The 118,227-nt window shown below is 46.0% G+C and overlaps 5 protein-coding genes across 15 annotated transcripts; 4 read left to right on the top strand and 1 right to left on the bottom strand.

The window, feature by feature from the left end:
- Positions 1-15,629: 15,629 nt before the first annotated feature.
- On the bottom strand, positions 15,630-27,174 carry TRIM38 (tripartite motif containing 38). The gene is made up of 6 exons (XM_079146411.1): positions 25,323-27,174; positions 23,708-23,803; positions 21,244-21,474; positions 20,286-20,308; positions 20,082-20,194; positions 15,630-16,852 (listed from the first exon to the last, which is right to left on the bottom strand). The coding sequence occupies exons 1-6, from the start codon at positions 25,725-25,727 to the stop codon at positions 16,335-16,337; spliced, it is 1,386 nt and encodes a 461-aa protein (XP_079002537.1). The 5' UTR covers positions 25,728-27,174; the 3' UTR covers positions 15,630-16,334.
- A 7,872-nt stretch (positions 27,175-35,046) lies between these two features.
- On the top strand, positions 35,047-52,099 carry SLC17A2 (solute carrier family 17 member 2). Of its 7 annotated transcripts, XM_079148606.1 has the most exons (13): positions 35,047-35,205; positions 38,919-39,029; positions 40,214-40,425; positions 42,471-42,704; positions 42,789-42,876; positions 44,754-44,840; positions 46,393-46,511; positions 46,632-46,793; positions 47,259-47,391; positions 47,474-47,621; positions 48,368-48,458; positions 49,532-49,693; positions 51,787-51,926. In XM_079148606.1, the coding sequence occupies exons 2-12, from the start codon at positions 39,002-39,004 to the stop codon at positions 49,664-49,666; spliced, it is 1,437 nt and encodes a 478-aa protein (XP_079004732.1). In that variant the 5' UTR covers positions 35,047-35,205; positions 38,919-39,001; the 3' UTR covers positions 49,667-49,693; positions 51,787-51,926. The 7 variants fall into 7 exon arrangements, 6 of the variants coding, with proteins under 6 accessions (XP_079004732.1, XP_079004730.1, XP_079004731.1 ...); XR_013765308.1 differs by lacking the exon at positions 51,787-51,926 and having other exon boundaries at positions 48,368-48,559; positions 49,532-49,667; XM_079148604.1 differs by lacking the exon at positions 49,532-49,693 and having other exon boundaries at positions 48,368-48,492; positions 51,787-52,099.
- A 16,888-nt stretch (positions 52,100-68,987) lies between these two features.
- Positions 68,988-71,676, top strand: LOC306665811 (histone H2A type 1-like; the record flags this gene model as incomplete). The annotated part of the gene is made up of 2 exons (XM_079147412.1): positions 68,988-68,996; positions 71,335-71,676. 2 exons carry the CDS (start codon positions 68,988-68,990, stop codon positions 71,674-71,676), a joined length of 351 nt encoding a protein of 116 aa, XP_079003538.1.
- Positions 71,677-72,713: 1,037 nt separating this feature from the next.
- LOC306665810 (histone H2B 1.2-like) lies at positions 72,714-73,124 on the top strand (the record flags this gene model as incomplete). Its single annotated transcript, XM_079147411.1, has 1 exon — positions 72,714-73,124. One exon carries the CDS (start codon positions 72,714-72,716, stop codon positions 73,122-73,124), a length of 411 nt encoding a protein of 136 aa, XP_079003537.1.
- Positions 73,125-83,231: 10,107 nt separating this feature from the next.
- On the top strand, positions 83,232-110,629 carry SLC17A4 (solute carrier family 17 member 4). 5 transcript variants are annotated; one of them, XM_079148150.1, is made up of 13 exons: positions 83,232-83,374; positions 83,544-83,656; positions 96,028-96,151; positions 100,766-100,971; positions 101,505-101,738; positions 101,823-101,910; positions 102,346-102,432; positions 104,489-104,607; positions 104,712-104,873; positions 107,202-107,334; positions 107,416-107,563; positions 108,336-108,426; positions 109,737-110,629. In XM_079148150.1, exons 3-13 carry the CDS (start codon positions 96,061-96,063, stop codon positions 109,869-109,871), a joined length of 1,494 nt encoding a protein of 497 aa, XP_079004276.1. In that variant the 5' UTR covers positions 83,232-83,374; positions 83,544-83,656; positions 96,028-96,060; the 3' UTR covers positions 109,872-110,629. The 5 variants fall into 5 exon arrangements, with proteins under 5 accessions (XP_079004276.1, XP_079004274.1, XP_079004275.1 ...); XM_079148148.1 differs by having other exon boundaries at positions 96,025-96,151; XM_079148149.1 differs by having other exon boundaries at positions 83,294-83,446; positions 96,025-96,151.
- The last annotated feature ends 7,598 nt before the right edge of the window (positions 110,630-118,227 follow it).

The raw sequence follows: 118,227 nt of genomic DNA, 5'->3' as shown, positions 1-118,227 counted from the left end.
TTTGTAATTCATTTATAGACTTATTTTTATGTGAATAGAACACTTCTTGCTTTCTTAGGTCTCACTGCTGGAAGGGAAGAAATGTGCTGATATCTTGTATCCAGCTCTTTTACCAGTTTCCGAAATTCTACTTTTTCTCTTTACTCTTTAAAACAGAACCCCTATGAATGTCTCATAGTCAATAGCAAAATTAATTAATCTAGCCTTTTTTGTTTTCATCAGTGTCACCATGAAATTATTTCTACAATCTTTGCTACAAATCTCCAAAGTAAAGGGGAATAATAATTTTCGAAGACATTGTTTTTTAGTTCTTGGTTTTAATTTACATAGTATTAAGTGTCCTTTAATATAATATTTATTGTTAATTTCTGGCATCTGCATTATATTTGTTTTCCTTCCAGTCTTATTTTACTTAAACAAAATTGAATTATTACTAGATTTTCTTTATGCTTTGGTAGGAGTTTAATTTGTTTAGTACTTTCTTAAATATAGGCCCTCAAACTTGGTGAGGCTGAAAGTCTGAACTAGAAGAATGTGATGTTTTTTGAAGGTGGTCATCTATTAAAGAGTTAGGTGTGCACTGGTGGAGGCAGGAGAGGGCGAATCTGAACCCCTGTGGACTGTGGACTGTGGACTGTGGACTGTGCAGTCTGTGGGACTGCCAAGTGGAACAAGGGGTAATCAACTGCATCCACTGCTGCTAAAGTTTGGATGCCCAAGAATAATTTTTTTTTTTTTTTTTTTTTTTTTTTTTTTTTTTTTTTAGCAGCATGGAATCACTGGTGGCCTTGAAAAAGTTTTGGGAGGGATGGAGTTCATTTGAGTCATAAATCTGAGAGTCTGGTACATGGACAGTAGTTAAAGCCACATGATTTGGTAAGGCCTCCAAGGGGATAGCAAAAGTCCAGAAGAATTTAAAGAAAGGGGAAAGATCTGATTCCCAAAGCATTCACCTCAGAGATGCTGGGACAGACACCTGACCCTGAACATTTTTCATGAATAAATCCAAATAAATTCTATTTACATTCTATACTTATTTGAAAATAAAGGGATTGAACTCAAACATCGTTTTTCAAATGACAGATCACAGTCTGTGAGGAATGAACTAGAACAGAACATATGGAGTGTGCCACGTGGTAAAAGAAAGCGTGTCCTGTAATTTAGGTTTTCGGTGTTTATTTGTTGGGTACAGGCATGCATTTTCTGCACTTCAAAGAAGAATGCTTTTCTTGTTGGTGTGCACAGTCAAAATAATCTGAAAGATGCTCCCTCCAGGGTCTTTCCTAACTCCAAGAGTTTTAATTGATGTTCTGACCACAAGATTATCAAATCTATGTATATATAGAAGAGGAGACTAGAAATAATTTTCATTGATGGTCTCAAGGATCCTCCTGAGATGAGCAGGTGACAATGGTGACATGAATTCTATTCTCTGGTAGTTAGTTTGTTTGTCCCTGCCTGTGATGTCTTTTGAAAAGAAAAAGAAAAGTACAGGAGATATGTGATTTCCAAGACTGAAAATCAGAAGGGCCTCCTTACAGAGGTACAGAAAACAAAAAAGAGTTTTTTCTAAGTTGACAATGGTCCCACCTAAATAGGAGAGGTGGGATGGGGACATGGACAGGACAGGACTCTCTCATCTTTATCATATAGGTTTTATTGTGCCCAGTGTAGCCAAAGTACAGAAGGAATACATTTTGAGTAGGGATGAATTTCTTCTTTTCTTTACATTAAATTACTTCTCAGTTATGTGACAATGTGTACATGTAAATATAAATTAGAAAAAAGATATTGATCTGCATATAAAATCAGAGCTGGATGAAAGCAAAAGTATTAGTCACTAAGTAGCTGTCGAGCAAAATGGTGACCTAGTAACTTCCCATGATATTCCACTGTGTGTATGTTCCATGGTTTAACCAGTACACTAGGGATTTTTTAAAAAATTATTTAACAAAGATTACATAGTCATTTTCAAGTCTGTCTCAGAATATGTTCCCAAAAGTGGGACTTTTTTTTTTCTGTATCAAAGGATAGAAAGTATCATTGCAAATTGCAGTTTGAAGTAAAATAATAATGATGCAATTTAAAAAAATACTAATAGTTGAAGACAAGATATTATCAGAACTCAACTAGTGTTGACCACATCTTTAAATTTCATTTCATTTTTAAACAATATATTGTTTCAAAAATCAAAACTATATGAATAGATGTATACTGAAAAGTTCAGTTCCAGACTCCCCTCTTGTCCATACTGTCCCTTCCAGTGTTTCTTCATAGAAACAGAAACATCAGATCCCTTTTCCTCGCCAACTCTGGCAGCACAAGCAGACAGTGTGTACCATTGTTCACTGGTCAGTCTGTGCTGAAGTTGGGGACAGGGCACAGAGACCGTCTTCATTTCTTTGCATAGGTACATGATGTACATTGTGTGGGGAGTAATAGTTCTACTCCTGAATATCTGTGTATATTAGAAAGACTAGTCCTTTGTAATATGAGTTGAAAATACATTTTTGCCAGTCTTTTCACTTTGTGATAAAGTCTGTTTTGCTATCTTTTTATTTTTATGCAATTAAATCTTGAGTGGGTTAAATGCAGGTCTTTCTCACTATAAGAAACAAAAGAATTCATCCTATTTGAATATTTCAGAGTGTCTTGTTTTTATATTTAAATCTTTCATCTATTTAGAATTTATCCTGCTATTTTATAAATCCTAGCATTTTCTAAATGGCTGCCCATGTGTCTGTCTCAACACTGTTTGGAATTCCATCTTTACTCCTGATGATTAAAAATGCTGCTTCACTGTCAATTTCTGGACTTGTCTGTTGCATCCACCTTTCAGTCTATTCAAGTACCAAGGATTGCACTACTTTTATGGAGGATTGATGCCATTTATAAAGTATAGTAAAGAATGTCCACCCTTACTGGTCTTATTCCTCACTTTTAGAGATATTATAGATTCTAGCTTATCAAAGAATTGTGGGACATATGAAGCAGAGCTCACTAGGCTTTTGCTTTTGCTGGGGAAAGTTCTGTAGCGATTCTGTCCTGCTCTCCCAGCACCACCCCAGAGTACCCCCTTCAGCTTTAAAGGGCAACAACAGCTATGTGCAGATATTTCTCCTCATATCTGTGCTGATCACAGTCAATACAAGAGTAAGAAAGAAGTTGCAATGAGTTTTACTACCTAAGAATCAGTGTGTTCCCTCTGTGGACTAATTTATCACTCCCTCTTCCAAACTTTCTGGAAGGCAATGCTGCCAGAGAACTCTGAACTGTGAGGGAGGTTGGAGAGGTGTGCTCACTCAGCTGAGGGCAGGCAGCAACGGTTTGTCAACTCCACCGCCATCCCCTGCGACCTCACGAGGTCATTCCCTTATCTGCTGGCTCTTCAGAGAGGGCACAAGGCCCAGGTGTATGAGCCTAGATCCTGCCTCTGTGGAGCACAGTGGTTTTCTGGTCCATATTAAGGCTTGGGGGCATGTTGGACAACAGGGAGAAAGGGTGGCATGAGGAAGAGTATGGGGACACTGAGGGCAACTCCCAAATATCTACTGCGTTGATTGTATCCTTGGATTTATAAAAAATATATATATTATACTACATGATTCTTAAGTGTGCAGCAATTATTCTTTCAATATTGATAAATGAAGAAAAAAGTGAGCAATAGTTAGTCAACACATAAACCTACCTATAAAACAAACTGGAGTTTTAAATTTTTATTCTGGATGTTTAAAACCCTTCTCATTGGACAAAAAAAAAAAAAAAAAAATTGGCCTTAGTTGAAATCAATATTCTTTGAACTTTTTCTACAGGGAAGCATGGTTCTGTTGGTACCTGGTTTCAGGATGCAAACCTCCAGAACAGCAGGCAGCACCTCCTGTCTTAAGCCGCCCAGCTTGGGGCCGTGACAGCAGCGTTAAGAAACTAACATGGGCACAGTCCAGGAAAGTTCCAGCAGTGAACTTCCAGTTGTCCTCTCCGGGTGGGCTCGTGATAGTATCACTGTGTGGCAACACACATCGAGTACTGCCACTAGGAAGCTCCCTAAGCTTGTGTCTAGAGTTCATCTTGGAGCTTTGTGGTGACTGCTCGTATGGCTGGTGTCAGCCTGGAAATGGAGCAGATACTGGTGACCCAAAACTCCCCTTATACTGGTATTGCTATCTGGTGGCCAGAGACTCTGGGTAAACAGAGATGCTCTTCCCAGATAGGACATTGCAGGGGCCTAGGGATCACCCCCCCAGAAGCTGAGGGCAGAAGCAGCCCCTATCTGATTGAGGCGTACTTTCTGCTAAGTACCTGTGGAAGCCTCCCATCTGGCTTCACACATTTCCATCTCCTGGGATTGTTTTGTGTACAGTATGAAGCAGGGATCAAGTATCTTTGATCTTACTTTTTCTTTCATTTTTGTTTTTAAAAGAATGTACAGTTGCCCCAGCACTATTTACTTACAAAGTTCTTTCTGCATTGTTTTATGATGCAGCTTGATGATTAGGCAGCAGAGTGAGACTCCACTTGCCAGATACAAAATATAGACCCCAAAGCCACGCCCCTGATGTCCGCCTCCCCCAGCCACCCCCTCCCCTCCCTCAGTTTCCACTCAGTTAATCCCGTGTGCGATTAATTCACTGACTGGGTGAAGTAGGGGGGCACTTGGCAAATAAGACCCTTACCAGAGCATGACAAGGTTCCTCTGGAAGATGCTTGCAAGGTCTCATCAGAAAGCTGGGTCCTGCCAGGAAGCCATCTGCATATTCTGGGGTTTTCTGTGCCTGCTGTTTTTACTGACATATTATTCATTGCAGAGTCTCTTTCATGGAATAAATGCATTGGGGGATAAAGGGAACACAACTTTATTAAATGATTCATTCAGGTTCCAGACAAATGATACCTATGAGACTTGTACAAAACAAAACTCTATGGGTCTTAGGGTGAAAAACATTCTTGAGCAACCGTGTCCTGTGTCTTTTTCTTGGGAACAGTGTTTTGACTCCCTTAGGATAATTTCTATTACAGATTTTTCCCAAACATCTAAGGCAGAAATAAAAACTCCTTTAGCTCATGTCATTAGTAAACCAGTTATATCTAGTTCTGTAGAACATCAGCTGCCTCCCACAGCAGGAACTAAATAAGGATAAGCTTTTCAGATCAAAGGCAGGCCCCAGTTCCCCCAGAAAGAAAACCTATTAAAAACATACACTTTGATCTCCCCTTATCTTCCACCAGGTGACTTGATATAATACATATCTAAGAAGACACTGGCCTAAAGAACCACAAAAACCAATATCAGACTACAAAGACTGAGTATCAGCTAGTCTATAACTTAAGTGGCAGTGTCAAATATAGGTCAAGGAGAAGTTAGACTTTAAATAATATTTCCACGTCTAAGTTATGTTCTGAAGGTGTCGGGTCAAAATAAGTTCATTATAAAAATATTTGTTTAATGTTACTTAGGTTAGCAGAAATATGTTAGTTAAAAAAAGATAAGATATTACCAGATGGCGCCTGTTGGCTAAATGCCCAAATCCTTCTTCTGTTATCTATTATCTATGCCCTTGAAACTTCCTCCTTTATTCTTAGTAAGTTTGTAAAGGGTATAAAAATTGCTGGTGAATTCAATAAACGTGTCAGCAACCTAACACTGACCTGAGTCTGTGTGGTTGCTGTCCATCGCCGACGCTGCGCCGTCTAATCACTCGGGGCTTTTGTATTTCAGGCCATCAAGGACCCCTGGACTCTGCTGCTTGGGCTGGTCCCCGGCAGTGAAGACTGTCATAACCCAATCATTTGTCCTCTAAACCTTCTTGCACTGTCCCACACATGAGCTTTTGGGGGCTCCCCACATCCAAACCAAAACACTAACCAAAAGTTCCCTCAGTCTGGTTATTTATATTGCCCTAATTTGCCCATCACCAAAATGGATCAAATAAACTCATCCACATGGGGACTTAAGGATATCACGTTAAGCCTTAGCAAGCACTTTAATTTCTAGGACTGTGCTGCTTAAATAAACAAAACTGAGAAAGTCAACACCTCATGGTAAGAATCCAGGTAGTGACCTGGGGAGAGGGAATGGAGCACAGGCCCCCTGGGCACCTGGCGCACCCTTCCCGGCCTGCCCTCACCCGCTCACAGGTTCAGTCTCTGGGAAACTGACACCTCCTGTAGCCACACCCTGATCTGGGAGGGTTTCTGAGGAAGGGTGGATGCCTCCCTCTAAGAAGGAGGGAGGCAGGGGACAATTTCTAAGGGAGGGTAAGAGAGGATTAACTATGTAGAAAAACCAACAAATCTGTGCAGGGTTTGGGCACCGCCTGCCGAGACACTGCGCCCCGGCGTGATGGGCTCCCGGAGTCCAAGGCACTGGGCCAACTGCCTGCCCGAGCAGACGCAGCCCTTTTCTATTTTCTAAAAACAGGAGATGAAATTCCTGTGTGAGAGCCGCCCTCCTCGACATCAGAAAAGAAATATGCTTGTCATCAAGGACAGGAAACAGTCCGAGAATTCTGTACTAACGTCACTAAGATACTTCTCTTAGACTCCCCTTGGGTCTGGTTGCTTTTCCGCACTTTCCTGTGTTCAGCCTGGCACAGGAGCACGGGGCCTTCGCCGCTTCTCCGGTCTTCACTTCCTCATGAAGACTCCCGGGTCACAGATTTAATAAACCATCTGCTTGTGAAGGAGTTGGGGAAACGCCGCCCGAGGCGCCAGCGTGGTGTGCTGTGGCTTCAAACCCAGGGCACGTGGGGGACCGCAAACACGGGGAGGGGCTTGCAAAAGCCCCCACCCGCCTACAGACAGATGCTCCGAAAGGACTCTGGGTCATGCTGCCCTCCCCTCACCGAGCCAAGGAGAGGTGTTCATATCACAGGGAGGGCTGGAGGCCCCACCCGCCCAGAGCGCTGCCTCTGCCACCACTGCTTCTGAAGAGGGCCGGCTGCTCTCCCCCAAGTCATCTGCTCTCCCTAAGCTGCCACAGCACCCGCTTCCTCTGTGAAGAGGGCATACCAGCTCTCACTGGATCGGGGCTAGCTGCTTTTCCCACCTGCCCTTCTCCCCTGTAGGAAATTTGCGTAAATGTTCTCTAGTTAATGCTGCCAGTTTATTTCATAGGCTAGGTTTTGGAGCCCTTAGATGGTAGAGGGTCTTCCCTGCCCCCACTGTAATTTCCTCCTGTTGATCTCTTTTATGCCAAACTAATTCTCAGGGCCAAAGAATAACGTTTTGCCTCCCTACCTCAGCAGGCAAGCAAGGCTACACAGTACGTATGTGTAAAGCCTGTCATGTGTATAAGCACACACATTTACATAAAACCATCTTGGAGTATGAAACCGTCTAAAGTCCAGGTGGTTTAATATTAGAACATCAACTACCCAGGATACCAACTACGCACATTAAAAGTTAGAAATACCTGAAAGAAATCTAATGTTCATGAGACGTGAAAAGTTAAAATGAAATGAGCGAACCATTCAAGAAGATAAAAAAATTTTAAAAGATGGAAAGAAATGACAAGGAGTAATGTCAAAATTAGGGATAAAACAGACAAGAAACTGGGAGAGATTGACAAAAATGAAAATCAACTCTTTAAAAATTTGCAGGGTGACCTCTGGCAAAGACAAACAGCAGAAAGGAAGGAGAGGGGAGGAGTTTTTTTTTTTTTTTTTTTAAATGGGGCAGGGGGGGATTCCAATTCCAGTTGGCTTGCTTTTGTGTGAAGATATTTAAAATACCAAGAACCAACACATTATTAAAACCCAGACTATAACAACATCTGAAACATTAAAAGGAAAATATAGTTGATTTCAGTGGATAAAGGATATGACTTGGCTGTGTGCAGATGAGGAAACTGAAATGCTAACAGCTATTTAAAGAGATGAATGATTCATTGCACCAGAAAAAGATGGGTAAATAAAGCATCAACAAGATTGCCCTTTAACCCTGCTTAACTGACATGAACTAAAAGGGTGCATAGTGCCAGGGGTTGCCACAGAAAGGGAGGACAGAAACACCGCTCACAAAACTCTCTGGTGCTTGTAGGAGAGTGCCTGGCAGTGCCTCCTAATTGCTGGGATTTGCATCTTTCATTAGGAGGTCAAAAGTTCTAGTGGGGGAAAGAGGGACAGCCACAGAGGCGCACTCCACTCCACAGTCACTAGAACTAAGGTGAGCGAGTCACAGCAAGGAAGAGTCTTAAGAACATACCTGCCTGGACGTTAGGACAAGCTCAGGCTTAGCGTGTTCCCTTGGCCTGGTGCTCCTCCATGTTCTGATCAACACCTTTCTCTGGTTTCCTTATTCTTGGTAGAGAAGGGACTTAGTTCCATGAGACCTGGAGAACCAGTACCCATACTCCACTTCAGGCTGGAGATGCAGGCAGTCTCAGGGGCCAAGGCTGGGAGAAGCAGAGACGGGGATCAGCTGTCCCAGGATCCAGGGTACAGTCGCTGCGTGAAGGCAAATGGCATGTGGGATGGTGGCGGTAGCTGAATGCTCTGATACGGATGCCTTCTCAATGCAAGGGTCCGCTGCTGAACCTGCCGAAAGCCAGCCACCCTCTGAATCTCGGCCCCTCCTCAAATTTAGATGTAGAGATCTTAAGCAGCGAGCTTTTTAAGGTAGGTTGGGAAATTGGCCATAAATTCATCTCATTCTGTCACTTGGTGTTCCATCTATCTTGTGGAATTGCAGCTTCACCCACGTGAGGTAGCAGCTATGCATCTGTCTCAAAATCTACACTTGATAGACTAATTTAGCAAATGTGACCCAAATGGATCCCTGAGAAGAGCCTGGTATGTTGCAATTTATACTTCTCTCGCTTGTCACAACTCTGAGATGACGATGTGAATAAGGCCAAGCTCACCGAATTGGGCATGAGGGCACCCAACCAAAAGCAGTCTAATTGCAAGACATCCAGATCACCCAGCACAGTTGATTCAAAACACATGCAAAGGAGCCGCAGAGGTCAGCCTCATCAGCCCTACTGCAAGAAGCCCCAGCGGAACTGCAGAATCACATTTGATAAAGTGGTAGCAGTGTTCAGCAATCAAGCTTTGGTTTGATGTTCATTAAAATTGCATGATCAGTGAATGGCCAAGAATTAGTCTTTTGCAATAGTGACAACTGCCTATCAGAAGAAGCAATGATTGCTTGTGAAATAAAATCCCAGATGCCAACTGTTCCTTGGCCCTCCACGCCCTTTTCCCATTTTTGTATCTCTCCATTTCTAACCTGAGGAAATAAAAGTGGAATCTACCTACTAAGAAGCCCTAGGGTGATCACTACCAGATTGAAAAGCTGAATCCAAGCCTCTGACAGACTCCAGGGCAGTTTTCACCTCCAAATTGCAACGTTCTCTACTCCCATCTGCTCAGAAATGACCTTGTCATTCAGAGTTTCCACATCCTCAAAGCCCCCTGAGGGTCCTAGCTCCTAGAAGGTTGACTGGTGACAGTCAGAGCACTGGAAGCAGAAGGGAGGGTGAAGAAAGTGGGACGCGGACCAGAATAGATCCACAGTCTTTTCAATGAGTGCTCACAGTCTGTGACTCAGGAAGTTCCCTTCAAACCCACCTGAGGGAAAAGCAAGAGGCGAAGACCTGGAAACACACAAGTGTTGATGTGAGCATCGGTCATGAGCATGAGGAACGGCCCAGTGCGTGTCTGACGAGGCTGCTGCGGTGAGGTGAAACTCTTACATGGCTAGGGTCTTTTAAGAGGCGCAGGCAGCACAGACTCCCCGACTCCCAACGCCAGTTCTTGCGATCAAGTCATGAGGATTTCAGATATGTCATTCAGAGTAACATAAATTAGTTTATTGAAGGGATAGGAAAAGGGCAAGGGGACACTCTCGAGGGACAGAGTGGATCCTCTCAGAGAGGAGAGGGACAACAGCCCCTCTTGCTCCAGTTTTATTGGGCATCCCAGGGAAGTTTCCAGAGAGTCCCATCCAGATTCAACTCTTGACTTTTGACTGAGAGCAAGATGACATCAGACCTTCAAGTGCCTAATGCTGTGATAATTCTCTGTTCCCTTGGATCAGCTGAGCCATTCTAATTGGATACCTAATCATTTTTACAGACTTTATGGATAGGAGAAATTATCCCTGTCTTCAGGAATCTTTTCTGTTGAAAAGGGTCACAAAAACCTTTCCCTTCAAACTAACTTGGGTTCCTCTTATTTCCTGCCAGCATTTCCTGACAAATAGCATGTAGTTTGCTGAGGAATGAGACACATCCCATCCACTTAGGCCAGGCAGGGTTGCAGGTGAATTGCTTTTTGGCAAAGAAAGCAGGCAGGGTCAGCACAAGGGGCCCATTTTATAGTTATTCTCTTCCCTCCCCTGTCATCCTTATCTGTGTGTTCCCTAACAAAACCACGTATTAAAGGGCTTCAAAATGTGGGGAAGAGGCATGCAGAGGAAAATGCAGAATCTAAGGCATGTAGGCAGCGGGTGGTTCTTCTCAGTGCCAGGAGAGTGATTTGCTGTGCTTCACAGTATTCTACAGCAGATGTGTGCTGGTTTAATCACTAGCTGTCTGTTTCTGTATTTCTACATTGAAAGGGGACAAGACGGGAAGGTAGCAGTAAGTGAAGTCTAGGTCAGACCCAGAAGTGGGTGGAACAGATTGGGATGTGACCCCAAGATTCAGGGGTGCTGGAACAGAAAGAAAGAGACAGAAGGTGGAGGCCAGAGACGGGCGTGCTCTTGAGCTGCCTGCCACCAGGAGTACCCAGGGCAGCATCCCACGGGACTGTTTCTCTAAAGGCCAGTAAGCTGGAGCCCTTGTCCACCCAGGCCTCCTGGGAGGTTAACTGCCCCTCACTTTTTGTCTGCTCAGCTGACAATCAGCGGGAGCTCACCCAACTTCCCCAAAAGCCCTAACTGTGATGGGGCCCAGCCCCCAGTGTTTTTTCTTCTCCATTTCCTACTAACCTGCTGGCTATTTTTCATCTCAGCCTCCTACAAGCCATGGCCTCAAGCTGAGAATGGCAGCTGAGGTGCTGACCCCTGACCTGGAGCCAGGAAACTCAGTTCGGGAAACCTGAAGTGTGGCACCTCCCTGGCTAGCACAGCCTGGCTAACTCTACAGACCTGCCTGTCCTCCTGTAGTAAAAAAACAGGGCTTGTATTTTAACACAGGCTGGTTTGTTTTAAACAAATTATTTTCCAGCTCAAAACCAAAACAAAACAAAACACAATTTTTGTTGTTTTTTTGATGTTGCTTCGCAGTCAGTGTGACTCTGGATCCACATACGACGCGTCCTGACCTGGTTCTGTCTGAGGATTGGAGACCAGTGATCCCGGATGCCTCTGCTTCCCCAAAAGGATAGGAAGGCCACTGGAAGAACCTGAAGTGTGTGCAGAGCTGCCTTCCAAGCTGTGACTCTTCTGGATTCCTGTGACTCCTGCATCTAGACCTGCTTTGCTCAGGAAAGAGGTTACCTTGCTTCAGACACGATCACTGCCATCACTGTGGGCTTTCTGTGCTACAGAAAGGAGTCTAATCTCCAAGGGTGCAGTGATTGGCATTCCTTCAAAAGACATGCAGCCATGAAACCATCTGCTCCTTTTCCTTTTTCTGCCTTATTTAATAATGGAGATCTGTAACTTTTTGAATCTCACTTGTATTAGTCTGTTTAGATTTTCTTTCTTTTCCTGGGTCAATTAGATAATTTACATTTCTTTTTTAAAAGTCTTTAATGAATATTTTAAAGTATATTTGCATGTAATTCTCCAAATTAATTTCAAAATTATATCTAGTCTAAGCTTTTTTGTTTTTTTCTATATTCTCTCTCTCTCTCTCTCTCTCTCTCTCTCTCTCTCTCTCTCTCTCTCTCTCTCTCTTTTAAATCTTTATTAGAGTAGCCAGTAGTTTATCTAATTTAGTAACATTTCCCCTGAAGACTAGCAGGACTTATTTTTCTTCTAATAACTTGCCTGTACCCCAATAAGTCTCTAATTTCATCTCTGTTACATCCTTCACTTTGGTCCCAAAGGTTTATTTTATTGATTTTTTTTTTAAAGCATTGTCTTTGGTTGGATGCTAATTTTATTATCCTTCTCTCTTCTTCTGGACTCTAGTTGTTTAGGGATAGAATTCCTCCTGAGCAAAGCACTCCAGGCCTCCAGGCTTTGCCACCGCCAGGGAGCATACTTTTTATGGGCAAAGTCACACATGTCGTTACTGGAACACTGGTCCTGGGGCCTGACTTCAGGTTTCCAACAAGCCAGTTCCAGCCACTTGCCCCCAAAACCAAACAGAAGAGGTCTTGGAGGAACACAGAAGAAGACCTCTAACCTTTAAGACTTTATTGGCAAGTTAAAATGAGACCCCTCCTTTGAACCCTGTCTTGGGGCGTTGATGGGAGTTGTAAGTCTAAACAGGAAGAATCAGGGTAAGTTGAGAGGTCTACATGATCAAGCGGCCTTGGTCCAGCTGTGGTCTGGGTGATCATTGCTCAATTCAGGTTCTGCAGGTGGCTCCAGAGACACCTGATCACTTGAGGGGCACTGCACAGGATGCGGGGTGTTTATCTATCATACCTGCAATCCTGGGAGGGAGGACTTCAGTTCCCCTGGGATGACTGCTCCTGCTCTTCCTGAGGGTGCAGGGCAAGACTGAAGGAGGACCTCAAGGTGCCACTTCAGGGGTCTGAAATAGAATGCTGCAAACACTCTCTTGAAGGGATTGAGAGAGCTAGGTAAATTTAGGGTTAATAAACCTTGTATTGCCAGGTTTTAAATAAGCCCTCCTTAAATGATTAACAGAGCTAAGCAGATCACAAAGTTTAGGGTAATAACAGAGACAGATGCAGAGGGAAGGCAGAGATGCTGAGCTTTATCCTGCTTTTAGTGTCCACTGGGCACATGCAGGCTGAGAGTCAGTGATTTTAGCAAAAGCAGCTTTTCTAAGGCCCTGTTATAATGGGACACTGTAAATCAATTAAAATTCAAAAACTGCAAAATTAAAAGGACTTTATTTGGGGTTTTGTTAGCTGCTAGGCAGGCATATTTAGTTTCAAGCCCCTACACTTATGGGGTGGGGGTTGCGATCTATAAAGGACTGTTACTATGCCTTCAGCTTTCAAAGTTGGTTTTATTTGTTTGGTTTTGGCTAAGGTCTTTTGCAGACACTTGGAAGGAGCCAGTGGAAATCACCAGGTCCCTCTGACTCTTTTTTAGGTGATCTGCAATAATTTTTGCTCATTATAATGCCAGATTCTCTGTCCTGAGGCATTGGGGTCTGCCATTATTTGCTTATTTAGTTTATCATTCATTTACCATCTACTATAACAGGTAACATATGACCTTAAACTGAGCACACTCAGTAATGTGCCCCACAAGTGTGTGGTGAGCCTTTCCTGTGAGGATGTATAAGCGTCCCAATCAAAGCCCTTTGCTTTCATTGTTTGAAAAGAACACTGCTTTGAAAATTATTCCCCGTGTTGTCCTGACTTGCTGCAAGTAATGAATCTCTTTCCAGTCCTTTATCTCCCAAGTACGCTCAGTGCCTTTGCAGTTATTTAGTCTTAGAAATGAGTTGTGAGTCCAAACTGCCGTTTGGAAGACAGGTTCACAAAGCTCTGAGTCGATGTTCTGGGGCCGGCAGGAAAAGGGGCAGCTGGCATGGACCACTGAATGTTGGGAAGATGAAGAAGAGAATGGGACTGTCCGTGAACGAGAGCCCATCACCTCTGGACACGCGACATGAGCCTTTGGGCACACGAACTTGTCCTGTTGCTCTAGGTGCTTGCAGGTGAGGGGCAGAGGTGAGCAGAGCACACACCGCAGGCAGCAGCTGGAGGCCTGCAGGGCTGTGCTCCAGGAGAGCTCTGAGTGATGCTTTCTTCGTGATTCCCCTTTTATTTCCACAAAATCAAGGGGTGGAGAAGAACGCAACAATAACCAGATTGCACCTTCGCACACCCTGTACAAAGGTGGAGCTCCTCAGCTACCCCGGGGATGCCAGGGTGCCACAGCTATTGTTCAGAGGACAGATAGGCCCAGGGCTCTGTTACGGTTCAGATGCGAAGTTCCCCCAATAAGCTCATGTGTGAGACAATGAGGAATGTCCAGAGGGGAGGTGACTACATTACGAGGGTCGTACCTAATCAGTGGATTAATTCGTTTGATGGATTAATAATTTGAATGGATCGACTGAGCAGTAACTGTAGGCAGGTAGCAGGTAGGTCATGGCTGGAGGAGGTAGGTCAAGTGGGTAGGGAGCATGCCTGTGGGGTTTATATTTCCCTGGTACCTCCTCGCTCTCTGCTTCCTGGATGTCGTGTTCTGAGCTGCTTTCCTCCACTGTGTCCTTCCACCAGGATGCTCTGCCTCACCTTAGGCCGAGAGCAATGGAGTGGGCCAGTCACTGAGCGCCTGAGTTGTTCCTCTTCTAAGTTGTTATTGTTGGGTAGTTTGGTCACAAGCAACAAAAAAGTGACTAAACACAGGTTTCTTGTCTTCCTCTACCCGTCTTTGGTTTTACACTTGGGTCCCTGTAAACTAAATGTGTATGTATTTGAAATATATTCTATTCTCAGAAATTTCTACATCTTAACATTCTAGTGATTTGGGGCCTGGGCTTATGAGCAGATATATAATTTGTTCACACATTATTCTGACTCATCCTTAAAACCACGTTCTTGCTATCTCCTACCAAGAGCTGCTGACTCCAGTTACCCGTGGGATAAAGGACCTGGGGGATAAGGGTCTTTCAAAACTGCATTTGTCTCTCCTTAAGTGCCAGTTACAACTGGAGATTGAAAGACTGATTTCTGCAATGAAACTAAACTTTTGGAGTAAAAAGTCAAATCTTTTAAAAAATTATAACAGAAATAAGGAAGAGAAAAAATAAACACTCAAGTCTGTAACTTGTATAATCCAATTATGAGCAATGGAATCCCTCCAGGATTCTCATTTGGGCCTTGTGTGATTTGTTTCTCATACTTGTGCTTTGGAGTGAGTAAGCTTCATTAAAAAATAATTTTTTTTATTTGTTTCAACATTAGTTGGTGTTGACTTGAATTGTATTTAGCACAGTACTTTTTTAGTAAGATTGATGTGAAATACTAAACAGTGTGGATTTTATAGATGTCAGGTTAGATGGTCAAGGGATACTTACATTGTTAAGACATTGATCATCTTATTTTCTATTCCCCTTTACAAATCACCTTACCCAGCTTGTGGTTTTAGGACAGCCAAAGCTCATTGCTGATTAGTCCTAAGCCCTGCACTGGGTCCCCTATATGAGACTTGTTTGAATTTTGGTGAATTGGACTGACTGGTATTACACTAGTTTGGAAGGAGAGTAGCTCTGTGTCTGACATAAAGGGGGGAATGCAGACTATGATTTGAAGGGAATAAAATATGTGAGATCCTCTAAGTGGTGCTTTTTGTAACCTTTAGTGCTGAGGCATGGAGACTGCTTTTCAATATTTCACAAAGGAGTGGAATACAAGTATAAATTTTAAAGCTTTTCTCCAAATGTAATTTGTCACTGGACTCTGAAATGCCTGAAAATTATATGATGTAACTCATACAGAAATGTGGGGTTTTTTCCATAAAACTGTTTAATAAAAGAATTATACAGCAAAAAAAAAAAAGACATTAACAAGAGAAAATTTATTATAGAGAAATTTATTAACATATGCATCACACAAACACGTGGGAATACGCAAGATAAGTAATGCCAGGAAGTGGTTAGAATGTAGGCTTAGATAGCATTTTAACAAAAGAACAGTATATTTTTAGAGAGATGAAAGGCAAAGGAAAAGGACTTTGGCTTTCTAGGGTTGCAAACTGTGGGAAGGCACACATACAGTGGTGGACAAAGGTGAGTTTTACAAGGATTTTTAATAAAGTTTAATGAAGTTCCCTTTGGTATTCTCTCCATGCTGTCTCTTGTGACTAACTCCTGTCCTCCCTGGACAGGAAGGGGGACACCTTTACAAATGTGTGTCCTTCATTTAGGCAGAGTTTTTCTCAAATCTGTTTTTTCTCAATTGTCTTCAACTCAAAATAATCCATATGCTAAAGTGGTATATTTTAGGGTAGCAAAATATGCTACCCTTGGCCAGCTAGTGACAAGCCAGCTCTGTCAGCCTGCCTGGGGGAACTTCTGATGAGGCGGACCTATCACCTGCTTTCCTTGCTCAGCTGATGGTGGATGGCATGCTTACTGTCTTTACATCTGTTACTTCCATGCAGATTTACTAAATAGCCACTGGAAGCCCAGCACTGTTCTAGGACCTGGAGGAACTGCCCATGTTCTGCCTTGAGGGGATTTACAACCTTCTATGCTGGTTAAACCAGGGAGGCTGCTCCCTTCTTCACTACTCTGGGGGAGGCAGGAACAAAGGAGAATGCTGATAAACACGGAAGTAGGGCTGGAGAGTGTCCAGGAAGGAGGCGTTGGGGAACGTGAAGATGTGGGAGCCAGCAGTCATGTTGTAGAAGGACACAATTCCAGTCTCATAATCCAGAAAAACTCCCACAACCAGGGGCTGCTCACGCAGACTCAGAGGAGTTGGGGGATTAGTAAGTGCTAGGTAGTCCCCTTTGCACAGCCTGATGGTCCAGAAGCCAAACTCAGGCTCCTGCTTCACATCAGCGCCCCTAGACACACTTTCCATACAGACTCCCAAATCCCAACCAGTCCCTTCTCCAACATCCACTTCAAAGTAGTGTCTCCCTGAGGTGAAGCCCTCACAGCCGAGGACACAGGGGAAGGCACTGAATCTCCTGGGAGAAAAGTCAAGATCCTCCTGGCAATCCCCGTGGGTCACCTGTCTTCCGTCCTCTGACAGAGTCAGGTTCCGGTGAGCTGTGTCTGGATCCAGGGTCACACCAACTGCAAAAAGACAACAGCAGACAGCACCAGGGGACGATGAGTTTTCTTGTGCCAGCAAATTGATTTAAATAAAGTCAGTCTGTGTTCAAATACAGGCAGAATTCTTGAGCTCTGTGAGCAGAGCACTGGTCACCACATCTGCTGCCGACACTGGTGGGGAGAATGGAATGGGGACAGTCTGCCTGCATTGAGAGGACCCCCTGGACATGGTGAGTGCCAAATTAGTATTACAATCACGAAACATCCACACCATTGCCCTCACCTCCTCCGTCTTATCCCTCAGAGATGCCAAGGGCGGTAGAGTGGTTTCCGCCCTGTCCGAGGCCCCTCTCCCATGTGGGGCTTCTAGGAACCATGAAATAGTGCAGCCGAAAGAAGCCCTTCCACCTCCCTTTCACGAGCATGTACAATAGCAAACATCTGTACTAGACGGTGTAAATAGAGTAACAAATACATATCCATGTTATATGTCATATATTGACTATATATTATATATGTAGAACACATAATAAATGCATATATAATAGTGTTATATGTATATATTTATAACTTCATATGTTTAACATGCATGTTTATAATACGTTATACATATCATATATGTCTATATCTTATATAGTCAATCTTGTAAATAGTACTTTTATATATTAAAGTTTCCCATACTCATACACATACACATATAAAAGTATATATACACACATAGCATATGGCATATTACATTAGAAGCATGCAATCTCTAGCATTCCATGGATATCGATTAGTTCCGTATTATTAGAGGTATCCTATTCTCTCTCTCATTTATGCATGTGAACAGACCACAGGGAAGTTTTACCACTGCACAGAGTTCAGGTGTGGAGCAAGGACACGAGGTGACCCACAGAGCAGATGGAAGGCTGAGGGGGGTGGTATCCTCAGGGGAGAAGCATCTCTTCTGAACAGCAGGAGAGTGTCTGAACTCACTTCACACGCAAGCCCCCACCGTCTCCACCACCATTACGACGATGACCCTAAAGGCTCTCGGCCTACAGGTGGCAGCTGGCTCTTCCTTCCCTGTTCTTGTAATGTCAGGTTCCCCGCTTGCCCATTGGGTTATTATATGCTGACCACGCTATGCAGCCAGCCTGACCGGGAACAGGATTGCAGCTCCATGATGATTTGCAGGGTAACTTGAAGCTTGGGTGTCAAATCTGTACATTATATATAATGTATATATAAGTCTGTGTGTGTGAGAGAGTGAGAGAGAGAGAGAGAGAGAATGCAGTTTATTCTGAAAGCACACTGCAGTTTAACATTAGAAACTAAATTATTACAACCACCACCACAATATCAAGTTATGGGAAAGAAACCGCAAGATGCTATCAAGGAATACAACTCACTGACTGAGTAATTCCAATGCTTCATGATGACTGAGTTCTTTTGAAACAAAAGTCACTGAACAAAACAGGAAAACTTATATAGTCTAAATCTAAAGTATTTAATAGAAAACAGAATGTAAGTGTAAAGTGCCATTCAAATACCAGGAGATGATATTGGCTATAAAAAAAATTCCCAGATATCAATAAGTAAAGAACCCAGTAAAAAATTCTTAAAACTACAGTAAATCATGGGTAAATTAGGCTAATGGATATTTTTTTAAAAATTCTCAAGCTCACTAGTGAACTGGAGAAACAAATAAATCCACAATTAAGTACATTTCAACTCCATCAGACATTTTAATTTTTTTTTTAAACAAAGACTCAGGGAGATGTAGAACAGGGGGACTTCTGTGGCTGGTGGGATATATAAGTCTTTACTATTTCAAGATCTGTAGACTCTAATAAAATTAGGATGTGCATGCAGGAAAGCATATATTTAGAATAAGTGGAATAAATGGACTTTTAATAGTCTTGTATCAATGCAGTTCAGATGTGGCCATGAGGGCAGGAATACTCAAGGGTGACCTTCTGTAGCCCCTGGCTCTTGGTGTCACATCCTGCCCTTCAAATGTGGGCAGCACCCTAGAATTGCTTCTGGCTGACAGAATATGGCCAAGGTGACAGGATGGAACTTACATGACTACATTCATTAAGACTCCATCTTACTAGCAGATTTAGTAAGAGTCAGTCAGTCTCAGTCTCTCTCCTCTCTCTTCTCTCTTCTCCCTCCCTCCCTCCCTCCCTCCCTCCCTCCCTCTCTCTCTCTCTCTCTCTCTCTCTCTCTCTCTCTCTCTCTCTCTCTCTCTCACACACACACACACACACACACTTGGAAGAAAAAATGGAGGCGCTCATGTGCCAAGATATGAGTGGAGGCCCTAGCAGTGGAGGGCAACTTCCACCCAACAGCCAAGAAGAAACCCGGCCTCTGCCTGTCACCTGCAGGGCACACGTCCTGCCAGCAACCTGGGTGATCTTGGACATGGATACTTTCCCGCCTAGCCTCCAGACCAGAATGCGGGACCACACCCTAAGTGAAAGGTGTGAAAAGCCCAAGCAGGCGTCCATCCTCACTGTGCCCAGGTTCCTGACTCACAAAAATTACAGTATAATATATTTGTGTCATTTTCAGACACTAAGTATTTTGGCGATTGTTGGTAGCAACATATAATTAGCATACACCAAATCATTCCAGGTTAGGTCTAACTTTGCCACCAAATGCATCATAAGACTTTCTATTTTCAAAATTTTTTGAAATTCATAATTGTGGACAAGAAATTGAGCAACTACAGTAAGCACTATTAAGAGAATAAAGAGAGCAGGAAGCTTAGGCTTTGGAATTAGCAGAATTTGTTTTCTTGACAGGGTTCTAGGATTTACCTGCATGATCTGAACCATCATCTCTGATGCTCATTTACCTTTCTTGCCTTGCTCTAAGACTTGAAAGTACTCATGATAAACACCCTAATCAGGCCTGATACCATGAGGGGGCCTTGTCATGTCAGACACTCTGCTGGAGTTCACATGTACTAATGAAGTTGATTTTTATGACAGCTCACAGAATTGGGAGCTGCTGAAGTATTCATTTCAGGTGGGAAATCTGAGTGCCTGGAGGTGCCTGGAGTGGTGTGGGTCATCCGTGGGGAGCAGGAACTTGGAGGGTCCCCACGGACGACCAGCCCGGATGGCATGCCAACCCTCACAGCACACCAAAGGAGAGTGTGTGCTCCACTGCAAGTGACTGTCCAGCCTCTCGTGCCTGCTCAGGGGACTGGGGAACTCAGCCACTGCACTTAGGAATTCTTGAGTTCACACACCTTGACAGCGTCTTAGCATTTTCTTCACATCAAAGTAGAGCTCAGAAACATTGCAGGTGGTATGAATCTCCATGGAAAAGGCCTCTGGTGTTTCCAGCCTCTCCACCTGGCTCCTGGAAGAAGCAGAGGCGGAGGCTCCTCAGTGGCCTGCTGCACTCAGCCCGTGTGCCCTCACCCCTCCCTCCCTGTACTCACAGGACCTACCTGCTCAAGGTGTCTTTCACATCCTATAAAGAAACAGGGACAGAGGTGAGTATTCCCTGGGATTTGGCATGTGGAGCAGTTCCCTACAAACATTCCTCCCAAAGAAGGACAGAGAGTGACCCCAGCGTCAGAACTGATGGACACTGGGAGGGAACAGCGCCCCCACCTCTGGCAGACTTGGCCTAAGCCCGTCACTCTTGAGCAGGCTGTGGGAACTGCCTTGGTTGCAGCGGCATCGCCTCTGGGCTGCCAGGGGAGCAGCCAGGGGCTTTGCTCACGCTCGCTGTGGTTAGACTCGTTTTCAGTCCTAATTTCCTTTAGAGTAAGCCCATGTTGGCGGTCCCTCGTCACAAAGGTGCTTAGTGGGGAATCTGTGCACCTGTCAGGAGACTGGGCCACAGAGGAGTTGGCAGTGGTGTCGTGTGCTAGGGGCAGACGTGCCACACTCAACCCTACAGCATGACCACCTCCCTGTGAGCAGGAGCCAGAAGTAACAAGTCCTGCTGTCGCTCAGGGACACACCCTCCATGCGGCTGTAAGAAGGCCCCATACAAGTTCTGCAGCAGCAGGGACTCCCCGGGGAGATCCGGGAAAAGCCTGGCACTCGGCTGCCTCCCTGTCACCATCTGTCATTGGGAAGAGTGTCTCAGGACAGAGTTTGACAGTTGGGGATCTGTGGACATGGGCCACAGGGAGATGATGGCAGAAGTGACCCACGGTGCCACTGGGCCACACCGTGTCCACCCAGAGGTGTTTTTCTATTTATCATACAGGTGCCCATGGACCGCTGGGAGCGACCCGGAGGACACTGAATTACTATCCCAAAGAGGCGTGACCTTAAATTCCCCACACACTAAGGCACCACTGTCAGGTGAAGGCAGGCCTTCCCACCTTCCAGCCTCCTTCCCACGCCCCTCTTCAGACACCTCCCCTCCCTGCTTCAAGTCCGCAGCCTCACCTGCAGCAACTTCTGGGATGAGCTCTGACATTTTGCCTCCAGCTCCAGAATATGGCTCCTGAGTTCATCGCTCTTCTGCTTCAGTCTGGCCTCGCTCGCCCTCAGCCTCCACAGCATCTCCTCCTCTTCCCTCTCCAGCCTCCAGAGATACGACTTCTCCTCCAGACACAGGAAAATCTGGAGATTCTGAAAGTCAGACTTGATTTTTTGTCTCTGAATCTCTATCTTCTCCTAGAATCAAGAAAGACTGGTCAAAAGGGGGTGACAATCTGGGCATGGTGGTGTATGCCTGTAATCCCAGTGACTCAGGAGGCTGAGGCAAGAGGATGACAAGTTCAAAGCCAGACTCAGCCACTTAGCGAGACCCTGTCTCAAAATAAAATATTTTTAAAAGGGCTGGGGATGTGGTTGCATGGTTGTTAAGTGCACCTGGGTTCAATCCCTACTACCAAAAAAAAAGTAGGAGGGCAGGTGACAAACCAAAGCAAAAGTCCATGGATGAATGACAAAATGTGACCTAAAGAGATAATGGGAAAAAGGAAGAGAGCCTGACCATGCTACCAGGATGAGCCTTGAAGACTGGGTGAAACGATCCAGAAGCAAGGTGATGAAGGTCTTGCAATGGTTAAATGCAGAGGGAAAGCAGAACAGTGGCCACTGGGCACTGGGATAGGGGGAATACGGGGAGCTGGTGTTCACTGGGGACCAAGTTTCCATCTGGAAGACAAAGGGTGTTCTGGGGATGGAGGCAGAGACAGCTGCACATCACGATAGCATCCAGGTCGTGAGCTGCACGCCTGTGAGTGGTCGGCGTGGCAAACCCCGTGGGGTGAGTATTTTACGCCCACACACACACACAGCTGGAGCAGCTAATGGGACATAATTTTCTTGGGAGTCATTTGAGAGAATGTGGGAGAGACAGACCCTGATCTTCTATAGTCACCTAATTAATGTCCTTTTTCAGCCAAGATACAGGGAGAAGGAGGGACAGGGGCACTAGATAAGCAGGGAACTAGGGCAGGATGCCAATGCTTTATCAATCACAAGGATAACATGGAATTTTTATCTGAACTGTGAGAAGGTACTTCTGAGTCTGAAGAAATTTCTTAAAGCAAAGTCAAGTAAAAACCATCACCAAGAGTAGATTTTGAGACCGCCAGGCTAGTAGAAGGGGCCTTATTTCTTGGCAGAGGGGTTCTAGATATGGCAGCAGACTGTTATGGTTAACAGGAAAATATTCATCCACTGGCCCAGGGTTTGTTTTTTGTTTTTTTTGTTTTGGGTTTTTTTTTTTTTTTTTGGTATGGGGGATTGAACCCAGGGCCTCTTAAGCACTAAGCCACATCCCCAACCCTTTCTTAATATTTTATTTTGAGAAAGGGTCTTGCTGAGTTGCTTAGGGCCTCAGTAAGTTGCTGATGCTGGCTTTGAACTTGCCATCCTCCTGCTGAGTCTCCCAAGACGCTGGTGTATCACCACGACCAGCTCCAGGGTCATTTAATCATCCTCTGTATAAGATAACCAAAACCAAATATAAGTCTCACTGGACTCAGTCTTCATTTGAGGAGACAGAAAACAGCAATTTCCATGGGTGTGTCCCAAATTCTTTCAGTGTTCCAATAACTGTGACGTGCTTAGGAGGGTCACTGGTTTAGAATGAGGTGGAATTTTTGTGGAGATAAGTGTAGATTTAGTTCTTGATTGATGAGCTTTCTACACATGTTAGTTACAATCAAGGTCTTCCCCATTGCCCAAGATCCCAGAAATAAGGGAAATCAGAGCATCCTCTAGAAGCTCAAATTCGGCATCCACACACAAAGGAGCAAAGGTTGAAATCAACCCCTGAAAGAGACAGAACGGCTGGCCGGCCAGTGGAATCTGGCTGCAAGCGAATGGATTACACAGGTATTCACACAAAGGAATGTGTGTCGGAGAATGTGGAAGCCAGTGAGCCAGGTAGTCTGAAACCATGTCGTCTGAAACTGGAGTGTGGAGGACCCTGCGGTGGACACAGTGCAGCAAATAAAGCAAGCAGGTATCCTTCACTGGCCTCATCAATCTCAATGTGGAGGATCCCACAGTCTGAGTGCTCTCGAAAGCTGTTTCTATATCTGTAGGCCAGGAGCCAGACCCTGTGCTGTGGTGAATACAACAAGGTAATAAATAGGATAGTGCTGATGCTGGCATGTCTGGAAAGTGTCCAGGTGTGAAAACCAGTCAAGACCAGCTGCAGGCAAACACAGACACAAGTTTGGTTTCTTCCAATTACCACTGGACGACCAAAGGGTTTGGTGGTAAAATCTCATGGGAATAAACATGTAGAGCAGGAAAACAATGATTTTTTGGGGGGGTTTCATCTACTGGTGTGGTTTAGTGAGAATAAACCATCACTGTGCTTTGCCCCAGTCATCCTCCATGCCTGCCTAAACTCTAGAATGGAAAACAACTTGAGATTGGTTCTTACCTTCCATTCAGTTATTTGCTTTGTCACGAATGCCTTCTGATTTGTACATTCCTCATGGAGTTGACTCAATTTTGTTATAACGTTCTGGAGTTGTTCCTGAGGGAAAAATCAGGTGAGTGAAGTCTATTCAGTTTGATTCCTCATTAGACACTTACTCAGAATCACAGCTTCTCACTCCAAGATGAGTGAGAGTCACAGTGCTACTTAATGAGTGTTATACTTTGCCAGAGAGCATGCTGGGGCTGGATGTGTGGCAAGGGACTGATCCACTCAGCCTCCCTGAATAATTGGTTAGGAAGGGGTTAAGTAACTCGCCCAAGTATGACTGATGGACAGTGGAGCTGGGAGTCCAGTCTCCTGTGGTGACCCAGGCCTGCACTATATCCACTAGTCTTACCAGGAAAAGTTGCACACAGGACATGGACCATCTAAGAGCCTTCATAAACAATAAGCTGAATAAACACAGGTAGGACCAGGGTGCCTGGCATGTGGGGAACGTTGCAGGCATTATGAGTGAGTCAGAAAGGACAGACTGATCAGATGCCAGCTGAAGGTACTAGAAATGGCTAATGCAGAAGGGAAATTCTGATTTCTGAAGAACAACATCACGAAACCAACTTACAAGTACTTCGTGTCTGTGTCCAACTTTTAGGTTATTTTTCAAAATGGTTTCTCATATTTCCATTGAAAGCAGTTTGAAGCTGACCCAAATTGCTCAGTGTGTTGACACTAAAAGAATTGGCTCCCGTCCTGACCAACAAGGACGATCATTCATCCTCAAGTGTTCTTGGGAAAGGCCTCTGTGTAACTGATTGCCCTTGCCGTATGCCAAAGGTAAGCTCCTCTAACGTAAAGCCCTTAACACCTGTACAAGCCTGGGTGTGTGTTAGAGCGAAGGGTCTGCTATTATCTGATTTCAGATGGGAAAACAAAGGCATGAAGACATTCAATATCTTTACCCTAAATTGCCCATCTAGTGAGTGCCGGAGCTAGGACTTCAACCTAAGGAGTCTGGCTCTGGGGCCATTGACTGTCACTACATGCTGCTGCTTTTCTTCTCACTTGGTGGGGAAATGATTCAAACATGAACGTCCCCATTAGTTTCTGCCGGCTGAGTGGTGTCAAAGGAGGAGCCGTGGGTGTGCTGTATGGTCAGGATCAACATGTGCTGTGGAAGGGCCTGGAACCTTTGCACAAGACTGACATCTACACTGGAGGGGAGAATAGGATCCCCACACCCAGCACAAGCCTTCCTCCAGTGTGGCAGGGCAGAGGGGGTGAGGCAGCAGCTGGGGGCCACAGCCAGGGCTGCCTCCCTCCACTCTGGGCAAGAACACTGGGGGTCATTCAAAGCCTTTTCCTACAGTCAACCCACAGCCCAGGATTCTTCTACAACCCAGCTGGAGACTGCCCACTTGCTCCCTTTCTTACAGGGATCATTTGAATTCCACTCATGGGTATGCCTTTTATTTTCGGGGTGCCAGAGTGATGGAGTCACTGATCCTTCAACCCCCAGATGAAAATCCGGGTGGAGGCGCCACTCCGGCGCTAACGGCTGGCTGGGCCTGGGAGCAGTGTGGAGCCGGCTCCCGCCAAGGGGCCCGGCGCCTCTCACCTTGTAGCCCTGGCAGGCGTCTTCCACAAGAGCCGTGGTGTGGCCTGCGTGCCGCGGGCCCCGCTCACAGCGCCAGCAGATGAGCTGGCCCTCGTCCTCGCAGAAGAGGTGCAGCTGCTCCCCGTGCTCCTCGCACAGCAACTCCAGGTCCATCTCCCCGATGACCTCGATGAGGTTTTCCAGAACCTTGTTGTACCCGTGGTTCGTCAGAGGAAATGAGGACCGGCAGAGAGGGCAGCTGAACCTGCGCCGCCCCGATGGGGCCTGGCCGTTGTAGGAGTACTGCAGGCACAAGTTGCAGTAGCTGTGCCCACAGCTGATGGTCACGGGATGTGTCATCAGGCTCATGCAGACGGAGCAGGTGGCGATTTCTTTCATCTTCTTTGTGAACAAGGAGAGGGCCATGGCTTTTGTCCAGAAGCTCCAGTGGTAGATATGAAGCGGCCAGAATTTTCCAGTGATGGAAACACCCTACACCTGAGCCCAGGTGCAATGCACTGGCTGCTACTGGTCTTCACAGGCCTTCTCTCTAAAAAGAAGAAACAGACTGGGAACTAGAAGGCACATAAAGATCTAGCGGTGTCGCCTAATACAGTAGCCACGATCACGTGTGGCCATTTAAATTTAACTTGATGGAAATTTAATTCCATTTAAACCCTATTTCTCAGTCTTCCTGGCCATATTTTGATCCCCTAACGGCTGCACGAAGCCAGTGGCTGCCTGACAAACCACACATAGAACATTTCATCACAGAACAAAGTTCTCCTGGACCAAGGGCTGAGCCAGGTGGAGACACAGGCAGGCTCCCTCACAGGATCTGCAGGAAGAACAGGAACTCAGAGAGGCTGTGGGGACACTCCTACGCTAGTGGGAGCCAAGAATCAGCTCAGAATCACCTTTTGACTGGTAGTGACACTCAGGTAACTGGGGGGTCTGCAAGGATTTGTTTCACTGAGATCATCAAATCTGGCTGCACTGTGAGCCTGGCTCCCACCCCACAGAGACTGCTGGCCAGCAGGTGAATAAGTCCCGGGTGACAAAGTAAGCAAGGCCACGCCAAGAATGGGTTCCTCTTGTTGCCCCACCCCAACCTCACACTGAGGGCAAGAGCTGGAATGAGGGCCAAGCAGGGGAGGTTTGGTCCTATGCCCAGGAACTCCAGGGGCAGAACTCCCCAAGAACACAGGACTCTCTTCCAGGCCAGGGCCTGACTCCAGGAGAAGCAGAGTCCAGGATACAGGGAAGGAGGTGGGCAAAGCCAGGCCGCAGTGGGACCCGGGGTGTTGGGTCCTCTTCTGTCCACTCCTGAGCATTTTATGACCAGAGGAGGGGGAGGAACCAGAAGCAGCTCAGCCCCCTGGGGACCCTCCTTGTCCTCTGCACCCCACCTCCCAGGGAGTGTCCCTGGATGGCTGCAGGCAGGAAGTTTGGATAGTGACTTTCCCCTGCAGTTGCAGTAGCTAGAATGAACAACGGGAAGTCAACCGGAGTGCCAGCTCGGCGGTCCTCCTCAGAACCAGGACCTGTCTGCAGGAGCTGCAGGATTTCTTCCCAGGGTCGCCATCCTTTGGCAAGTTACATCCCCCTCCGCTAGAGGCGCTGTGCTCGGGGGAGAAGGGACCCCCGCTTCCAAGGCCCAGGTTACCCGGTTAAGTACCCTGGGCCTCACTCCCCCTTAAATTCGGAATCTTCTGAGCTTTGGTGTGAAGAGGAAAGAAGGAAGAAAAGGAGGGAGGGAAGAAGGAAGCAAAGAAGGGAGTGAGGGAGGGAGGAGGAAAGAGGGAAAGAGAAAGAAAGAGCAAGACACAGGGTGCGAGCTGCAGAGCAAAGTCCTGAGCTTTTCGAGGGGGCTCCGCCGTCAGGAAACACACCCCCCCGCCCGCCACTCGCCCACATGACCCCCGCACGGACAAGTCCCCCGTCCAGAGGACGCTGGCCCAGACCTTGCGCAGAGACCGTCGGGGACCGCGGCTGGTCCCTGGGAGCGGCGCTTCCCGGAGCTCGGGCCTGGACGCCCCGCCCGAGTCACTGCAGAAGCGAAACTGAAGTGGGGCGGGGCCAACGGGGTCGCCCTACCTTCTGCTGGTCCCGCAAGGACGGGGAGGAAATGGAAAAAAAAAAAAAAAAAATGCTTCTGTTAAAGCAGTAAGGGACAAACTGATGACCCAGTAAAGTCCCTCGTGACCCGGCACACAGTGCTGGGCAGCGAGAAGCCCGCGGAGGGTTAGCTCGCAGACTGGACAGGTCCTTCCACGCTCGCTGCCAGCCCCTCGGGTGTCCCGCTTTGTTAACTCTGGGTCACCTACTGTTTTACAACGGCCCTCCGGGGGGTGGTGAGAAAGGGCTGGCAGCAGCTATGGGGCCCCGTGAGCATGCCATAGTCTCCCAAGTGCGCCTCCATCCCCTTCTGTCCTTGGCTGTGTCTCCTTTTCATACTCAACAGCCCCTCTGCCGGACTCAGATGCTTTCCAATAGCCACAGGCAGCCACCAGGAGGGGCAGCAGGAGCCACTTTGGGAAAAGGTCCCCGCAGCGCGTGTTCTTGTCAACTGCCTGCCCTGTGGCTCTGCTCTGCGCACTGTGGAGGAGAGGCTGCGTGTCAGGGTCAAGTCCTGAGCCATTCGACTCCAGCCTTTCCACTTCGAAATCAGAGTAGAAGTACTATAATCACCCAAGATACAATAAACACTGACATAAGGAGGGTTACTGCATTGAAATAAGACCTTGCTGCATTTATGGCCTCAGGTGTACCAGGAATTTATAAGTGCTCAATAAATGCTTGCTTAAGAAAAAAATGCATGCAGTGAATCACAGGTGCTGGTGAGGGACTGAGGACACTGGAGGGAGGAATTAAACTGGGATTCAGGGAGCCACTGGGGGCCAACTCTGGGCCCTTAGCCTGGAGCCTCCAGGGCCAACCCTGATGGCCACCCAGAGGTCAGTGCTGGAACAACAAACTGCAGAAGAAGTAAGGAATTCAGTGTGGTCACAGCCCTGGTCCAGCAGCCCAGGCTAGATGCAAGAGTGAAACAGGTTCTTCTCTTTCACCCCAGAGAGGAGAATTGTTTTGACTCTAAGCCTTTCTGGGGTTTGCCATGCCATGATTCATCCTGCCCCTGTCCTGTGGAGCAGAACTCAGGCACATCACAGGGAGTATCAACTCCCAGGCCACTGGCACACAGAGAGATGAGAGAATGCGTCCTGAGTCCCTGGGTCCAGGATGGTTCCTTGCAGATACCTGTGACTTTTACCATTGTTGATCTGACTCTGGATTCAGTTACTCTACATCCCAAATTTGTCCTCTCAAAAGAAAAAAAAAAAAAAATGCTGTGAATGACAAAAAGAAAATACTGCCAGCAACAGCAGCAAGGCAGAGTCTGTCTTGTGACAGCTGTCCCCCCTTGCACCTGTATTCTGTGGCTCGAAGGAGGAGCTGGCCGGCGGTGAGAGCATCAGGATGGACTCAGGGCACAGGGTGCCGATGGGCCTGCAGGGACGCACATCCCGAAGGCAGGCCTAGGAAGACACCAGCGAGGGGGCACGTCATCTGTCTGGGTAAGTGAGGCTGGGCTTGATCCTGACAGCCTGAGAGGCAGGACAGAGACCCAGCCTGGGGAGGGGACCCAGAGGCTCCTTTAAGACCCTGAACCGAGCTTCTGCCGACAGGAGGAGTCATCCCGTCACAGTGGTCTGCCTCACGCTTTGAAGGTAGCCCTGCTGCTCTGCCGCTGAGGCTTATTTTAAAATGACCTGTTTTGGTTTTCCTCTCCTACCTCTCCCCCTCTCTAACCTGGGAGCAGGGACAGAATCACCTTTCCCATCCTGGGTAGAATTCTGTCTTTGAGCACACACCCACCACAGGAAGCAAGTAATTCAGACTTCAGGGATGGCACCAGAAGATCCAGGAATGGCTGTCTTCCAAATCAAGTGACTCACCACACACTACTGCCATCACCTGCCAATCACTGTGCCTCCTTCACTCCCCGACCCTCTCACTCTGTCTGTTTTTTTTTTTTTTTTCCCCAAGGCAGTTTTCACTGAATATTTTACTTATAGATCTTGCTCATTGCTTGCCTCCGTGTGAAAACACAGTTCCAGAAGAGCAGAGATTGTTATCCTTATTGTTCACAGATGAATCCTGAACATCTAGAAGCTTCAGGCACAGTGATGTGTGCTAAATGAAAGAGCAGCTTTCTGACTTGCACTATGTTAGTCAGCTTTGCATTGCTATGACCAAAATACTTGACACGAGCAATCTGGGGGGGAAGGTTGTGTGGTTTCAGAGGTTTCGGTCCAGGGTCGCCTGACTCCATTGCTCTGGGTCTGAGATGAGACAGAACACCGTGGCGGCTGGGTGGGGCCCAGGAAGGCTGTTCAGCTCCTGTTGGCCAGGAGGCAGGGAGAGAGGAATGGGCCAGGGACAAGATGCAGATCCCAAGGGCACACCCCAGGGACCAATTTTCTTCAATAAGACCACACCACCCACTCCCAGTAGTAAATTCAGCTTCTGATGAATTGACTGCACTGATGAGTGAGAAGCCTCATGATCCAGGTGCTTCCCAAAGCCCCCCCTCTGGACCCTGCTGCACAGGGCACCGATCCTTCAGCACAGGAGCATTTGGAGGACACATAGCATCTAAGGCAAAATGGGCCCTGAAGTTTCATTTAGGAAGGCGTGCACAGCTGTGACTACTCTGTGCCACGTGGTGCATGTGGGCTGAGAGGCAATGTGCTCTGTGTGTGTGCGCATGTCAGTGTCAGCAGGGCAGATGGGATCAGAAAGGGCCAGAATTCATGGTAGTCATAGTTCCATTTGTAGTTGGGGTCCTTTCTGACAAAACCATGCATGCATGGAATTTGATTTCAATCCCTGTTACTCCTCTTTCCCTCTACTCCCTCCTCCTCCATTCTCCTGTCTCCACTCCACTGCTCTTCCTTTATCTTGCTTATTGGTTTTTAATCAGTGCTTTCTACCTGCATGGAAAGGTGACTGTCACCATGGTGATTCACATATGTGGTGTATGAATGTGGCGTGCATAGTGTTCCACTCCTTCCCACGTTTCCTCCCCTTTCCCAGCCCCCTGACTCCCTCTTTACCTCCTTCTTCTATTCCACTGGTCTTCTCTTTATTTCTGTGATATCCCATCTTATCTACCCACCCCCCTTATTTTGCTCTAGCTTATACAGCTGAGAGAAAATAGTCAACCCTTGACTTAATAGGTCTGGCTTATTTCACTTAGCATGATGTTCTCCATTTCCATCCATTTGCCGGCAAATGCCACAATTTCATTCTTCTTTCTGGCTGAGTAAGAATTCATTATGTACATGTACCACAGTTTCTTAATCCATTCATCCATTGATGGGCATCTGGGCTGGTTCCACAATCTGACTATTGCCAATGGTGCCTATAAACATTAATATGGCTGTGATGTCACTATCTCTGGTAAAACTCTGTGTCTTAAACTCAACTTTTTTGTTGTTATTATTGTAGTCACTTCCGTGTTTTCCTGCTGTTTGAATAGTGTAGATTTCTGTATGTTTATTTTTAACTTATTTGTGTCTTTTATTTAGCATTTGTCTTTTAGAGAACAGATATTCAATTCTTGCATTTTAAAATTCATTCTAACAATCTTTGCTTTTTTAAAGAATACTTACATCACTAACATTTAACATCAGCATTTATCTTTCTTCCCATCGTCCACTGGCTAGCATCTCTCCTACTACACTGAACATGAAGGGCAATAATTGGCATCCTTGCTTCATTCCTACTCTGGAGAGAAGGGACAGGGATGGGAAAAGCTTTCAATTATGTATTGTTTCTTATTTTACCGTTTTTTATGTATTTAAAAATATCATTGCACTTCACATGGATTATTAGGAAAACATATTTTCCAATACTCCTAGAAAATGCCATAAGTGTATTTCTCAATTTTTTCCCATGCTTCTTCCACATTTCACATAACCTTTCTCAGGGGCACCCTATCCAAAGGGTGTCAGGTTACATCTGATTGCCTTCTCTCTGCTAACTCGTTTGCCAATAGATGGCGCTCTTGTATTTTTCTTTATTGTGTTTTTATTAGTTCATGATAGTTGTACATAACAGCGGAGTTTATTTTGACATGATCATGCACACATGCAGTATAATTTGCTCCATTTCAGTCTCCGGTGCTTCCTCTTTTCATACACTCCTCCCTCCCCAGCTCCCCTTCCTCTTTGCTGATCTTCCATTTATTCATAGGTTTAAAAACTGGTGCCGTATAGACACAGACGAGTGGAATTCGCCGTGGTTTATTCATATGCGTACCTAGCATAATCTGGCCAATTCCATCCCACTCTTCCTCCCTTTCCCTGTCCTCCTGCCTCCCCCTCAGTCCCCTTCTTCCACTCCACTGACCTCCCTTCTAATTTCATGGGAACCCCTATCTTTTGCTTCCACATATGAAAGACAATATTCAACCCTTGCCTTTCTGAGTCTGGGTTATTCCATTGAGCGTGATGTTCTCCATCTCCATCTATTTACCAAAAAGTGCCATAATTCATTCTTATTTATGGTTGAGTAAAACTCCATTGTGTATATATGCCACATTTCCTTTACCTATTCATCTGTTGAAGGGCATATGGGATGGTTCCATATCTTGGCTATTGTGAATTGTGTTGCTACGAATCTCCTATTTATTCAGGTATTTATTATTCAAGTGGTTCTTTCTGCCTGATGTTCCAGAAGTCCCTCGAGAATCAGTCCTCTTTCTGAGATCTTCAACAATTCCTTTAGAGCAGTTTTGACAACTTTGAATCTGAGATCTTGGATTAATAATTTGAATGGACTATTTTGAGGTGGTAGAAACTGGAGGCAAACGAGGCATGGTTGGAGGAAGTAGGTCAGTAGCAAGTGCTGGACATTATATCTAGCCCTGGCCCCTTCCTCTCTTTCTCTCTCTCTCTCTCTCTCTCTCTCTCTCTCTGCCTCCTGGCTATTTCCAGTTTGTTCTTCCATTTCAATTTCCTTCTTCCCTTTCAATTTCCTCTGAATGCTGTTTATTGATTTAGGGAGAATTGATATTTTAATGATATTTTCTGTCTCAGAATATAATATGTAATTCCATTTAGCTAAATATTGCTTTGTGTCCTATAATAAAATTTTATTGTTCCTTTTTTATGTAAGTCACATTTTTCTTGTTCAAATAATGCCAAAAAAATTATAGTTTCTGTTCTCAAGGGACATTATAATTTCTTTCTATTTTTATTCTGGATGTTATTTCTACAGGTTAAAGCAATTGATTTTTTAAAAAAATATTTATCATGTTTCCAGTCAGTTCACCAAATTCCACTTGTACCTTTGCACTTTAATCCCCAGTTGTGTTGAACAACTCTAATTCCCCACGCCAAGCCTCGACGGGCTTTGCTCTTTCTGGAAAGTCCTTCCCCACCTCACCGACTCATTCACCTCCCAGGAACCAGAACACAGGGGCCTGGGTCCTTCCTCCTCTTCCTAGCACCACTGTCGCCCCTGTTGATTCTCCTCTACCCTGGTTGTGTCTGGGGTATAGTCTCACCCTGCAGCCTTTGGACTCTCTGGAAACGTGGGCCAGGTATTAAACAAATTGACATTGATATTTTCCAAAGAAAGTGCTATGTCTGGAACAGAGCAAATTTAAAAAAAAAAAAAAAAAAAAAAAAGTGTGGAATTGAACCATCCTGATGAGATATAGCCATGAATGTTAGTTAAGAAAAACCTAAATTTTTAAGGATCTCTGAAGTTTACTGCTCTGTTACTTTTTTTTTTTTTTTTTTTTTTTTTTTTTTTTTTTTTTTGTACCAGGGATTGAACCCAGGGGTGCTTAACCATGGAGATGCATCCCCAGCCCTTTTTATTTTTTGTTTAGAGGCAGGGTCTTGCAAAGTTCCTTACAGCCTCCCTCACTAAGTTGCTGAGGCTGGCTTTGAATTTGTGATCCTCCTGTCTCAGCCCCCCAAGTCACTAGGATTACTGGCATGTGCCCACCACACTGAGCTCTTCTCTGTATTTTCAAGGTTTATATTGTAACACATATGACTTAAGTTCTCTAAGAGTGTAGGAAAGTGCTGGCAGATGCAGCGTCTGGTGAGGCCTGCTTAGGTCTCTCCCCACCTGGCAGAAAGGTGGAAGGAGTTCCCTGGATGCTCTGTTTAAGGACACTAGTCCCATTCTGAAGGTTCTGCTCATGACTGAGGACTTACCTTCTGATACCTTTACCTTGTGCATCAGACTTCAGCATATGAGCTTTGGGGGGCACAAACAGCCATAGGACATACTGTAGGCCAGATGCTGTGCCAGGAGCTGTGGATAGTAATTCTAAGAACACACAGCACGCCTTCAGACAGCTTGCAGAATTCAGCAGCAGGATTACACCACCTAAACAAAACATATGGCTTGAAGAATCTTCCTCATGGCGCTGGACACTGTAAACCACTCTATCTGTGGCAGGCTAAATAATGCTCCCAAAGATGTCCACGTGCTAATCCCTGGAAACTGTCAAAGTATTACCTATGTGACAAAAGGAGCTTTATGTGTATGATTTATTAAGAATTTTGAGTTGGGGAGATTACACTGGATTTTATAAATGGCTCCATGTAATTATCAGTATCCTTATAAGAGAGAGGCAGGAGAGACAGAGTCAGAAAGATTTGAAGATGTTTTGCTGCTAGCTTCAAAGATGGAGGCAGGGGCTGAGAGTCAAGGGATGTGGGTGATGACAATGATCTGGAAAAGATGGAGATGGCTTTTCCCTTTGAACCTCTAGGAGAAGCATGGTCCTACAGACACCTTGAGTTTGGTTTGTTTGAAACCCAGTTTGGACTTCTGACTCTGGAATTGCAAGAATAAGTAGGTGTTGCTTTAAACCATCAAGTTTGTAGCAATTTATTAAAGGAGTGATGGAAAAAAAATTAAAATTTCTACAGGGACCAAGTAGCACAGCTAATGTGGACTGGTAGGCTCTTTGGGGGAGTGTGGAGAGATTAGCTGTGGAAGGGGAATCCCTGAGGGTTCTGCTCGTGACCGAGGACCTAACTTCTGTACCTGTGGCTAACGAGCTTTTCCAGATTTCTACATGAGTTTGAAACCAATAAAGGCACAGAGGACAGGTCCCCACCCCATTTTGTAAGGGTCGGGAGTCCAACCAGGAAGATCCAGTAGCAAACACAATCCAAAAATTAAGCACAAAAAAGACACAGACCCAAGCATCAGGAGTCCAGCGGACACTGCCTGAAGAGGGACAGGCAAGAAGCTGGAAAGGCAGCAAGGGGCAGCTCCATGGGGAGTTTTCAGAACGGCCTGGTTCACAGCTGCCAGCCCACGGGCACCAAAACCCTTCAGGAAAGTCTAGCTGACTGAACCACAATGGGGTTGTGGAGGGTCTTCACCAGTTAGCCGCTCATTTGTCCAGGAAACCCTGGTATTGCATATTTCAACCCTGGCCTTACTAATTCAAGCACTCATTCAAGGTCACACGAGTTGTGCAGAGTCCCAGGAAACACTCAAAGGGAAGGTGGGGCTGGCTCCTCTGTCCAGTCTCAGAACCCAGGTCTGGCTTCCTCAGCAGCCTTCAGCCTTCCAGGAACAGGCCTGCTGACTGCATGGTTGTATGCTCAGTCCAGACCTGAACAACATGGTGACGTCTTTTGAGTGACAACCTGAAAACAAAGTTAAAGATTAAGAGGCAAAGCCAAATCCAGCCTCTCGGTCCCAAGATCCCAGGGTCAAACCTGGTGCCGTCTGCCACGTGACTCACTATTTATCCCTGTGAAGCCCACGAGTGTCTCAAAGGGAAGAGGGCATGGGAACACCCTCGTTTTTCAAGTCAGCCTTAAAGTCCAGGCCTTAAAATACTGGGTTAATGGTGAAGGTAAGTGCCTGTCTTCTATTTGGGTAGGACACTGCTTTCTAATCTATCGGAGATCCATTAGGGAGAGGGGACCATTTGAGGCGACCTCAGAGGAAGCACATTCATAGCAGCCTAAGAATCTGCCTGTGAGAATGGTGTCTGGTTCCGAAATGAGGAAGGGACCTTCTGAGAGGGGTAAGGAGTCGGTCAAGACCCCAGAGCAAGGCTTGAGGGAACACTGGTGCCGATGGACAGGGGACAGTGGTCACTTCCCTGAGGACTCCATGAGTCTTGACCGTGCCACCCTGATGAGTCGCAAGGAGTTGAAGGTGAGAGAAATGGTGAATCTGAACCAGCGAGGTTTGGGTTTGGGACTGTGGCTAACGAGCTTTGTCAGATTTCTATTTGAAATTGCCTCTCAGGAGAAGAAGGAAATGAGTGAAGTTATGAACAGACTTGAAGGCAAGAGAACAGGTGGTGCTTCTGGAGGTCACTGGTGTGTTGCCCCCACGCAGCTGAGGAAAGGGGACCAGAGAGGTTGTGGTTAGCGCCTGTCAGCAGTGGGACGCGGGGAAAGGCAGTGCGGTGCCCTCTCCCAACCTACCGGAGAAAATGCTGACTCTGAAGCAGGCCCCTGGCTCCGGGTGGCAGAGAGCCCCTGAGCAGAGAGCTCCTCCAGCGCCCCTGCTGGGGGCCCACGTCACCTCTAGAGTGGCTCCCAGTGGGTGCTCAGCACACTTTTTCTTTTCTTTGGATGAAATTCATAAATGAACTGAGAGTGTGACAATGACACGCTGGAACTGAAACGTGTTTTTCAGAACTGCCAGTCCCTCAGCAGGATTGGCAGGTGATAGGGAAGGATTGACTCTTCCCGGGTCCTCTGGTGACCCCCTCCTCACCCGTCTTCTGGACTCCAGGCCAGGGGAACTCACTTTTAAAAGAACAATTTTAAAACCAATTCAGCAACCAACCAAAAATGCTTTTTTATGAGTGTGTTACTGTCCATGAGGCTGCCCTTCTCAGGGACCTGAGAGGACCCGTGCTGATGTGGCTGTTTGTGGCCGCTGAGATCAACATCAGGAACCCCCACAGGGCGAGGCTGCGTGCACGGGGCACATCCCCTAGCTTGGTTTAACTCTGAGCAGCCCTGTGAGGTCATATTTCTCCCTATTTTTCCTATGAAAAGCCGTCAGAGCTCTCAGAGCTTTGAAATTCGCCGGTTTTGCAGACTGGGAATGCGGAGCAGGAGGCAGTCCCAGATACCCTGAACTGCAGGTTGATGCTCTTTGAACTACGAGTTGCATTTACTCTGAGCAAACCAGGAGACTCAACCAACAGAGATGAAGCAACATAGGCTGGATGTCAGGGGACGTCTAAGAGTGGGAGAGGTGGCAGTAGAACAAATAACGCCCTCGAGGCTAACAAGAATAGGAAAGAGTATCCTTTAGCCTATGCAAAATTGTAAGATCTACGCTACCAGTTTTATCTCTGTATCCAACTGGGCTGTGTCATGGTATTGCTTTATATATATGAAATTTTCCTTTAATTTCTCTTCAGTTTTTCTCTTGGTACTCACTACTTTGACACTAGAACTCATTCTTTTTTCAAAAGTATCACTCCTGAATTGGAAGGTCCCCTACCAGATCACCTGTTCTCACTCATTTGTGGTTAGACTAAGCATTATTTTACTGTCTTTCAGGGCCTATCGGTCAGTCTGGTGCTCAGACCTCACAATTTCACAAGCTGCTGGGGTTACTTTAGAAAGATGGTTTTTGTTGCAATTCACAAAAAGATTCTACTCGGGGATGACTTGGGCTGTTTGCCTGATTTCAGTACTTTTCTCATGCAAAGGAAACAAAGTTTGACAACTGAAAGCCATAAGCATCTCCTAAGGGATTTTTCATTATCAAATTTCCTTCTGAAATAAATACTTGAAAGTTGATTTAAAATTTATAGATTTCCATTTAGGGTACCTCAAGATGAAGTCATCCTACTGTGTTTTAAGCTTAAGCTTAAAATATTAAGACAATAAGGAGAAATAGTATTCACAGGTAGAATCAGCAGCTGGGCGTTTAAAGACCCAACCCAACAGGCTCTGAACTCTGTGGCTCCAGGAATTTTCATGTACTGTTTTCTCATCAATAAAATGAACGTTTGTGACAGAAAATCTCTGAGTCCCTTTTGGCTCCACAGCTCTGCGTTTATAAGCTCACTGAGAAGACTGGGGAAGTCGATTGGACTCTAAGCACCTGTACCTGTGTATGCAATTAAATCTGCCTTCAGCAGGTCCTGGAATCTTACATAACAAGACAAGTCCAGGAGAAAATGTTCAAATTCCAACTTTGTACCCAGACAGCTCCCGGCAGCATCTCTGTGCAGGCAGTGGGCTGTAGGGTTGATATCACCCACACTTTAGCAAACACTGGAAGCCTTTCAGGTCAGAGCAGTGACCACCTGTCCAGGGCCAATCTCCTGCCAGCAGTTGAACTTCCATTCTATGCAGACAAGAAAATCTTAAAACTTAGAGGGGGAGTCATGCTTCTCAGACTTACAGAGAGATTTCTCTAGCAGAATACTCTCCTGTTCAGGCCCATGAAGACTAAAACGTTTTAAAAATACATTTAGTTTCTTCTGGGTATTAAGTGACTATCTACTAATTATTAGAAAACTTGGTACATAGGGAACATCAGAAGCAATAAAGTGACCATCTTGTTCTGTTCCTCAATAACAGCCTGCTGGGGCTTGTGTGAACCTGTTTCTGTATATGTGACCTGCCAATCCTTATTTTTAGGTTAATTTGTCTCCAATATTCTGCTGTCACAACTAACACTGCAAGGGATATTTTTGTACAAAATTCTTAACCTGCATCTTTTCTTAATTTTCTGCATCCTAAGGTCATAGGTTATGAACATCTGTAAGGATGTGGATAAATCTTTTAAAGCAGGAAGAGAGCAAACCTCAAATCATGAAACATAAATATGATACTGGTGTTTAAAAAGTCGTGGCAGAGGTTGTTCAAGAAAGAATGCAAAACTGACAATACCCTCAGGATGCGGGTTTTTCCTAGAAGAAGAAAGTGTGTGTATCCCCAAAGAGAGCTTGGTACACAAACATCAAATTAAACAGGTCCATATTTGAACTCATGAATTTTCTTTGCCTGTCAAAATGACTGGATTTTTTAAATAATATAGTAGAAAACTACCCTTTAGTATAGTCATATGAGTGATTGAGGACCTTGTCGGCCCAGTAAAGTGTCCAAATTGTGTGGCATATAGCATTTTGAACCTTTAGTTTGCATGACATGGAAGTGCCATGCAGCTCTGTGCTCATGTTCAAAGAGGAGACCACAGAATGCCATTCTGTCATCCAGAGAGAACAGAAGGGCAGTCTGCATGGAAGAGAAGCCTGCTCTGGAGCTTCCTCCTCAGCTTCCTGGTTTGATTTAACTTTCCTGACTTGTGAGCTACTGCAAGCTGTACCTCCCACCTTTGCCTGGTTCTCTGGGGTTCAGGAAATCCTTTGCAATTTTCTCTTTTTTTTCCTGCAGTACCACTCAGAGAGGAGTCTCATCATTACTGAGCAGATGAGGAAATGGATGGGTGGAGGATTTGAGTGACCAAATGAAGACTTTAGTCCTCCAACTGGAATCACAGAGCTGGGTGGGGACAGCACTTCTGATGATGCTAAGAGGAAATTATTTGTGTGTCATGTCTTGGCTCCTGTTCTCCCCACAGAGAGAAGCTGGTCGTGGTCACGGAGATTCAGGGAAGAGGGAAACCCCACCACTGCGTGAGGCACTATTGCCCAGAGGAGCTAAATGGACCAGAAGCCTACCACCAGGAAGGGTGAGCCAGGCTGCTGCTCTCAGCCTCTCAGCGTTGCGGGAGGCAGGAAGCTTTCCAGAGTGCTCCTCACTCCCTACTCTCCCTCCCTTTCCCTCCTTTCCTGTTGCCCTGGTCAGGACTCCCCACGTAGACCCAGCTCCAGCCCTGATCTAGTTCCTGTTGCTCTTCCTTAGGGAGCCCCTCTGATTAGTTGCCAGAGATTGCATTACACAATGGATACGTTATAGGAGCTCAAGGATGGAATGCATCTTGGAAAACTCATTTTTTAAGCTGATTCCCAACCTCTGTAGGCATCCCCCCTAGAATAGCCTTGCCGAGTGACTGTTTCCCAGAGCCAGCCTACACTAATATGGGAATGATTCATTTGCAGGCAATTAATCCTACCCCTAAGCCTATTTGGCCATTAAAATTTATTTCTTCCCTTATTTTTTTATTGTTTCTTTATAGATTCTGTTTCCCTTACTCCCAGTTCTTAAAAAAAAAAAAAAATATATATATATATATATAATATAAAATCGAATCTACGTTCACATGGGAATCCTCCCAATATTGGACCATTGATCCACTCTATGGGAATATTTTTAATGTTGCTTCTGCATCATAAAAATGGTTCTACACATTAATTATTTTTTTAAAAAGTAACGCTTGTGAAGTCAGGGCCTAATGATACACAACAAAAATGTACAGCGAATGGAGCTAGTGGAAGGACCATCTCCAGTCCTCTCTCGCATATGTGAAAAGAGAATCCTTGAATGGGCAACTAGCTTAATTCAAAGGTGGCTCTCCATATGTGAACCGGCAAGGTCCATGAGACATAAATGTGCACAACAGATGAGACCGACTGGGCTTGCGACCCAGGAACTTGGGTTTCCTGCTTGGCTCTGCCTCCCTCTTCCCCATTCGCTTTATTCTGGAGCGCTGCGAATGCCTGCACTGAGCGTTTGTGTGTTTGTCATCTGCTTCCCACACCTCTGAAGGAAGGCTGCCTTTGTTCTACCTCATCACAAGTTCCCAGATTCATTGTCATGAAGCCAGTCAAAGGGTATGACAAAGGAAGACTGCAGAAACTGCTGTATTTGTGGAAAGAACAGTGGGATTGTGGGATATCACCTGAAGTTCCTTCTGACTTAGCCAGGGCAGAGGGGTCTCGGTCAGCATACTCATTGCATACCTCTACCATCTAGGGCCAGGTTTCTGTTCGCTGCGCTATGGGCTGGCTCTCATCATGCATTTCTCAAACTTCACCATGATAACCCAGCGTGTGAGTCTGAGCATCGCCATCATTGCCATGGTGAACAGCACCCACCAGCACGGTCCATCCAATGCTTCCACCCAGGGGCCCCTGACAGACACCCTCACCAACCCAAGCAGATCCACCAGGGAACTTAATACCAGGGTAAGTGTGATGGAGAGCAAGACTCTTTGTTGAGGGAAAAATATTTGAAAGGAAGACTTGGGTCTTGATGCTTCGGAGTATGGAAATATGAATTTTCAATGACAAACTAAAAAGAACTGAAATTATTTTTGAGACTTTGATTGCTTCTGTGATAATAATGATTTTTCATTAAGGTTATTTTATGATAAAGTGGAGGAAACGTAGGAAGATATGTAAAAAATTCTAAAATGGAACAAATAGACTCAAGTGACTGTCTACATGCATTCTTCTGGGCTACTCAATTGGATTTTGATGTCTGCACCTTTTGCTATTTTTAAGCTATTTTGCATCTCTGTGGTTATATATAGTGAATAAAAATAACAAATGCTTCTCCTCTATAGTTTTGCAAATGAATTCTGTCCTGTCGAGGGTCAACTTGTACACTCTTCCTCTCTACAATTCCCCCATCCCAGTTGGATAAACCAGTGTTACCATCTATTTAAGATCCATTTCAGAACTGCTGTCCAGTTTAACGTGTGGTTCTTTGACTCTTTCTTTGAACTAGTTGTAACGTCTCACTGAAACCCCCATTAATCAATGAGTTAAATATAATCTGCATCAGAAGCACATTTTATATTTGTGTGAGAATCACAATTATGCCCTATTTTAAAAACTATTCTTCAAGCTCTTGTTTTCTGTACATTTCCTAATGTCATCCCTGCAATTCATAACTTGTGATTTTATAACACTGGACCCAGCTTGCCTGTAATTACTTCCCAGCCCCAGTCCTTCCTTCTTCCATTCTGCCCATTCCTGTGCTAAGGGCCCAGGACTTTCAAGAGAACAAACACCTGTGTCCTCTGGACACACCATGCCTTTCCAGAACCTGGTCCTCCTCCTCAGGGCACCCCGTTCTGCTACCAGGGGCCCAGGGAAAGTCTGCTGAGTCTGCCACAGACCCTCAGTTTTGGATCTCCTGGCAACATTCCAGATACTGCAAGTCCATTTTTGCTGTTTTATCCAATAAGAATCAACTTCCCTTTTTCTCTTCATACAAAATATATAGTCTTTAATCAGAATAGTTCAAAGACTGCTTCCTTCCTGGGACCTTCCAAAATAATTCTTCCCTTTTCTCAAAGATGCTGTTTTATTTATTTTCATTCTCAAATATTAATTCTAACATGAATCATATACTTTGTGCTATTTATGATTATTTTAAATGAATACAATATTTCTAATATTTCTTTTTTTCTTTTTTCTTTTTCTTTCTTTCTTTTTTTTTTTTTTTTTTTTTTTTTTTTTTTGATGCCAGGGATTGAACCTAGGGGCACTTAACCACGGAGCCACATCGCCAATTCTTTTTCTTTTATTTTTTTCTTCAAGACAGGGTCTTGCTAAGTTGCTGAGGTCAGGTTTAAACTTGCAATCCTCCTACCTCAGTCTCCCAAGCAGGCCACCATGTCTGGTCAATGTTTCCTATTTTATATTTTTTGTCCATTTAACTTATGATGCCATCCATGTATACTACCAAAAATTGTTCACTGAGTTTTATCAGAAGAAAAATGTGATCTTATACATTCCTAATATGTGTTTTGAGAGTTTGGTTCTTCTAGGGCAGAACTTGATAATTCTTTTTAAATAGAAGATTGATGTTTTGTAAGAGTTTATTAGAATTGTTTCTAATATTCTTTCAATGAGAGTCAGTGTCACCCAGCTTTTACAGACTAGTTAAGGGAAGCTCTAAGTTAGATGAATTAGCTCTCAGGAGCTCTTTCCATTTACTTCTTCCTACCTTCTGTCTGGGTGACCATTGACCATGGTCTCTTTTTTCATTTCCTCTGATTTTCTCCCTGTCTAAGAGAAACTGACTAGAAGTGTAATCCGGGTTGGTTTGGAAAAGGTAAAACACATGAATTAGATTTTTGAAAACAGAGACAAACACAGATATTTTATTGTAGGATCTCACCTATCTCAGGAAGCTCTAGCTGTAAATAGACTTTCACGGAAGGGTTCCATAGTAAAGAGCTTCCCTTATTCCTTTTTCTTTCCTCCATCTTTTTCTCTAGGCCTCTGTGTATCAGTGGAGCCCAGAGACGCAGGGCATCATCTTCAGCTCCATCAGCTACGGGATAATACTGACTCTGATCCCAAGTGGATACTTAGCAGGGATCTTTGGAGCGAAGCAGATGCTTGGCGCCGGATTGCTCATCTCTTCCCTTCTCACTCTCTTCACCCCACTGGCGGCTGACGTCGGAGTGATCCTGGTCATCGTGATCCGGACAGTCCAGGGCATGGCCCAGGTATCCAGATCCTTGCTCATTCTGAGTGGGATACAGATTCCCAGTTCTGAGAAACAGCAAAACTCTTCATGCTTTTTATTGCAGGGAATGGCGTGGACAGGTCAGTTTACAATCTGGGCAAAATGGGCTCCTCCACTGGAACGAAGCAAGCTCACCAGCATTGCGGGGTCAGGTAAGGTTGCGCATGCGCTTCCGGCTGGTCACCTGTGCCAGCCTTCCACGGCCTTCCCTCTGGGAATCAGAGGGCTGCGGGGAGAGGGTGAAGTGCTACTTCAAGAACCCAAGCCATTTACATAGCAGGAGGAGGATACTCTGCTGCAGAGACACCAAGGCTGAGAGGCAGAAAGGCCCCTGGGAGCCAGAGTCCAGCAGCCTTGTGGGAGAAAGAGCTTTAGGGATTCATAATGGAAGAAGGTCAAGTGAACCATCTAAGCACCATTTCAGCAAAGACGCTGAAGTGAGAACTAAGGCCACCAGAGCTCAGGGTGGTGAGGAGAGCCATCGGGCAGGAAAGCAGAGTTCGGAGCGCTTTACTGCGGCCCTGCCTAGGAGCCCTGACCGCTGCCCTCTGGTGTGAGGAAGTCTCCTTGTCCACAGGGGAGTGAAGGGAGGAAGAGATAAAATGAAGAGCCCAATGCAAATAGCCAGGAGGAGGTAGAGCCGAGACTTGGGCCTGGCAGTGTGGTCCCAGTGCACACTTTGGGTCCTGGTGGAGGACTGCTCTCCAGGGTGCCTAGTCCTGCAGAGCCCTCTGTGGCTTCCTCATTGCTTTGTCCCCAACCTAGAGCCTGGCACCACAGTCCCTTCCAGCTCCTCACCCCGAGCTCCCACACGCACCCGAGTCTGAGGGAATCTCTCACTGCTGTCCCCACTTCCTCCATTTCCAAATGCTCCCAGCGGGTCCTGTCCTCTAGATTGGTTTCTTCCAGGCTTCTCTTCCCATCAGTCGAGTTACATTCTTAAAGTTCAGATGGGCATCTTTGCTCACTTTCCTGAGAATCTTCAGCATGTTCCTCTAGGGTCATGGAGTGAAGAGCAGCCTCTTCCTAAGGTCATAAGGATGCTCTGCCCTCTGGCCCAGGCCTGCTCCCTCTGCAGCAGGGCTCTGCCTACTTCAGTCCCCACAGTTCCCACACTGCCTCTGCTTCCCTCCACTCTCCTCCATGGGCTCAAGTCCCTGAAGAGTCCCCTGCCCGTCTTCTTGCCTCAAATTCCACCCATCTTCCTGCTTAGCTTGTATAAACAATTCTTTAATCTTATAATCACTAGTAATCTATCTTCATGGGTACTTCCGTAGCACATTATAGCTTTATTTTCATATTTCTATCCTACATAACTTTTTGAGTTTGGAAATTGAATTTTATGACCCATTAATGGATTATGACCAGTAATGGGATCATAAAGTCAAGTTAGTGGGTAAAAAAAAATCACTTAAAAATGAAAACGAATAGAATAGAGGCTGCTGGGGGCTCAGCAATGGCAGAGGTGAGTATTGGCTCATGAAACTCTGATTAGAAGAGTGTGTGTGTGTGTGATTGTGTGACAAGTATCTGTGCCTGTTTGGCACGTGTTGTGTTGCTTTGTGAAGTGTTTCCTGCTGTGAGTCTGTGGGATGTGTTGTTGTTGTTGCTTTAATGTCTACAGTGTATGATTCTTGTGATAGTGGGTTGTTTTTTTTTATTTTGTTTTTGCTTTTTTCCTCTCCAACTGGACCACAAGGTCCTTGAGGGCAGGGACTGTGGCTTATCAGTTTCTGTGCCCAACCTCATATGGTGCCATGGGACAAATGGGTGAGGTGTGATTAAAGAGTTTCTATGACAAACTAGGAGGCTTTGCACTGGTCACCTAGGTGTTGGGGAGCCAGTGAAGACCAGGGACATATCACTATTATTTATTGGTGCCAGCCGCCTCACAGTGCTGATGAGGGAGATTGTGAGCAGGGACAATACTCCCGCCACTTGGTAATGCTGAGTCTGCCGCCTCACCACAGGGACAAGGTTCAGAGGGCGCCACAGTCTCATCTCTACTGTTCTCTCCTGTTCTCTTCAGGGGCAGCGTTTGGGTCCTTCTTCATCCTCTGTGTCGGGGGACTAATCTCCCAGGCACTGGGCTGGCCTTTTATCTTCTACATCTTTGGTGAGTCTTTATCTCTGAAATCTAACACCTTCTAACACCACCCACATTCTTCCCATGTTAAGAGAAACTGTCCTCGTTAAGTGGAAAATGAAGAAGAACGTTGGGGTTTGGTAACTTTTTAAATCTTGACCTAATGCCCTGGTGGTGGTCTGGGGAAAGCACATGCACAGGACAGAGAAGATAACTCTTCACGGATGCCAACTTCTATTTTAGGGGTAGGTACTGGAGATTAAACTCAGGGCCACTGAGTCACATCCTGAGCCCTATTTTGTATTTTATTTAGAGGCAGGGTCTTACTGAGTTGCTCAGTGCTTCGCTTTTGCTGAGGCTGGCTTCAAACTCAAAATCCTCCTGCCTCAGCCTCCCCAGCCACTCCACCCGGCAGGTGCCAGCTTCTTATCAGTCAGTTTGAAGACCTCCCCTCTGCCCCAGCATCTGCTCAGAATCCGCACATCTGAAACACCTGAGCTGTGCGATGGAGATGTCACTGCTGGTTGAGGACATCTTCCATATGTCTTCAGATTTAGATGTAATTATTCTGCCCATGATGCCTTTAACCTATTCTCTACCAGCTGAATATTGCAAAGCTCAATTCAAACCTCTCTTTCTCCATGGGAACTTCCAGGACGTATGCCACCAGATTCAGTCATTCTCTCCTTTATGATCCTGACTGGTGTTTCCTCTCCAGGTTGTGAGGATGTGAAGTTCTCTCCCCTTCTCACCTCCCCTCTAGACTGGGTAATGCCTGAGACAAGGAATCATTTTGTAATATATTTTGTTTATCACTTTGGTGGCATCAGAGTATCTGAATTTTGTCTTCAAAATAAACAATGGATGTGAATGCTAATAGAACAAATCAAGAGCATTAGTTCCCAAAATGTTTTATCATAGAATATTATTCCCGTGACAAAGCCCAGTACTGAGATGGGTTTCTACCACTGTTCTCTTTATCATAGCCACATGGTGTCACTAAATATGGCTCTAGCTTGGTTCGCTTTCCAATTAGCGAGGCTAACCCCAGATGTTTTGTGTCACACATTAACCAGGTATTGTCAAGAAGTATTTCCTCTGGGAATCCATAATGGATGTGGTTTGAATACAAATAACACTCTTGCAAATGTGCTGGAAATTTTTCTGGCCACACTGACCTCCTGGCAGGTTGATTCATGTATGTATAAGTACTTTCTGTCTTTGGTCCTGACTATTCTGATCTTCTAAAACCAGACAGTAATGTGTGTGTTGCAAAGTTGCTGCCAAAACACATGGTGCTATAAATGTGAGAGACTGAGAGTAACAGTCGGCTGCGCAGTGGTTGGCTCATGCCCCGTCGTCTGTAGAGGGCTCTAACAATGAAGTGACAAAAGGCAGCTCTGCACTTGGTGGGTGGAAAAGCTTCTGTGGAAGAAGGAGCTTGGTAGGATGGGCAGGAAGAAATGAGGAAACTTAAGCCCTCGCGGTAGCATGCTAAAAACTGCCATGGTGTGGTGGGGAAAGGCGGGATGCTTCACAGGTGCACACACCTACCTGGAAGCTCATGTGTCCTCCGTCCCAGGTAGCATTGGCTGTGTCTGCTGTCTTCTGTGGTTCACGGTCATTTATGATGACCCCATGCATCACCCGTGCATAAGTGCCAGGGAAAAGGAGCACATCGTGTCCTCACTGGCCCAGCAGGTACGTGCGTACCCTCATCTACCTGTGGGCCATGCGGAGGTCCCAGGCAGATGTGGGCCTCCAGATGGAGGTGCCCTCTAGCCTGTCTGCTCTCCATGCTGATTAAGTATTTCCTTTCAGCCCAGTTCTCCCAGACGATCTGTTCCCGTAAAGGCTATGGTCAGATGCCTGCCGCTCTGGGCCATTTTCACGGGGTTCTTCAGCCATTTCTGGTTGTGCACCATAATCCTAACATACCTACCGACGTACATCAGCACCGTGCTCCATGTTAACATCAGAGAGGTGAGTATACTTCCTTTAAGGGCATAGAATACATGACAATGAGGGGCGTTTGGTTCCACCTGTTGCATTTTGACTTGGCTCCTAACCATTCACTTAACCTTCCAAAGAGGCACTTCAGGGATCCCCATGTCACAGATGTGAGATGGGACACAGGCAGGGTGACTTGCCTGAGGTCTCAGGGCTATCAGTTAAAGCTCTGCAGCCTCTTTGCCCTAACCACTCTGCTTCGTGGCCATGCCATCTGCATCTAAAGCTTCTCTTGGAAATTAGTAACACTCTTCCTGGAGACCAGCCCAATGGGGTGCTGTTTCTCTCACCAGAGACATGTCCTTCCTGTGTTGCACAGGATGCCTACTTTCCTCAAATGACTCCCAAGGACGGGGCAGGCTAGTGGCTGGTCTGTGTGACAACACGTGAGGCTAAATGCATGTGTGTAACGACTCTGTATGAATTTCCTTCCTGCAGAGTGGGGTTCTGTCCTCCCTGCCCTTCATTGCAGCCTCAAGCTGTACAATTTTAGGAGGTCAGTTGGCAGATTTCCTTCTGTCCAGGAAACTCCTCAGCCTAATCGCCGTGCGAAAGCTCTTCTCGTCCCTAGGTGAGCATAGGCAGGAGGGTGTTTGGGTCACCAGCCCTTTTCGGTAGGTCTGAGAGGGCTGATGTGTGTCCTCGCTGCCCAGGGCTCCTCCTTCCATCACTGTGTGCTGTGGCCCTGCCGTTCGTGGCCTCCAGTTACACCACGACCATCGCTTTGCTGATTCTCATTCCGGGGACCAGCAATCTGTGTGACTCTGGGTTCATCATCAACACCCTGGATGTTGCTCCCAGGTACAAGCTCTGCCTGTCTGCCTTCCCCGCTCTGGCCACTCCAGGTGTTAGACCTCAGCCATCTCCCTGCAAAACCTTCGTGCTACTGACACAGACTAAATGAAGACAGAAAGGAAATAACTGGAAATGCAGTTCATGGCCATGACCTAATGTGGCATTTTTGAACAAACTCCCAGTAATCATTTAGATAAATAGCTTCTCAAGCTCCCGACCAGAGATTAGACTGTGTGCTTTGGGAAAGGGCCCAGACATGTGTTTTGGAAGTTTCTGGGGTGCTGATCATATTAGCTACTATACACAGATATACTTATGAGCACCAACTCCTGTGCTTCTTATTAATCGGCACACCTAATTCTCATAGCCATGCTAGGGAGATCCTGCTGTGGTCCCCAAGGCGGGGAGAAGACTGGGGCAAGAGGGGGTCCATAGCCTGACTATAGTTGCAAAACGGAAGAGCCCGGACTGGGACTCATTCAGCTTGGTTTCCGGGTGAACTGCCTGCTAAACTGAGTGGTGGGGTGGAGACACTCAGCCCCAGAGAGAATAGAGCTCTGGTATTGTGGATTTTGACTCAGAGGACAGGTGATTTCACAGTTGGCAAATATCCTGATTATCCTTAGGCAAGTGAAAAGCCACACTAGGCACAATGATTTGCCATTAGACATGGGTTCACTGAAGATGAGTTGCTGCAGAAAGCACAGATGGCTTTCTACATAAATCCACCCCTAAAATCATCTTCTCCACAGATATGCAAGCTTCCTCATGGGAATTTCAAGGGGATTCGGGCTTATTGCAGGAATCATCTCCTCCACGGCCACCGGATTCCTTATCAGTCAGGTTGGGATTGTTATTGAACATCTGCAAGTGGCAGGTATCGCTTGAGGCATTGGACACCCACACCATGCTCTCAAAGGTGGTGCAGTCAGATGGGGGAGCAGGCACGTGTGCATGCGATTTCCTGATCATGCACCTGTCATCAGACGCAGAGTCAGGTTTCCAGGGGCAAGGAAACAAAAGCTGGATTTCTCGAAGTGAACAGTTGTTCATTTCATGGGAATGAGCCCTTTGGGTGAAGCAGACAGTGGGTGTGACTTCCTGTGCTGAGAAGCAGGAAGTTCTGAGTTCTGAGCACACTGAATGCCAGGTGTCTAAGAGCAGTCAGACAGGAAGGCAAGGGAAAAGGAGGAGTGTCACCAAGAATCTCTCCTGGCTAAAACCACTAAAGGGAGAACAAAGCATCCAAGGCCAGGTTGAAGAGACTCAGCTCTGGGAGAGAGCGTGCTGTGAGCATGGCGAGGAGCCCCATGAGGCTCACTCCATGCTGGGAAGGGTGGGCAGGTGAGGAAGGGAGAAGGTGGAGCCAGGCTGGGATGGAGGCTGAGGAGGGCCAACCTGCAAAGCAAAGTTTTGCTTTTAGTACATCAGGTTAAATTTTGACCAAATTTCTGGGAGCCTGCTGGGACCACAATGCTGGAAATGACTTGTGATATTTAGGGCTGGGCAAGGTGGGTCACTTAGGCAGACCAAAAGTGTCTCACTGAGACGTCCACCTGAGGGATGGTTGTGCTTGATGTCAACAGCCCAAAGCAAGGACATAAAAACGAGGTCTTTATGATGCCATTTTAGGCACAATTGTAATACCAAATTCTCATGAATGTCAAAATTCAAATTTCTAAGGAAATGTTAGTGTCATTTATTTTTGTTAAAGAAATGGCCATCCCAACTCAGAAGCTGTGTGCATTTAGAGTGACTTTGTTTCATGAACCCTCTGGTGACTGAGGACATTATGTGACTCTTGCACATTGTCCTGTATATTCTTGATGGTCAGTCCCAGAGTACACAATAGGGAAGATTTCTGTAGCTGCAGGAGGAACTTGTGAGGTTGATAATTGCTGTGTTCTTGTGTCCAGGATTCTGAGTCTGGATGGAGGAATGTATTTTTCTTGTCTGCTGCGGTCAACATGTTTGGTCTGGTCTTTTACCTCACATTTGGACGAGCTGAAATCCAGGACTGGGCCAAAGAGAGGACTCTCACCCGCCTCTGAGGAAGTGGAGCTGCACACTTAACTGTAGTACTGACTCTTGGCTGCTTGACATTCTTTTCTTGTCGCCATGCTTCCTTCATATTCCTGACCACAGACACAGAGGTTCTCAACTCTGGCTGTGGGTTCTGCCCTCCTAGGGAGCCTCAATCACACGCAGGTGCCTGGGCCCCCTCCAGAGATTCCCAGTGAATCGGCCTGGGATGGAGCCCAGATGCCACCAATTTTTAGATTCCCAGGAATTTCTAAGTAGTAGCCATGTTGACAATTGTTGAACAAGTCTGAGAAGTCCTTTCCTGTTGCTTTTGAATTTTCCTCTTTGGAAAGTACTAGATAAATAAAAATCTGTGAAAATAATCACTGATAAATACCTTCATGGGCATGGTTATGAGCACAGAGATCTGCTGGGAATGATAGCCATATGCTACAGAACTCAGCCCAGAACCTAATTTTAAAACTGTAATCCAGAAAATTAACATTTATTGTTTTTATATGCTGTGAAACATGGATGCTTACTTATGTGGTTTAATTCTACTAAAATTCACATGCTAAAGTTAAGTAGGGCATTTTAAATCTATTTAGATTAGGATTATTTCCATCAGGCAAAGCAGAAATTTGTTTAGCCTAGCTAAACTCCAGGAGATTAAAACCAGAAAATGATCAGGAAAATATTAAGCGATTAAGGTCAGCTAGAATTCTGGGAGAGATGACAGAGTTGGAAAGCTTGTTCCATGATATGCTGGATGACAATGTGGGCACAGTGAGACGTTTAGACCAGGTAGTGAAAATTAGAGGAGGACCAGAGAGGCATTTTCAAGGGAAATGGCCATTTACGTGGGGGAGGGAACTGCTAAAGGTGTAAGAGCTGCAGCAAGGCCCAGAGAGGCAGCGGCTTCAAGGCAAGCTCCTGGGAGCCTAGGGAAATCGTTCTACCTTCTGCAAGTTTTCCTCAGTCTCCCAAGACACTCCCAATAGGAATTGATCCTGGCTTCCGACACGTGAAGCACGTCCTCTAGGTCATCTCCACACATGGCATAGTCTGGTTTGCCTCAAGGTTTTTAGAGACCTTCCCCCCATCTGTCGCACCCTGTTAGAACCACCAGGACTGGGAGCTTGGACTTACCCAGCAGGTGAAGAGCATCTCCCAGTGCAAATCGACAGGCATTTTTGTGTAGATGTTTCAAGGAAAACGGAGTGTGAGGCCCAGAGGTGACGCTAACATGGGAATACATCTGGATATTTACAGTATAATGAGAAGGGGGTTTCTTAAAAACTGAAAAAGAAAAACAAGGGAGAGATAGTAAAATGAACAGGAATATTATATACAGGACGTGTTTTAAACAGGTCGGGGGAAGCAACCAAATAGAAAAATGGGCAAATGACTCAAACAGGGACTTCAAAAAGAAGAAATTCTAAGATGCCCATGTATATAAAAATGCAGTCAACTTCATCAGTCACTGGAACAATGAAGATCAAAGCCCAAATGAGATAGTCTGACACACTTAGCAGGATAGATAAAACAAAACAGCAGATGCTGGCACAGGTATGGGGCAGCTGGAACTCTGTACACTAGGAATGTGAGTGTGAGTTAGAACTTTGGACAGACACTTGGCAAGGTCTCCCAAAGCTAAGTGGGCAGTTTCCACCACTCAGACACATCACTTAGGGTTTCAGACACATGCGAAAACATGACAACTGCGTTCATAGGAGCACTACCTAGAGAGGGCTAAAGAGGAGAGAACCACGTGCCTGTAAAGGGAAGGGTGAGTGCGTAAACCCTGGGCCACTCACGCAGCTACAAGAGTGAACAGAGCTGATGCACACCACCACCCATGCTTCTCACAAACACCAATGAGCAAAGAAAATAAAAAGTACATTTTTCAAAACAGACCAAATGAACATATCCTGTTAGAAATCAAATTAGTGGCTCCCCTCCAGTGGGGTGGTAGTCCTGCCTGGACAGGCTGGTACCATCTTAGCTCTTGACACTTGTGTGGTGTGCTTTGTGAGAAGTGTTCATCTGTGGTGTGTGCACTTTCACGAAGGTGAAAGGTAAAACATTTACTTGAAATATATCCAATATTTCACCCATTTCAAAGTTTTCTCTTCTCTCTTTGGCTTAGGTGTGACCTGTGGAGCACTTGGGAAGGGTCTTGGTCCTCTCCTTTCATGTTCCTCCTGGTCCCCTCTCTCCACCCCTGCTGGATCCTCCAGCATCAGAGCAGGAGGGAAGCAATGGGCAATCCATGCTGTCAGCTCATGGACCAAAGGCCAAGCTCCCAACAGCAAAATGAATGAGCTCAGGCCTCTAAGAAGCCATGAGCCTGGAAGCACCAGTTGCCATGAGAGGTAAGAGCCACGGCGGCCAGCGCATCTCGGTTGTCTGGGTTTTCTGGTTGACACCTGACAGATGGCATCCGCGTCAGAGACTCTCGGGGCATGACTTCAGAACAGATGCAACTGTGAGCTGCAGAAAGATCTGTCACCTGCCTCTGTCCCTATGAATTGTTCTAACATGAGTATTCACACAATTAATCCACTTTTCTCAAATAGCTTATTGTCCTCTACTTAATCAGGAGATGATCTTTTCAGTTGTTAAAATATTATGAATTACGTTGACATTTCTTATGTCAAGCAATGTTTCCCTTGGCTTTGATTTATAAAGAGTTTCTTCAGGACTTGTTCTCTTGTATTAGTATGTGGATTGGCTCTGTATGCATGTGGTTTGTGTGTTTATCATGTTTTTTGCCCATTTCATAAAAAGAAAGAGAAACTCTCCTTACTCCCCTCCACCCTGAAAATGATGAACTACAATTTTTAAAATGGCTATTTTTTATATAAAGACTTGAAGGTGTTGGTTTATAAAACTATGTAGGCTTAAAGCCATTTTGAGGAGAGTTCTTTGATAACTTTCTCATTTTCCTTCATTGTATTGTTCTTTTAAGGGCTTCTACATTTTCCTTAGTTGATATTGACTATTTTTGTTATGTCAAAGGTTATCCATTTTATACATAATATAAAATCCATTTGCAAAATATTCAAATGTCTTGTCAAATTACCAATTCATAATATATTCATTTTATCCATATCTGAAGTTTTAGCTTCTTTTTTACTTCTGACATGATGTGTATATCCTTCTTTCTGCTTCTTTGGGCCACTTAGTAATTTACTTATTTTATTTTTATTTTTTATTTTATATTTTTGGTACAGGGGACTGAACGCAGGGGTACATAATCACTGAGCCACATCACTAGCCCTTTCTAATATTTTATTAAGAGACAGGATCTCACTAAGTTGCTTAGGGCCTCACTAAGTTGCTGAGGCTGAGGCTTTGAATTCACAATCCTCCTGCCTCAGCCTCCTGAGCACCTGAGATTATAGGTGTGTGCCACCATGCCCGACTAGTTTACTTACTTTAAAGATAGCTTGTCTTTTTATTTTACAGTTTATTAACTTTATCCTTTACCAATCTTATTTCCTATTTCCCTTTATTTTATTTACAAGTTTCGTTTGAGTACTTAGTTTATTTTCATTCACTTCTACTTCATTACGAAAGAGCTTAAGGCTCAGGGGGCAGTTCTCCTCGACTCACACTTGTGGGCAGATCACGTTGCACTGTGCATGCTCTGTTCACTGTCTCCTTGATACTTGTCAAGAGTAAAGCAGCCACCGGTGCCTCCTCTTGTGCACCCTGGCACAGCCCAGGGGTTTGCTACTGTTTTCTGGAAATTCTGTGCTAGCCTTTTGCAGCTAAGTGCTCACCACGAAGAATCCTCGCATTTACCCTCTGCTGATATGTGGTGTCATTCAAAGACTGGAACCAGAGCGGAGCAGAGGAGGGGCCCAGAGAGCAGAGTCTGGGCACTCTCCCGGGCTCACACAGGAGCAGGAGCAAGCGCCGCTTCAGCCTGCATCGGCACTCCCCGTTCTGCACAGCCCCGCTGGCCGCTGGCATTTTTATCTTTCTCCACTACCATCCATTTCCCTTTCTTGTTGCCCATGGCCATATTTTGATTTTTTTTTAACTTGATTTGTAGAATTATGTTGAATTCTTTAACAAAATTTAGAAATTTACTCACTTGAAACAATATTTTTTAAAAATATGACAATAATCATAACCAATGATGCAGATTTCCTTTTTTTCGCACTGAGAAAATGTTTTTTGGGCTGGGGATATAGCTCAGTTGGTAGCGTGCTTGCCTGTTTCAATCCCCAGCACTGAAAAACGGGTTTTGTTTTGTTTTGTTTTGTTTGTTTCAATTTGTATGAGTGAGGATTTTTGTGTTAGTTATAAAATCCAGCCTGGCTTGGGTGATCCTGGGGAAACTACCCAAAGGCACTCAGTGGGAAACGGACAGATGCTGCAGTGGCTCCTTGCTGAACCAGCGGCTTCTGCTCTCCTGTCTCTGCTCAGTACTCAGGGCCTCCAGGGGGAATGTGTGAGTGATACTTAGATGAAGCTCGCTCCCTGGTTTTCACAAGCCGGGCGTGGAGTGCTGCTGGGCAGAGCTCCAGTGGACCTTTCGGCTTCCAGAAGGTGGTCAGGACACAGGATTCAGTGCCATGACAGGTCACACCCAATGGGCAAGAGAGTTTTCCATGATGAAATGTTAGGGATAGGAGTGTGTAAAGTCCATTTTTTCCCTTTGAAAGTGTGGAATAGGACCAGTTCCACTTAAGCCAGATATTTACCAAAGTAGAGGGAAGACACTTTCTTCCAGGGGCTCCTCCTGGCTGCCCCAGGTACTACGCAACACTGAGAACCTGACACAGAGAGGACAAACGCATGGAGATCCTGGACAGAATCCTTCACAACTTTGCTTGAAAATTCAGGCCAGTCTGGCACTGGAGCTCTACTTTCCGTTGCAGTTCTCAAGACCACTCCTGGGAAGGACTGCCATGCAGAGAGTGGCACAGATGGATGCTGGCACGCAGCAGCTGGATGTAAATGTGTCCTTGTCCTCATACAGGTGGATACGGGGAGGAACCAGAACGCATCAGCAGGCTCAGAGTGTGGCCCAGAATATTATTTACCACGAGGGCACAGGAAGGGTGAGGGACTCTCCTCTCAAGCAGAGAGCGACATTATTCACACATTCCTTCAGAGCTGCGTAGCGTGGGTGTTTGCACTGAGTTCTTCTCCAGCAGAGTTGCTGGGCGTTCTGGCTGTGCAAGAGAGGCATGTGGAGGAGGCGGCATGAGTTAACTCCTGCTTCTCTTGCAGGCTGCCCCATTTCTGTCCTGAAATCAGAAGCCAGGTGGCCTTCTTATCACGAATCCTAACTAAACACAGCTGCAGCATCAGAAGGGTTTCTCTCCACCCGCATTGCCTGACACCGTGGGGTGAACAGGCTCCCTACCTGGTCTGTCATCCTTGGTTTTGGTGCCGTGTGCCTGGTACCTGGAAGGGCAGCCTCCACGCCTTGGGAAGCCGAGTGGGTTCTGCTGGCTGCTTTACGGCTCCCAGCTCTTCACGGGACCTGTTCTCCACCTCCATCTGGCTCACTTGGCTGCATGTTTTGGCACTGCACCTGGCACTGATGCTGACTCAGCAGCCGTACGGTCACTGCCCTGTGGCCCCAGGAACAGGTAGTCATGGCATTTCCCATCCTGCCTTGCTTTCTACTCTGATGTCGCCATCGCCGCTTCTCCCCTGGGACCTGGCAGCTTTCTCTCCTCCCCACTCCTCGTCCTTCCTGTGGACTTGCTTCTTCCTTATTGTCATTACTGCCTGCATCCAGAGGCAACTGCAAATCCTAATTTTCTGTAGGCATTGATTCTCTCCTCCAGCTGCTGCAGATAATCCCAGTTCCCAAGCTGCTAGTCTTGCACATCCATGTTCCATGGTACATACCCTCAACCCCGAGGGAAATATATGCAAACTCTGTCCCCTAAATGGCCTTTGGCACATTCCAGGCAGAATCGGGGGCCCTGCAGTGTCCTGTCTTATTTTAAGTAAAGTTCTGCACCCTCATGTGTTCGCCTTGAAGGAAATCTTCTAAAGAGAAGTCACCATCTTTTCCTTAAGTTTGATTCTTTAAAAGTAGCTTGACAAGAAAAGGGCATGTAATCACAATATTCTTAACGGTGAATGACTAAATGAATATCTCAAGGTTTTCTGGTGCTCTCAAAGCTTCATGATGTGATAGAAAAAAAAAAAAAATCCTTAAAGATTTGCCTCAAATTTCATTTGCTCTGTGATTTCAAATTTTAAAAAGTGAGGTTAAAACACTGACATGGGAAATACATGTAATTGAAATTTTTTGGTGTGCTAGAAGGGTGGACAATGAACAGATTTTGTTTCCCAACATTCATTTTAAATAGCAATACCAAAAAGCATATGCATATAATTTTTGAAATCCCTTCTGTTAAAAAGAAAAAAATTAAATTTAAATTGTTTTCTATGAGGAGCCTGGGAAAATTTCTCTGGTTTCTTTAGGAGAGAAAGAGGGTCAGGAGAGCATGGCTGGGGGGCTCTGCTCTGTTTCTGTTTTGTCTATTTGCTTTCTACATTGCTTTCATAGGTTGAAATGTGAACTCACACCAATGCATCATATGTTCAAAACAGAACTTCTGTTTCAAAATAGGTAATATTTGCTACCAAAGAATTTTGAACTGTAGAGCTGAAAAGGACTTACTGGAAAGTTAGTGACATTATCGTTAACTATTAATGATATTTATTTAATAGTTATTTGATTTTCATTGAATTATAAAACATACACAGAAAATTACATATGTCAGCAAGCCAATTTTTTACAAAGTAATGCAGGCATATAATTAGCTCCCAGCATTAACGAGTCACCACTATTATCATTTAATAAGCCCCTTCATAGTCCTTTCCATTCCTTCAGTGCCCCAATGTAACCTCTATCCTGAATTCTAGTAGCATAAACATTTTTATTTGAATAATTTTAACTTTCAGGAAAATTATGAAGGTAGTATAAGAATTCCCATAAATGTCTCTCCCATTTTTAGCATTTTACATTATTATGTTTGCTTGTCAGAAATAAGAAATGGCCAATGAACTGAAATCCAGACTAGACTTCATTTAGATTTTTCCATCTTTTCTGTTTTTGGTCCCAGAATCCAACCTTGGTTACCAGGCTGTGTGTAGTTGTCCTATGTCCCCAGTCTTCCCTGTTCCGTGACTGCTTCTGTTGAGGTTTTGATGACCCTAAGTCCTGAAGAGTGCTGACCAGATGCCTTCAGAGTTCCCACGTGAGCTGGTTCGCTTTTCTCATGACTACACTGCGATTACAGATTTGGGGAAGTAAAATCACAAAGGCGAAGGATCTTCTGTCACGTCCCATCAGGTGTATGTGATATCCACGTGACATCACTGGCATTAACCTTTATCATCTGGTTAAGGAGATATACCTGCTAGGCTTCTCCATTATCAATTTTTTATTTTTTATTTTCTTTTCTCTATTCTTTGAAGACACTTCACTAAGGCTAGTCTGCCTTAACTTATCAGTATTATTCTGTTCTGTTTTTGGTGCTTCAGTCAAAGCTTCATTGACCATTATCAGGTCATGTAAATGTTCTCCTATATTTTATTCTAAAAGAATGATAGTTTCACAATTAGATTTAGCTCCATGACTGGTTTGGGGTTGTTTTGTGTAAAGCCTGAGGGGTGTCTACACACACACTGACTGGCCTGTGCACACTCAATTGTTCCTGCATTGATTACTAGTAAGAATACCTTTTCCTCATTGACTTGCCTTTCTTCTCTTAATGACCTTTGCCCTTTGTCCAAAGTCAGTTGACAATGTCTGTGTGGGTCTATGTCTAGTCTCTGTGCTGCCATTGACTCAGGTGTGCTTCCTCCTGCCAGTGATGCACTGTGTTGAGTACAGCAAGTCTCTGTGGTAGTTCACTCTGTGTGTCAACCTGACTCCATGACAGGATGGCCAGGTATCTGGTAAAACGTTAAATCTAGCTGTGTCTGTGAGGACGTTTGTGGATGAGATTAGCATTTGAATAGATGGTTTTGATAAAGCAGATTGTCGTCCTCAACGGGAGTGGGCTTCATTCAGCCCCTCAGTGGTGAGGGGTTGCGTAAAAGCAGAAGGAAAGGCAGAGCAAGTGGGGTGCCCCAGTTTTGTTCTTCTTTCTGCTTTACTGCTTGAGCCGGGACATCTGATCTTCTCCTGCCCTTGGACTGGAGAGGAACTATTAGTTCCTCTGATTTTTAGCCTTCAGATTGGACTGAATTATACCACCAGGTTTCTGTGTCTCCAGCTCGTAGACGGTAGATCTTGGGACCCTTCAGCCTCCATAAGTACATGAACCAATTCCTCATAATAAATCTAGTGGTTCTGTTTCTCTGGAGAACCCCATTGGAGTCCTTCATCAGATAATATGAGTCTTCCACCCTTGTTCTTTTTCAGAATCATTTTGGCTAATCCAATTTCTTTATATAAATATTGGAATTATTTTGTTGATAGGTGGGGGAGAACTGACTCTTCCACAATGTTGAATCTGCTGATGCATGATCATGGAATACTATTTACTTAGATCCCTCTTGATTTGTGGGTTGACTTTCGTGGAGGCGAGAGCTGCTTGGGTCCTCTGCGGAACAAACCACTGTGGTCTGCAACTGGGAGCACTGTGGCATCCTCAGCAATGGAGGATGTGAGCAGAGTGTGGGGTCTGTGGCAGCAGCAATGGCTGTGAGGTACTTACCGGCAATAGCTATTGGGGTTCTTGGCACAGCAGGACTCTGGGGACCATAGTGGGCCCCACCATGTGACTGACGGAGATAGCCACCACCCTTTTTTGTTCTCAGCCATCTAGATATCTAGATTACACAGGTGCACCCAGAGATCTAGATGGGGAAACCAAGGCGAGTCCTATGAGCGGGCCATGAAAGGCTGGGGTTGCTGATAACTCACCCTGGTCTCCTCTGTGCTGGGAAATCATGGGCAGAGGAGATCCCTCTTGGCTGTGCCATGCTTGGGAAGAGTACTATGCAGGTAGACAAAGCGATCAGCTTGTTTGTGGAGTTGTTCTGGGAGAGTTTTTGTTGTTTCCTATTGCTTGTTTGCCTTCACTCCACTATATTTCTGTAGCTTTGTATCTGCCCTCCTGAGCTCTCTGGAGTTATTTCATTCATAAATAACTGCTTAATTGTTTTTCTGGGAGGAAAAAGATTGGGATTTTCTACTCTGCCACCTTGCTGATGTCCCGTCAAATATCTGATCTTTCACGCAATATACCGTTTCCATTAGAGTCTTTAATATATTAATTATCATATGTTTTCTGTCTGATAATTCTAACATCTATGTTGTATCCGAATGTGTTGTGAGGACCATTTTGTCTCCTCAGACTTTTTTCGTGACTTTGTAATTTTTTTGTTGAGTCAGATATATTGTATGAAGCAGTAGATACTGAAGTAAATAGTCTGATAATGTGAAGTTGATGTTTCTCTGGTGGAGAGTTCAGCTGTATTTGGAGTTGGATGTAGATGAATGCACCAGGTGCTCGTTTTCATTCTCCTACGGGCTCTGTGTCTCTAGTGTGTGCTGCTCCTCAGAGATACCTTGCCTCTGGCAGCTCTTCACACATACTCCATGGTTACCCATCACCAGAGGTTTGCTGGTGGTAGGGTAGGGTGAACAAAGGGCATTCTCTAATATTTTGGTTGAGTCTCAGTCTTTGGAGTGCACTGGCACCTCTGTCTCAGGAGTGCACCGTAAGCAGGTATTTGTGTTCCTCCTTCCTCCATCCTCTAGAGGTGGAGTTTTTGCCCAGACTACTGCTCCTTTTCCAGGTGGCACTGTATCCCTTGGCACTCCCAAGTCTATGTCCTTAAGACCCTCCCCTCTGTAGTTTAAGACTTTCCCACTGGAGGTGGTGGGTGCACACCTGTAATCCCAGCAACTTCAGAGGCTGAGACAAGATCACAAATTCAGTCTCAGCAACCTGGCAAGGCCCGTCTCAAAAAAAAAAAAAAAAAAAAAAAAACCCTAAGAAACTTACCCCCCACCACACACACACAGTGAAAAAGATGGTAAGACACTTCAACTCTCCTTCATCCACTTCCACTGACATCTCCAAGTGCAGAGGTGGAGACTGGGAAGCACAGTCCTCCAGTGTGTGGAGATACAGATAACTGCACTGAGAAAGTTCTAGCATGGGTGTGATACATTAACAACCAAGACATGGCAGCTGAAAATGATTTCACACTGGCTTTTTCCCAAGAAAAAGGAATTCAGAAACATCATATAATTGTACTGACGGGAGTATTCTTCCTCTGTCCATTTCGTGATGACTGTGGCGGAAAACCTAAAGACTGGGTGATACATGAAGAACAGACCTGCCTGCCTCACAGCTCTGGAGAGATCAGGCCTGTTCTCTGGCAGTACTGCTGGACACCTTGGTCTCCATACCTCCCATTCATTTACTGAGTTCCAAATGCCACCACTACAACCTAGAGATTTCCTTGTCCTTGACACTTGCTTTCAGGCATTATAGGTATCTGGCCAAGAAGGTGGCCAGATTAGGACTATGCCAATTCTACCTGTGTCACTCAGAAATAGAACAGGATTACAGTCAATTTAGAACTCATTAAACACTGGCATTTTAAGGCATGCTTTTTAACTCAAGAACAGTTTCATGCATTTTTGTGACTTAGCCGACTAAAACTGGAGTTCGAAAGAGTGTCTGCTTTCGATGGCAAGCAAGTTATAGGAAGGCTGTAGACCTCTGCAACCAAGAAGGCACATTAAAGTGTTAGCTTACCAACACAAGGTGATGCCTGCTGCCTCCTGCTGAGATTTGGAGCCCACACCTTGGACACCCACCCGGGAAGATGCAGATCTTTCAGCTGCTGCAGGGATGCTCTCCAGTCTTGCTGCAGACCCCCAAACTCACTTCCTGTTTCTTCTGTCTCACCTACCAACTTTTCTTCATGGATTCTCACCTCACAACTCACAAAGAGGAAGCACACACACACACACACACACACACGAACAAACAAACAAAACCCACATGGGGAAAAAAAAACTTTAAAAAGAGAACTTGAGAGTTCTTAGTTAACACACAAAATTAATCCCTAGAGTCGGCCAGTCCTGGGCTTTACATACTCTTAGATCAACACTATTGGTCAAAACTTATGCAAGACCTATCAGCTTTTGGAAAACTACCAACTGCTATTGGTTCAAATTTATGCTAAATAAGGTTTGAAACATCACCAACACTATTGGAAGGAATCTGCTGCTGGTTAGTCCTGAGTCTCTGTTTCCGTCCGTCCTTTCTTTCTCCTGCTGCTGGGGCAGAGGGAAGGTTAGGTGACCTGTGCGGCTGCTGGGTGGAGCGGGCCCCATACCAGGCCTGGACGGGCTGTCGGGTGCCGCAGGTCCCGTGCCTGACTCACAGCACCTCAGGCAGTGCGGGTATAGCGGGCCTGCCTGGCCAAGGTCCCTGTCACTACCGGGGCTCCAGCCGCCTGGTCTGCAGCCCCAGGGCCTCTGGACAGGATTTGGCCTCAACACTATGGCAGCCATGGCCAACTGAAGTTCTTCAAGCAGTTTCTCAGAGAACAGAGGGGAGCTATGAGAAAGCTCATGATCCATGTCGTTTTATCAGTGCTGCGGTAGATGGTAGGACAAAGGAAGTAGGAGTGGACGTAGACAAACCAACTGAAGATGGAATGAAAGGAAAGTGAGGTTCAAATTGTAGTGCTGGAGAAACTAGTATATTTATTCATTTAGTCAAGCATATTATAGAAGCAGAAAGGTTACAGAAGCAATTGCTTGAAAACAGCTTTTTGAGAAACTAAGGAAAAGAAAGATGATCTGCTATAAAGAATAAATTGTGTTAAATGTGAGACAACATAAAATATGTGTAGCAGAGACCATTGTTTTACACATTTTTAATATAGCACACAAAAATATTTCTACTCAAGGCACACTCATAAACAAACAACTCCTAAAGGCATTCATAAAACAGTTACCTTTATCCCGCAATACGTACTGAGATCTTAAATTTTATTGAGCTGGGCCCTGCTCTATCTTATTACAGCTCATGTTTCAGAACTGGTCATAGCCATCCAAAATTATTTCATAGTCAAGATTAAGGCTTTGGAAAATTCCATCCTCATAATGAAAGCTAGTCAGAGCCATCCATTGACATGAGTCGAGGACTAAAAACTGACAGTTTGCACTTGCTATGGTTTAGAATTCAAAGGTGCAATTCATATATGGCCTAATAAGCCATAAGATGAACATGAGTGGTCTTAGTTTGGCAATAGTCAGCAGAAGCTAAAAGAAATTCTTTCCAGAAAAGATAGTTTCTTAATCCCTGGCCACTTACAATTCCCCCAAATGAATTCCCTTCCACAGTGTTCTCAGCACCTCTAATTGCATCTTAATCCCTGGCCACTTACAATTCCCCCAAATGAATTCCCTTCCACAGTGTTCTCAGCACCTCTAATTGCAAAGCCTCTGTGGAAACAATCCACCAGGAGTGAGAATTTAGGTGGCACAATTTCGACCTTCCCAGTCTTTTCAGAAAAGAGAAATAAGAGTAAATACTGGAATGAATATACTACTAGAAACAAAATAAATAGCAGCAGACCTGATGGTTTTGTATAAGAAACAAATAGAAGCCAGATAATTAGAGGTGCTAGGGGAAAATTAGAGGTGCTGATATGTGCGTTAAGTGTCAGATCATAGAGCTAAATTCATTAACCACAAATACAGGCTTAACCTGTGCAGAGGCTGAACAGTGACCCAATGGTGTCCTCAAGGATCCAGGCCCTCCCCCCTGTTCCATTCCATGAGTCATGTGCACATAAACATTTGCTTTCTGTCTCTCAGAAGGACTATAATTCTCTGCCTCACTGATATCAAGACTGTTCATATGGCTTACTTTGAGCAATGAAATTTGAGCCAATATGACATGTTTCATTTTGAGTCAGGAATGTTTGTCATGCTCTCCCTTTTCCTCTGTCATGAGACTTGTCAGGTCCTGACTGTAAGCTGTTCCCTCTTCCTGTACCAGTGTGCAGATGAGGTAGAACAGAGCAGCAGAATGAAAATCAAGTAGAATGAGGCAGGTCATTAGAAACCATTGGAAGCTGGAGGTTATTTGTTACTGCAGCATAACCTAGCCTGTTCTTAGTAATACAAACGTTAAACTCAAAAGTCAGGTGCTACCATAAAAGAAAGATGCACACACACACACACACACACACACATACACACACACAGAGAAAGAGAGAGAGAGAGACAGAGAGAGAGAGAGAGAGAGAGAGAGACTTTTTAGAAGCTAGAGGATAATTTTTGATACACTTTAGTGACAAATTTAGGAAAACCTTTTCCTACAGCACTTGGAAGGTAGATAGATCTCTCATGAGCTTCCTGACTTCAGTGAACCAACTGAGGGAGTCTTAGAAGTATGCGAAGACAGAGCAAGAAGGCAAATGAGGAAGTCAGGGGCAGGCCAGGCAGTATGAGTACCCAGAGGGTCCCCCAGTAAGGTCAATTTCCTCGCTGATGAACGTGCTCGGGACATGAGGGATCCCACAGAAAGACTAACGTAGATGCATGGACAGGGGGGTAACAATAAGTGATAATAAAGAGAGTATGGAGAGGGGAGGAGAAGAAAAGAGAGGAAGGCCCAAAACCTGTGGAAAGAACAAGCCATTACTCCCCCAACTCACTTTTGCTCTTGCAATAAACCTGCATGTTCCTTGCTATTTTTGTGTCTTGTTCTTCAATTATTTGCTGAGCGGACACAAGGAACCAAAGACCCCCTAGTCAGTAACATGGCTGGGACATTGAATGTTAGCAGTGTGTCTCTATTACTATTGGCTGCATTTAACAAAGGTCTTCAAAAACACCTGAGGCCAGAAAGTAATCAGCCCGCTCCAGAATATTTATGGTTGGAGGATTGTGAGAAGAAACATCTTCCCAAACTGAGAAGTGACTTAAGGAACAATGAAAATATTAAAACTCATTTTTGTGATAAGAACCAATGCATTGAGGGACTTGTTCAAACCTCTGAATTAAAATAGTGTCTAGAATCTGGAATGGGGCTCAGTGGTAGACCGCTTGCCTCTCATGTGGGAGGCACTGGGTTTGATCCTCAGCACCACATATAAAAAAATAAAATAAAGGTCCACTGACAACTAAAATATACATATATATATAATTATAAATATATATTCATACATATATAAATATATTTTATATATATATATATAAAAGTAAAGACTTTTGACTTATCAAAATAGTTCAGGAAAATAAAATAGAATTCTTGATTTTCCCACCAGAGCCAGATAGGCTCAAAATGCCTAAACCCTTAGAGAAAAAAAATGGAGAGGGAGGAATAAATCTTCACATGAACTGGGGAGGGGTGAGGTGGGGTTATCTTGTGAGGTTGGTTGTGAGCTGGATTTCAAATACTGCCTTGGGACACAGATCCCTTTTGGAGAGATGGACTGTGCCAGTTGCTGGGTTCCCAGAGAGGGGTGTATTCTACGGTGTCTTGTACATGTGACCAAGAAGATAATTGAAAGGGGCAGACTTGGATGAAGCCTTAGTGGACGGCAAAAAATTAAAAAAAAGAAAAGAAAAAAAAAAAAAAAAAAAGACATTAGTGTCACGAGAGTGCTGCATAAAGGAGATAAGACACCATCTGGACCAGAACTGGAAACAGCCAAGAAAAGGGGTATATAAACCCCCTTCTCAGACAGCTCCTCGGCTCGGCCCAGATCTCCTGACGCATCCACGTCAGCCAGGTTCACCAGCCCCATCGAGACAGCTTCATGATCAGCGGAGACCTGCCCGGCCTCGATTCCCAGACTATCGACTGGAGAGAGTTCTGCAGCCAGCCGTCGTCTGCGCTCCGGCGAAGATATCGCTGCATTTGGGGTTGTCGGAACCGACGAGGCAGAGAGGACTCTGGACTGTTTGATTGAGGTGTGTTTATTTGCCACTCGATTTGATTCATGTGTGATATTAGAAAGATGAAGGTTTGTGTTATCCTGAGTGTATCAAATAAAGCCAATTTGTTTGGAACCAAATTCTAGTCAGTCGCCTCTCTGCGCTCGGGACAATAATGGAAAAGAAAGCCTTCCTAGAGAGTGGAGCCGAAGGCTGTGAGAATCGTGAACTCCAGAACTGTCGAAAGGGGTGCAGAACCACAGCCCAGTCAAGGCGTGTTCCAGAGAAGGGAATCTTTGCCACAGGGTAATTTCAGAACCTCCTTGGACAAGTGACTCTTCTCTTCTTTCTGTTCCATAGTTCTGCTCAGGTTCCACTGTTGGACGTTGGCTAATGAGGTGGGGGGAGTGGGGCATACTGTTCATTTTATTTACTAGATTTTCAGAACAAAAAGACCCACATCCACACTGATACCGAGATTATCATAAGACCCTGCACCTCAGTCCCAGTGGTGTTAATGGGTAGGACTTTGGGTTTTTCTTCCTTGGGGCAAGGGAGAGTTACCCACTGAATATATTCCATGGATGGAAAAGAGCTCGATCCAAACATCTGAAGTTTGGACTGTGACAATTTGTACTTTTGTTTAGAAACATCTCTGCCCTTCCCTCTGTGATGCTGGCTCTTCTACCCACCTGGCATTGGGTTGTGCCTGTGGCCTGCCTTGGCCAAGGAAGTATGAGTAGAGGCCACAAGTCACGTCCACAATAAACTTCTGAACTCCTGGCTCACTGCATTCTTTTATTTTCTTTCCATTGGCACCGTGTACATTCCACATAGTTTACCCCGCCTGCCGTGGTCCTGAGGGGGTACCCTAGGGAGCAGGGCTGCGGCCAATCTCAATGGACTTGCAGTGTCAACAAAATATAGGCCTTTATTTTTGTAAACCATCGAGATATTCATTTCACGGGCACCTCCAGACTGACATACCTATCTCACCTCTTCTTTCTTTTGTCTCATAGTCCCCAGATGCAAATTCAGGCCTCACATCCACTCTTACTTACATGTCCTTGGGCAGAAACATGCATCATGATTCCATTAGTAGGCTTGAAAAGTGAGTTTTAGTACATACAGGCTTTGCGGAGAGTAAATAAAAGCAACTGAAGAAGTAGTGACTTTAAAATAGTTTGGCAGAGCCAATACAAATGAGGAACTTGCAAACTGACCTGCTCATACTGTCCACAGACAGTTCATTTCAGACCACAGCACCTTCATGGCCTCTGATTTTCCATGAAGCAATGAGAGCAGAATTATTTTTGGTTTTGTTATGGTAACACCCACTCCTGGTGTCAATTTCTGAACTAGACAGAGTAAGGTAGACTATACGGTGTTAACAAATAGTTACAAAATCTCACTGGTTAAGGAAGTCAAGGTTCCTTTCTTCCTGATATCACCATCCATTGCAGGTTGTTCAGTGGAGACAAAGTGACTTGAAAGGAGACTGGGAGATAAACAACCAGGATCTAGGAGGACAGCATGGTAGTGGACCTATTAAGATGCTTTTCCACTACAGATGACACAGGCGCAGTGCCTGCAGGTTACCTAACAGCTCTATCCCCCAGTTTCTGCATCTATCATGTGGGATGCTGGTTACTCTGGCCTCACATGAGGTTATTAGGAGAGTTAACCAATGACTTTTGTATTTAAAGCACTTCGAACAACACTGCCACCATATTAAATGCTGTGGTATTCATTTCTTTCTTTGCTATCAATGATGCAGCAATAACTATGCTGGCATATATTTCAGCACACGCCTGTGCAAGTGTAACTGCAGGTAAAATAATAAGTAGTCGATTCAGGACCTAAATGTGCTCTAAATGTCAATAGCAATTCCACATGCTCTCCACAGAGAGCATGGGTCAATAATTTATTTCATTGCTTACTTCACTACATTCTTATCAACATTGTAGTATAAAATTTTGGATTTCTGATATCTCAGTGGTAAAAATAAAATTGTTATTTTCTGTACATTAAGTTAAACATCTTTGTGAATTGTAAAATATTTTAGTCTTTGTCTAAACATGCCTTATTTTCACTCTAACCCTTAAACTGGTATAAATTACTATAGAGAATTCCAGACTGAAATGTGTTCTGCCTTAGCATTTTTAGGCAGCTATCAATTGTTCTGACTTCTGTTATTGCTAATGATAAAAAATCATATATGTAATTCATGATACAAGTTAAAGGAGAAAAGGATCATGAGAATCTCAGGAGTTGCTAAATGGATAGGTGCTAGTGTTTTTTGCTGATTTTAAAGAAATTCCAATAATAACATGGGGGTAATATACGTCAACTAAAACTGTATACTATACTTGAGAAATTAAAATCTCCTATTACCATTATGATTTTTAAAATTGTCTCAGATTGTCATATAATGCATGTAGAGAAGAAATTTACCATTGAAAAAAAACAGAGCAAAACAACCCTAGTGTTTGTGTAGGGAGTGCTTCTGCAAGGCACCCTGGCAAGGCTGCGGGTCTGCACATGGACCACACACCAGGCGTGAGTGCCCTGTGATCCTCCCTGCAGCAGGGGAGGAGGCAGTCCGGAGATCTGTCTGAGTGCCCTCTACGGTCAGTCTCCCCATCCAAGCGGACGTGTTCAGTCTCCTAGGAGCTCCTGTGAGTCAGTTTCTTACTCACCACCTGTCTGGTCCTGGTGAGGTGAAGGACTTTCTATATCTGATGCCGCCATGACATTGCTTGGCTGTGGTTTAGAACTGGCTTCTGAGTAGCAGGCCAACCTACCTCTGTGTCATATGTCATCTAGCTTTTCCAGTTTTGTGTCTTGCCATGTAACTAGGGAAACAGGAATGTAATACCACATTGATCTTGTGTTGCCCTCTGTATAAGCAGTAATCTGTGCTATGGACTGTTTGTGTCTCGTCAAGTTCATATATTAAATTCTAACCTGCCATGTGACAGGAATAGGAGGTGGCGTCTCTGATAGGTAATTATGACATAAGAGCAGTGTCCCCATGAATGGGAATAATGACCTTGTAAAAAGAAGAGAGCTTGCTTTCTCTCTGTTCTCCCTTATGTGAAGATCGGAGAAAACTGTAACCTATAAATCAGGAACTGGTCACCTGACCCAGATCTGATGGCACCTTGTTCTTGGCTTTCTCAGCCTCTGGAGCTGTGAGGAGTACATTTCTGTTAGGTAAGCCATTCAAGCTAGGATGGTTGGTTTTAGCAGCCCACACTGACTAAGGCAAACTATCCAAATCCATTTGGGTTCAGTGTCTCTTTTCAGATCAATTATATGAAACTACTCCCAGCCAGTCATATCTTCCATTGTGTTGCTGCTGAGGAAGTGTTTAACTGCTCCACAGCTTGCTGTTTACCTGGAAAATTCTAGAGGAAAACTGAAATGATAGAATTCAGCAAAGCAATCAGATGCAATATTATGACACAAACATTAGTGATGTTCCTACATGGAAAAGCAGAAGAAATGGAAACAAAAGATGACTTATACTTACACCTAGATAAGTAAATAAATAAGAAAAAATGCCTTTAGATAACCTCCATGAAAATAAATGAAATAACCTCCATGAAAACAAAGCTCCCTGAAGAACCTGTATAGAAATACATAAAGTCTTTGAAAACCTAAAAATACCAGTTTTCTTAAATGGAAAAATATCACACCTTTATTCAAATGTGTTATCATCTATATTGATCCATACATTTAAAGCCGTTCTGATAGGACTTTCCTCAGAACTTTAAGAATAAAATGTATGTTCAATTAGAAGCAAAGACATTTCAAGACCTTCAGAACGTCGAGCTGCTCTGCTGGTGTGGTGGTACGTGCTTGTGATCCCAGACTCAGAATGCTGACACAGGACGACAGCAAGTTTGAGGTCAGCCTCAAATGAGAGTTCTCCTATGATGGCCAAAAATACATTAAAACTAACCCACAGAACGATGATCATTTTACCAGAAACAAACTAAATTCAATAATTATAAAACATGTATGTAACCTCAATAGCTAAATTAATTTAGACCGTTCACATTAAACATAACAGGGCCTTTACTTTATCACATAGTGGACTGAAAACAATCGAGGCTACACTGTAGGGTTTTTGTAGCACATGCTATCTCTCGTTAGGAAAAACCAGAAACAAAGTAGTTCTATATTTTAAAATTGTTAGTAGAAAGTGGAAGTATTATTTAATTATTTTTTAAGATGTTGATAGACCTTTACTTTATTCATTTATATATGCAGTGCTGAGAATTGAACCCATTGCCTCACACGTTCTAGGCAAGCGCTCCACCACTGAGCCACAACACCAGTCCCTAGTAAGTGGAAGTTTTACTGAGCATGACAACTTTATAGGACTTCAGACAATTAACCAAAGGGTAACACATTTTCATGAGGCTATGAACACAGTAAGTGGTAACTATTAGCTGAAGAAGTTGGGAGCTGAGAAGAGCCTTTATCTATACTTTTGAATCATTTCCATAGCAGCATATTTGGAAACTCATTGAACTTGATGATGCAACCCGTGTCCTCAGATATGTGACAGTTAATTCCCTGAGGTAGGAGCAGGTGGCAGACAATGGATTCTCCCTAGAGGAGCCAGTTGGGAAGGTTCTCCTACCTTGTATTTATAGATGTCCCTGAGAAAACAGTTCTTTGCACACTATTACAAGACCTTGATGACATAAGCTTAGGGCATCTCTAGGGCCTCTCCCCTGCTAGCCTGAGTTTTAAAAGATAATTTTCTGAGGTGAATTTCTTACTGATGGAGCTAGCAAATTACTTAAAAGAGAAGTTGGGCATCATATATCTACCCACCCACTATTTGAAGATAAAGAGAAGGGGAGATTATACCAAGTGGGATCAACCTACCCTTGCTAACAGCACTTGAGGTATGAGGCAATCCAATCTGATTGGATGAAACCAGAAGAAAAAATAGATGCAAACGAGTTGTTGAAACTCTAATCTGATTGGATGGTGTTCAACCACTCAGAAAGCAAAAGACAACCAGACAGCCTAGTACCCAGTGCCTCTTGTACCAAGAGCATTTTGTAAAGATTCTGCCCGTGGCACTTAAAGTTTTAGATTTCATCTTCAGTTGCTTGCCAGACTGACCTCCTTAAGCTAAGACCCTGATGAATGATTCTGGTCAACTCATGGCCATATACACACCCACTCTGCTCGCCTGTTGTTGGAGCCAATCCTGACTGAAGCAGGAATTATTTGACCTGGGAGAGAAAAGCGATCTTGGAAAATAGTGTCATCTATGACTACTGGACTCAATGGGACCCCCAGTAAGGTGGGAAAAAAAAAAAAAAAAAAAAAAGGACTTAGGTAATATTAAACCAAAGAACCCCAAGAAGTCAAGACCATGAAGATGGTGATATGACTCCCAGTTGCCAAGCCCTGCAGCCAGCCAACTGGTCCCTACCAAGAAGCGGCAAGGGGGCGGTGGAGTGGGGTCCCAGGTGGGACACGGCCGCGTGGAACCCACCATGCAGGCGCTGTGGGCCTGAGGCACTGTAAACCAGCGCCAGGGTCCTTCCTCAAGGACCTCAACCTCCTGGTTCCTTACCTGCCATGAGAAAATGGAAGTGGGCTAGGGCTGAATGGAAGTAGGGACTTGAGAGTTGACCAAAAGTGTTAATATATTTCCAAACTGCGATTAACATAAATTTGGACCAATAGTATTGGTACTTGTTTCAAACCCTAAATAGCATAAGTTTGGACCAAGGGAAGTGAGCCAAGTGCTATGTAAACCCCTTGAGCAGCAAGCCCAGCTGGAAAAAAAATTGGTGTCAGTTAGTTTTTAAAGTAGGAGAGCTCTGTTCTTTTCTTCAACATATTTTGTTAAACTCGTTACTTGTGGATTGTGGAGTGTATTCATCCAATTTGGGAGACGAGAATTCAAACTCCTGAGGCCTGTCGCAAGATTAGAAGGTGTAGCTTCACCTTAAAAACTTAAGTGCTTCTCAGCTGCAGAAGCGTGTGGCTTAAGCAGGCTTTACCAGAAACAGCAGAAAAGCTCAAGTCTCACCAACTAGTGTAAGTAGAGAATGAAGATTCATCTCAAATTCCCCCCAACAGAGACAACTCAGGTAATGTTAAAGTACCCCAAAAGCTTAAGAATATTATGAAGAGAGTATTTAAACACAAAAGAAACTTTCACACATTGTATAAAATGTAAGTAAAAAATTAAAGAAATGGGGGTACTTGGATCATAAGGGGGACCTTGAAGAACACAGCGTTATGCAGCCTTAAAACTGAAACACTAAAGAAAAGAAAAAAACACTTTTCATTCACAAGACAACTATGGCAAAGCTGGGGGGCGGGGGTTTACCTCTCGCCCCTCAGTGTCAATAGCTGATTAGGTGGGTTGGCAGGCACTGCATCGTCACCACCACCAAGGACTTACTCGCCGGGACACAGTGACTAGAAGCAGAGCTTTCAAAACTAAAGCGGCTCTGAGAAAGTCTTTGTTTGATGTTCAAGTCCTGATGACAGGGCTCGCTGGCAGCTGGCGAACTTGGCAAGCATTAGTACCCGACCAGGGGAGTCCGGTGAAACGTGTCAAATGACGTATTGATACCTGTAGCACTAAAGGCTGGTCCACGAGAGAACACAGGAGTGTCCCCAGCTCTACTTCTCTTGGATGGGGCATTTTCAAGCCTTTTGAATTAAAAGCTGACTCCAGCCTGTCCCTTTTCACACTCCCTGTTCACCGCTCACGTTCTTTTCTCCCACTAGAGGGCGCGCTGTGGCCAGGAGGGCGACGGAGCTAAGACGCGCTGCTCCCGCGCTGGGCTGCCGCTCCGGGTTGGCCCAGTCCACCGCCTGAGGCTCGAGGGCAACTATGCAGAGCCGGTCGGGGCCGGTCTACCTGGCAGCTGTGGATCCTGGAACTCGCGGGCAACGTGGCCCGCGACAAGAAGTCGCGCATCATCCGGTGCCATCCGCAGCAACGACGGTGAGGAGCTCAACCAGCTGCTGGGCAAAGTCACTATCGCGCAGGGTGCTGTCCTGCCCAACATCCAGGCCGAGCTGCTGCCCAAGAAGACCGAGAGCCACCACAAAGCCAAGGGAAAGTGAAGGTCCCTGCAGTCTCTCACTTGTTGTAAAAGAAACAAAAATAAAAAACAAAAACCAGATATTGCACATCAGTACCTCAGGAAGTCTCTCCATGATTTCCTCAAAGCTTAGTTCACAGTGGGATTATCACGCATCTTGTAGCTTTGTGCAAGCCATGTTTGTGTGGTGTCCAGGAAAGCACTTGAAGGCAATTGTGTTCATGTGTCTCTTTTATTTATAAACGAATTTATCAACTGTTTATTTATTTCTTCTCCAAATTTAAGGAATTGGTTTTAGTACTTCAAATGTTATCATTGATTTTGCCTTCAGTTTTGTTTTTAATGAATATCTTAATTGAGGCATTATAATTTGGTGAAATTGTCACTTATTCCTACAGGCACACACATAATTTGACCAATTTAATTCCCTTAATTCCCTAGTACTCTACCCTTCCCTCTTCCCCCACCCCATCCCACCCCACCTCCTTTACTCTAATGGAAGAAGATAGGTATGTGCCTATCAGTTAAGGATTTTACTCTGTGAGCTGTTAGTTTCCCTAAGAAATCACTCATGGGTGGTCAGTAGGATTAGGATGGAAAGGGTCACAAAGTCAGAAGAGGCTCCTGCCAGGGCCTATGCCAGCTACACCTCTGCCAAATCCAGACTCTGAGAATCCAGCAAACAAAACATCAGCAACAACAAAACACACCTGTATGCCCATGCCACCAACAGAGGTGCCCTGGCAAGGACCTGTAAACCCCACCACCACCACCACCACCAAAATAATCATCACACAAAGGTCCAAAACCAATCTCTTAAAAATAACTTCAGTTAAGTGAGACTCCTGCCTATTTATAGTCTGGTGGTGGCTTGTGACTGCTCTCACTGCTGCCTTCTGTTTAACCAATCAGAGAACCTGAAAGGTGTCACCTCATTTACATACACAGCAATATCCAATCACATGCGGATGCAAAAGACGCCATTTGAGCTCCGTGCCTATAAATACCGGTTCCTGAAGCTGCTCTGCTCTTTTCCTATTTGCGTTTCTAGATCTGACGATGCCTGTGCTCGCTCCAAGCAACACTGCCACCTCTTCTAAAAAAGGTTTCAAGAAAGGTGTTTCTCCAACTCCGAAGAAGCAAGGTGGGAGCGTAAATGCAAAAGATGCTGCGGAGAGTGGCGATAACAATGAGGAGGAAGTGCCACAGCGGGTCCGGGCCGATGTCGGTGTGCCTTCTGAGGCGCGGAGCCCCATGAACACGATCTTCAAAGGCATCTTCACCAAGGACGTCTTCCAGCGCATCGCAGGCGAGACCTCGCGCCTGGCACACTACAACAGGCGCTCGGCAAGTGCATCCCAGGAGATCCACACGGCCATGCGCCTGTGGCTGCCTCACCAACTGGCCAAGCACACTGGGTCTGAGGTTACCAAGACCACCACTAAGTACACCAGCACCAAGCGAGCGTGACCAGCTGCCAAACGACCGCGACAAACCAAAGGCTCTTTTAAGAGCCACCCACACTTTCTAAAAGGCTGTATGCTGTTAAAGGGTTATGGGGTGCGAGTTTAGCAAGTGTGCTGGGTGGGCGGGACAACCTCACTTTACAGCCAATGGAATTGAAAGCCAGGGGAGCACAGAACTGGGGTTATTAACATGACTAGCGTTCTTTACACACCTAACAATTCCCTGAACTTTGTGCCATGGTTTCATTGAAACTCCAAATTTAAAGGGAAGAAGTACAAAGAAGGAGGCTGTCAAATATAATCCCAGATCTTCTTGGGTGTTGCTATGGGTAAGCCCTATGACGAACGGATGGGTAAGCCCTATGACGAACGGCTCGCTTTTCTAGGTCGGCTTAGTATGCCAGTCTTTTTATTATAGCAACGAGAACAGGCATGGTTGGCAGTTGGGGGTTGTGGGTGGAAGGTTCCTGTAAATCAGGCTAGCTACCCTCGGCCTGCTGGGACTTGAGGCCCAAAGCCCGGTGTCTCTTGGTCTGATGATGTCCTCTGAAAGCTTCGAGAAGAGTTCCTACACGGTGAAGTTGAAGAGGTTGGCACTGGAATGTGAAGATCTTGTCATTTCAAGTAATTTGTATCTCAACGAGGTCCCTAACCAGGGTCAACTGGTAAACCGGAGGAACTCTGTCCTACTTTGGCATTACTTAGAATTGGTGGGGGGTCACTTTTTTGTTTTATCATAGGTTTATCAGAAATGGTGTTTGTGTCCTGTAATCCTGGATTCCAATACTGAGATGCTCTCAATTTGACAGTAGGCTTCAGGAGAAATTAGGATGCCCGACATTCGAGTCAGGACTTTGAATGCAAGATCCCCTCTGTCATGAGAATCTAAATGCTACTTCAAGAGCAGATAAGCATTAAGGAAAAAAGTCAGACACTGAAATGGACTACCTTGAAAAGAAAGGATCAATTCATTACTACCTCCCAGAACACTGGTGTAGCTGGAATCTTCAGTTTGATTAAATTTTTTGATTGCCTCTTTTGAAATGTAGATACTGTCTGTGTCTTTAAAAATAATTTTGGAAATTACAGTTCTCTTGGAATGTATGGAGTTTCTGAGGAGGAGCTTGGTCACGTTTCAAAAAAATATTTCAGTAAATCACATATTCAATGTAATAATTGCAGGTGCTTAAAAATGCCATTAATCCATTATCCTAAATTTATTCGAATTATCTAAGAAGGTATTTTAATAAGTAAAACAAACTAATGCTTTTTTGTTGAGTGCTGGCAGTTCATTTATATATTCAGAAAGCTACAATAAACAGTAAAAGAAATGAATATTCTACTATAATCGGAGTATGCAAAAAAGGAGATCAAAGACAAATGAAAGTGGGAATAAGCAAGGACACATAAGCTTGATGCTTAAACTCACAGGGGGAATAAGTTCATCTGATTATTCTCTAAAGTGGACAAATGAAGAGCAGAGGGATTAAGGGAGCAATCTTGGTCTAATGTGTCTGTTACTCAAAAGACCCAACAAGGAAAGTGTCTCCTTGCTGAGTTAGAACTGCAAATATCTGACCTGGGAGCAAGAACAAACAACAATATCCAGAATTCAAAACACAAACTATGTAGCAGGATTGAGAGGTTTTCAACTTGTTTCTACAACACAAATTCAGCAACACACTTTTCCATGATTCACGCTCAGAAATACACATACATAGCAACAGCCAGAACAAATGTTTTCAGAAACAAAGTGCCACTGTGGAAGGACTCCAAGATTACTATTCTAAATTACTTTGTTTTGTTCTATTGTTTTCTCACATAGCCTGCTTCACAAAAGGTTAATGACTTGCTCTTTGGAACAAGACTGGGATGACTTATCTCACTTAGCATGATATCCTCCAATGTAAATTTATGATTTTTAGTTAAAATAAATAAATTTTTAAAAATAAATAAATAGATGAATGGACAAGTGAAAAAAAAAGACTGGGATGAAGAGGAAGGTCCACCAGGCAGTGGGCTCAGCCTAGTGATACCGCTCTTTACCGGGGCCGAGTTCTGCTTCCTCAGGTGTTGAAGTATAACGCCGGAGAAGCACGCAGAGGCAAATGTAGAGTGGAAATGCAGCTTTATTAAAGAAAAGTAAAAGCAGACTTCTCCGGGGTGGAAGAAGGGGACCCAAGGCGGAATCCATGGGATGAGCAAATCTTGTCCTTTTTATGGGTTTTATTCTTCTATTCTTCCCCCCTTATCTCTTTCCTTCCTGCCTAGGGAATTAGGCCCAGTTTTGCAGGTGAGCTGTAAGAAGTGAAAATGGCCCAGGGGGAGAGCCAAAGTGATTCAGCCAGGTAAGGGCCCAGGGGGCACTGATCAGCATCTCCCTGCCTGTAGTCTGACAAGGGCAGGTAAATTTGGTTATCAATGGGCTCTGCAGGTCCTTGACATTCCATTCTCCCAGGGCAGTCTTCAACTTCCAGAGGTAGATGGCTTTCATGGCCTCCATTTCCTCGATCTGACCCGATCCCCTATTTCTACACTAGCTGCCTGTCCCCAATTCTGGCTTCTCTAGGGCATACTCAGTAAGGACCTGCACTGGCTGAGCCTTGCCACAGGTTCAGAGCACAGGAGGCCCACCAAGCCCAGCCTGAAAGGTCTTTCTGGGAATGTTCAAACTGGAGACTGAAGGACTCCCTCCCATTTTTACTTGCTCCATGATGAGTTTTATTTGTAAGCAAATCTATCTTGTTAAATTGAAGCAATGACTTTAAAGTTGGTACAACAAAACCACCACCCTCGCACCCAGTTGATTAAAGGCATATGGTCTTTAGCTCCTCCCCTCATCCCAGTGTCCTTTTGTGATTAATCAGGGTGTGCCATAGGACAACAGGGAAATCAGAAAAATCGTGAAACTGAGCTGAAGCATGGGCTGTTCCTTTCTTCCAATACTATAAAGCAATTAAGTGACACATGAAGAGCCAAACAAGGGGGTATGGCTGATCCTTTGAGAAGACTTGTGGATCGTCAGAACACCTTGATCCCATGGGATTCATCCAAACACTGTTAGTAGCTTTTCATCACTCTGAACCAAATACCTGAAAAGAACAATATAGAGGAGCAGAAGTTTATTTTGGCTCAGAGTTTTAGCACTTTCGGTCCATGATTGCCAATTCCATGACTCTAGTGAGACAGAACATCATGGTGAAAAGGTGTGGTGGAGAAAAGCTGCAAGGGACGAGGCATGACCTGCGACCTATTTCCTCCAACCAGACCTCACCTGCCTCCAGTTTCTACCACCTAACATTCAAATTATTGTAGTCCACTAAAATTATTAATTAGTCCACTGATGAGGTTAGAGTCGTCATGATCGATCACTTACCCTAACCCCACCCTTGGACGTTCCTGCGTTGGGGACCAACCTTCGCACGTGAGCTGGAGGGAGACATTCCAGATCTAAATCCGGACGCCCTCCCTCTGCCACTGAGAATCCAGATGAGAGCAGTGTGGTAGACAGGCCTGCCACTCGGTTCCTTCTGCTGACTCGGGATGCTTCTAAAGTCCTGAACCTTACCAACCCTGGATCATGCTTAACTAGATTTGACCTCAAGGTTCTTCTAGATGGCAGGAATGAAATTAGCACCCTATGGTTCTTCCACCTTGAGTTATCCTTTCTCAGACAGTCCAACCGAACTCAGCCGTGTTAATCAGCCAGCGATACATGACCGCTGTAGGACGCGCAAATCCTGAGACGCTGGGAGTAAAAACTACACTGGTTGCCTTCACTGGAATGTGACAATGTTACTAGATTGTCAAAGACTTTGACCCTTAAAAATGTCACAGCAAAACTAGAAATTTCCCAAGCAAGTCTCTTCTCCTGGTCACCACAGAGAAACACAAGTATACATTACATACAGCGTTTAGTTTCTAATGCCTTTCTTTTGAGTCCTCTTGATGCCAGCCATTCAAGTTATACTTTGGGTACTTTTTGGGTAATCCAGGATCTCATACCATCTAAAGGGCCCGCGTTGGCCCTAGAGTCAACGCTGAATGATGATGAGTGTCCTCATGTGAGAAAGAAGCAGAGAAGATGCACAGCAGAGAAGGTGATTTTTAGATGAAGGCAGAATTGGAGCAATGCCAAGTTTTCTAGACAGCAGTCAGAACTAGGACAGGGCACAGGAAAATTCTCCCCACCCCATTCCGAGTATTTAGAAGGTTCCCATCCTGCTAAAACCTTGAATTTGGACTTTTGACAGCTGTGACACAAATGGCAAAGAGTATATACAGAACATCCAAAACTTAACATTAAAAAAAAAAAAAAATACAATTACAAAACAGACAAACACCATGAATTTTTTCACAGGAAATGAAAACAGTGAACATTTCACTGAAAAAAATATGCTAATAAGCCCATGGAAGTGTGCTCAACATTATATGTCATTAAGGAATTGCAAATTAAAACTACAGTGGGACCTCACTTTACATTTATTTGAGTGGCTAAAATGCAAAACATGGACATCACTGAATGCTGGTGAGGATATGAGAAGAGGAGCTAATTCTTTGGTAATGGGAATGCAATATGGTGAAACCACTTTGGAAGGCAGTTTGACGATTTCTTGTAAAGCTAACTACCTTTACCATGTGATCCAGTAGTTGTGTTCCTAGGTGTTTATCCAAATGAGTTGAAAACATATATCCACAGAAAAATCCACATATGATTGCTTACAGCAGCTTTGTTCAGAATTGCCAAAATTGGGTTAGACATTCTTCAGTAGGTGAATGAATAAATACACTGCCATGCGCATACAAATGAAGTACTGTGCACTGATTTGAAAAATGAGATATCAAGACAAAAAAGACAGGGACAACACTTAAATACCCATTGCCCATTAAATGAGTTGTTCTGAAAAGACCACGTAGCCCAACTACATGACATCCTGGAAATGAGTGAAAAGAGCAAGAGTGAAAAGATCAGTGGCCGCCAGGTGTTTGGGGAAGTTTTAGCGTGGTAGTGGAGGGATAAATAGGTGGAACTTCTATAGGATGCTATGAGCTAGCATTATCTAAAATCAAAGATAGTAAGGGTGACACTAGAAAACCTGAAACTAATCTCAATTGCTAGAGTAGATGCAAAGTCCTAAACAGAGTAAAAGAGAATTCGATCAAGCATTCTATTAAGGAAAAATATGTTGTGAAAATTCTCGGTTTATTCTTGGAATAACAGCACACTTGATATCTTAAAAGGCATCCGCCCACTCATTAAACAAGGGTTACTGAGTGGCACATAGACACTGCTTCAAGAGTTCATTGGATAAAGAAGTGAACGGTAAATGAGCCAGATCACTTTAAAAACTGCAAGGGCTAATATGAATAAAGCTCTTGGGAGAACCTACATGCCTACCCAAGTTCCTGATAGCTACTGCATTAAGAGTCTGGCTCTGACTGGAGGGAAAGGAGGGAGGAAATTTTCCCCAGGAGATAAATATTTGAACCAGGTCTGGTGGAGGGTGCCATTAAGTATTATGCAGAAGAAAGGTCAAGGTCCACTCCGAGAGTCGTCAAAATTGAGGTGTGGCCAGGGATGGCTCTTCTGGGCAATAAAGGCGAATCTAATATCCTGAGGAGCCAGGCAGGCAGTGGGGAGATATGAGGGGGATTAGTTGGAGGTCAGTCGACAAACCTTCGCATGACTTGCCAAGGAGACTGGCGCTTCTCATCGGAAGGGTGGACATCCACAGCTCCCGGCATAGGCGTGAAATAGACGTGAGAGTATTCAGGAAACTGGTGGCACCAGTGCGGACGGATTCTGGTGGGGAGATAGTGAACGAGGAGCACTCTTGCCTGTGTGGTTTGCTTGGACCAGGAACTTGGCGTTCCCTTGAGCACAGGGCTCCACCCTGAACCCTCAGTGCTGCAGGCAGCGCCAAGGGCGGCGCAGTGCGTGCAGGGGCTGCAGATCTACTCATGCGGCCGGTTGCTCAGGTTTCAGGGATTTTGCAAGCTGGTTGTTAAAGATCACTATAATTAAACAGTAAAGCACATGATATTTTAGTTAAATAAATTAAATTTAGAACAGTGGACATTCTCTTCTAACTGCTTGCCGGCATTTCCCATTCTATTCTCCCGAGGCATTTATGCCAGTGGTAGCTGAGTGTGAAATCCTGGGACTTAACTTAGGGGGCTTTTTGTACCACAGACATCAATTACTATAAGCCAGGGATTTATTTATTGTTTTGTTGATGGTCTAGACTTAAGAAAATCTTGGAAGAAAATGTTACCCGTGGGATTAAGCTGCACAGTGCGACTGGACCACACAGCAAGGGGATCTTATTTGGGCATCCAAACCTGCGCCAGATCCAGCTGAGTTGCTCCCGCCCCGCCGCTGACAGCTGAGCGGTGCTCTGACACACTTTCACTTCAGTGAACTTTTTTGAAAAGAAAATAGAACCAATATGTATATCAGGTCTACTCAGTCCACGTGTGCCTGAGTGTTCTGATGAAATAAATGATAATTAAGGGATTTTCTGCTGTCAGATTTCATGACACTTGCTGACAACAAAATTATTAAAATGGATAGTAGATTTTATAAGAAATATCAAATTGGAAGTTCTGAGGGATCAAAACCTCATGGTCATGTCAGGGGATGTATTGGTTGTCCCTTTAGAGTTTTTCATTTATTTGAAAAACTGTTTCACCCATATTTAATCTATGAAGTCCAGTTAGAGGTTTTCTAAAAAATAGTGCCACTATATGAAAAATAAATTTTCATATTCAGAAGTGAATTCACGTGTTTGCATTAAGCAAAGATCACTCATGAGCAAATTTTGCAACTAGGACAATAAATAGGGTTCTCTCTAATGAACTTGGTGAACTTGAATATTTACTATGTCTGTAATGATAATTTCAAAAAAATCCACCAAATCTTATCAAATTAACTGTATGATTCACAACCAGTAGCATATAATAAGGAAACCATAGTCAACTCCAGCTCTTATTTTGGAAACTTAGTTGCTCTGAAAAATCTTTGGTTTCTGACCATTGCTACACAGCTCATTTGCAGCTGAAACCTAGATGTCTGCCTCTTGGGGTTGTTCTCCAGAACACAACGTCCATAAAGGTGATTCACTAAGCAATTCATACAGATAAAGTCTTATGTTCTTAAGCAAAGTTACTAAAATGCATTGAAATATAGCTGTAGGTTCACTAAACTTAAAAATCTTAAGTTAACTGGAGATAGGAATTTATATCCGAAAAATGAGTGAGTGGATTAGTCTCCCCAAGAAAACCCACTACCCTTAGTTCAGTAATGAAGTAGTTTTAGTGCTTTTAGAATCAGGACCTACCCCCTAAAAAAGCTCTTGTCATCACCACATCTTGTTGTGGGATATCAGACAAAGCTACTAAGCAGAGAACTCGACCATGATCAACTCTCTGCATATTTTTGGATGAGTTAACTGCACCTCTGTGTCGTGGGCAGCTTCTGAGACAGCATTCCAGTTTTCGAGCCCCTGGTGTGTGTGACCTTGTGTAGGTCTCTCTCACGTTGTCCCAGGACCAGACTGTGTGGCCCGTGGAATGCCATATGGCAGAAGTGATGGCATGTCACTTTGGAGATTAGGTTGTAATAGCTAACGCAGCTTCATTCAGCCACAAAGTAGGAAGCAGGGTTAAGACAGCAAGTGAGTGATTCACCAGCAATAGGCTCCCAAAAAGGAGCCACTCTATCAGAACTCTTCTTTTACAAGTTCACAGTACTTTTTAAACATATGATTCTAATCACAAGGGTCTTTCAGAAGAATTCACTGAAAATATCACCAAAAGTGGCATACAGGATGCTTATGGCTACAGAGAGGTGCTGTTGTCGAAGTGGATCTGCCTTAGCACCTGCTGAGGGTAGCAGAGCAGCTGACCCAGCACATTCCTGTGCAGCATTGCTCTCCTTCTTCTTTATGGTATTTGAAGAGGTGTTCTAGGGGAAAGGAGCAAAGTGCAGTTGTTCTATCTTTGTCATAAGCAGTTCTTAAAAAGGAGGGATAAATATGAAGACCAGCAAGATACTGGAGACATGTTTTAGGGGTTTTATTTCAATGATGTAAGAGCATGATAAACGCAGATTGCATTAGACAGAACGTAAGGAGGCGTGTTCATTTGCAGTTTTGAGCTCACCTGAGTGGAGTTCAAATACTCAACAAAGCAGCCACCGAATGATGCCAGACCTCCAAGGCTCACAAATTCCTCAGGGGTCTGCTAGCCAGGAATACCCTCGCAAGAAACCTAGTGTCAAGAACTGAATGTCCCACTCACTTCCCCATTTGCATACTGAAATCCTAATGGCCAGTGTGGTGATATTAAAAGGAAGGAGTTAGGTCAGGAGGAGAAACCTCAGGTGTGGTACTGGCGCCCTTCAGGAGACCCAGAGCCGGTCCCACAGCTCTTTGCCACAGGGGGACGCCACTGGGCCACGGTTGTCTGCCAGCCTGGAAGAAGCCTCACCTGACACCAGCCAGCTGGGGCCTTCATCTTGGACTTTCAACCTCTACCAGTGAAGAGTGAATTTCTCTGTTTTAACTACCCAGTCTAAAGCCTTCTGTTATACACGTCCAAAGTGAGTACGACACTGAGTATATATATGTTGACATTGGGAAATCCAAAATGTGGAATTCATGCTGTAAAGCTAAAAGTCTCAAAAGTTTGTTGAATTAAAACGTGCTAAAATATCATTTTTGTTTATTTGTTATTTATCTTACATAAAAGAAAACTGTTTGGTAAAACAAGAATGGTAGGATTCTTAATATATTAGCCTGAAGTCTAATATCATGTTTGAAGGTGAAATATCAGAGCCATTCCCAGGAGAGTCAGGAATGGACAAGTGTGTGTGCACGCATGTGCAAACTTTTTCTTTTTTAATCAAAAAGAGGCAGAGCGTGGTGGCACACACCCGTAATCTAGCAACTCGGGAAGCTGAGGCAAGAGATCAAGATCAAGATCAAGGCCAGGCTCAGCAACTTAGCAAGACTCTATCTCAAAATAAAAAGGAATGGGTACGGGACTCAGTGTTAAGAGCCTCTGGGTTCAGTCCCCGGTTCCAAAATAACCAAAACGAACGAGAGAGCATAAAACTGAGAAAAGAAACTGAAAAATATGGAGAGAAAATTGAACCACAAATACATCATCAACAGTGTATTTCATTTCCACTGCTGTAGAAAATACAGTTACATGGCAAAACCTGATGAAGGCAACAAGCTCAAAATTGTTCCGAGTGGGTCATTTCTTTGGATAAATGCTAGAAGCAAAAGATGAAAAAACATGAACAATCGGCAGGCGGGGACCAGCTTTGGTCCAAATGGTTCACTATTTGCTGATAAAGAAAATGGGAAGTCTGTGGTTGTGCATGCTGATCCATCAAGAGTGAGAAACTGCACGATGACCTTGACAGGGATCACTTACTCTCAAGATCTATTGACTCTAACAGTTGATGGGTTTGGCTAGTAAGAAGAAAAGGGATCTCCGGGGAATAGATAAAGGACTGGCCTCCATGAGCAGGAGCCGCTGCCCAGGAGCTAAAGACGAGGATGAGGGCTGAGATCCAGGCTCCCTCTCCCTGGAGACCTCCAGGGAGCAAACCCAGAAAGCAAACCCTTAACCCCCTATGGTGCCCTCTGGATAAAGCTTCTGAACTGGCCGGTTACAATAAAATTTTAAAGCTCCCGTATTCATTCTCACAGAGCAGACAGAAAGGGTGAACTTGAAGTTGAGAGACAATGAAGTGGACCATGAGGGTATGACTGGCTGTTCCAAGGAAAATTCCAGGGAGCGCCCGACATTCCTGAAATCATCAGGACCCACCTCCAATTCAAGCTGGGGCTCCTGAGGATGATCTGAGGGGTCAGGGGAGCAGCTCTGACCTCCTGCACGGCTTCCCTCCTGTTGTCTTTTGTCTTAAGTTCCTCAAGCCGTTTAGTTCTGAGGCTGTTCTACACCGCAGAAAGGGAAGCAAGGGCCGAACACAGATTCAGCAAAACCACTCCTCTGCACGTCCACCCGGGTCACCAGGGGGCCCTCTCAGGCAAGGCCCTAATTCAATTGTTTGCTGCCAGCAGGATGAGAATTAGAGTCACTTCCTCCAATTATATTCACCAACCTAATTTAAAAGAGCCTGTAACTCAATTCCGTTTTATTGACATAAAATTTAAAGCATTTATAGGAGAATGTTCTTTTCTGATGGCCGCAAGATAACGGGAGGACCTGTTCTGACAGGTAAACTAGAAAAGAACTCTGTCCATTGACTCAGGGAAATAAGGATCTTGTCTCTCTTGCCCCATACACTAGGTAGTTAAAAAAATCCTCAACCCTTCCTATAAAATTAACTGCTGGATCCTGCACACTTTAGTTTTACTTTCAAACGTATGCTGTTTTTGTTTTGCAGAATGACTCAAGCTACGCGGTGTACAGAGCAGTGGTCTTGGCTGTTACTTAGCAGAAGCAAACACAAAAGCTCTCTGGAGGAAGAGATTTTGCTTGACCGATAGCAAGGTTCCTGTAAGTAAACGATAAAAATATGCTCACAATCTGAAATTAAATACTATTCCTGGGACAATCCAGTATGAGCAAGAGTCAAGGGAACACAAAAGAATTGGACATCCTTCCCCAGAACTTCAGATAATAGAATAGAAGAAGAAAATGTAGAAATTAAGGCTCAAACCCTGAGAAAACATCAATAAACTACTTATGAAGACCAGGCAGAAATGGGGGAGAGGGAGAGGGGATAAATAAATCCCCCAAAATGGAGTCCTTGAAAACAAAACTCAGTGAAAGTGAGTTAAGTTGCTGATTAAGATGCTGCTGGATTCTTCAATTGTATGGACTGGTTTAAACAAGATTTCATTTTTTCCACTTCAAAACTGGTATACTGGTTCAACAAAGCAGGAAGGAGCCAACTTTTTCTATTTTTCTTTCCACACATGTGGTAAAATATATTATTGTTCACAGATACTTGCTGCTTTTCTTAGAGGCAGGATTGTACTGTGGCCTCATTAATGTCTATTAGGATCACCTAACCTTGATCAATGCAATTAGAACAGAAGTAAGCTGTACTTTCTAAACATAAATGCTTCCACATACTGTCTTTTCTCTGCCTCTGCTGCAGACTGACTTCAGATGCAGGTCACCCACCTGCCTGGTCTCAAGGAGGACAGCATGGCACACAGCTGCTATTGGCTATGCTAGTCAAGGCACGAAGCAGGTGATAAAACCACGCTGTATGCCAGTAACCAAGGCTTCACCTATTGCCATAGGATAACTTCACCTCTCTTAACCAGTACAGAAATTAGTAGAGGGAGCAGCATAGATTGTTACCAGGTCTCCATCTATAGGTGCGATGTCCAGAGCCACACAGCTGCTCAGTAGCTGTTCCACTGAAATCACTGATAAAAGTTCTTTAGCTGCTGAACCTTGTAGCTTGCCCAGATCCAGCCCGCCACCAAAAGTGAACGGTTGAGTTTATCTGCTTTGGATTTATTAAGGGCTACCCACTAGGATACAGGGTGCTATGACTGAGGAAAGATGAGTGTCATTTGATCCTTGTGTCTGGTTTCTCTTGTCAGTGGTGGGATGAGAAACCTGCTCGCAAAGACTCTTCAGAAAGAGTGATTGAGAAGGAAGAGCTACCCAGACGGTGGGCTGGGGGCTCAGGAGATGGTCTTCTGGGGAGCCAGTCGTGTGTGTGGGGTCACCACAGACCAGGGCTGTTTTCTGCCCAGGGTAGGGAGATGGTGGAACAGGTTCTCAGGACAGGACCAGCTCCTTGCTGCTACTCTCTGCCTGTAGTTTCATGGTGTGACAGGCTATGTGGCGCAGACGCTTTGTCTTGTTTGTGATTTTCAGCAATAATATGCCACATTCAAATGAAGGAGTTGATGTCAAAATCCTGGATAACAGATCTGACGCCGTAATTAAGTGGGAGTTGAGTTGGTTTTTCTTGGGGAGGGAAAAGTATATTTTTTTCTGTGTAGAAAGGATGGACTTAGGTAAATATTTTTTAATAGAAACTTGGCACAGTCACAGTTTACATTATCGGGCAAAAATATTCCTTGGACTTCCTTTGGAAAGGATACGTTTCTCTATCTTGGCTGTGTGTGTTTGCCCAGTGACATCTGAGTGGAAATGACGTTGGAGGGAAAATTTAAGAGCCAGCACCAGTTCGCCATTATCTCTTCTACCTTGAGACTGTTGATTTTCCAGATAAAGCCCAATCAAACTGGGTTTCGAGTGAGAGCGACCTAGTGCGGAGCTGTAGACAAAGCAGAGTGGACAGGAATCCTGTGGTAAAGTTTGGGTCCTTTGTCTTGCCAGTGTGACTTGGTTGATCCCGACTGGTGGTCATTCTCAGTTCACTGGCTTCCGTCCTCATTTCTGTGATCTTGGGATCATCACATGCCTGCTGCACCTACAGACCTGACACAGTCAAGGCAGGAAAAGGGGGAAAAGGGGGGAAAGTGAGGCACAGGGCAGCTTCTTTTTATGCTTTGATGGCCAGAAATATGTAAATGTTTCAAGGAAGCCACATAAAGGAGGGTTTGATTTTATAGCTCTTATAATAGGATAGGTACAGGTGGACAAATGTGGAAATGTAGATGGGCTCAATCAACAGTGCCTGCCTGGTGGACACCATGGACTAGTTGGCCTGCCGCTGCTCCCTGTGGGCCTGCGGTTTACACCTGCTACAGCACTTATTGTCTTTGTGACCAGGGTTATTTCAGGATTTCTTAGGTGTAATTCCACTTAAGTTCTGTTGTAGAGCCAATTTAGTCTTTGACGTGGCATCGAATCACCTGCATCTCTCTGAATTAACTAAGCAAAGATGTTTTTCTGATTGGTGTTACAGTTAGTACAGAGGGGTCATCCATCCTTGGGGGTCTCCTCCAAGTGGTGACTCAGACCCAATCAACTTCCATTCCTAAAAATCCCTCGTACAACACAGACCAACTAATACTTGTCCTGGGAAAACACAGTAGTCCAGAGTGTTCAAGAGGAGAAGTCATTTGAACATATAACTCTGACTTTTTCACAAGACTTAGAAGAGTTTTTGGCAATTTCTTTAACAATTCTGTTCCAGTATATTGCTACCTGTCAGGTGGATAACAGTGCAGGTCTCGAGGTTGTTGGGAGGACACAGTGCGTTCATGTGTGGAAGTTCTTTATACAGAGCCTGATGCATGTTCAACACCATGCGTGTGTTTGCTGTTTTAAGTTATGTTCTATTTACATACAGTAACCCCCCTCATACATCCTCCAACTCACCTGTACAAGTGTAGTTGCAGGTAAAAATCTAGCATGTTGAATTACTGGGCCACAGGTTTGAAGTTCAAATACGGATAAACATTGCCGAATTGCTCAGACCATAACAGTCTGCACTCTCAGTGTCTTAGTCACCTGGGGCTGCTCTGACAAAGTACCAGGGCGTGGGTGGCATCGACAGCAGACCTTCATTTTCTCAGACCTGGAGGCTGGACACTCCAAGGTCAAGGTCTGGCAAGGTTCAGTTTCTGGTGAGTGCTCTCTTCCTGGCTGGCAGGGGACTGCATTCTAGTTGTTTCCTCAGGTGGAGAAAGGGAAGGAGGGGAAAGGAAGGTTGGACGAGGAGGAGGGGCCAGCAGAGAGAAAGAAGGGAGGGAAGGAGCAGGAGAAAGTTTGGTCTTTCTCTTATGAGGACACTAGTCCTACCATGGGCCCCCCTCATGTCCTCATCTCACCCTAATGATGTCCCACTGGCCCTCCCTCCAAACCCCAGCGCCTTGGAAGAGCTGAGCCATCTGAAATTGAAGGGCACCAACATTTCGGTGTATAGCACCCATCAATACTATATCTGAACACATATTTTTCTAATTTCAACCAACCGTATTTTATCACACTTTTGATCACTACATTCTCAGAGACCTTAGTTTTAACTTCCCCATATCTTATTTTAAAATAAGTTGTGTGTGTGTTTAAACTCCACTTGTGATTTCCTTTCCGGAAAGTCTCTTGTTTCCTTCAACCAATTTTCCATAGGGTTCATAGACTCTATCTTTGCGTTTTAGTCAGCTTTTTCACTGCTGTGACTAAATGATCTGACCAGCACAATTACAGAGGAGGAAAGGTTTTTTTGAGGGCTCACGGTTTCAGAGGTCTTAGTCCATGGAAAGCCGGCTCCATTCCTCGGGGCTTGAGGTGAGGCAGGACATCATGGTGGAAGAGTGTGGCAGAGGGAAGCAGCTGGATCATCAGGAAGCAGAGACTCCACTCTCCAGATACAAATATACACCCCAGAGCCACGCCCTTATTCTCACCTCCTCCAGCCACACCCACCACTTCAATTAATCCCCTCAGGGATCAGGTCACTGACTGGGTTGAGATTTAAAACCCAATCATTTCTCCTCTGAACCTTCCTGCATTGTCTCACATGTGAGTTTTTGGGACACCTCACATCCAAACCATAATACTTTGTATCTTTCTTTTTCTTCCTATGATTTTTTTTCTTTATTTAAAGAATTAGGCCTTTATGGAAAGTTACAATTATTGAAATATTTTTCTTTTGATTTTTTTCTGTAAAGCAATTTCTCAGTTTCATCTGATGGGTTTTTCAACTTGATAATGATAGGTTGGGTTTTTTAGGTTAAGTCGAGGCATTTTTAACCTTATAAATGTGTCTTTCCATTGAGGCGCCCTCTTTCATTTCTCGCTTGCTCTCTCTCTCTCTGTCCCCCTCTCACTTCCCCCTCCTGTTGCCTTTCCCTCATCTCCTTCAGGGACTGGACGAAGTGACTGTTAGTCCCTCTCTCACCATCCCACAGATCCTCGACTCCACTTCTTTATCCGCTCACTCTCTGCCTTTCAGACTGGACGTCTCTTCTTGATCCATCCTCAAGTCCACTGACTGTCCTCTCCTTTCCATTCTGCTACTGGTCCTGTCCACTGAGTTTATTTTGGTTATTGTAGTTTTCAGTTTAAATTCATTTCCAGTTTTTCTCCTTGATAGCATCTGTTTCTCTGGGGTGAGTTCCTGTTTTTCCACAGCTCAGAAGGTGATTTCATAAATAACTTTCGGGGGTCACCTCTGCCACTCTTTCTCTCTGTGGAATGCCAGCACTTTCTGGTTCCCTCTTTTCAGCCCTCCAGTCAAAATTCAGAGCTTTCATTGTCCTGTTCTGCCCTGCACTTCCCTAACTTCTCTAAAACCTAAACCAAAAAACTAGGAAGCCTGGAGTCAAATAAGTAAATAAATAGATGAAGGCACACTCTGCATGGTTCAGTGAGACTGAGCCATGACCCAGACCCAATCCTGCCATGACCCACTTCTCGCCATGGTCACATACGAGTTCCCAGCAATCTTTCCAGGTCTTAGCTCTGTATTCATCAAGAGAGAAATGGTGAAATGTGCTCATTCCAATTATTCAGAAATTTTTAAAATAATTTTTCTTAGTGGGGAGAAACACAAAGGGATGTTCAGAGGTGGCCTCATGTAGCATCTTAAAAAGGAAGAGAAAATTCCTAGAGAACTGACAAGATGAAGGAAAGGGACTGAGCTTTTGGAAGACTAGGGTGATTGGCAGGTGTGTTATATAGATTCCTCTGTGCTGTCTCTGAACTGATAAGAATCTGGAGTCACCTCAGGTGACTCAGAGTTGTCCTCCCCTCCCTGGAGACGGGCAGGACACATTCTCCTGTGTCTGTTTTCCTCCTCGCCTTCACTTCACAATAGTCCTTGTGCCAAGTGGCCTGTTTTAGGGTGCATACTCTGGGCCCCTTCCGTGTTTCATATAAACATTATTGTTGGCTTATCTACCTGAGAAATGTCGCAACGTCCACTGAGACACACTGCGTCTGTTTGATTAAGCCGGGGTGAACCGTCACTCTTATTGTGATCTCTCTACTGACCCCTGACCTACTCTGTGGAGTGGCTTCAGCCCCTGAGACTATGGCAGGGTGACGGTTTCCGCCCGGCTCTCCTCTCTGTGCCCCGCAGTGGCACTGGCACTCTGCAGGGGCCTGCCTGCTCAGGTGCAGGACGAGCTCGCTCTCTGATACGAGTGTGTGAGTCGCGTCACAGCTCTCCAGGGCTCTTAAAAATGTGACCTGGTGGTCCTTCCAGCTCGTTATGACATTGCAGCGGGAGCCAGTTCTGTCCAAAACCTCTCCATTTTCACCAGAAGAGGAACCATCCTGCCGTGCTGAACATCAAGGCCAGGGAGCTGTAGAGTGTGGTCTCCAGGTTGTCTGGGGTCCCTGTCCCAGAGAGCAGCTGTCCTCTGGAGAGCTCAGTGCTGGTGGAAATCACACTGGTAGTGGGTTATTTGACTTTCCTGTGTGCAGTTCTCACACTTCGATTTTTGCGATTCTACAGAACACGTGACCCTGTGGAGCCAGGGCTCTTCCCAGAGCGTGGAAATAGACTCGGAAAAGCGAAGGCCCTGAAGTTCAAGTTTTGTTAGTCTTCTGAGGAAAACAGAAAACACGTAACCTCCATGGCAGGTTTTCTCAGCTTTATTAGGGGACAGACAAAAACTGTATGTATTTGCTTTAGTCAGCTCTTTCACTGTTCTGCTCAGAAGGTCTGGCAAAAACAATTTTAGAAGAAAAGTTTATTTGGGGGCTCACAGGTTCAGAGGTCTCAGTTTGCAGGTGGCTGGTTCTGTTGCTCTGGGTCCAAGGTAAGGCAGAACATCAGGGTGGAAGTGAGGTGGTGGAAAACTGCTCAGGACATGGAACCAGAAAGCACGGAGAGTCTCCCCTCACCACAGACAAAATATATATCCCAAAGTCACGCCCCCAATGACCCACCTCCTCCAGCCAACAGTCACCACCCAGTTAATCAGTATCAATATCAATAACACAGTCGCTTCACCTGTGAACTTCCTTGCATTGTCTCACGTGTGGACACCTCACATGCAAACCTTAGCAGTATTCAAGATGTGTGGCACGATGTACTGATATACACTGCTAAGTGATCATCACAATCCAGCTAACACATCTACCACCACTTGTGTGTGCACGTGTGTGTGGGTGCATGTGCTGAGAACGCACAAGATCTACTCTCAGCAAATTTCATTAACAAATTACATTATTGTTAGCAGAGTCACCACACTCCACATTGAGTTTCAGAACTTGTTCATTTTAGGGATGATAGTTTGTACCCTTCTATGACTACACGTCCAATACTTTATTCCATATACTAAAACTGACTTAAAGCCCCAAACTCTAATTATAAATCACAATTTAAAACAGGTCAAATAAAAGTAAAAGAATTTAAATAAAATTCTCTATTCAAATTCTAGTCTCCTCCAAACCCACTACTTCCTGTCCAGGTTGTACAGCTGCATTCGTTTCTGAGTCCACTTCATTAGATCTGATGGAGGTTGCCTTTCTCACCTTTTCCTTTCTGGATAAAGTTTTGGATTACTATATAAACATCACTTTAGAGGCTTCTTGGGAAAGAGGCTTCTTGATTCCCTCTTCTGATATCATCAATGAAATACTTTTGATGGCCGTGGGTGCTGGTGTTCCGGGCTGGAGTCCCCTGCACCGAGGCAGGATGAGCTTTGCGAGGTGGGCAGAGCTGGCTGGCACTGGTGAAGAGGGAGAGTGGCAGAGCAGAGGGCGGCAAGGCTAGAGTTGTCTGAAGGCTCACAGCACCTCAAGGAAACGGGAATGGGTCCATGCTGTCCTCCATGCTCTGGAAAGGCCTTGGCAGACTTTTAAACCAGTAAGCAGTATGATCGCGTTTACATTTCAAACATCCTGTCTGCTGGATAGAGATGGAATGAAAGAGTGGAGACAGGGGCCAGGCTAACCGTTGTGTAACCCGTTGATAAATGGTTCCCACAGGAATAGAGGAAATGAGAGAGGACGGCCTGTGGGAAAGGCTGTGGGTGGGGCTTGCTGTCGGATGGACACCGAGTAGTGAGGGAAAGTGGGAGCTCGCCTGCCTCTGCAAAGTCCATCTGGGAGGTGGCCATGGCACTGCCACACTGGGAGCCTGGGGCAGCAGCAGGGCTGGAGGGCGTGCAGGAGCTCTGCTCGCGGCCACGTGAAGACTGGGGCCCTGACGCACCTGGAGAACAGACGAAGAGATAAAGTCCACAGCTCGGAGACGAGGTCAGGATGGTTCGGAGGAAAAACAGGCAAGGCGAGGGGACTGGCCAGACCACCCTGGGTGTGGCTTCAGAAGCCACGTTCAAGGGCAGAGTTCAAGACAGCTTCCCAAGGGCTGTCTCCTCACAAGTGGGCTCGTGAGAAAACGAGGCCAGGAAGCAGCGTGCCAGCATGAAATGTTTAGCTGCCAAAGGTCACAGACTCACAGGGTGTGGAATTCCACAAAAATCCCAACAGGCATTGTGCAGTTAGGATCAGAAAAACACAAAAATCAGGCAAGTCAGCCTAAATGTGCTGTCTCTCCTCTGTGGAAAACACATTTTGTCTTGTCGTCCCAGATGTGAGACACCTATAGAAACCTAAATAGAGTACTTAATGTATCAATAAGCCAATCCCCCAAACCAAAAGCCGAGAGTTCTCTCTGATATGTGGGTGCTAATGCACGGTGTTGGCGGGGGCAGGGGGGCCTAGGGAAGAACAGTGACTTCAGATCAGGTAGAGATGATTGAAGGGAGAGGAGGGGAATAGGGACGGGAAGGATAGTAGAGTGAATCCGACATTATTACCCTATGTACATATACCACTATATGACCCATGGGATTCTACATCATGTATAGCCAGAAAAATGAGAGATCATACTCCATTATGCATGAGGTACCAAAGTACATCCTAGGGGCTGGGGTTGTGGGTCAGTGGCAGTGGTATAGTACCCAGCATGTGTGAGGCACTGGGTTTGATTCTCAGCACCCCATATGAAATATAAATAAAAATTAAGGTCCATCAACAACTTAAAAAAATATTTAAAAAGTGCATTCTACTGTCATGTATAAATAATTAGAACAAATTTTTTTTTAAATTTAAAAATAAATACTTATTTAATTGAATTATACTCTTTGGATTACTGTGGACTGGATTAGTCTGGGAAGAAAGACATGGAATCAAAAAAAAGATATAATTACATAAAATAATGGATTATAATTATATTTTATAGCATAACGATTATTATATAATGTTAACATAACATAATGTATAGTGGTAATATAATTGTAGTATAAAAATTATAATATTAATATAATAATGCATGTAAGCTCTAGATTATGACTTTAGACACTTTCATGCACTTGTGTCTGTTTCATTGTGATATTTGCAGAATTGGAAACTTGGGACTTAATGGGTTAAACTGGGAGATGGTGGAAAAGGGACAGGATGGGGACCGTCTGTACGGAGACCATGTTGACTCTGAGACCCCGCAAGGTGGTAGTGCTGGAACCCAGGGCTGGGCCGGGAGCCTCACGGGGAGCACCAGTTCTGACTGGGGACCAAGGAAGACGCAAATGAACCCAAAGCATGAGGAAGACTCAGTGAACTTGACCTGCTTATCAATTAAACAATAAAAGTAAAGTTAAAAATTAACCCGTGTAGTCAATAAAACCCGCCCAGTCAGTAACACAAGGGCTAGAGGTTTTACTAATCATTTACTGGCAAGTGACCCGACCATTGCAAAAAACTGGGAGAAATTTATTTGAAAGGAAAGAGGATCCTGCACTCTGCCCCCCCTCAGGTTGGCTTTAAGCTTTTCCTTAATATTCTACTTTTGGTAGGTGGGGTGGGTCTTTTCCCCTTTGAGAGCTGTGTAATCTGCTGTTTGAGGTAGAGATTGTGGTTGCTGAAAAGGAGAAAGTTTCTCTCCTGCGATAATTCTGGAAAAAGAAAGAATTCTTCCTCTTAAACCAGAGAATAAAAGTCTCTGAGTATAGGTGTTGGGGAGCGGGGGAGAAAGAGCATTATCTGAAGCATTTGGATGCAAACCAGAAATTTAAACTATACTTTGAGGGGTTATTTTGTGATGAGATGATGTACAGTGTAAGATTTGTGTATTCATATATTGGACTTGTTTTGTGAGATACATTCACTTAAATAAAAGCATTGATCATATTTGCAGTGAGGCAATTATGTGATGTTTTACAATGGAAGATTTTTTTTTTAATCAGGCCTAAAAGACCAAATTAATGAAAATCTTCCCCATGAGTTTGTATATGGAGAAAAACAAAAGTGAAATTTGTGGGAATCCAGGAACCGTTCTTGGGTGAAGGGTTTGTGCAGAGGGCTTTAATTTGGGTGCTGTGCATAAGAGCCACCAGTTGTTCCTCAGGGGGAGGACACATTCAGCACTGCCACCTGAGCTGCTGTCTGCGCAGCCCCTTGAGGGGCAGTAACACCCCACCGAGCACAGGGGCCGGGGCGCAGATGGTGTTAGTGCCTGGAGAACAGACTCTCACAATCCTGCGAGAAGACTGGCCCAATTTCTTTGCTAGCGCTTTCTCATCTACCTGGTCTTAAGAAACAGCTAAGGCTGAGGATTTCCAGATCCACAGTTCTCCCCGGGCCTTCTGCCCCAAGCCATGGACTCAGGAACACAAAGCCTACTTGGCAGTCGTCCCTCCTACATCCAACAGGCATCTCAAACTCCAGGTGTCCAAAACCGAACTCTTGCTTTTCATCTGGAACCCTGACCCCTCTCTGCTCATCTCTGACTCTCTAGGCACAGCACCACTGACTCCTTCGCTGGAGCCTTCGTCTAGATGTCTCTGACGATTCCTGCCTTTCTTTTATTCCTACATCTGCCACCTTAGCAAGTCTTACTGGCTCGTCCCCAGTGTCAGTCCAGGATGTGGCCCTTTCACACGGCCGTCCCAGCCCAGCTGCCATCAACGCTTGCTCAGGGGAAAACACCGCTTCCTCCCTGGGCTCCTGGTCCTCATCTGGCCCTTTTGGCCACATACCACACCTCAACCAAAGTGGTCCCTGCCATCCCCAGGCCTGTGGGCCTAAGTAGCGTGGCACTGCTCACCCGAGGGTCCCGTCGCCTTGCTAGCCCCTCATGCGCTCTGCATGGCCACCCTCCACCACTGTCTCCCTCCAACACAGCCAGCTTGCTCTTGTCCATCTCTGCCTCCTTCTCGCCATTCCTGTTCAGCTCAAATACAAGCATCCTGCGCAGACGAGGTAAGGTCGCTGCACCAGTAGTAACGGCCCTTCTCCCACCTGCCCGTCACCAGCAGGTGCCAGGCTGCTCTTATTTCCTTCATAGCAAGTGCCACTGTTGTGTGTTTCCCTCATGCTACACCTGTCCCACTGGGGTAACTTTACCAGGGCCCACGTCCCAGCCATTGTCCCTGGATGGGTCCCCTGTCATACAACAGCTTTGTCCTACATTTGCCCTCTCTTGCCAAATTCCAGTGTTCTCATAAGCTCCAGAAAAGCCATGATTTCTGGTTATGAGGAAAACTGGCAAGTGCTGCTGTTACAGAAAGTATGGGAGGCGGTGGGGAAGCGGGAGAGTCATGGAAGCAGAGCACTCCGTTCATTTAGTCAAGAAACGTTTCCTGAACCAAAGAATGAGCCAGCCCACAGCAAACTCCCGGGCATCAGTTGGCTCAGAGCCCTATGACTGTAGGCAAAACTTGCAGTGAAACGAAACTTGTCTTCAATTCTTGTGGCTGAGAAAGTCTTTTCTGTCCAACTAGCTGCCCCTGGGTGTGGCCAGGAATGAAAAACGCATTTTCTTATTTTTACAGCATAATGTTCCATACTTTATTCCACCAGCTTATTCTCAGAATTAACAGGACCCCTCTACTTAGCCAGTGAGCATAGCTTTGGATTTCAATTCAATTTTCAGCTTGTTTCCGAACTCTGCTGCAGACAGCAGGGCTGTCTGGTTCAACATCTGTGCTTTGAAGGATGAAAATCAGGCACCTTGTCAGCCAGTGGCTCATCTGACAACTGCAGCAGTGACAGGCAGAGACATGAGGTGCCACAGATGTCACTCTCCAGAGAGCAGGCGGAAGGTGCTTGGTGCCCAGTAATGAATGCCCGGCCCTTACTCTACATGTCTGCTTGGTCCTATAACTTCCCTGGTTGTTTCCAGTGGTAAAATGTCTACTGGTCATTTCTAGTCTCCAAAACAGTCTCGTCTTGAAATGAACACATCCAGGCTGGCCCTGGGCAGGGAAGGGTCTTTGTTCTGGCTTCCCATGCCCATTCGGTCACCACCTTCTCTTACCCCTCCAGAGAATGTGTCGCTGACTCATGTTGCCAGGCGCAGAGCCTTTTAGACTGAGTTTGACCTCTTTGAGGCTTGTGGCTGTGTCCTAGACACAGCCCTAGATCTATGGGGAGACCCTAGATCCATGGGGAGCCATCAGATCTCCTTCCCGGCAGGAGGCGAAGGCTTCATTGTTCACGTGCACAGGGTCGCGATCCCTTGCTCCGGCATGGCTAAAGTCTGCGTACCCCAGAGGCTGGTGTGTGCCTCTCATCTTCACCACTTCCATGGGGAGATTGCTCACTGTCTTTGAGCTACGTATTTAAGGTGATGTCTGACACATTTTATCCACTCTCTCTAGGTGTTTTTAACACAGATTTTTTTTTTTTTTTTTTTTTTGGCAGTATTTTAATCCCCTGAAATCTTCTGATGAAATTTCAAATAAGGTGGTCAGGTTTTCATGTCCAGTGATAGTGATATAAGTATCAGTTTAAAGACACGGCAATTCAGAACCAGACAGAATCTTACAATTTATCAAGGTAACCCAGGCCTAATTTCTGACTTCAGGGCGACTGGGACTTTTCCAAGGCCACACAATGACAGAGTCAAGGAGACAAATCCAGTTATTGAGCCCAAGTTGAAGTGCTCTTCCCACCTCTTAGGAAGAAAGATTGGAGCCATGTGGTACAGGACACGGGACACCTCCCTGTCCTTATTTGCTCTTTTATCTCAGCAGGTAAATGCCAGTCCCTGGGAGGAAAGAACCGAAATGTCTACTGGAGCTACTGCCAAGGCTGCAGCAGGAGACGTTTCCAGTGATGGTAATTTAAACACGGCTCCAGAGCAAGCCCCCAGGAAAGGTAAGATCATGCGTGGGAAGGGACCGTGGGGAAAAGTGGGATCTCTGTCACCGCAACCTCCGCTCTGGTTGGCATACAGCATTTTTTGCTGCTGCAAGTTGCCAAGAATTCTACGTAGCTAAAAAAGCAGGTTTACTCCTGTTTCATTTCTCACAAGAAATCTCAAAGGTAGATAGGAAAGGTGTGTAGTATGATATTATTTAGAGATGAACAAACAAAAAAAAAAAGCGTAGATTCTAAGTAGGAAACATGGAAAGCAGCTTTGGCTTCTCTGAGAACATCTGGTGGATCTCTCTGCTCATGTTACACCCAAACCCGCCTCAGAAGGAGCAGGCTTCCTTTTCTACCACATCCTCGACGGTCCTTCCTCCTTTCTCTCATCTACAACTAGAGTTTTGCTATAATATGCCACAAGGATAAGTGTGGAGCCCCTTATTTTACCCTAAACCATGAATGATTTATAACTGTTAAACATTAGTTCTTCTAAGGATACAGGCTGCTCCTAAAATTATACCTTTACAAAGGAAAACACTGACCAAGATGGAACGCTTAAAAGCTCAGTTCGTCTGTGGGAAGTGTATATGTCTTTAAAAGACGAGAGGGTCACCAGTCTAGTCCACCAAAGAACACAGGGGATGCAGATGCTCATCTTGCAACTAACCACCATGGATCCAGAAGGAATTCTACTCCAATGGCATGAGTTCCAGGGCTTACTTGTCTCTGTGTGCTTTGGAGTCTTTTGGACTACGCCATTGGCCAGAGTCTATCTCCTCTCTCCCTCCTCTCTCTCTCTCTCTCCCCCCACAATCAGCAACATGAAGAACTCACGTGTAAAGTACCATGGCCAGCATGACACCCAGGGTCAGAACAATGGTCCAAGGCCAGGTTCCCCGAGTGTGCAGTCCTCATTCTGCCATTTCCGATGTACATAATGTTAGGCAAGTTTACCTAAACTTTCCATATCTCAGTTCCCCATTTCAAAAATGGGGTGCTAATCACATAAACTAACTTGAACTGCTGGCACAAGAAATGAATCCATTAGACCCTAAACCCATAAATCAACACCTGGCACACAGTAAACACAGTAAACGTTGCTGTCACTACTGCTACTCACACGGTGTCGCCACTGCAGCCCGATTGTTGACAGTCCTTGGTGTGCTCAATTATACTTTGTCTAAAGGGAAATTTGTGTGTGATCTTCCTGGTTTCTTCCAGTCTGTAGGACACCTGTCCACCCTCTGGTGACCACCCTGGAGCCCCAGTTGTGTCAGACTGTGCCTTTGTACACCTTTCTAGTCCAGAGAGGTAAAAGGCAGCTCGCTAAGAGTAGCCATCCTTTCTTGGCAGCCTCCCCCACCGGAGAAGGTAGAACCCAGCTGCTTCTGTCTCTCCATGTACTTGGTACCTCTCCACGTGTCTCGCAGGAGCACGTGGCAGCAAGCCCTTCTGTTGGCTCCATCGCTAGTGTCCAGCACCAGCTTTCCTCTTGGAAAGGAAGGACCGAGGTGTTCCTTGGTCCTCAGTATCAGACCCCAGGGCGTGGCTGGGGACTTCTCTAGGCATTGATGGTCCCAAAGGCTAGTGGAGTCTTTGCTGGAAATCTCTGTGCTTCCAAGACACCCAGACACCAAGGGCAGGAGTGTCATGGGGTGTGAAGACGCATCCGTCTCCACCAGGTGCCACTCTGGTCACCTGGCCTCATTCTGCAGCTGCTCATCTTCCCAGACCCCCAGAGACCCTAGGTGAAAAGGACTGAACCCCAGGTTCCACTGGAGGGTCAGTGTTCTTTCAATTTCAGGATTCAGCTGAGGATTCACGGGGCTTGGATGGAGACAGATCCCACATTGACCTTCTGATCCCCTTGACCACAGAGGCCCAGGAGCTGCTGTGTCATTCTGGGTTCAATTAGAAAAACAGACACCTGTCTAGGTGTTTCAAGAAGAAAGAGGTTTAATACAGGGGAGGTAGAAGATTCCACAGGCTTTGGAGGCCTGGGGAAACAAGCCAGGTTGGTTACTTTCAGGAGAACCAGAAGTAGCAACCCCATCACTGCTCATGACCCCAGCTATGTGCATTGCAAAGTGGGAGATATCCAGGGCACCCCGGAATCACAGGCATAACCCCCCATCTGCCATTGCTGATGCTCAGTCGCTGCCTGGAGCTGCCTCGGGGCACAATGGCTTCTCCTTGTTTTCAGTCTGAGGACTGCAGTTTCCAGGCCTGTGCCCCCTGTGATGGGGGAGACTACCCAAGTATGGGATGTACACAAGGTCAGGGCGTTTCCTTTCCTCCTGTCAACACACGGAGGAGGATACGCCCCTGCCCTGAGGCCAATCTGCAATAGAGCCCCTTTCTGGAACGGTGGAAATAAGAACAGCCAGCACTACACTTTGAGAAAGTACCTCCATCCATGTGGAAACGGGAGCCTACAGCCTCCTGGTGACAGACTTGATACAATCTGAAACAGAAGGAGGATGCCAGGAGCCGCCGGCCTCCTGTTCTGGAAGCATGGCACAGTGTGCAGAGGAAACCATGCTGTGGGGCTCCCGCTCAGGATCCTGGCACAGTGGCTGTGCAGACCACAGTGGCGAGGCCCACAGGCCTGAAGAGGCCAGTGGTGGGGGAGCTTACTGGCTCTCATCCTGGAGCCTCCTCTCTGGCTCCTGGGCCTTTCTAAAGATCTGCAGTTGAGCACAGGAGCCAGCATGGCGGAGCAGAGGGAAGCAGAAGTGGCTGCAGAAACCAGCCCAGACAATTGGAGAGCACCGGCCCAAAGCCAGCAGTTCTCCTGCAGAGTTACGATGCTAGAGTAGTCAGCGACCCTCTAATGGTGGAAAGAATCCCACAACTCCCCACACCACCTCCCACATGCCAGCCTTGCCACAAGCCAGCAAAGGTGACCCTGTATGGGGGTGTCAGCACAGAGAGCAAAGCACATGCAGTTGTCCCTTGCAGATCAAGGCCTCAGGGGCACCAACGGGCCTCTGTGTATATGTGTGCTGTACAAGGGGGAAGAACAGGAAAGGAGTGTGCTAGATAAAAGAGATGACAGGTGCGCAGGTGAGAGGTGACGGCTCATATCAAGAGTTGTCGCATCCTGAGCGCTCTCCTGTGGCACTGTGTGCACACTGAATCTGCCCATCCTCGAGTGGCCCCTCAAGAGGGCCTGCAGCAGCACCGCACTTCCCAGGAGCTGCCTGAGCATAGGGAGGAGCCGCTGGTCCCACCAGCCAGGCAGAAGCAGCGCTGAGCAGCGCTGAGCCTAGCCGTCAGCCTGCACGGTGCTGCATGCTTGTCTATCATGGGAAATGGAGGCTATTTCCATTTCTGATTTCCTCAGGTGAGGATGATGCTAAAGCAGCTTATCACGGTGTATGAAGCAAACCAACAGGAAAATATGAAAGAAGACCTCGGTATAGATAAGAAAAGAAACTAAAGAGGAAAAGACATGGGTGAAAGCTGACATCTCAAATAAAGCAGGGACTTTAGTCAGTAATAGTATGTCAACACAGATCACTAAGTGTGTCAAATGTGCCTTACCGACGCACAATGTTGATAATACGGAAAACCAAAGTGAGGTGTGGGAACTCAATAATCCTATAAACCTAAAACCATTCTAAAACAAAACGTTTATTAAGGAAAAATGAAAATGTCCATGTCTTGATCAGAGATAGGGATGGAAAGCTTATAATTTTCTTCCTCCTCCTTCTCTCCCTCCCTTTCCTCCTCTTCTGCTCCTTCTCCTTCTTCTTGCAAAAATAACACACATATAAAATCTACAAACCAAGCTCAATTATATATGCTAAATAAAATTCTAAGATAGCTTCCAGACAGGGCCCAGCATCGGCAGAGGAAAGGGCCCAGTGCTGCCCCCTCCAGGTGCATCTGCTCCGGCGCAGGAGCTTGGGAAGGATATTCGCACAGCGCCAGGCAGGGATCATGCCTTGCCGCTGGGATTTCTCCCAGAGCCTATCAACCCTTCCAGCTGTCCTGGATCTACTGCATCTGGCCCAATCAAGGGATGGCCCCACAGCTCCCACGGACTTTGGCAAGTTCCTGCAAGCCTGGATTATGGGGACAGGCATTCTTGCCCCACGGTATGAAGAAGAAGATGAAAACATCCATACTCCAGCCCTAGTCTACCTTTCAAGTCGCATCTCCCCTGAGCCTGGAAACAGGTCAAACACCCAGGTTCCCTAGTTATAAAAGTGGCACTTAGCGCCATGTCAGCTGCCCAAGCCAGGACCCTGGGAGTCGCTCCCCACGATTCCTCGTCTCGCTGTGTTCAGCCAGTCGCCGCTTTCTGCCCATTCGTTCTCTGGGGCCCCCATTCCACTCCCACCCCCTCCTGCTCATCCCAGGGCCCTGGAGAGCCCTTCCTTCATGCTCATTCCTTAACCCCAAACACGCCTCACGCCTCTGCTTGAGCAATGCCTCTAAGGGACCTGTTATTCCCACTTCCTCCCGGGCACAGGGTCCTCCAGACATGTGCACAGCAACGTCTGCTCTCCCCATATTTCTCCATCTCAGGCAGATGTCAATCTTCCGATCTCTCCAGCCTGGGATGGACAGAGGGTTGTCCTGATGCAGACCTTCCATGCCCGCTTCTTGCAGGTCTCTGTTCAGTCCGACATGGGCTGGCTCTCGTCTTGCAGCTGTGTAATTTTTCGATTTATACCCAACAAATGAACTTGAGCATTGCCATCACAGCCATGGTGAACAGCACGGTGGCTCCCAGCCAGTCCAATGTCTCCACAGAGATGCCCCTCACGGAACCCCAGGACCACTGGAACCTATCTCAAAAGGAGTTCAAGGCAGTGGTGAGTTTAGTGAGACTCTAGACCCTTTCTTTTATTAAAGTGGATCAACTTAAGTGTTTATCTCATAAAAGAATGCAGCTCATTTAGCCAGTAAATTGTTATTGAGCATGCGCCATGTGCCAGGGACAACACAGGACCCAATGTGTCTAAGGAGGCGTTATGAGCCAGAACTAAGTCAGAATGAAGGGAACAGCCTTTACCATTTAGTGGACATAAAGTCTTACCCCACAGTGATGGGAATCACACAAAATGATTTTCACAAATTTGAATCTATTTTCTCTCCTTTAAAGCTTGCTTCTTTACAGAATCTCAAATTTTAATTGGTCCACTAGTTATCTCAGGGTGGGGGGAAAGAATGTGTTGGGCATACACTTAAGGTATTTTTATTCCTTTTATGAAACTGGTAAGTTGGAAGAATGGGAGCGAGGGAACAGGAAAGAGAGCTGCATATTCATTTCTGCCTGGCAAGTCTTCACAATAAAAAGTCGACTTTCTAACCAAAGACAAGCAGTGAGGTCCCCTCTGTTGCCTAGGCCCCTGCATATGACTGGAGTCCTGAGATCCAGGGAATCATCCTCAGCTCCCTCAACTATGGCTCCTTCGTGGCCCCCATCCCCACGGGCTATGTGGCTGGAGTATGGGGAGCCAAGTACGTGGTCGGCATTGGCTTGCTGGCTTCCTCCGTTCTGACCCTCTTCATCCCACTGGCGGCTGATGCTGGAGTGGCCTTGCTCATCGTCCTTCGGGTCATCCAAGGCATAGCCCAGGTACCAAGACATTTTCCAAATGTGAGTGGAACTCAGGTTCTAGAATGATCTCACGTACCTAAGATCAGAAATCCCCCCCTCCAGGTTATGGTATTAACAGGTCAATATTCAATTTGGGTCAAATGGGCTCCCCCGCTGGAAAGGAGTCAGCTCACCACCATTGCTGGATCAGGTAATCAATCGACCTCCTAATCTCACCTTCACTCACGAGAGCACTGGGTCACACCTGTCAGGAGCACTGAGACCTCACATCCCAATTACTGTCTCCATAGCCCTTGCTCTCAAGCACCAGCCTGCACTACCTTGATCAGAACCGGGTACTAACTGTGCACCAAGCATTCTTGTGTTTTGCAGTACTCCTTCCTATTGGTCTCAGAACAGTCTTATGCGTCAGCCATGTGTAATCCTTCCCCCTTCACACCTGAGTGGTTTGAGACACAAAGAGGCTAATAATTATCCAAGGTCACATAGCTTCTGAGAGAAGAAGCAGGCTTTGCAGCTATGCAACCTGGATCACATCGCACGCCTGCAATCCCCGAGACTCTGTGGGAAGCCCGTGGACTCCTAAACCTTGCCCTCACCCAAAACACTTGCATCTTCCATTCAGGGTCAATGCTGGGGACCTTCATTGTCCTTCTCACTGGTGGCCTCATCTGCCAGAATATAGGATGGCCTTATGTCTTCTATATATTTGGTGAGTTTGTGCTCTTCAAATCTTGGAATTTTCCTCGAGGACAAAGAATGTCAAGCATGATTTCTACAATGTAACTTATCCTGGGTTAGTTAATACAAGCAGGTATGGATGCTGATATGGCATGAGTGGATCCTGTTCAAAGCTAATCATGTTGTGAATCTCCCTGGCTTGTGCAACAATGGTTAAGTTTCAGTAGCCTGAATGGAAAGCTAGAGTAACCTTATGAATTTGGGATATCATAGCACTCTTTACTGCTTCTAAGTTGAACCCAAAGGATCCCAGAGTCATTTCTTTCATAAGACATTGAAAATGTTATTTTGGGAGAACTACGTCTTAGACTGCATTTTAGTCTACGCATATTTATTTAACACATTCTTTACCACTTCCAGAAAAATTGTGTGAATGCAAACTAATCGTAGGTAAAATACTGCTTGGAATGGAGAATTAGTCAGTAGAACCTGCAGGACAACCATCAGAGTCTGAGGAGTGGACACAGTACACAGAAAGATGCTGCATAAAGTTCTGGAGTGTTCGAAAGGTGGTAGTTTATGACTTCACATTTTACCTTCATTGAGCTCTGGCTGGGATCTGCCCTGCTGCTACCGGTTCATGTTTGTGCGTTTAACTTGTGAAACACTCTGAAATTCCACCTATAAATTTCATGGTACCTTAGGGTGAGTGCCACTGATATTTGCATCAGAGGGTCACCCTCTTAAATTAAGGAATCCTGTACCATCAGGCAAATACATTCATTAAAAAAAATGTGAATATTGATTATTATAGCATATCAATCTTCAAATATTGCCATTAAAAAATGCCAAAAGGACAGATTACAAAAATTACTAAGCAATAAGAAAGTTTGCCATGCTTGTGCTCTTGAGTAGTGAGCAGCATATACAAAGTAGGGATCACTAAAGACTTGTCAAGTCAGTATCAACACCCTCCAACCTCAGTCCGCAACATTGTTAATTTTCATGTCTATCTTTCCCCCTTGACTGAACTTCTTGAGGGCAAAATTGTACTTTTGCCCTATATTCTCAAAATTTAGCAAAATGCTTGATGGAGGTGTCTGCTGTGCAATGTTTGTGAAGGGACATGCAAATGGCAAGCTGCTCCAGTGACAAGCGCTCTTAAAACTCTCAAGATTCTAAGAGGAGAATTTTTTTTTTTTTTTGACACCAGGAATTGAACCCAGGAGAACTTAATCACTGAGCCATATCTCCAGGCCTTTTATACATTTTATTTAGAGACAGGGTCTATCTGAGCTGCTTAGGATCTAGTTTTGAACTCACGATCCTCCTGCCTCAGCAGGATCACAGATGTGTACCATCACACCTGACTCTAAGAGGGAAATTTCAAGATGGGTCATGTTGCCATTCAGTGTAGATGTCAAGTTCCCTACTACTAAAATAATGTACATCTTAGAAAAGATTTATTTGCAGAGGAATAATTTTATTTCTCTAGAATTTGGAAAATCGATTGCACCTAAAGTGTGCTGCTGCTACACCTTAAGTGCTTGAGGATAAGAGAAAGTCATGGACAGGTGGGAGAAGAGGGGACTTTGCAGAAGAGTGACTTGCGGGAGGGATGCTGGTTGCTTCTGGAACGGTGAAAACATTTCCAAGAGCGTGGGGCAGATGCACTGATAGCTTGTGTCAGGTGCTCCTGCCTCAACATCAGTGCATTTCCAAACCTCCTACTCTCAGTGGTTTAAAACAGACATCCCTCACTCTCACCACTCCCTGAGGCCGCTGGGCGACTCTGCCTGTGTCTGTCATCTGCTTTGGACAACAGGTCAGCAGAAGCATGTTCCTCCTGACAGTGGCCACAATCCCCAAGGCCAGGTGAGGGAAAGGCAGTGTTTCTGGCTGCCTGGGCTCAGAACAGGGCCAGGACCTTGACCACGTGGTGGAGAACCTCCACTCACCACAGGACCATATGATGGTGACAGATGTGCAGGGTAGGCATCAATCATTCTGCCAACCAACAAATCATCATCCTGGGGCAGAGTCAGACTGAAAGAACAATCCTGTGCTCACTGATCCTCTCTTCCTAGGTGGAATTGGATGTGCCTGCTGCCTTCTCTGGTTTCCTCTTGTTTACAACGACCCTGGGAAGCACCCCTTCATCAGTGCTGATGAGAAGAGATACATCATGAGCTCCCTGGCTCAACAGGTACCCCGAGCAATGCCCTTGCCCTCTGCCCATGACTGGGCATCTCACAGAAGAGCAGAGCTGGTCCTCTGGGGGAGTGGGTGCTGACATATGCCTTCTTCCAGGACTGTTTGCCAGGCTGGTCTCTCCCCTTGAAAGCTATGGTCCTATCCCTACCACTCTGGGCTGTCGTCGTCGCTTATTTCTGTGAATACTGGCTTTTTTATACGGTGATGGCATACACACCCACGTACATCAGTTCTGTACTCCAAGCCAACCTCAGAGACGTAAGTACAGAGAGATCTCAGTTTGTTCTTCTGTCTAAACGCTTCAGGATACAATCCTCTGTGTCTTCCATGGTTTCTAAATGAGTGGACTTGGCCCAGGACTCCATGCAGCACATGCAGGCTCACCGACTGGCATTCCGGCTGACCTCAGTGTGGTTCTCATGGTTCTGGGTCTGTGTGACACTCACACAGTGTCGTATTTTTAAGAGTCCTTTGCAAACATTTTATTCTCAGTCCAGTCAAACATTTGTAACTGAGACACTCTGCTGGCAGCACGAATAACCAAGGATGAAACCAATAAAAATCTTTGATAGAGAAGCAGAACATCATAAACTGAAGACAAGACACTATTAATGGAACATAAAGTCCCAAGTACAGCATACCCAAAAAATTCGTGGAGGACGTTTCTCTAAAAAATATTTTGCTCATGCCAGGCACGGTGGTGCATGCCTGTCATCCCAGTGGCTTGGGAGGTTGAGGCAGGAGGATCTTGAGTTCAAAGCCAGCCTCAGCAAAAGCGAGGCGCTAAGCAACTTAGGGAGATCCTGTCTCTAAATAAAATACAAAATAGGGCTGGGGATGTGGCTCAGTGGTCAAGTGCCCCTGAGTTCAATCCCTGTTAGCCCCCCCAAAAATATTTTGTTCATGTACAACATGGAGAGAAGAGCACACATTGGGATACAGGTTTTCACAAAGCCAACGGATGCTGACTGCTGACAGAACCCCTCCAATTTCTACTGTACTGATGTGTTAACATGGCAGAGTCATCAGACACGATGGCCTGTTGGTGACAACTGACACAGTGAATTACTGTCACCTTCTACCTCTCTGCTCACAGAGCAGCCTTCTCACACTGAGGCATCTCCAGGGGGAATACGCATAGTGGCCAAGGGAGGGCCGACCTCAGTGGTGTCAGAGCCCGGGGCACACCTGCAGGACAGAGGCACTGACTCCAGAAAGCCCCAGGAAGGAGCGGCTCTGTGTCTTCTCAAAGAGGAAAGTGAAGTGACCAGGCAGACAGAAGGGCCAGGCACGTAGGATGCCAGCGCCAGGCAAGGACATCCCAGCTTCTGGTCTCTGGTGTGAGGTCGGGTGGGGAGGCCAAGATTGGAGGAGGAGGATGGTAGACAAATGGGAAGACAAGTGTGACCAGATACTGGAGTTCCCCAGGCTGGGAAGTGCATAGGCCAGGACCCCGCTGTTCTCAGGGTGCCTTCTAGGTCACATAACCCGGATGCCTTGGCTTGCCATCTGTGCAATGAGTTAGATGGAAGCTAAGATTTTCATTATTTGGATTATACAAAACAAAGGTGTGAGCTCATTTTCCCTACACTTTCTTTAGCAGGAATTTAATGCAGAGGTCAAATTAAAAATAAAATGCTTCAACCTTTGCAAAACTACATCATTTTGACTTGATAAGGCTATATAAAGAATAAGAAAATCTTACTTTTATTTCTAATCTGCCCTGTCTTCCTGGCCTGCTCTATTGACAGTTTAAAAAAAAAAAAATTCACATATTCTTCCACAGTTTCTTTATGAGAATGCAAACATACATGAAAGTATATTCTTATTTTCCCAACTTTTATTTTACACCAAACTTTGTGGACTGTATTTGATATTTTGCCTTATATTCAAGGTTTTTACCACTTAGTATACCATGAGCTTCTCTTTATATCAGCACACAAGAACTGTACTGAGCAATATTTAGGGCATTCCATCACTGAGCAATGTTGCAGTGAAATCCTTGTTCATTTGTCATACATTTGCACTGCTCTTCCTGTGAAGTAAACTTCTGCATGTGAAATTGCTGAGCCTAAAGGTAAACGCACCATCAACTGTATATTTCTCAAAATGTTCTTCATGGGGCACTGATAGTGTTTGTGAGTACCCAGTTCCCTGCAGTGCCATCAAAGCATGTCAAAAATTGTTTTGAACTTTTGCCAATTTGATTCATGGAAAGTAATCTCTCACTATAATTTTATTCTGCATGTGTTTTATTATGAGTGAGGTTGGGTTTGCTTATTTTTCCTTTTACTGTGAATTCTTTGTTCATATCCTTTACTTTTCTGTTGGACTTCAGCCACTTTAGTACCTATTTCCAGATGATCCTTAGATATCAAGAAGCATTAGTCTTTTTTTTTTCAAACTGAGCTATATGCATATCTTTCCCCAGGCGCTAAAAGTTTATTGGCTCATTCCAATACCTGAAATTTGCACTAAATTAGCTGTGTCGCTGAAGAAAAGCCACAGCTGTGGGAAATCTGTTCAAGGACCACTCTGCCTGGGGCTGGGGGTCACATGCACTCACTTCCTGTCTCCCATCCGCAGAGTGGGATCCTGTCGGCTCTGCCATTTGTCGTTGGCTGTTTCTGCATTATCCTGTCAGGTCTACTGGCAGATTTTCTCCTCTCCAGAAGAGTCCTCAGACTTGTCACCATCAGGAAGCTCTTCACTGCCATAGGTAATGGCCAAGTTGGAGACGGGTGGCTGGGGGAGGCTCGGGCAGCCTCCTGTCAATTGCTACCTGTCTTTCTCCCCCCAGGTGTTTTCTTCTCATCTGGGGTCCTTGTGGCCTTGCACTGGGTTCGATCCAGTCACAGCACCACCATGGCCTTCCTGGTGCTGTCTTCTGCCTTCAGCAGCCTCTGCGAAGCAGGAGCCCTTGTTAACTTCTTGGATATTGCTCCTCGGTGAGACCCCTTGCCTCTTTCTCACAGAAGCTTGGCTCAGGCCCCCAGTGCTGCTGGGACATAAAAGTAGAATGTGGCCCACGCAGCCAGTCAGAGACGTTAACAGCAGCCTACAAACACAGCACTCTGGGAAGGTGCACTGAGCAGGCCAATTGCTGAGACTTCAGTGCTTCCAGGTGTGAACCAAAGTCGTCTGTGGCCACAGTGACAGCTCTGCCGGGAGTCGTCACCCTCTGTGGAGGAATGCAGCAGACACTGAGCTGATCACTGAGAGCATTCACCAGGCTCCTGGGCCACGCCCATCTAAGGCTTTACCAGGGGGAAGCCACAGTAGCCGGGAGGAGTCCCTCCAACATGGGCCACAGGGACATGACTGAGACCCCCAGGCACGGCTCCTGTCACAGGCCCTCTCTCAGGCAACAGGACGGACTTCATCCTCAGATGACGAACCACCAGACCATGTGGAGACACCTGCTCTCGGAGCCAACATCTTTCTCATCCAGGGAGGAGCTTGGATAACCCCCAGGCAAACTAGAAGTTCTGGCTCAATGACCAGAACCAAGAAAACATTCCAATCAGGTGCAGACCATCATGCTGCCCGTTTCGTATGTGTGACACTGACACGTTAGTAGTACTGGTTACCCACTGGAAGTCTCTGTCCCAGGCCAGAGGTTTACCAGTCCTCAGCCAGCTCATTGCACTCAGGTTTAAATAAGAGTCCCAAAGCCCAGCCAAGACCCACCCTCTCTGACCCGAGGTGTTCCCCTCCCAGGTATGCCGGCTTCCTCAAGGGGCTGCTGCAAGTCTTCGCACACATATCGGGAGCCGTCTCGCCCACTGTGGCAGGAATTCTCATCAGTCAGGTGAGGCCAGACATTTTGATGCATGCTCAACAGAGAAACTCACAAAGGTCGCCCAACAGACACTAAAGCAAGGGCCTCTGGGCTCCCTCCTCAGTGAGGCTCATCAAATTCTAGCATCCCGAGCACCACACATGTCCTCATCCCACCCAGGCTGACCTCACCAGAGGAGATGACCCCATGCCTGGGCGTGGAGTGAGGGAGGTTGCTCATGGTCATGTCTGTGCTTTGTGGGTCTTTGCAAAATGAGCTTCTCAAGATAAAAACCAAATGTCCTGGGAATACTCACGACAGTAATATTTGCAAAGTAATATGTCAGGTCAAAGACTTGAAAGTTCAGGGCAGCCCGGGATGAGCTGGTCACTCTACAATGTTCACTGGATGAATGGGCAGGATGCACATGGGTGGCCAGGTGGTGGAGCAGGTTACACCTCCCCTGCAAGCACAAACTGCCTTGGCCAGTGCTGCTTGTCCAGGATCTTCCATTTGTACAGCCTTCCGTCCTGGGAGATCCACCAGAAGGAGTCACACCAGCAAATTCATCTGATGACTCGTGCGTTCTCTGAGTCCTAAGGACACAGACTATACATAAATATGTGTGTGATGCTCACATGTTCATCACTCTGTGACCTGCCTGTCACTGGTTTCCTTCAGCAGAAATGAGTGGAGAATGGCAAAGAAGGGGTGTCCTCCCCAACATCAAGTCCCTTCTCACTGTAAAAGTTCCAGTTCTCTTCTAGTTACTAACACGTGGCTGGAAAATGGTTTCTTAAAACAGAAATTCTCACAGTGACCTTGTTTCTCTTGCTGTTTGATTGATGGATTGAGTCTTTCAATGAATATTTTTGAATCTTAGCATGTGCCTGTGTTGCTTAAGTAAATAAAACAAACCAGAGTCCCTCCCCTTGTGAAACCTATGTTGTAGGAAAGAAAGTGACAGAAAACCAAGGTAAAACACGTGACTTACTGAGTGGTGGTAAGTGCTCAGAGAGGAGAGCGGATCACGTGTAGTACGCAGACCAGGGCCTGGAATTTCAACTTAATGGGCTAGTTAAGGCAGGACTCACTGAGAAGGGAGCTTTTAACCAAGGGGTGGAAGGAAGCGAGGGAGGGAGCCAAGAGGGTGTCTGAGGGAGAGCATACCCATGGAGGAAGGCCCGTGCATTCTCTCCAATATTGGGAATGCACCTGCATATTCCAGGAACAACCAGAGAGCCCCAGAGGCTGGAGCAGGAGGGGAGGGAGCAGCAGGACTTGGGGCCACAGTCTCTCTGAAGCAGAAGGGTCACTAACTCACAGTTTCCTGTCTCCAGGATTTGGAGGTAGGCTGGAGAAATGTGTTCCTGCTCGCAGCAGCTGTAAACATTTCGGGGCTGCTCTTCTACCTCATCTTCAGCCGAGCAGAGGTACAAGACTGGGCCAAGGAGCAGACGTTCACCCACCTCTGAACAGATGGAGGGATGCATGAGCTTGGTATCCACTGCTGTCCCCCCAGACCGTCCCCTCTGCCTGCGTGGCCAGCTAGCCCTGCAATTGGAACTACTCTGTGTGCAGTATCACCTCATGTCCTTGCCTCTGTAATACTGAAGGTTTTACCAGGCCTGGAGATTTTACAGGGAAAAGTCTATTTAACTGTAAACTCCTGAAATGGCAAGTGTGTCTGAGTGCTATGTGTCCTTCGTTCCTTCCATTTCTAAACAATGGAAAGTGCAGGGCCTACTGTGGAGCCCTAGACCAGGAGACCAAAGCAGCAATGTGGCTCCCATGTTGAGGGAGGAGGGAATCGGGCGCTTCTGAGGCATGGTGTGGGTGGGATGTCTAAATGAGAAACAGCAAGGAGTAAAGGGCCATGCAGAGTGAATCTATCTCAAAGGGAGCAATGAACGTTCCTCCCGCCAGAGTGGGTCCAGGTGTCAGCCCTCCCAGTCTAGCTTCCTGGGAATGCCAGCTTTGGACTGGGATCAGAGCTACAGTATCTCATTGCTCAGGTGCTCTCAGGGTCCAGCCACCCATAGCTACATTCTTTGTGGCCATCTCACAAGTGGGTCATGCAGATCCCTTGCAACTCAGTAGATGAGCATGGCCCCCTTTCTCTCCTTTCCCCTCAAACACTTCTTCCCAGAGCTCGTCCCACCTCAGATGTTCTTCTGTGCTTCTGACCTTTCGGGTCTTGCACCACTGTGTCTCATTCAATGTTCCACAAAGATATATATACGACCCACACTGGCTTCTCCCCATTCCAGAGGTCAGGGAGGTGGCTCCATCCATTCCAGAGGTGAGGGAGGTGGCTTCATCCATTCCAGAGGTCAGGGAGGTGGCTCCATCTATTCCAGAAGTGAGGGAGGGGGCTCCATCCATTCCAGAGGTCAGGGAGGTGGCTCCATCCATTCCAGAGGTCAGGGAGGTGGCTCCATGCATTCCAGAGTTGACGAAGGTGACTCCATCCATTCCAGAGGTCAGGGAGGTGGCTCCATCCATTCCAGAGATCAGGGAGGTGGCTCCATCCATTTCAGAGGTGAGGGAGGTGGCTCTATCCCATTCCAGAGGTCAGGAAGGTGGCTCCATCCATTCCAGAGGTCAGGGAGGTGGCTCCATCCATTCCAGAGGTCAGGGAGGTGACTACATCCATTCCAGAGGTCAGGGAGGTGGCTCCATTCATTCCAGAGTTCAGGGAGGTGGCTCCATCCATTTCAGAGGTCAGGGAGGTGGCTCCATCCATTCCAGATGTCAGGGAGGTGGCTCTATCCCATTCCAGAGGTCAGGGAGGTGGCTCCATCCATTCCAGAGTTGAGGGAGGTGGCTCCATCCATTCTAGAGGTCAGGGAGGTGGCTCCATCCATTCCAGAGGTCAGGGAGGTGGCTCCATCCATTCCAGTGGTCAGGGAGGTGGCTCCATCCATGCCAGAGGTCAGGGAGGTGGCTCCATCCATTCCAGAGGTCAGGAGGTGGCTCTGTCCATTCCAGAGGTCAGAGAGGTGGCTCTATCCCATTTCAGAGGTCAAGAAGGTGGCTCCATCCATTCCAGAGGTCAGGGAGGTGGCTCCATCCATTCCAGAGGTCAGGGAGGTGGTTCCATCCCATTCCAGTGGTCAGAGAGGAGGCTCCACCCATTCCAGAGGTCAGGGAGGTGGCTCCACCCATTCCAGAGGTCAGGGAGGTGGATCCACCCATTCCAGAGATCAGGTAGGTCGCTCTATCCATTCCAGAGGTCAGGGAGGTGGCTGCATCCGTTCCAGAGGTCAGCGAGTTCGCTCCATCCATTCCAGAGGTCAGTGAGGTGGCTCCCCCCATTCCTGAAGTCAGGATGGTGGATCCATCCCATTCCAGAGTTCAGGGAGGTGGCTACAGCCATTCCGAGTTCAGGGAGGTGGCTCCATCCATTGCAGAGGTCAGGGAGGTGGCTCCATCCATTCCAGAGGTCAGGGAGGTGGCTCTGTCCCATTCCAGAGGTCAGGGAGGTGGCTCTGTCCCATTCCAGAGGTCAGGAAGGTGGCTCCACCCATTCCAGAGGTCAGGAAGGTGGCTCCATCCATTCCAGAGTTCAGGGAGGTGGCTCTATCCCATTCCAGAGTTCAGGGAGGTGGCTCCAACCATTCCAAGTTCAGGGAGGTGGCTTCATCCATTCCAGAGGTCAGGGAGGTGGCTCCATCCATTCCAGAGGTCAGGGAGGTGGCTCTGTCCCATTCCAGAGGTCAGAGAGGTGGCTCCACCCATTCCAGAGTTCAGGAAGGTGGCTCTATGCCATTCTAGAGGTCAGGGAGGTGGCTCCTCCCAACCAGAGGTCAGGGAGGTGGCTCTATCCCATTCCAAGGTCATGGAGGTGGCTCCATCCATTCCAGACGTCAGGGAGGTGGCTCAATCCATTCCGGAGGTCAGGGAGGTGGCTCCATCCATTCCAGAGGTCAGGGAGTTGGCTCCATCCCATTCCAGTTTTCGGAGAAGAGGCTCCATCCATTCCAGAGGTCAGGGAGTTGGCTCCATCCCATTCCAGTTTTCGGAGAGGAGGCTCCATCCATTCCAGAGGTCAGGGAGGTGGCTCCATCCATTCCAGAGGTCAGGGAAGTGACTCTATCCCATCCAGAGGTCAAGGAGGTGGCTCCATCCATTCCAGAGTTCAGGGAGGTGGCTCTATCCCATTCCAGAGGTCAGGGAGTTTGCTCCATCCATTTCAGAAGTCAGGGAGTTGGCTCCATCCATTCCAGAGGTCAGGGAGGTGGCTCCATCCATTGAAGGGGTCAGGGAGGTGGTTCTATTCCATTCCAGAGGTCAGGGAGGTGGCTCCATCCATTCCAGAGGTCAGGGAGGTAGCTCCATCCATTCCAGAGGTCAGGGAGGTGGCTCCATCCATTCCAGAGGTCAGGGAGGTGGTTCCATCCCATTCCAGAGGTCAGAGAGGAGGCTCCACCCATTCCAGAGGTCAGAGAGGTGGCTCCACCCATTCCAGAGATCAGGTAGGTCGCTCTATCCATTCCAGAGGTCAGGGAGTTGGCTGCATCCGTTCCAGAGGTCAGCGAGTTCGCTCCATTCATTCCAGAGGTCAGTGAGGTGGCTCCCCCCATTCCTGAAGTCAGGATGGTGGATCTATCCCATTCCAGAGCTCAGGGAGGTGGCTACAGCCATTCCAAGTTCAGGGAGGTGGCTCCATCCATTGCAGAGGTCAGGGAGGTGGCTCCATCCATTCCAGAGGTCAGGGAGGTGGCTCTGTCCCATTCCAGAGGTCAGGAAGGTGGCTCCACCCATTCCAGAGGTCAGGAAGGTGGCTCCATCCATTCCAGAGTTCAGGGAGGTGGCTCTATCCCATTCCAGAGGTCAGAGAGGTGGCTCCATCCATTACAGAAGTCAGGGAGTTGGCTCCATCCATTCCAGAGGTCAGGGAGGTGACTCCATCCATTCCAGAGGTCAGTGAGGTGGCTCCTTCCATTCCAGACATCAGGGAGGTGGTTCTATCCCATTCCAGAGGTCAGAGAGGTGGCTCCATCCATTCCAGAGGTCAGGGAGGTGGCTCTATCCCATTCCAGAGGTCAGGGAGGTGGCTCTATCCCATTCCAGAGGTCAGGGAGTTGGCTCTATCCCATTCCAGAGGTCAGGGAGGTGGCTCCTTCCATTCCAGATGTCATGGAGGTGGCTCCATCCATTCCAGATTTCAGGGAGGTGGCTCAATCCATTCCAGAGGTCAGGGAGGTGGCTCCATCCATTCCAGAGGTCAGAGGTGAGTGAGGTGGCTCCACCCATTCCAGAAGTCAGGGAGGTGGATCCACCTATTCCAGAGGTCAGGTAGGTGGCTCTATCCATTCCAGAGGTCAGGGAGGTGGCTGCATCCGTTCCAGAGGTCAGCGAGTTCGCTCCATCCATTCCAGAGGTCAGTGAGGTGGCTCCCCCCATTCCTGAGGTCAGGGTGGTGGATCTATCCCAATCCAGAGTTCAGGGAGGTGGCTCCATCCATTCCAGAGGTCAGGGAGGTGGCTCTGTCCCATTCCAGAGGTCAGAGAGGTGGCTCCACCCATTCCAGAGTTCAGGAAGGTGGCTCTATGCCATTCTAGAGGTCAGGGAGGTGGCTCTATCCCATTTCAAGGTCATGGAGGTGGCTCCATCCATTCCAGACGTCAGGGAGGTGGCTCAATCCATTCCGGAGGTCAGGGAGGTGGCTCCATCCATTCCAGAGGTCAGGGAGTTGGCTCCATCCCATTCCAGTTTTCGGAGAGGAGGCTCCATCCATTTCAGAGTTCAAGGAGGTTGCTCTATTCCATTCCAGAGGTCAGGGAGTTGGCTCTTTCCCATTCCAGAGGTCATGGAGGTGGTTCCATCCTTTCCAAATGTCAGGGAGGTGGCTCTATCCCTTTCCAGCGGTCAGGAAGTTGGCTCTATCCATTCCAGAGATCAGGGAGTTGGCTCCATCCATTCCAGAGGTGAGGGATGTGGCTCCATCCATTCCAGAGGTCAGGGAGGTGGCTCCATCCATTCCAGAGGTCAGGGAAGTGGCTCTATCCCATCCAGAGGTCAAGGAGGTGGCTCCATCCATTCCAGAGTTCAGGGAGGTGGCTCTATCCCATTCCAGAGGTCAGGAGTTTGCTCCATCCATTTCAGAAGTCAGGGAGTTGGCTCCATCCATTCCAGAGGTCAGGGAGGTGGCTCCATCCATTGAAGGGGTCAGGGAAGTGGTTCTATCCCATTCCAGAGGTCAGGGAGGTGGCTCCATCCATTCCAGAGGTCAGGGAGGTGGCTCCATCCATTCCAGAGGTCAGGGAGGTGGCTCCATCCATTCCAGAGGTCAGGGAGGTGGCTCCATCCATTCCAGAGTTCAGGGAGGTGGCTCTGTCCCATTCCAGAGGTCAGGGAGGTGGCTCCTCCCAACCAGAGGTCAGGGATGTGGCTCTATCTCATTCCAGAGGTGATGGAGTTGGCTCCATCCATTCCAGAGTTCAGGGAGGTGGCTCCATCCATTCCAGAGTTCAGGGAGGTTGCTCTATCCCATTCCAGAGTCAGGGAGGTGGCTCCACCAATTCCTGAGGTGAGGGAGGTTGCTGGACCCATTCCAGAGTTCAGGGAGGTGGCTCTATCCATTCCAGAGATCAGGTAGGTGGCTCCATTCATTCCAGAGTTCAGCGAGGTGGCTCCATCCATTCCAGAGGTCCAGGGAGGTGGCTCTGTAACAATCCAGAGGTCAGGGAGGTGGCTCCATCCATTCCAGTGGTCAGAGAGGTGGCTCCATCCCCTCCAGAGTTCAGGGAGTTGGCTCCATACATTCCAGAGTTCAGGGAGGTGGCTCTATCCATTCCAGAGGTCAGCGAGGTGGCTCCATGCATTCCAGAGTTCAGGGAGGTGGCTCCATCCATTCCAGAGGTCAGGGAGGTGGCTCTATCCATTTCAGAGGTCAGGGATGTGGCTCCATCCATTCCAGAAGTCAGGGAGGTGGCTCTGTCCCATTCCAGAGGTCAGGGAGGTGGCTCCTCCCAACCAGAGGTCAGGGATGTGGCTCTGTCCCATTCCAGAGGTCATGGAGGTCGCTCCATCCATTCCAGAGTTCAGGCAGGTGGCTCCATCCATTCCAGAGGTCAGGGAGGTGGCTCTATCCATTTCAGAGATCAGGGAGGTGGCTCCATCCATTCCAGAGGTCAGGGAGGTTGCTCTATCCCATTCCAGAGTCAGGGAGGTGGCTCTATCCCATTCCCGTGGTCAGGGAGGTGGCTCTATCCCATTCCAGAGGTCAGGGAGGTGGCTCTATCCCATTCCAGAGGTCAGGGAGGTGGCTCTATCCCATTCCAGCGGTCAGTAGGGTGGCTCTATCCATTCCAGAGGTCAGGGAGTTGGCTCCATCCATTCCAGAGGTGAGGGATGTGGCTCAATCCATTCCAGAAGTCAGGGAGGTGGCTCCATCCATTCCAGAGGTCAGGGACGTGGCTCCGTCCATTGCAGGGGTGAGCGAGGTGGCTCCACCCATTCCAAGGTCTGGGATGTGGCTGCATTCATTCCAGAGGTCAGGGAGGTGGCTCTGTCCCATTCCAGAGGTCAGGGAGTTGGTTCCACCCATTCCAGAGGTCAGGGAGTTGGCTCAATCCCATTCCAGAGGTCATGGAGGTGGCTCCACCCATTCCAGATTTCAGGGAGGTGGCTGTATCCATTCCAGAGGTGATGGAGGTGGCTCTATTACATTCCAGAGTTCAGGGAGGTGGCTCTATTCCTTCCAGCGGTCAGAAAGGTGGCTCTATCCCATTTCAGAGGTCAGGTAGTTGGCTCTATCCCATTCCAGCGGTCAGGGTGGTGGCTCTATCCATTTCAGAGGTGAGGGAGGTGGTTCCATCCGTTCCAGAGTTCAGGGCGGTGGCTCCATCCATTCCAGAGTTCAGGGAGGTGGCTCCATCCATTCCAGAGTTCAGAAAGGTGGCTCTGTCCCATTCCAGAGGTCAGAGAGGTGGCTCCATCCATTCCAGAGGTCAGGGAGTGTCCTAGCATGTCTACTCTTAGTGAACCTCTGCATGGGCAGTGCAGGGACCATGAAAAAGATCAAAAAATTGAAGCACAGTAAATGCTGATGAACACGTATTTACTGCTCATGAGGACTTGGCAGAAAACGAAATCATACACAGCATAAAGGAACTCAATATCCCTAAAGGGCAGATGGCCCTAATCACAGTATCACACAATCGACTGTGTAATGACCACTGTGGGAAATGAAGCAACGGGGACGTGCACTAGGAGCGTGAGTGGTGGGTGCATGTGCACAGTCCCAGGAAAGAGAGGTCACGCTTGAATCTCCAACTGAGCTGGGGTCTGAAGGACAACTGTTAACGGTGCCAGGAGGCCCACGGGGAGAAGGTTCTAGAAGGGGCACCACATAAGCCAAGGTTTGGTGGCAGGAGCGAGCAGTCAGGAGCGACCAGAGTGCAGAGAACAAGAGAGGCAAGGTTGGTGAGTGGGTTACGGGGTCTCCAAGGGCAAGAGCACCAGGTACTGGGACCCAGCAAGAAGGCCCAGATTAGCGGGAAGTGTGTTAGTGGGAAGGACAAAATCAGGGTTCTGTGTTTTGGAGGTTATCTGCTTGAGGGATCAGGAAGGAATAGGGGCTCACAGTGAACTTCCTCAAGTGCTGGGGGTCTCTGGAGCCATCTGCAGAACCAGCACTGACCACAGCAGGACCAAGGCTGCTTAATTAAGTGGACCTCTTGCCCCGCCCCAGTTCTTCCTGTTTAAACCTACAGCTCCTGTCAGCCTCGCAAGACAGGGTCAGACGCGGGGTCTCGCCTGGCCTTCCCAATGTGGCCTGATTGGCTGAACTTCTTTTCCTGCTTTTCACCACTACCTTTTCTTTTTGGTTTTTGGGGTGAGTGTCTGCACTTGGTTGGTTGGAAACCTGAAGTCAGGTGCTGGCCCAGGACTCCGGTGACACTATCAGCACAGCAGAGGGAAAATCGAGGCCGAGAAAGAGCTCTGTATGGCACATGGCACTAGGTGTTGCTGTTCCCAGAGCCCCTCTGCCACCTCCCAAGGCATGCTCAGAGCTTCCAGAGGCCCAGTTCCAGCTCAAGGGGAAGGTGCACCTGGCCACCAGATACCAGGTGGCCACCACAGCCCAGGCAGAGCTGGCTCAGCTAAGGAACAGTTAACAGAAATGGAATGGTTTCCACATTTTGAAAAGGAACCGGAAGCAGAAAAGGAATTAGCATGTAAATGAAAAAATGAACACTTCATCAAAGATTTAGAAAGCGCACACGCAATGGAAATTTAAAAGAGTCAATAAAACTCCTGAATTACTGGAGGCAGGCAAGAGTGCAGCAACAGGAGGAGGAGCACCAGCATAGGAGGCATTTCTATAGGAAACAAATACGACTCAGGAAAACGAAGTATGTTTGTAATGATAGATGCAGTTGGATAGACGATCTATGCCAAGGGAACCGCTCGCAAAGTGGAGACATAATTGAACTCACTGATGTGCCCTTTTCAAGAAACGCTTATTAAGTGAAATGATTTGGAAAGGTGGAATTTAAAGGCTATGAACAATAGTCCAGAGAGTCTCCAGATTCACACACACGTGTACACACACAAATTTAGGGTTGCTGTATCAATAGCAGAAAGTAAATCAAACGTAAAAAGTAGAAATCACAAGATGGAAAAAGCTGATAAATGTATAAAATCAAAATACAGTTCCAACCAAGACATGCTTGCTAAAGTCTGCTTGAAATTTTAAAATCTGAATATTCCAAAATAACTGCTTTAAACATGGAGAAATGAATGCCAATACTGGAAAACATTAGTGCAATGTTCACTATTTAAAAGATCAAGCGCTGTATATGAAAACAAGAGTTGAAG

This window comes from Sciurus vulgaris (assembly GCF_902686455.1).
Source record: "Sciurus vulgaris genome assembly, chromosome: 7".
Classification (NCBI taxonomy): domain Eukaryota; kingdom Metazoa; phylum Chordata; class Mammalia; order Rodentia; family Sciuridae; genus Sciurus; species Sciurus vulgaris.
Note: the sequence above shows the minus strand (reverse complement) of the source record. Positions and strands in the feature narration are given on the sequence as shown.

Excerpts from the sequence above, each read along its gene's own strand:
- TRIM38 (XM_079146411.1), bottom strand. The coding sequence starts at position 25,727 with ATGGCCCTCTCCTTGTTCACAAAGAAGATGAAAGAAATCGCCACCTGC. Across the intron at positions 23,804-25,322 it reads ACGCCTGCCAGGGCTACAAG|GAACAACTCCAGAACGTTAT; the intron begins GTGAGAGGCGCC and ends TTTTTCCCTCAG. Across the intron at positions 16,853-20,081 it reads AATGCTAAGACGCTGTCAAG|TTGGTGTGACCCTGGATCCA; the intron begins GTGTGTGAACTC and ends GTCTTTTTGCAG.
- SLC17A2 (XM_079148604.1), top strand. The coding sequence starts at position 39,002 with ATGGACCAGAAGCCTACCACCAGGAAGG. Across the intron at positions 40,426-42,470 it reads CCAGGGAACTTAATACCAGG|GCCTCTGTGTATCAGTGGAG; the intron begins GTAAGTGTGATG and ends CTTTTTCTCTAG. Across the intron at positions 46,794-47,258 it reads TCCATGTTAACATCAGAGAG|AGTGGGGTTCTGTCCTCCCT; the intron begins GTGAGTATACTT and ends TCCTTCCTGCAG.
- SLC17A4 (XM_079148150.1), top strand. The coding sequence starts at position 96,061 with ATGTCTACTGGAGCTACTGCCAAGGCTGCAGCAGGAGACGTTTCCAGT. Across the intron at positions 96,152-100,765 it reads AGAGCAAGCCCCCAGGAAAG|GTCTCTGTTCAGTCCGACAT; the intron begins GTAAGATCATGC and ends CGCTTCTTGCAG. Across the intron at positions 102,433-104,488 it reads TTATGTCTTCTATATATTTG|GTGGAATTGGATGTGCCTGC; the intron begins GTGAGTTTGTGC and ends CTCTCTTCCTAG.